We start from the raw sequence: 132,737 nt of genomic DNA, 5'->3' as shown, positions 1-132,737 counted from the left end.
ATGTGATCTTATATGGGCAACTGGGACATGAAGTGATGGAGCCACTAACACCAACACCCTGGTAGATGAACAACTTCATCAGTACATGTAGAAAAATCAATTAAAAAAAAACACAAGCTACATGAAAATAAGGATGGCATGTGAAACGTATGATGCCGTAAACGCAACATCTTTATTTCAACAAAGTTCTTTTCAGATACATTTGCAGAGTTGTGGTAAACAGCAACTGAATTCTGTTCTTATAGAGCAAGTCACCTTGCTGCAGGGTTGGAGTTGATCTGTGAGGACGTTCAGAACTTAAACACCCTAGAAACATTAACATTAGCACAAGCAGCTCCACATTCTCTAAGCATTGCTCATGTATTTCAAGAGAAGGTCTCCAGCCTCGTATGGTTATAAGTGAACTGGAAAAATAATGTGCTAATTATCAACACATCTTTCCTCTTCCTCACAGCAGAAAGGTCCAGAATCCTCTTCTTAAAATTCTCTCTTTCTCTCTCTCTGGATAGAAACCTTATAGAGTCGTAGAAATGCTCTTCCCACACTCCTTGTTAAATGCATTGTGTCTTTGTGGAGGGCAGGCTAAGCCAGGAACTGAACCAGTGAACTATCCCTCCAACCTACACTGGAGACTGTTATTGTTCTACCACAGATTCAATCTCTGCAATTCCCTACCATGTCCATCAACACTCATCCTGCAAAGATAGCCTAGAGCCTCAGCAAAATGCATATATTGTATGCAGATTTATACAGATTTCTTTCTTAGGAAAAAGTGACTATTTATGCTACAAGTCTTAGGGACAAGAGGAGCTCTCTTCATCAAACTTGTGACAGTCGTTATCAGCTTTTTGACACTTTCATGTGATGTGATGTGATGTGTGTTGTCATAGGCTTGAAAGTGTCTGGTTCACTGCTTGGGATAATGGTCTTTCTGTCACAGGCTTCTTAACCACATGACCAACTGGGCCTAGCTTTTCCACTGCAGCCACAGTGATTAGATGTGTCTCTTGTGTACTGTTAATTAAAATATAGCTTAGGTACATTGATCTTGATCTAAATACCCCTGGTAAGGCCTTTCAAGTCAAACAGATCCTAGACCAAACTGAGAGGAAAATCAAGTTCTTGGCTCTCTTCAACTGTGGCGTTGTTCATGTTGAGTTCCCTTGTATTTTCCCAGCTCAGCTGTCGGATTCAGAGGAGCAGCCTTCTCCTGAACCTCTTGTATTGTTATTGGACTATTGTTCATCTGACCTTCCACTGCATGTCTTGGACATGCAGAAGAAAGGGGCTGAGCTGTCACTTGCTGGATCCAGTGCCAGTGGATGTTGTTGTACAGACTTGGCAGCACAAACATTTGGTGAGGTTCTGCTGGAAACATGTTTCTTAGCCTCCTATCAGAGGGCGTGTCACCTCCTACCTCCAGAAGAGCTTCAACTAGATCCCAGGGCAGCCTGGAGACATTGGGTGGGAAAGGACTGTGCTTTGGTGGCAACCCTCAAACCTGGTGGTGGACACCAGTAATGGACGCCATCAAGATGAAGGAACAGTCCTATTGAGCCTGGTTGGTTTGTGAGACTCCTTGGGCAGCTGATGGGCATTGCCAGTGTGCTGTAGCATAGGCAGTTGCAGAAGCATACTTGGACCTGGGAAAAATTGGTGACCATGGTGACCATCAAAGAGGACTATCTTTCAGCCATAATGATATTCTTTTAACCTCTTCAGTGCGTCAGGAAGGTAGAGCGGTCCTTCACAAACACTTTACGGTGAAAATGGGAAGCTGCTAACCTTGACTAGCGATGTTATCAGATGGTGAAATACTTTAAGGATCTCCTGAATCCCACCAACACACATTCCGTCAAAGAAGCAGAGGCAAGGGCCCAACAGGTGGATTCATCCCTCACCCAAGCTGGAGAAACTGAGGTGCTTTATTAGCTCCTTGAAGATCAGATTTGTCCTGTGTAACTCAGGACTCTAGATGTTATGGAACTGTCCTGGTTAACACACAACTGCAACACTGTGTGCAGACTGGGGACAAGAGAGTGTGTCCCAGATAAAGGGGGATCACACCTCAGACTTTGCCAAAACATAACCTCATAGCATTGCCTCATTTGCTAACTTAGCAGTGGAATCGAGCTAACAATAGCGTGAGCCTAAATGCAATCCCTTCCACTGTGCCCAGCCGTTTGTGTATAGCCTTAATGTGACACTAAAACTGGAGCTACTTGCCGTCTCAGATTGATTGGAAAATCGCTGGACTGTTGCCAGGCTGTTGTTGGTCACGGGGGGGTTTACCAACACCGCTCCACATAAACATATGCGTCCATGTACATCTATAAATACAACATGACGGAAGCACAAGTGTTCTAACACACAGGCAGAGATTAAAAATACTGCATGGCCCAGGCACTGGGCTTTCAGCCTGGCATGTCTGTGCCCTACATCCACTCCCATTGATCCAGCCTATAAAAGCACACTCTCTGCGAGTGATGCCACAGGAGATTCACAGCGTGTTGATGCCAACAGACAAGCTGGCCTCTGTAGAGTTCTGCAAATGTGAGAGTCTAATAGACGTGGATAATTTAATGACAGGCTAGGAAGCCAGTGAGCATAATGCGTCATAAATAAAAAGCAGGAGATGCCACTGAACCATAGTGTGACAACAGCTGATACATGTTGTTTATTTGAAGAATCTAGCATTTCTCTACCAACTTAATTATATACGGTAATGATATTAGCTACAATAACATGGTTAGACACAAGGATATGAAGCAAATAAACGCACAAGGAGACTTTTACAACACGATAGATGAGAAGCAGCCAGTGATGTGTTTCTCATAGAGACAGACAGACGTTTGGAACTGTAAAGAGCTGAATGGCAGCAGTAATTCATGGATTATTGGACGGATAAGTAGACGCTCAGACTGTGTGTGCCGTCTGTTGAATATCCTGCGCTTAGTCCTGGCACTGTATTGATTGTAATGTTATTCCTGCACCGTTTTTGAATGTGGCCTGCCACCGCATGTCTTTACATAAGAATCCCTCCACCCCACTGCCATCAGCAATGCAGGATCGTTTGAGTATTATTGAGTCTTCTGACAGTCTTTGTGAAATTATGTTCATCAATTTTCCCAAGAGATGCCTTTGTAGTAAATATAGACTAAAATGTGTGGATTAACATTTAAATGAGTCAATTGACTCAATAATAACTTCACAGCATATCTCCCCTTCTGCTGGGGGCCATAAAAAGTGCCTCAATTAGACGGTTGGAGGATCATCTATCAGCTGTAAAGCTTTGACTCACCACACTTCCAAGGAGTTCAAAGCAATCATAAAACCCTGTTGTTTTAAATTGTTGCATAGTCAGACACGTAACATCAAATAGATGCCTACACCTGCTACAGATACATTATTGTGTTGTAGCTCGTCCTCCTCCCAGTCCTGACAGCGTGCCACTGAGTGAGCTGTCGCCCTGCTTCAGCATAGTTGTGGCTGAGGGGGAGATGATGTAGCAGGACGCTGTTTCAGATATGCCTTATCTTTACACGTCATCACTAAGACATGACTTCCTGCTGCAGAGCTTGCCAATGCTGCTCTCTCTCTCCATTTTATTGCCTTATTCTTTTTAATCTCTTTTCATCCTGATGTCTTTCTTTTCTTAGGGACCATTAACCTTCCTCTTCTCCCCTCCTTTGGAAGATAAATGCAAGTTATGACAGCAGACAGTCTGTGTACATATTTTTATGAGACAACTGCTGTTTTGCTTTGCAGTCTGGTGATCTTGCATCGTTTCAGGACACACATGGGCACAGCGGAAGAAAATAGTTTAGTTACCTAAACATTTGTAGAGCAATCGCGGTTTTTGTATTGAACAGAATTATTATATACCACATTAAACCAAAGAGGCAAACACCGGGAATCAAACTGCTCTGCCTCAGCACTATCCAAAAAGATTATTCATATAGAATTTATAGAATAGAATTTTAGGACAAGATTCAACAAGGAAACTTTGTACATCTGAATGCATGACGTTTTTCTATTTAAAGTCCTTTTTTAATGAGCCCTCTTATTTTCATAGTTTTATATTTTAACATTAGGAGGAAGACGTCTCCATATTCTCTTTAAGTTCAGGCATTACAGGCTGTTGTATCTTCACCACCCTGTTTGAAGAGCATCAGATTTTGTATAATAGAATACATTTGAAGCGATCCCTGTATGTTACTGCCCTACAGTCCTACAGGCAGCTGCTGTAGGGCAGTAAAGTGAGGTAGAACCAAATCTATGACCCCTGGTGGTCAAAACAAGACTTACATCAAGATTTCTTTAAGTCTGGGGCACAATACAAAGAATTTGACGTTTGTTTGAATTAAGACCACATCACAGTTGCTGGTGCTGCCGAGAATGGCTTTTTCTAGAGTAAGTAGGGTCTAGTGATGGTAGGGTATTATAACATCCAGGGCATTCAGTAATGTTCAAGTGATCTATTAGTCAGTCTATTAGACACTGCACATTCCACTGTTCCCAGGGGTCTGGGTTCTAGTAGGATGATGTTCAGAGTGTTCACTGACCGAACAGTTTCACAGCAGGAGCTGTAAATCAGCAGCCCTCTGTGAGTCAGCAGCTTTGCAGCTGCAGTACAACAGTATAACATGTATCCATGAAGTGGCTTGAGGTGACATTTGTGAATTGGCATTGCAGAAATAAATTGGATTTAACTGGAGCTGTGGTTGACTGTAGATAGTGAAATGTTATTTGAGAGCAGTTTGTTGGTCCTGCACAGAATAGAAGCAATCTCCAGGGTGGCCCCACAAAGAGGTGCTGAAAATCCCAAGGCTGACTGAAGCAGACAGAACCAAAACCCAAGCAAAAATAAGAACAGACATGGTCCTAAAATGTACATAGTAATATGTGAGACACACACACACGCAGCCATAGAGAGGCACAGAGCAGGGCTCGGACTCTTCCCAGAGTTTTATTATTTGCAGAAACACTACCAGTGTTACCAGTGAGTGAGGAGGATAAAGGTTTTCTTATGCAGCATATTTTCTAACTGAGTCAGTTGCAGCATTTGGAAGGAAGCCTAATGTGTAGAGGTGGTTTGAAACGATAAGTCTGCTGACACATGCAATATACAATCCACACTTCTACTCCTGCAAGGCAGGATTGCAATATAGTTCCAGACTTGCTAGTTCCTTTTGGATGTGTCTCTTTTGTTCCAAACACTTATGCTCTCTTCTCGACATTATAATCCAGTATGGTCATAGAACTGGGTCATAGCACCAGATTATTTGTTAGAATAAGAATAAGAAAACCTTTAATAGTCCCACAGTGGAGAAAACGCGTCACACAACAGCACGATACAAAGAAAATAAAATACAGCAGCAAGAATCATCACAGTACAACAATATACAGGTGGGTAGTTTGAGCATGGAGTAATGGGAAGGGTTGTTGCCTGTTGTTATAAGTATATAGATATTGCACTGAGTTTGCACGAATAAGAAAAATAGAAAGAAGCTTCAGCAGTGCCATCACCATTAAAGTCCAGGCCACAGCGCTTCCAGTATTAACATGATCATTGTCAGGAAGGTCAGGCAGAGTATGTAGAAATACTGCTCTTTTGGCTGAGCCTGGACATGATGTCCACAGTGGGACTGTCCTCTCATTAACGCTTTCAGAATTGGTTTGCTCGCTACAATAACCAATATATATTATTCATAATTCAATTTAGAATTAGTCACCATCTTGTGCTGGGAGGCTCATTTGAGGATACATTCTGAAACATGGGGCCGCTTGTGTGTTCTGATGGAGGATTGGTAGTCTGTCAGATGGTAAGAGGAAGTTCAGTTTGAGGAAGTTTTGTGTTATTCTTCAAATCTACGCACATACATCATTTAATTTGATGGATGAGTTTGTGGTTTTCTGTATTAAAAGTAAAAACTCAAAAATCTGTTACTGTTGAACAACTAAACAAAAGCTACAGAACACAAATAGCGAGTCATATGTACAGTACACTTCTCATGTCAGGAGTAAAAGCCCAGAGCCAACATCAATATTTTCATCTGCAGTGACCTCTCTGCTGACGCACAGCGCACCACCTGACCCACATGTAACACACAGCAGGCAGATCTGGCGGGTCCACTCTCACACAGTGCTTAAACTGATGCCTTTGTCAAACAGATCCATAAGTGGCCACTTATAACAGACCACAGCATAGATACTTTGAATTGACTTTGTATATACAGTGGTTATGGGCGGAATGCCCTACACCAGTATAACTGCCTGTAGAAAACAGCCTGGTGAAGACTATGCGCTTTTTGCTAGTCAGACGTAGATGTTTTGTTGCGTGCTTTGCCTTTGTTATAGTGACATGCTGCACATCTTGCCACATCACGTTTCAGTGTTTGCGATGAAGCAGCGAGTCAGACAGTGATTGCTCAAATCACTACAAAAGCAGCAAGAGAAATGGCTCATTATGTTGGACATCAAGAAGATGTGACTATTACCATAATCAGCATTAACATAATCAGTGGTTGTCAGAACAAGCACTTTTTACAAACTTGTAAATCCAATGAACAATAAGGTGCATGATAACAATTTAAATGTCAAATATAAATCTAACTGAGTGCGAGCGTGGAAATGAAAACACATTAACAGATGTCATTATGTTGATCCAGTCTCCTCCTTACCTTATTTTAAAAATCTGTTGTCATCTTTGGAAGGAAGATCATTATGTCCTTGCTGTCTATACACAGGGTAGAAATTCACCTGGCTAAAATTGAACTGGTCATCTACAGTATGTTGTCCTTCCATCAGAGAGATTCTGCACCAAACTTCTACTACTACTTTCTCTGCAACAGACTAAACCATGTCCACAAATGGATAAAACCCAGTCCCACAGACTCCTCATGGTTAGACACTGAACAAACTTTCTGTGGGAACATTAACGTTGCACATTTATCATTTATCAGCACCAAAATCAAACACCATACACTGAAAAAACTTAGGATTTACTAATATCAAGAAAATATCATGTACATGTACTTCTTAGTCAATCAAAAGTATATACTGTACCATTAAATAAATTCAGCTATATACTACTATTACTATTAGACATACTTACTTTTACAGTATCATGTTGTTTAATTCACTACAATGATGTAAATGTTGACAATTTCAATTTGATAAGTTAACAAATCCAATTTTCTTTGTACATAAGCATTAAACAAAAAACCTAAAATAGAAAATAATTAAACTCTTTATTTTAACATCAGTAATGTTCCCGCGCTGTTAACACCTTCTGACACAAATACAAAGTTGTCTTCAGTTCAATTGGTTGTGTTAAAAAATGAAAACTCACTTAAATGTAACCTGCGTTTGCTGCTTTGCCAAACAAAATTGCATAAGGAAGTTACAAAAAAAACAAACAGTGGAGTGGAGTCTACTACCAATACATAGAATATGCAAAAGTTAACAAAATATGGTAATGACACAGTGTAACCATAGTTTAAACACATTTTCAAGTTAGCACTTCGGTCTTAATTCTGTAACACACTTGAAAAATACTACACATGTGGTCTTACATTAGACACTTTGTTCAAAACCAAAATCATCGGTTATCATTGGGAAAACACTCAAAAACACAAAAAGCAGTGCTTATCTGGCAACTGCAGTCACTCACGCACACACCTGAAAACACCTGCACAAAAAACACAACACCAAACAGCCCAGCCCCTACTGTACGTGTGTGATAATATAGACATTGTAGGTACTCTGTGTTTTCAGTATCATAATTCAATATTTGCAGGCAGTTCTGGACTTTGATCCTGCTGAACTGCCACACGAGTTCATCTACGTGGATGAGGCAGGCTTCAATCTGGTCAAAACCAGAGGTTGAGGCCGTAACATAGTTGGTTGTAAATGCCCCTGGCCAGCGTGGGGGAAATGTCACCTTGTGTGCTGCAATTAGTGTCCAAGGAGTCCTGCATGACCACGCCACACTAGGTCCTTACAACACTGGACAGATGAATTTGAAACATGTTTTCACAAGAGACAATTTTACTTTTCCTGAAGAATTAGTGTCTTGATATGAAATCACTAGTGCCAATTCCTTTTATCAGCAGTTAAAGTCAATACTTAACACAAAAACTAAAAATACACTATACAGATGCAGCCGCCCCCAGCAATAGAAACATTTATTGAAATCTCACATATCATTTGTCATTTGAAATGACAAAAAATATAAATTAACAATTAATACAGTATAAAATTCTCATAGAACACATTATACAGGACAAAGGATGTTCCAAATGGTCCTTGAATATTTGCCCTCACGGTACAGAGAGCACAGCAGATAGATTCCTACATGCATTCTGGTCTTGTTCACCTGTGCAACAATTTTGGTAAGGACTATGCAAACACCTGTCTCCCTGGTTAAGCTGTCCAATCCTAGAAACCCCCTCTGTCAAGCCTACTTAGATCTCCTAAAAGACAAAGAGACAAACTCATGACACACCCTTCTTTCTGCCTGCTGTGTTGAAAAAAAGGAAGAAAAAGTAAATTCCCTTATTAGTCCCACAGTGGGGAAATTTGTTCTCTGCATTTTCTGAAAACTAAAAAGAATTTAAGCATTACTCAGTACATGAACATCTTGTTAGATTACACCACCTTAGACACGCTGCTTGTGATGCCCCGGGTAGTAGTACCCTTTTCCCTGGGTGTTGCTTGCCCCTTTTTTCTTGCTGTGGGGCGGGGGTAGGTTAGCAGGGCTAGTCCGGAACCTGGCTCTGCGGACCCTGGTACCTTGCTTCCCAACAACATTATTCCTCACCCATCCACTTAGGTCTGTGAGGGGCGTCTTACTGATGGAGAGACTGGGGGCTACTGGGAAGTGGTCTCACCCACTGTCCCTCTCAAAGTAATATGCCCCTCAGTTTTAACTGTATTGGTCATATACACTCATCCAGGACTTTAGAGGCTGCCTCCGTGGGGAACCAGTGGATAGGGCCTTTTCTTAGGTGGTTCTGTCTGCTGGGCTCATTGGTGAAATGGGGGTCTTCCAGGATTTCCTACACCTAACCAAATGGGGTCTTTCACTGGCGCCTGGAGGTGGGGGCCAGCTGTGGCCTCAGTCACCAGCCCTGGTAGAGAGGATCACCATCCAGTTAACACACTATAGACATCTAGGGCTGGGGAACACTGTCCAGGAGACATATTGTCAGCCGGCAGTCGTGCTCCTGGAAATCTCCCCCACTGTTAATGCACTCAAGTTCCACACACTCACATTCAAGCTGGGCTGTATGGCCCTGGGGTGCCTCTCCTGCTGTCACTTGCTTGTCCCTGGTTGGTGGAGGGTCACAGATCAGGGGGTGTGGGCAGTGGGACAGAGACCTACCCATGAATGAGAATAATTGATGGTGAATGGTGTCGGTGTGAGCATTTATGTGCATGGCTATCTGTGTTCTGTAAAGTGCATGGGTTCACGTATGACTAAGTAGATGTTTGTGGAAGTGTGTGTTGGTGTATTGGGTGGGTCTGTTCTCCGCTCAGGGTGTGTGGATCTGATGTCTGGGTGGTCTCTTCCTCTGTGAATCCATTGCCGGGTTGCTAGGGTAGGCCTCCCAACGCTGGGGGACTGGAGGTGGACCCCTCTCTTGGCATGGGGCATCTCTTGGTGGACTCCCTACAGACCGTGGGTCCTCGGGATCCACTCTCTCAGGCTGACCCTCCCACTGGGGGGAGTGTTTGCCTCTGGTTCTCCTGGGGTGGACGATGTTGACCCAATAGCGGTCCTTTCTGACCTCGGGTGTTGTCTCTGTAGCTGCTGCGGCTGTGCCTGGGGGGTTCTGTGTGGGTGCCTTGGATCACGACGCCTGCCCTCTTAAAATTGATGTGTGTGGGCTCCCTGGCTACTAGGTTTTTTCCCTCCACTCATTTGGCTTTTTGTATGATTGTATGCACACGCCTTAAATATTATTATTATTAAAAATAATGTTAACAGTTTACAACAGTACAGCAGTTATTTAGTTATGAATGTGTTTGCCTAAGGTGTATCTATTTTTATTTTTTTGTGCCTATTTATATTGTGTTGTTTTGCCTTATAATTTTTTTTTTGTTTTCAGCAGCTGGTTGCACTCTCTTTACCCCTTAAATGCCCTTCTGTCTTACTTATGTGTATTTACACATTATGTAACTACTAAGATGCACCAACAAAAATAAGCAATCAGCAATATGGGTTCTATGTGCCTATGTAGCACTTGGGAAACAATTATGAAAACAATCAATAGATTAAAGATTCGAAATCAGGTGTGGAAAGAGAAATAGCCATTAGTGGATGCAGGCTCTGAATCCTGAGACCTAAAGTATATCCAGTCCTGATTCATATACAATAATTTTTAACTATATTTAGATATATATGAATATTTTTCAGTTAACTCTATTTTTTTCCCTGACCTAACCATGTAACTTCTGTTACATGGTTAGGTCAGGGAAACTTAGTATGCAGTATGTGTTGTGATGAGTTTAAACAATGGGAAATGCTGAACACTGAATCTAAACAGACTGCATGTTAATGGACTGCATGTTAATGTTTTTATTATTTCAAGTTGTGGGCGACACTTACTTGGAATTTTACTAATCTCACACTAGCACTTGGCACCTGGTGGGTGGTCAGTGCATATTCTTTTTACTCTGCATTTGGAGTTGACCCCAATCTTCTTGTTGTGGCTACACTTTGCACACAATTGTTGCAATTGTTTTATTTTTTAGTTAAAACTCCTCTTGCTAAAGCAATAAATACTATGCAGCAGATAGTGGAGTATGACCAGAGAGGAGAAAGGAGGAGGTGCTACAAGAACACATGCAAGCATTTGTGGAATTAGTCAAAAGCAAAGTTCCTTGAGTAATGCTTGAGTTATATTACAGCAGCTTTGTAACAATTACTTGTCACAAATCAGTATTTCCAATGACCAGCCTACATATCTAAACCTGTAGTGATACAAAGGAGTCAAAGCTTAGGTTTAATAAATAAAAATGCTGTAACCAGGAAGTGCTGAGAATCTTTACTTATCAACTGAGTTAAAATTAATATTCATAATATAGATTATCACACATCAACTTATCCATTTATCAATTTCTGTCATGGAATATGATGAAATAATAAGTAGGAAACACACTTGGATTGAGTGTTTAACTCTGCTAGGTGCTATGGCCCTAACAAACCCACAAGAAGTTAAGGAATCTGCTTCTGATGCTACTTCCCTGAAGTCCCTCCCATCAGTATTTTCAGTCTTTAAACAGCAGCTCCAGGTCAGGGCTGTACGTCAGTGATCTTCCTTTTTCGGTAGTTGAGAACCAGACTGGAGGCAGTGAGTTGTGAGGCCTGTCCCTTCTCCCAGCTCTGAAAACCATGGAGTCCAGTTTGCCCTGACCTGAACAAGACTTTCTCCAGACAGTCTAGCCGCTCCACCACTGCAGATGTGTCTTCGTTGTAGGCATTCTGGGACGAGTCCATAGTCCGCCGGAATCGACCAATGAACGTCTAGACACAATATGTAGAGTGTGTGTATAATACATCTGTCAAGTATCAAGACAGGCATAATCTTGCGTCACTTGCCTGGAGGCAGAAATAGCAAAATGGAATTTATGATGTTTATCTTTTACTTCTCTTAGCAATAAACACATAGTGAAGATATCTATTCATTTACTAGATGTTAGAGTTAGGATGTTAGTCATTACTAGATGTTAGTGACCACATCAATGATACATTTTACCTCTTAGAGTTTTAAATACCTTGCACATAGTTTGTTTGTCTCTATTTCTGACAGATGAAATCCACCTGTCAGGTAACAGCCGCAGCCATCTGGTGTGCTTCATGATCTGACTGTGCCCTCTAGCTGTAGCATCTAGCAGCGACACCGCACTCTATGAAATTTCTTATACAAAAGGTATAGCTTGTTATGAATTAAAAATAGTTGCCATATTATTGAAACACAGGTATGACCTCCTGCTACCCAGTGAAACATGAAGTTTATTGGCCTTTAAATTACCCTTTACTCTTAACTTTAGCTTTGCAGAAAAGATCTAAGATTTTTCCCTTTTACCCAGTTAGTAGTTAGTAGTAGTAGGTTTAAAACTTGTGTTTATCATGAAACCTTAAAGGTCTTTAGAGGGTTAGAGGACAGGCAAATGTCTTGGTGCCCATCCTCTGCTTTTAGCAGACACTCTGGTCGGAGTCTGAGTAACACATACATTGTAATATTTAAAATTTAAATTTATGAATTTAACTTTTACACAGTGTGTGTGTTAAATATGGCTTGCTAGACAAGATTTAACCAAGTCTATAATTTGAAAATTCAAGTTACTTTTCCTTCAAGAACATGTTTAGCCAAAGAAGCTGACAGCAGGTCAAACTAAATTACAAGGACATATTGCAGGCTGATAAGTGATGTATTTGTTTTAAATAATGTACACGATTTAGGAATAGAGAGTGTATCTCACAATTTGGATTGTCTACACTGACTTTAGCAATTAAGGAATTCTATCTGGTACCAGGCACCAAGAATGTCAACAGATCAGACTGATCCAGGAAAAGCATTGACGCCTGAATGCTGAATTCCTTATTATCAGCATAATGCGTGTAACGAAGGTCTTCTCTCTGATTTATGTTTTATTAGTTCAGCATAATTTCATATGCTGCAGTGAACTGTTTAATCAAAACAGTGTCAACAGGTTTCATCTGCTAGTCGTTTGTGTTAGTGGTTTTGTCTGTTTTTACCTGCAACAGTGTCTGTGCAATATCCGGGTTCTCTGGGCTGTCGAAGTGCAGCATCTGGGATCCCAGACCATAGTAATAGGGCCCCATCTTATGCAGGTCCACCACCCTGGGGTCGGCGTTGAACACGGTCCTCCAGCCCTCTCTGTACACCTTGGGCAGCTCCACAGACAGGATCCTCCTCTTTCTCTCGTACAGACCCTTGGACAGCCACAGAGGCAGCTCCATCTTTGTACCCTAAGATTAAAAAAACACATGTCAGATATGGAGCAGCCTATTTTACCTCTTTCAACCAGATCAACTGAAAAAAACTCACTGATGTGTTTATAAGTACACATTTAAATGTCAGTCGTATTAATTTGTCATGCATTATGGTCGTAGACAAACAGATAAACGTCAGCGCAAGACAGCGCAAAGGTCTGTATCTGCGTTGTGACAGCTGACAACACGTCCACTGACCTCCGCTATGTCCTGCGAATCACTCGACTTCTCCAGAAAACCCAGTCGGGGAAAAGCGCATTCCGTGCGTACGGGGAGTCTTTCTTGAGACAACAAAATATCGTCGAGCGAAAAGAAATTCTCCTCCATCCCTACTCCAGGTTGTACTGGAAGATATGCCTGTGTATTCATTTGTTCTTAATACCTTAAATACAGGCAATAACGGTATGTATTGATTAAAAACAACGAACCAACTGCTGTTGTTACAGCTTCTAGTTTCTTTTTCCGGTGTTTTGGCGCCCTGGCGTACGGACCAATCACAGAGGTCCTTTGAGTGTAGGCCAGGCCAATCGATTCAAGATGTCTCAAACAAGAGGCGTCACAATCGATTTTCGCTTAACTGACTGGTGTTTTCTTCTGCTATACTTCATTGCAAACTATTAAAGCAAACTATTTAATTTTGCATTCTGAATTTTTTTTATTATTTCTTAAATGTTCAAATGTAAATATACATCAGTGTAAGAAAGTAATAGTGCTGTATTTTGTAGAATTAATAGTTCTGAATTAAATATCTCCATAACAATTAAAGTGCAATTATAATAATCGCCGTTAGGGGTCAGAATATTACTATTAGAAATGGCATCCCTCCTCCTCTGTCGTAATTCCATAAATGCTTTTCACTCATATAATAGTCCTACTACTAATAAAATTATTAAAAAGATTAAAAAAAACAACAACATAATAATGTTTTTTTAAACTTAGACTGGAATTGTAACCTTGATGAATTTGTGATAAATAAATAAAAAAAGAATGTTAATTTACATGCTACATGCACATATTTTGCTGAAGCCGTATCTCAGTTTGTCATTTATCAGTTAATAATTAAACGTGACAGCATGTCCATACTGTAATTTTGTTTTTGTTTTTTTTTCAGCTTCAAGGGCACTACAAATCTGGACACAAGGAAGATATGTTATCATTTTATTTTTTTATCATTTATATGTCAGTGTATTACTTATAGTAAACCATTTGCTTTATAAGCTACTGTATATGCCTCCCAACCGTGCAAAGCTTAATAATGTCCACTTTCTCTAACCCTGTGTTTCATAATCCTCATAAAGAACAAGGATGGTCTTAGTACTAAAAGGCTTGCAGCACTGTATTTGAAGTGGTATTCATAAGGCATCATAACCCTATTGTGATCACAAGTGTATTAATATGCCCCAGTATCATATGTGATAAATTATGAGAAAAACTCTTGGGACTGAATATTTCTGTAGAAAACAATTTCATGCCGGATTCAAATTCCAGTAAAACTGAATTAGACATAATCATATGATGACTGCTTCAAATGGCAGCAAGAATGAGTTGTTTATTAAAATATGAAAGGGAATTTCACAACTCTCGAATCAGTTGATCAGAGCTTTGTCACACAAACATTCAGTTCAACGATGGAGTGTAGTGGTCATGAGTTGCAAGTTGAGCTTAAAGTCTAATTCCTGAAAGTTAATTTGCTTTGGTGCATATACAACTTATGACTGGTCGTAAACATAGTGTTTACAAAGACTGCATTTATAAAAGACAAACCACACAAACCTGGAAGAGGTGGTGCATTTGTCCAATTTAAAAGAACATACCTTCTTGGTAATACAGAGCCTAACATGCTCTGTATTACTAAGGCAACCAAACTATGTATTAGGCTGAATATTTTTCTTTCGAACAAAGCATATATTTGAGCGCTGCAGTCCTTATTTGTGATCCTACAGTATTTTTACACTAAAGCTTTGCCTACTAAAACCAAAAAGGAGTTCAGCACAAACCCTAGGATCGGAGCGTCGTAGCTGTAACTCCAACACCAATTTACATCAGCAAAACAGCAACTGGGGTAGTAAAAGCTAGACCATCATTTCATGTTGTTGTGACTAGATCTGCTTTGTTTGTTGTCTAATAGGAGCTGATATACAATAGTAGCTAAATGTTTATAGAAAAAAATCCTCAGAGAGACACTGACATGAAAAGCAGCTCGTCTTGTGTCTGTGATGGATTTTTGGCTCCTGTTTCATGTTTGAGCTTGTCAGTGTTTATTCTTATATGCATCACATTTCCATCCGAAAATATCTTGTGGAGCACGATGTCAGAGTGGGAGTTGGTTAAAGGGGACTGTTTTCTTTCTGCCCTGTTACTTTACAGGTACAGTATACCCCATGTGTCTGTATGCTGACTTCAAAGTGACCTCAAAGTGTTAAACCTCATTGTGTTTGTATGCAGGCCACAAAAGAAGCTCCACATAGAGTCTGTCATCTAGCACAATTTATTCCACCATTTGTTTACAATAGCATTGTAATTGCAATTTGTTTTTATGTTGAGTTGAAGTAGTCTTCATCCATCACCTCTTTGCATTCTGAAGTGTGAGTAACTCCCCACATTATTGGAATATTAAACAAATATTGTTAAATATGAACAAATAATTAAATAAGCCCCATTTAGTGGATCCACAGTGGGACTACAAAGTCCTTTTTTAGGTCTGAGTGGCTCATATCTCCAGTCACAGTCCTGCAGACCTACTCTAGAAGAAACACAGCGTGGGGAACCGACAGTAGCATGAATCACGCACATGCGCAAACAGTCATATGCATGGACACACACACACACACACACACACACACACACACACACACACACACACACACACACACACACACACTCTTCAACTTGAGCCTCTTAAATAAAATTAAAAGTTATGATCGCATGAAAATCTGGCAGGTCTAAAAATAACGAACAGATAGAGAGGTTACATGTGTAATTTACAATATGCAATGTTGCTTCTCTGTAGCTGTAAACATCAGCAAAGTAAAGGGAGGACTGCAACACACACACACACACACACACACACACACACACACACACACACACACACACACACACACACACACACACACACACACACAGGATCAACTGTAAACATTTCAATACACAGACACGCACTGTTCCAGCCACATCCCTAGACTGACAGAAACACACACACACACTGGGCTTCTTCAAAAGCTATGTTCACTGTTCCAGGCTCTCCCTTCACTTACACACACATAGTCACACACACAAACACATAGTTTACACACACATATCAGGTGAAACCCGACACTGGAGCATCCCAAACGCACATTATACAGTAGGAGCGTAAACTATATTGCTGACCCTTTCCTCCCTCCTAAGCACAACCAAGTGTACTAAAACTAAGCCTCTCCACCCCCAAGTCCCCCGATAAGCCCACCCCTCATTCTGTACATACAACACAGGCTACTATGCAAGGTTTTTTTCCACCCTTTGTCCCTTTCTGTCTGCCCAAGTGTGCGCAAACCAGATCTAAGAAGCATTTTGGAGGCCTTTGACTTCATTTCTATGATTCAAATTGACAAGCATGTGGAACTGAGCCAGTATGAGAAAGAAGCACTCCAGGACACGTCTGCTATGAGAGGACATCACGGAGTCAGAGGCCGGTGATGAGATGAGAGGCTCACCGAGCATTGTACAAGTCTTTCTCCAGCCGCTATGACTCAACACTTCTCCATTTGTCTCATCCTGCCTTATCTTCACCCTTGTCCTCTTCTTCGTCCTTCAGTCCCCTTCCTCTCCCTTGTTAAGGCCTTGGGAGGGCTGGACACGAACAACAGACAGGCATGGATCCAGATACAAGATAGAAGGCCAACTCCTGGAAACCTGCGAGGATCTCACCAAGACAAGGACACAAGTGACCATGGCTGAGCTGGAGGGTGAGTCGAGGCCTGATGAAAGGACTCTGCTAGGCTGCACACATGGGAGGAGGGAAAAAGGAAGGACTGTGTAACCAGGCTCTTCAGCAGATGTATAATCAGTGGGCTTGGGACGTGCCTGTAAAATGTACAGTGGTTTCACTTTTTTGGTTCAGTTGATGAGGAATAATTTGTGTCTCGGTTAGGACGATGGATTCCGTCAGGATACATATTTGATGATCTCTTTGATTGTTTCATCAGATTTGGTTGAGTCTGTGTCCAGATGTAGGAAGTCCATGGATGGACTGTACGATGTCCTGGAGACAAATATCAGAAGGCGTAAAGCAGAGACAGAGAAGAAAACATGCTTTTTAGTCATCACCACATATTTAATTTATTATAGTATATACAGCATCTATTGCATTGTTGAAAAAACATTCACACATGTATAAATGTGGACTGATTTACACATTACATAGCTTTAAATGTTGATAAATATACAGTACCCACCTAGAGAAGATTTCATTATGGGCCTTATGGTCGGTCAGTCGGAGGGATGTTCTGGGCAGGACCGATTAATCTCAAACCACGAGTCTATACAGCTGCAAACACACAGGCACCGAAGATAACACACAATAATGGATTAAAGACTATTGCTGAGGTAAGACGTCATCAAGTTGGAAGGCATCCACATAGTCCCACACCAGCAGATCATATGCAAAGTACTGTCCAGCATAAATGAGAGATTAAAGAAGAACAGCAGCATCACAGAACACTCCCATGTTCAGTGTCTGAATGAACGGCTCACATGGGTATTTATTTTATTATTTTAATTTTCTTATGATTCTTATGTTTAAGTAGGACATGCATCACGTAATTAGAACAACATGTTTTTGTAAAGGAATGCAACTCAAACACAAGACAGGGAGCCTCTGCTCTGGGAGAGACTGAACATAGAGGGGCATTGTTCTTGCTGCACAAGCAGGTTTTAGGAGGCAGCAGAGCTGCTGGCATACATGATGCTTACTAGGATCATAGTCTGTGGCTGGTTTTTATATAAACCCACTCATTTGTGCATTAAAGAAACTCTCTAGTCTGCTTTTATTTTTTAAACTACAGATAATCATGTGCCGCCATTAATACAACAGCTATATATTCTCCTGGCACCTTTATGAGGCAGTGCTGTAACACAAAGAAGCTCTAAATGACAGTCAAGCGGTAGTGTGGGCCATTGGAGTACTGTAAGTTAATGTGCAACATTACAGAACATACAGTAAGAGGCGGCGGCGTGTGTGTAGGTGCGTGTCACCTTTTGTGGTAGATGCAGAGGCACGGCAGTCTGGCTATGGTGTCCCCCTGCTGCAGCTCCTCTAGACAGATCACACACTCACCGGCATCCCTCGCCAACACATCATCTGTGATGACACACACACACACACACACACACGCACATGCACACACACACGCACACACACACACACACGCACACAAACACATGCATCCGGGCACGCACGCACGCACATGCACACACACGCACACAGACACAAACACACACGTACACACACACACATGCATGCGGGCACGCACGCACGCACACGCACACACACACACACACACAAACACCACACATACACATGCATGCGGGCACGCACGCACACGCACGCACACACACACACACGCACACACACACACACACACACACACACACACACACACACACACACACACACACACGCACACGCACATACACACATGCATCCGGGCACGCACGCACGCACACACACGCGCACACACAAACACCACACACACACACACACACACACACACACACACACACACACACACACACACACACACACACACACATTAGTGAGTTCATCATATGAAAAGTTACCGCAGAATATTTTTACTTCCATCCACATATTTGAAGTAATGAATAAGGGATCGTTATTGTGTCGAAAGCGCTGCAAAACGTGAATATTAAATCGCCCGTAGCAGGTAGCAGACGTCACAAGTTATCTGCTTATTTGTTCAGTTTGAAAGGCTCATTTCCGTGCTTTCATCCCTTCACACAGGTTGATTGCCATCACCTGTACTCTGCCTCTTAGGCTTAGTATTTAAGCCCCATCCTGTCCTCATGCAGATCACTAGATCACGTGGTTTAGGAGTATTTTCCCTCCTGTTTCGGGTGAAGGTGATTGTTGGCGCTTGTTGGCTCTTTCTGCCTTGTATTCTCCTGCCTCCCAAACCCAGTGTCTGCTCCAGTGGATACCTCCTCAAGCTCACTCAAAACAGTCTGTGTTGGTCTTCCACTAATATGGAACCATTGGGTCATGAGGAGATGGTTCACATTTACACTAAGCTGTGTTATTGAACATTCCAAGATCATAACAGAAACCTGTGTCATCTACAAAACAAGTCAATAATGTAATGCTTCTTGGTCTGTATACGTATAATGACAAGAGGATTTAGAACCAGACTGCTTCTTAGAAAAGTAAAAATGATTTATGTTTTCAACTTTTGCCATTCAAGAGATTCAGGCATCACTAAACTATCTGTTTACAGTGCAATACTAGAGCACATGCATTTTATTTCATTGTAGTAATTAGTCTCTAAAAAATGTTAATAAGCGTTGAAAGATTTGACAGTTTTGCAGAGAACAGGCTGAGTTCATTAGGTAATATAGAGGACAGTCGCAGAACAATGCAATGCAAGCATTTTTTCATCTGTGAAATGAGCCAAAGGAAAAAAAATAGGTATGAAACCATTTGGGTAGAAAACAATACAGTAACTATAAGTCACACTGCATCCAGAGAACAACGATGATGCAAGACAGTTAACATTCAAGGACAGATGGACGGAACCAAAGAGGAGAGTGGTTTGGATTGTGACATGGAATAAGACACACATGTCAAGAACCTCAGAACCTCTGTTGCTCATTGTGGCACTTGTCTCCAGCTTTTACTTCCAGCTTGAACCGGACACATAGTTCTGATTGACCCTTCTCTTCATGTTTAGATTTCCTTGACAAGCACATCTGATAAGGAAACAATAAGATGCCAAAAAACGTTATCGTGTCTTTTTAACAGACACCCTTTTTCCATTTAATTGGAGCAAGTGTGTGGAATGACCCAGGCTTTCGTCCTCGTGATCATCTACATTAATACCTGAACTCATCACCCTCCTGCCTCCGCCCTCAAACAAACGCAGCCGGTTCAAAATGCAGTAGAAGGGCTTTTAACTGGATGAGACAGGGGTGCGTAACCCGTCATTGTGGATAACGTGTTTCTAGCAGATTTCACAGCTGACTCAGATTCCACTGTTCATTTATAAAGCTTTTCATGATCCTGTAGCTATAGTATAACCCAGCACGTGACCTGAAATCTGGTTTCCCAGAGCTGAAACTAGGTCATTGCAGTACCGAAGGTTGTAACATACTGTACTACACTAGAATCAGACTATATGTATGTATGGAATTGCTGAATATATATAATCTGTATACAGTATTGTAAAGAACGTAAACATAGAAAACATTTCATCCATGTACTTTGTTAAATTCTTTTCTGAATTTGATCTGAGTAAATAAAAGCTTCTCTCAACGAGTAACAACCTGACTCACTTGATACAGATTTTTCTAACACTATTGTTGGATTGTGCACATGCTTCTGTGCAGTTACCCCTCACAGACATCCAACCCCCTCCCGATTAAGCTGCTGACATATCTGACCACCAAGATCCATGTAATTTCATTTCAATTTTTTTTACGAAGTCTAGTGAAGCTAATCTCTATGTATTGATTATTTTTGCTCAATGGGCATATTTATGTAAAGAGCAAATTATGTGAAGAATTTATGGAACCTAAGGATCTGGATATAAACTACTTGAACCTTTTGCTTTGTTTCTGGGGGACTGGGCTTTTACTTCTAATCTGTACCACTTAATGGAAGAAGGTGAAAGATATTGTTTTATTGCTCTCCAGTTCTGTGAGCTCCTGATGTTTTGTTTATAGGTGTTTGGAGTTTTTGGTGTGTGTGTGTGTGTGTGTGTGTGTGTGTGTGTGTGTGTGTGTGTGTGTGTGTGTGTGTGTGTGTGTGTGTGTGTGTGTGTGTGTGTGTGTATAAATGTATGTATACAGTATATACTGTCTCAGTAAATCTATTCAGTTCATTACAGAGTCAAGTGAACACATACTGTATGTCAGGACCTAACCTCAAGACAATCCAGTGCTTTTGTATATCTACAAACAAAAAGAATGGTTGTCACTGACACAGAGCCAAGACGAGCTTAACAGAACACTTAGTGCTTATTATCAGCACTGTTGGTTGTGATATATGACTAAGCTAAGCTCAGACAGGTCGTACTTAACCTTCACCACCATTAGGAGCTGGTCTGAATCACAGCACTAAACTCTTTGTCCTCCAGTGACCTGCGCTGCCAGAGCCAAACTGGGCTTTTCATTACCTCTCTCTTCCCCTGCACTCCTGCTTCATGTGCCTCCACTCCGCCGCCCGGGCTCATGACCCCCCTCATGTGGCCCAATATCACTCTCTGTGTGAGGGGCTATATTTAGTGGGAGAAGAATTAATATAGCTCTACAAAGTCAAAGCCCAGAAAAGATACAGTGGTATGTCGCCCAACCTGTTACAGACAGTAACAGAACCGGTACAGTACAGAAACAGAGTCACATGTTTAGTTAGATTTAGATTAGATTGGAAACTGAACTACAGTTTGTAAGTTTGTACTTTGATTCTCAGTCCCTAGTAAACATACTGTTTGTACCTTAAAGCTACAGTATGTAACATTTTCCTCAATTTTCTATATGTGGCATCTGTGACCCAAAAGACTTGAACAACCTGGCAGCAATAAAGAGATAATTGACTTTTACCCAATCAGAACAGAGGTTGGAGCAGCCTGTCACTTTGTTGATCTGAGCCTTTTATGGTCCATTTCTCCAGGTCAACAGTCCGGCTGGCTCAAGGGTCTGAACAAGATTTACTACAGTACAGTAGATGAAGGATAGAGCAGTCATTATATAGGCATATTTAAGACTAGACACTTGTTGTTACACAAACATGAATATAAATAGTGACTAGTGGCATTTTTTTATATGGAACTTTATGGTTAAATAAAAGGGAAAGTATCAGTTGACTGGATGGCAAACAGCCTTTTCCATCTGTTGCTGTCCTTGTGCTGAGGCCAAGCTGGAGCCAATCTCTGGACGGGTCGCCAGTCCGTCACAGGGCCACACCCGACCCAGACAACCACTCACTGCACACAATTTAAACTCCCCAATCAGCCTGACTGCGTGTCTTTGGACTGTGGGAGGAAAACAGAGTGCTCAAAGAAAAGCCATTCATGTCAGTCATGAGGAGAACAGGCAAACGCCACACAGACAGGCAATTAAACCCAGGACCTTCTTGTTGTGAGTGCTTATTAATTAAAAACTAGCTAGATGGGATATAATACTAAAGCATTCCAATGTTCAGCAAACATAGATTACAAGATAAGAGATTTTAGTTATTTGGGGGAAATGACTATTACACTAAAGTCCCACAAAGTCAGTAGCATCCTTGTGCCAACCTTTACGGTCACAAAGGCCGAGCTAACAGATGTGCTTACGTGCAGCAGACATGGGCCCAGGTGAGTGACGATCGACACCCAAGCTTGTTGTGAAATGAGATAAGCCACGGTTCATCCGGTTTAGTGGGTCTCATCAACCCAAGAGAACAGAAAAGAGAGAGAGAGAGAGAGAGAGAGAGAGAGAGAGAGAGAGAGAGAGAGAGAGAGAGAGAGAGAGAGAGAGAAAGGATGTCACAATTACTGAGGGATTACTGGCTGAGGGACAGAGGAGCGAGTCATTTGGTGGAAATAAAGAGTGATGGGACAGACACAGCCGTATACAGAAAACCTCCTCCTGTTACCCTCGCTCCGCTCATCTGTTATCGGCCATCAGGGTGCTCCATCACTTTGGATTCCATCTTTCCTGAGACAGTTTCACTCTCGCCTCTCTGCCTCTGTTATCCAATCTTCTCTCCCCTCAGTTTGAATTTAGCTGCGCGACTTGAAACTTACATTCCCTTTTACTGCTCTGGCCTTGTTGACCGCTATTTTTAGAGCTATAAAATTGCTTCCCTCTTCTTCCTCCTCCTAACAACTTTACATGATATCTGCGCCATTATGTCATCATTATCATCAGCAGCACTCTCCGGCAGGATGACCTTCAGGCTCCAGATCAGACAAACCTGTGTCTAGCAGTCAGTCGGCATGTTGCTAGGGCCTGTTTGACATGTTTGTTGTATCCAAAACAACAGGAGCAGCAGCCAGGCCATAATTAAACTCTACAGACTGGAAGGTGGACAGTATTATTATGTCACTATGGAGACAGTGTGATAATAAGCATGAAGGCTTATTAAATAGACCTGTTACTGGCTTCAAATTGATTATACAGGTCCTATTAGTTGTGTGATCATGTTTAAAACGATGACATTTGCATATTAAATAATGTGAAATGGCCTGACAGACATAATTAAAAGAGCAATTAAAAGTGTGAGGTATCTGAATATCAAACATACAATATATACAGTATTCATATAACGTATGTTTTTTAATAAAGGCAGAATTTGTGGCATCAAACATGACTAAACCTTAAGTTATTATTATTAGTAGTAGTATTATAGTCAATAGTTAGCAAATCACAGGTGGCAGTAGCAGTAGCAAGGCAGTAAGGCAGCACAGAGACCCTGGGGATGAGCTGACGTGCTAACACACAAGCGATCAATAGACATGTGTACATGTCCGACATTCTGATGCATAAAGTTAAAGATCCACCAAACAAGAAGCTCTAATGCTGCATTATTTCCGTACAACCAGTCAGGTTGTGTTCATCGTCTCTATAGCTCCTTTCATGCACTGGAATCCTGAACATGTCAGGACTTTAAATGGTGAGTTGTGTAAATAGGAACCTCTGAGACTCCATGTCAGACTCAGACTGACTTTCTGCCGTCTGAGTTAGGTTGGCAGAAGGATTCCCTGCAGCGAGTGAGAGGCCATGACGTTCATGATCATAGAAAACAAACACGCATCCTGCTATTTTTCGTCCACGATGATGATGCTCAATCAAAAATGTAAAGGGGCTACAACCACAAAGCTCACGTTTCATTTCCTGAAACACTGACACACTTTCTCTAAAAGAGTCCAACGGGCAGACACTGGCTACAGAGAGCAGGCAGAGCAACAGAGGTCGTGTCAAGTGTGGGGTAACTGTTCAAAAAAGCTTTAACATGTGTGAGAATCTCCCTGATAAGTGCGAGATTGGAGGGATTTGTTAAAATCCAGGCCGTGTGAATGCAACTGATTATGTTTTGTGTTGGCACCTGTTAGTGGGTGGAAAGATTAAATGGCAAGTGAGCACATTTTCCTCAGAGTTGATGAATTAGAAACAAAAAAGAATGATCAAGCATAGGCATTTGAGTGAGTCTGACAAGGACCAATGCTGACCAAAGCAACAGCAATGAGCACAATGGACCAGAGAGCAATGAGAGCAATAGAAGGAGGCGGCCTGGTCCACACATGTGCATGTGGATGTGGAAGGTCTTCAATTTTACTTGTAGAGCGCCTACACATAAGTCAAACGAAACAGAACGTGGCTTCGACTGTGTGGTTTTGAAAACACCTTGTTATTTATTTATGCATCTTGTGCCACAGAGAGACTCGCTCCAGTGGGACTTGTCCGGGAAAAAAAGCCCCCAGAGAGGAAGCATCCAAAACAGATGGTGCAGCCACCTCAACTGGCTCCGCTCGACAGCGAGAGCAGCAGTTCTGCTCTGCTCTGCTCTGCTCTACTTTACTCTGCTCTGCTCTACTCTGCTCTGCTCTACTCTACTCTGCTCTACTCTACTCTACTCTGCTCTACTCTGCTCTACTCTACTCTATTCTACTCTACTCTACTCTAATCTGCTCTGCTCTACTCTGCTCTGCTATACTTTGCTCTGCTCTACTCTGCTCTGCTCTACTCTACTCTGCTCTGCTCTGCTCTACTCTACTCTGCTCTGCTCTGCTCTACTCTGCTCTGCTCTGCTCTGCTCTGCTCTACTCTGCTCTACTCTACTCTATTCTACTCTACTCTACTCTAATCTGCTCTGCTCTACTCTGCTCTGCTATACTTTGCTCTGCTCTACTCTGCTCTGCTCTACTCTGCTCTACTCTACTCTGCTCTACTCTACTCTACTCTAATCTGCTCTGCTCTACTCTGCTCTGCTATACTTTGCTCTGCTCTACTCTGCTCTGCTCTACTCTACTCTGCTCTGCTCTGCTCTACTCTGCTCTGCTCTGCTCTGCTCTGCTCTGCTCTGCTCTGCTCTGCTCTACTCTGTTCTGCTCTGCTCTGCTGTACTCTACTCTGCTCTGCTCTACTCGTAGTCTGAATCCTGTCCTTTGGGTCATGACCCACAGCTCATGAGCATAATTGCCGAGCTTTGTCTCTCAGTTTGACCCCCCTCATGCTCACGCTCTTGTTAACCTGCAGTGGGGGTTTTCAACCACCAGGGGCAGCGTACTATAGGTCACGCTCTACAGTAGGTTACTGTGTACGCATTAGAGTGCAGGGAGTTGGCTTGTAAACTTTTCACCATATTATACAAGATAAATAATTATTAGTTATAAAATTGTTATACTCTGTTTGACATATTTAGACAAACATTAATTAATGTTGACACAGCACCAGACTATAGGTCACTGAAATAAATGTCTTTCTATTGTTTTTCATGATTAAATTTGTTTTTTTGTTCTGTCAATGACAAACTATTTTTTTTATAAAACTCATGTGAACTGAATAAATAAAGCTTTTGGTTTAGAAGTGTGTGTTCAGTTTTTCATCATCACAATAATTGTGTGTGACAATAACACATTGTCAGCATATGTGTGATGAAACAGTAACAGACATGAATTATGTTTAGGCCTGATGTGACAGAGCCTGATGTTTGTATATCATTAGCACATCATTATTAGCATTATTGTAGGCTACTGTTGTTTAAGGTGGCACATCTTCATCTTGTGCTCCGGCTCAGAATGAAGAGAATGCAAGAGGTGATGAAATAAAATCTAATAATAAAATTGAGGAAAAAATAAATTGAATATATTTATCATATCTATAAACCAGAATAGCAGCATGAACTGGAGCACAATATTGGAAAGTATATTAATCTTTAAAGGCCTGTGCCGAAATCTGTTTACGTTTACAAGCACAGCCGACAACAAGACGAGTCTCCTGGCAAATAAAGAAAAGGTTTCATAGCGTGAACAGACAAAGGTGTTGCTTACCATTATAGGAGAGGCGAGGTTTGCTTAGACACATGATGAAGTGGACTTCCATTTCACTGGATGCCACAGACTTGGAACACACAGGACATTTGAAACCTGGGAAGAACAGCAAGGAAATGATAAGAGAAATACATGTACTGTACTTGTCAGTGTAAGGCTTGTTGTGATTCATAAAGTAGCCAACATCTTTAAAAGGAATGTCCCCGGGGCTAAAGGTCGTTTTTAGGTGTCTCTCCATGAAAGAATAATTGTGTTTCAGTTTAAAGTGATGATGCACATTTATCTTCTAAGGTGATCTAAAGTCTAGGGGCCTTGATGATGAATTACCTATCAGCAGACCACTTAAGTGTTACTGTTTGTCCTCAGGGCCTCTGAGTCCCATCAAATGACAGACTATGTGAAAGTTGCTGCCACGCGTTACAAAGTACAGAGCAGCCAGGAGGAAGTGGTTCATGTCATAGTTTGCCATGCAAAGGGTTGTTTAATTCATTATGCCAATTATGATTCAAACAACTGCTCCACCCTCACATCAAAATCAGTTTCAAATAATTAACTCAGTAACAGCTTCACATGAAAATGGGGGAAGGAGTCCAACTTTAAATAACATACATTTGTTTTCACAGACATCGTACTGAGACCTTCAGGTTCAATGTTCTTTAGCCTGCAAAGCATCAAAGTGGATCGTTAGCAACCTCATTCCACCTGTAGCGTAGCAGCAGCTAAACCTGTTTTCAATGTCTTCCATTAATGAATTAAAGGGCAATATAAACAAATGTACTTGACTCAGCACTGTACTAATCTTTTATCCCACTTCCATTACAAAAATAACTAGGCCCCAGATGAAGATGACAACAACCTGGAAAGTAACATTTGTTCAAATCACTTCTATGCTTCACTCATAACCGATGCTGCATGATGGGACATGTGGTCTGATCTCTTAGAACCAATGAAGTTCTCCTTACAGACAGTCCACACATAGAATTCTAAAGAACTGAAGATGTAATAAAATGTAAAAATAATCAATGTTACAATTACCGCAACTAATGCATACGATTCCTGCGTGTCTTTGTAAACGTGTCCAGTTAAATTAGATTTATTACACTATTATATAAATGTCATTAAACTATTTAACCTATGCTGCGTCGCAAAATGACCTTGTAACATTGTACCATACTTGACAGTGTTTAGCTGCAGTGTAATAAGACTTTTTACATCACAACGAAGCCAAAAACAGTTTCCAGAGGGACTGTAAAAAGCATAAAAACATTCCTCTGAGGAGGACAAGGTGACATACATTTGAATGAAAAACCTGCAGGATGTGTCGCATGCAGACTTCACAATCAGGGCTTTGTCTGACAAGTGTTGCACCTTCTCAAAATTTGAGGTGTAGTATTTTGAAATCACAGAGCCCTCCTCTGTGTTTCGAAGCCCCCCAACACACACACAGCAGATGACCCACATTTCCCTGGGCTGCTATTTCTGGATGGTCCATAGGGATGAACAGTGAGAGCAATGAAGGAAATGAGTGAAAAAGATGTGCTGAAGGAAGGTGAGAGAGTTCAGGCAATTGAGAAGAAGTGAAGGTTCATGATACATGGTCCGGCAGGACTCGAGCTGGTGTGTGTGTGTGTGTGTGTGTGTGTGTGTGTGTGTGTGTGTGTGTGTGTGTGTGTGTGTGTGTGTGTGTGTGTGTGTGTGTGTGTGTGTGTGTGTGTGTGTTGGAGGGGGATGGGGCAGAAAATAAATCACAGGACTGGATTAGAAATTAATCAATTATATATATATATTTTTTTTTGAAAGGTCTTTCCAGTTTCTAGCTTTACTCACGTACTGTACTAACCAACTTCACCTGTGTCTCATTTCCTCCTCAGGGTTTCACCTCATGTTTCGTCAGCCGTCTTTGCAGTGACAGCATCGACTGCTTTTACCTGCCAACATCCTGCTCTGCCTGGTCCCTCCGTGGTCCACACCATGATTTATTTTTGTCTGCTCAGAGATCTGCTGCCATTTTGTCAAGCTGCCACCTCAGTCCTCTCTATAGAATCTCATCAGGTCATGTAGGTTTTGTATATTTGTTTTTCCTGCCAAGTGATTTCATGTTTATGACAAAAAATGTTCTTCAGCCAAGTTCAGGTGTGGGTTCAGGTGTGGGTGTGTGTATTCATTTAATGTCACTCATGCCATATGAGGAAATGTTCCCAGAATGCTATGTGGTAAGACACCACCTTACCTTAAAGTTATTAATCAGTTCAGGGAGTGTTCTGTTTTAGGAAGAGAATAAATTATTGGAGATTAAACCACCACAACCTGCGACTAAGACACAATTGACAGACTCAAATGTTATAAAATGTGTCCTGGCCCCTTCAGTCTGACCACGTGTGGACGTTAAATTATTCTCCTGGATATATTTGACAGTATTTGCTGCTGATTCAACAGCATGGTCAGACAGATACGGGGCAGAGAAGGGAACCGTTTGGAGACATGGCCTGAACGTCTGAGAAAAGCTGAAGCGCATCACAACCACTGAGGGAGTAGAGAGTCAACGTTTGCATCTGCTGCCTTTGCTTTAATAAAATCTTCTGAGATTGAGTTATCTACTAACAGCGGCATTGTGACCTGCTTTTTCCTTCTTGAAGACGATTTAAATTGCTATTCAGAAGGCTCCTTCAGGTTTAAGGTCACTGCTGAACTATCTCACCTCTCCCATAGTCGTGTTCCTCCCTCTACCTTCGATCTCTAAGCTCGAAGTCTTCTTCCAACCTACTAACCCGTGTTCTGTTTGCCCACCCTGAGTCCAGTTCATCTAGATTTGATACAAAAAATTTGTCACTATGAAAACAAAGTCACCATTAGCCGATGGTATTTAGAAATCACAATCACTTAAGTCTACTTCAGAGATTTTTGGAATAATTGTATGGTGGTTAGGGTTTAATCTGTAAGTATCAAAAACACACTGTCAACAGATGAAGCATAAAAACTGGCTCCACATGGAATATTGTGTAAACTGCACGTGTGCAGAAAAGTAGTGTCATGAATCAAAGCTACAGAACTTTAGCTCAGAGTACTGACACTCACTTTGTGAAGCGCTTACACATACACTTTAAGGGCCGTTGTTGAGTCTAATACCACAAACAGAGGAGCGGTTTGCTCTTGTTTAGTTGTGTCTTATGTGTGAAGTGAGTAGAACATTTCCCAATCTAATTAGAAGCATGTGTGTCTGCTCAGTGAGTATGGACCTGCATTCATTCATTTTATATAGTCTCATAATTATGAACGGCATCAGTTCATCCTCCCTTTGCCTGTTGAATTTGTTGAAAGCAGAAGCAGTGGAGTAATTTACAGACAGTAAAAAGGTGAATAATCAGATTGCTCCCAAATATGCTATCAGAACCGTGACTAAAGTTTTCACTGAGGATGAGTCATTGTTAATTACAAGTGTGTCTTATTATAATATATTTATATTATATAATTACTGTGGCACTGATTGACCGTTTCTGTTGTTGGGATTATTAGCACATATTGACTATATACGGTAGTTATGAGAATAATGGGAAATTCAAATAAGACCCAGAAAAGCAGATAGAGAGCAGAAGTGGTGAACAGTAAATAGAATAGCAGAAGCAGTGCCAAGCAGGGTGAAGCTGATGTGAGGTCAGAATGAGGAGTCCAGAGCAGGAAGCAAAACACAGGGTCAGTTGGGGAGTAAAGGTGTGTGCAGACACAGACAGCAGAGGTAGGAGCTAAGATGGTGTGTGTGACTGTGACGGTACAGAGCAGCTGAGCAGGACGGACTGCGTGAATGCAGAGGTGTGGCCTGGTGACGAATAAAGAGGAACTGACTGACAGTCCTGGAGCACAGTGCTCCACCAGGCAGACGTTTTCTGTACATATGGAGCCTAGTCTTCACACTTTGATGCATGTTACATTTCTTCAGCTATAATCAGGCGAATCAGGTCCAACCTGATGAAAGCCGTCATTCTGTGACATGCTGTCGTCCCAGTGATGAGGCAGGAACCGGAAACCTAACATCTGACTGAACATTAGCCATGTAATCCACCTCTGATGCGTCACCACCCGCTGAATGGAAACTACTCGTCACCGTGGAAACGTCACAGAGGCTGCGAAAGCAGGACCACACATTTAGTTTGGTTTCTACTGTATGTAAACGTGCATCCTCACTGGACAAGAGGGAATCAATGCAACGCCTGCAGTCGCTGTGAACGACAGATTAAAATGAACTGAGGTTTGGGTTCTATTTATGTATTTAATATTTGAGTGGTTAATGGAGGACGTGACACACCAGAGCTGCTGCTGACAGACTGCTCAGTCAGACAACAGAACTTCCGAGACAGACATCAATCCTTCAAGACATACGTAGGACTTATTATAAAAATATCAAATTACTGGAATCTTGTATAATATTTGCATATTTCAAACCCATACAGTAGCAAAAAATTTGCTGTTTCACCTCAATCCGAGGAGACCTGGGTGTCAACTATACACTGCGCTATAACAACAGATCCAGATGTTTGTATGAATGTTGAGTCATTTAACTGGACGTTTTCTGTTTACTAGAAACCTTCTACCCTCTCCAGGAGGCTTCTTCAGAAGGGGGCTTCTGTTTAAGTCCAGTTGACATGACTCAGCCTGCAGACAATTTCCCCTGACTGAGAACCTTCACCAACAGAGATGACAGAACACCGACAGGTGACCGTGGACTTTTGATATAACTCTACCTTTGTACTTCCATCCATCCATTTTCTTAACCGCTTACTCCCTAGTGCGGGGTCACGGGGTGCTGGAGCCTATCCCAGCTGGCTACGGGCGGGAGGCAGGGTACACCCTGGAGGGTCGCCAGTCCATCGCAGGGCAACACATAGACAGACAACCATTCACTCACACACTCACACCTACGGGCAATGGAGAGAGTCCAATCAACCTAATGCACGTCTTTGGACTGTGGGAGGAAGCCGGAGAACCCGGAGAGAACCCACGCAAACACGGGGAGAACGTGCAAACTCCACACAGAAAGGCACCAGGGCCGCCTCCGGGAATCGAACCCAGAACCTTCTTGCTGTGAGGCGACAGCGCCCTAACCTAAGGCTTTTATTTAGTTTACCTCTTCATCCAGGCTTCATCAGTCATCAGAGGAACATACTGTATATATGTGCATACACGCACATTTTACAGTCATTGACAGTGATGTAAACCACCTACTGTGGCTACAGTGTGGCTACATGTACAGTAGTCTTCATGTTGTAGTAGTCTTCATCACACAAACAAGCGGGCCATTTAAAGGTTAATAACGCCTGAATGTCAATATTAAAAGGTTTTTCCATGTTTAGGTAGAATAAATTCACGATGACATCATTATCTGTTTGCCTTGGACATGTTCTTAAGGACGCCTGCTATTCATCCTGCCATCCATGACCTTTTTGATTTGTTGATACCACCTTGAATACTAGCCTTTCTTAGTTTGTGTGCTGATTCTTGCTTTTTAAGCAGATTTTGCTTCTCGGGTTTAAAGTTTGTTTTCTGTTACATAATTCTCACTTATTGAGCAAACTAAACTTTTAACTTTTACTAACTTTTACTTCTGTATGTCCAAGGCTTCAAGTTAGTAAATACAAACGGGAAAGAGTTGGAACAAAAAGGGTCACAGAGGTCACAAAAGCAAACCAGAATAAATAAGAACTCAGTGGAATATGATTTCCTCTGTCCTCTGGGCCACAGCTGCACTTACAGTAATGACTTACAGTAATGACAGTGTCTTATCCTACTGAGGGCAGCAGTGTCACTGTCCAGATAACAATAACAGAACAGATGCAGTTCCTAGATCCTAGATCCAACAGGACAAAACAAGAGATTGAAAAACTGTGAAGTTGAACTTAAATTGTTTTGAGTTTGCATATTCACTGAAATAAATTCAAAGTGTAAGGTCCACTCTGCACAGTGCAGTGTGTTAATACTGTGCTTAAGTTTCTGTACATGCTGGTTCATTTATGATAAAGTTGACATTTGACCTCTTCTATGTGTAACAACTGTTTTGTTTAAAGTTTGTGGTGAAAAAAGGACATTGTGGTGAAAGTTATGACATTTTACATAATCACCTCAGGAGTCAGGAGGTTTTCTGACATACTGTAAGCAGGGCCTCACTCTACTTAACAATGTAAAGGTCAGATAATTTTCTCAAGCAGTTAAAATACTTCAAATTCTTAGAATGTGTAAACTTTGGCTGCAGAATCCAGACTGTGATTAGATTGGGAGCTTTGACCAGTCAAAGTTAAAGCAACAAGTTTCATCATAACCAACAGCTTTTTAGTCCGGTGTCATTACTAGGTAAAACCGGGAGGTGATCTCAATACTTGATGTAAAATCAATTAGACTCTAGACTGATTCAAAGGTAATTTCATCAAAGCTGTTGAATTTGAATTGCGAGTTTCATGTTGTTCTTGATCTGTATGTTCAAATTCTGACATTTGTGACAGCTGTTATCTGAATCTGTGAAGTCAGGAGACAGACTCTAAAACCTTAGACCCTAGTTTGACTCCTTCAATACTAAAACTGGGCCAAAAACCTCTAGTTAAAGTTGTAACATAACATCACATATTTTGTCAGAAAAAAAACATCTTTAGTGAGAAGTTCACTATTGATGTAATGATCATTTCTGCTAGTTTAGGGGTGTGCCAGTTTTCCATATGTGTGGTTTGGTGTCATGGTTTCAACCTGTTAAATGCTCATTATGTTATTGGACTTTGCAACTATGTTCCCTCTGAATCTATTCAGAGTTGCACGTTATAGTAAGTGCAGCAAAATGTATACAGTTAGTGCCTGATTCTATTTCATGAGTTATATGGAACCTTAACCTCAAGCAAGCAATGGGTGACAGTGAGCTGTGGCGCCACAGCAGACAATGGGATTGAAACATGGTCCAGCTTGTCTCCAAATCTAGGATGGGATGGCTGCACTGTAGATCTACCGTCATCAAGCAGAGCCAGATCAAATCAAAACACTGCCCTCAACTGTAATGACTAACATTACACTATACAAGTCTCAAGTGCTTATCAATAGCACAGTAAAATCCTGGCTGTATTCAAACCTCATAAAATCTCTGCAGAGAAAAAGCGAATGACCAGATGAAGCCTTAGTTATTGTTTTCAATCCTGGCTGTTATCTGTGTTATTTAGATGCATCGATTGGTAAGTATTCAGAGCTGCAGAGGACAGACAGACGCTGGAATCGGGGGGAGCAGTAAAATCAGGATCACTACAGTCCGGCAGCAGAAATAGAGATGAATCATCAGGCCGTCCACTTTATAGTCCACAAGTGAGGAGGAGGAGGAGGAGGAGGAGGAGGAGGAGGAGGAGGAGGAGGAGGAAGCAGTGAGCGAGGCAAACAGAGGGGACAGTGAAGTGGAGAAGAGAACGGCGAGACGGAGGAGAAAAAACACAGAGCACAAGGGAGAAACTGAAATAAAGCATAAAAGAGGAGACCCCAAAGACTAAAGAGACCGAGTGGGGGGGGGGACTGAGGAGGAGACGAGTCAGGACAAAACAAAAACAAGTCATTGTGTCACTTCTATCTGAATCTTCTTCTCCAAGCTGTGAAAGCAGTTGCTGACAGGGTCAAAGGGCAAACCTCAGAGGGCCCCCTTCATAGTGGCTCTTAATGACTGGGGGTTTATGGACTATCATATCCATAACTCGGTAGTGTTGTCTGTGATCTCTGCTTAGGGGAAACAACGCTGTGTCTTCCATACAGCATGAAGGTCATTATCATCACAACAGCGATGTTGTGAATCTAGAAGGAGCAAGTCTTCTCTACTTCACTGTACTGTAGCTTCTCACTCCACAGCAAGTACTTGGCATCTTTTCTCATGACTACTGACACATATTAATGTTAGATTATCATGATGTTCCAACAAGCAGCAGCACATGATGTTGAAATAATGCGCCTGGTTCTGCTGGTGTCCTAAACTTTATCCTTTCTACCTACGTCGGCTGGAGGCTCATATTAGCGTCAGAGAGACATTTGAATACATTTTGCTCCATTATCTGTTGTCTTTAGTGCTGTTTTTTACTTTGTAGACTATTTGTCCTCTGTGCAGAGCAAAGCATTTCCTTTTGTCTCTCGTTGATTTTCATTTTACCAGTCATTGATTGATTCAGTGCAGAAAGGAAGGGTTACATTCAGAGATTTACATATAGAAACCCAGAAGCCATGTCAGCACTTCAGTGGGTCCTGGATTCAGTCAGTGACACTGAGCTCTCTGATGCTGCAGTGGGCTTCCTTGAGGTTCAGGCTCCTGGACAGTGGAAGAAGCCTTTGATTAAATATTGAGTGTTTGATCATTTAAGCATTTGAGTTTATAAATAATACATTATATGTATGTGTTTATTCATTATGTTCTTTGGGTACACATTGATGGTCATATTGGGAATGTGGATTTATTACACATACTTGGCCACTTGCACTTGCGCAAAATACTAAAGGCGCTGGAATTAAACATACATCTGCTCGATTCACCAACATCATATGAATAAAATTTTAAATTGATGTTGAACCTATGTGGCATAGGAGCAACATAAATGACGTGGAAGTGGTGCTGCAGGAACATTGCAGTCACTTTGATCAGACATAGGCTGTTAGGGTGAAGCCTCCTACTTCCTGAACAGTATTTGTTGTGTTAAAGCTTGCAAACAAAGCCAGCGTGCCACATCTGTCAGAGTTTCTGAGCTACAGTACGTACATTTGGTTGAATAGTTCTTTATTAACATTTTATTTCTTCATATTTAACTCATGGCAATGGAGGTTAGTGATTTGCTTCACTAAATCTTTGAATCATGTATTTTTGGAACTGGAACCTAGATTCGAACCTACTGAAGGACACTGAGGAGATGCAACAAAGAGGCACAGGGAGAGATGAAAGGCGGAACTGTGTAAATAGTTATAGAGAAAAGAACCATCCTTCACTTTTTAGCAATCATTTGTAGCAACATCTGGTTCTGGTGTAGAAGGCTAAGCTGCATCACTGATCACAGTCAGTCCTACTTTAAAGACTAAAAAAATTGTGTTGGAAAATAAAATATAAATTATGATAAAAAAAAATAAAAGTGCATTATTTTCCTATATATTCCTTAAATTCAGTTCACACACACACACACACACACACACACACACACACACACACACACACACACACACACACACACACACACACACACACACACACAATAGGAGTAGGAGAGACCGGATGACATCTGAGTTTAAGATGTTTAGAATGGGATGAATTCATTAAAAAGTAACGACATTTTTGTTCCCCTGTCTTGCTACAGGCCAATACAATATACCAAGCGTGAACCAAGAAGGAGACACAGCAGGGGGCTGATAAGACCCGTCTGACAACACACAGTTCAAACCATCTCAGCACAGGTGCTCTGTGGTAACTGTGCCTCTCTTAAGTCTCTACTATGGCTGAACCTGGAACACTAGTAGGTGCTACTTATTTCTTTTACTTTTGCTGCCAGGTTTCCACTCTGGCACACACAGGATGGTTTTGCTTGTGGCTCTGGGAATTGCAAGGTTTTTTTGTTAAAATAAAATCTAATCTTGGCTGGTGTTAGATTTAGAGAAATAACTCAAACAAGACAAACAAAACAAATAAAAGGTCTAAGCCAAGCAATGTCTACATATTCCTACTCCCACAAACTTTTAAATAACTTTTTTATTTTTATTTTTTTAAGCACGACAGTGAATAGCTCAATAAAAAGTTCTGTCTAGATACTGTATTGTCTATACATGTTTTACTGATTATATAATAAAGATGCTATTGATTCTATTTAAAATATATGTAATTGTATTTATTAAAATGTAATTTTTAATCACTTATATTACAGCTACAGTATTCCAGTATTCAAGTTACTGTAGTAACTTAACCAACATAAGTCATTTGCCACAAAGGTTCGAAGTTCAACGAAAAGCAAGACAATTCAATGAGTGAGTCTACTGCTGCAAAAGTTCTTTTTATTTGTATCAAACTGTATTTATGAAGGATATGAAATTACCATAAATAGATAAATCAATAAATAAGAACATAAATGTAGCAATAAGATTCAAAAAATCAATGGCAGTATACAGAACTAAATATTAACAAATACTCAAACACACTAGCACACAAAGACTTCTTAAGCACTTTAACCTGACACTCATGACCCCCAGACAACGGATCTGCTGTAGGTTTCCCACGGTAGAAGAAGTTTTTCCTCTCCACTGTTGCTAATGTTTGCTGAAGTGGGCATCGTTAGGTTGTAATGAGTTTAACTTTCTTGCCTTTTATTTTGAAAAGATGCATATTTACATCCTGTTCCATTTCCAGTCACCTTTACTCAACTTCATCACACTTGATGTTTTTTTCTTATATAAGTTCTCCTGTCGCCTCCATTCACTTGCCAGATTGTCTGCTCATCTTTCAGCGTTGGCTTGTTGCTTGAGGAGTCACGTCTGCTCCATGTCTTTGACTGCTATGGTCCCTGCTTTGTTTGCTGACCTTTCTGTTCTGCCATACTGTACTTTTAATTCTTTGATTATTGGACTGTCCTGGAGATTCTAAATATTGGCTTCAGCCTCAGGCCTTCTGGGCGTCTGCTCTGCTTCTCGGTACCTTGGCTGCAATTGGTTAATGCAAACCCATTTATTTTTTCTTCGTCATTCATTGATCGAGTTCACATTATTCTTATTGAAATCTTTTATTTATGCTGTCAGTGTTTTTTCTTGGGTCTTTGAATATACTCTGCAGTTTACCCTCTGATACTATTGATCTTCATTTGCTTTAAATATATTATCCAGGATTTTTCTGCACTTTAATTATGTAGATGCAGAAGTTGCATTTGAAGCACACAGGCATTGCAACATTTGCAGTTCTCATTCCTCTGATGAACACAAACACACACTTTACCTCAGAAAGCCTCTGTGTGCCGCAGTCAGACAGGAGGAAGCCTGAGCGTCAGCAGCCTACCACTGTCATGACCATAAACGGCAGCCCTGGAAACTGTTTGCTCAATTACATCACAACACAAGTCTCTCCAGCAAACTCTCCTTATTTTACTTGAAAGACCAGCAGTTTCCATGGGAGCAGGACAGAATGAGAAAAAGAGACCAAAGAGAGATGGAGAGACAGAGGAAGGATGGGTGAGGAGAGGGGAGAGAAAACTGAGAAAAATGTCTTGTTTTGTTTACCGCATTAGGAGGAAATATGGCCTCCATTTGAGGTGACGCCGGGGGAAGGACAGGTGGACTGTGTGTACTAGACAATGAGAAAAAGGGAAGGAAAGGGCCACGGCTCAAAGGAGGCACAGCGTGAGCTGTGAATCTGTACCAATGAGAATCATGAGAGGTTAAATTAGGACGTTTGTTACAGAGAGTCCCTCAATCAACCCGACAGAGAACACTGTTGGATATAAATTACACAGAACAATAGTCACTGTAGCTTCACATTTGCATGGCTGCTCTGTCCTGCCCAGCGAGGGTCCAATATTATGAAACAGCACTCCTTCTGCATCAATGTATGGATTTATGTATGTCATGTGCATTGGCTATTTGATGAAAGAAAATCTGTTGATGACAATCATCAGTAAATCATCAGTGACCTTAGCCTTACACCAAAAACAAACTAACTCATATCCACTCATATATTTGAATTGATGTTTACACCAGTTTTGAGGAGTTCCCCTTAGGTGTGAAAAAGAAAACGCGTTTACAGAATTGGAACAAACGAGAATAACCAGCAGTCTTATTGACCTTGTATTCTATCCATTCATCATTTCATTACTGAGTGTTTGTGAGAGTATCACTTTAGGGCAGTACTTTCTATGAAAATAAATTCTACTTTCTCACTCAACTGTTTCAAATTTAGGAAATTTGAAAATGTGGAATTTAATTTGGAGAATCTAAAGAAATGTACAACCAAACCCACATGATCACTCAGGGTAACAATCAATAGTCAATCGGTAAATACTGTAAAATGCTTTTTTTCATACAATAAAATTATTATACAAATTACTAAGAAAACATTAAATAATGAAGAAAAACATAAGTCAGGTTGGTCAATACAATGACCAATGATACCTGATTTTGAGTGAGGTTTGATGGGGAACTTTTCACTTTTCAAGTGTCACTGTAGGAAATCCATTTGCAGCAGCTGCATGAGCTGCTCATGCTCATACAGCTCAGTTGGAGATTCATGTTATCTCTGCTTTGCTGTGACAGCATTAGGTGTTGACTATGGCGACAGTCACATGCCCACTGACTGTCACGCTGACCATTGGACCCTCGCTGCTGGTAATCGGTGTTGTCATGCAGCCGCAGCAATGCCGCTGCCGCTGTTACTGTTATCTCAGCACAGCTTGTGAGTGTGTGCACGCGTACAGTGAGGTGGAATGAATTGCACAGGTGAATGTGCACATACATGCAGATACAAAACAGCCAGTGATGTCACCACAGCAGCATAAACAAAACATTTCTTCCATCCTCATTTCCACCCTGTACATATTGTAGGAGCATAGGAGGCACATTACAGGGAGGAAGGAGCGTGTGTGTGTGTGTGTGTGTGTGTGTGTGTGTGTGTGTGTGTGTGTGTGTGTCAGAGAGAGAAGCACAAGACACAGTAATAAATTGCAGCTCTGACCTATATTTTGAATCCTGCAACCAGACAGTTCAGCGGCACAGATGTTCCCCCAATCCCTCTGTTCCTGAAACCCTTGGCTGTGAAATCCAGCCACAACACCCGGCTCTACGGAGGGTGGTGTGTGTCCCACGTATGCTATGCATCACAGTTTATTTGTGTGTGTGTACTGTTGCAGCGTGTGTGGGAGGATTTGTGCCTGATGGAGCCCTGATTTCAGGCATCGTCTTTCTACGCGTAAACCTAGAGATGCCAGCATGCATTTGTCAGTATTCTGTGTCTAGTGGGATGAAAACGACTTCTGATTGCTCTGACCAGACTGATGGAGCACGATGGGGCATTGACTAGGATTTTCCTGTTGGTCAGAGTGTAAGTGTTGTATTGATTATACACTGACAATAGGAGCAGAGCTGAGGGGAGGCCTCTAGGTTTGGCCTGTGGTTCAGCTCCTCCAGCTCTATGCGTGTTTGGACTGTTCTCTTTAAAGACTTCGTATAATTGCCTCACTCATCTTCCACTGCTCAGTCCTCATAAGGGCTGCAGCATGGTGAAGCCCAGCCCAGCTGTCAGCCGGTGTCTTCGGACTGAGGGGGGAGTAGCCAGAGGAAACCCATGCAAACTCAACACACTGGAATCAGAGCAGGAGCGCTCCCCACTACACCACACGCTGCCCTCAGTCTAATCATCACCTTTAATGGCTTAGCTTTCAAATATGTTATTAATACTATTCATTCACATTATTTAATTAATTATCAAATTTCAATTAATTTGGCTAAATTACCTTTCTGATTGCTACCGTTGTAGAAGCACTGTAACTTCAACCATTTCTTAGTGCTTTCAGGGTTAGTGCTGGGTCTTTTTTTGGATAAAACCAACAGACTGTAGAATACAAACCTGCAGATAAGCTAATACATGGCCCTTCGCAGGGAGCTGCCATGATAGACTTTACTGAGGTTGGTGGTCTGCGTCTACTCTATCACTGCAACAGCTGTCTGTCTTTCTGTTACTTTACAGTGAAGCCGTGTCACCACGAGTCTGTTTCCGTTAATGACTCACTCATCCCGTTTGTCCCTGTTCGTCTCACTCCCAGCCTGTCACATCATTCCGTTGTAGACATAATAATTACAGGGACTGTGGATCGTAGCGTCAGGTTCCCAGGATCAAACCCTTTGTTATGATTGTTCATTCAAAGTACGTGATCTACTGAGAATCATCAAAGCAATTACGATGCAAAAAACGTGAGACCCAGGAGACGATCTGTTTGTGCTGGTAACATCTAAAATCAACCAACACATGCATGTGTGGTTTTACCGTACATTCCTGCAGAATGCCTTCATTGTATTGTATATAGAGTAACCTGAGTGAGCTACAGGGCACAGGGCACTGTATGACTAATAAGTAATACAGTAATTAAACAAATCTGAGTGAACAAAGCTACAGTGTGTATTAGATACACAGGGGAGAGCAGTCTCCATTCTACTCATGAACAGGTAGGTGGTGATGATGCTGCAGCTTCACTGTTGCCTCTCTGAAGAAGAAGGAGGCAGTGAATCAGGGGACGTTGGCTTCGTGGTAGAACTCACATCCACAGCTTAAATCACGTAAGGAAGCGAAACTAGAAAGGCAGTGGTTCCAACTAATGGTGTGTATCCTGCATAGCATGAAGGACAGTTTAGCACTTCATAGAAAAGCCCTTTACTGTATGTTGCTAGAACATATTATTTATCACTAATTGATTTCGGTGACTAGGAGTCATTGCATTGAGCCCAGAGTTGTTTTACTGTAAATCTGAGCAGCAGTGACTGAACTTTCTTTACAAACAAATTCTGAACCATTACAGAGAAACTCTAACAGCTTATCTTAGATCCAATCAACCAATCTATGTTAACATGCTACATATAGTACTGTACCTACTCCTGACTCTGAAGAACTAACCAACTATAGGCCCATGTCTGCCCTGGTGTGAGAGAACCACAGGTATGTGACCACCTGCGTAGGATTAACCTGTATGAAGAGTTGTAGACACTGAGTGTGGATCAGCAGCAGTGCATCACAGCCTGCTCCATTCACAGAGCAACACGCCTACATAACCAATGACCATCACAACATCACAGGCACCAGCTAATGTTTCTAATTGCTGTAAATGTAAAACAGGACAGAGGGTATGGGTTGCAGGTTGTCGGGAAGCAGGAGCGAATGACCCAAATGCACGGCTCGGAGACAGGACTTGAGGAAATGGGTTTTGATGGTGTTAGGTCCAAATCGACAGGCAGAAGCTAGTCAGTCAGGCTGAGGCCAAAAACAGGAAATTTCTACAGTACTCACCTGTACTGGTGAGTACTGGAAACTAAATAGGACCACTAATGACTGATGAGACACAGCTGATGAAGTCACATGACTGATAAAGCTGGAACAAAACATGGTGGAGCAGGAACCGGAAGTGCATACAAAATAAAACAGTAAATGGCAATGGTGCAAAGGTCTGGAGATGTGACGCAGGTCACACATTAATTGACAGGGTGTCGACTTTAATTAGAGACAAATAAAGTATAATGGGTTAGGACTATTATTGATCTTTGCTGGGTTCACAGAATTTGGACCTGTGCCAGCCTCAGATCGGCCCAGTGAATATACACCTGTTAGCTCAACTAGTGAAAAAATATAGTTTACATAGAACTGAATTATTTACAATTCCCAAATTCACATGTTTTAAAGTGCTGCCAAAAAAATACAATCATCTAAACTCCAAGACTGTACTAGATTTTTGCCAATGACTAAAACTGAACAAACACATGACTCCAAACTGGTTCTTATACTGAAGGTTACTGATCAGCTGAAGACACAGCACTGAACACCGCAGTAAGTAGTCATATGTACATATGCTCTGTCAGTAGAAGTGATGTGGGGAGATGAGAACAATGTCCCAGAAAACAGAATGAAGACTAAACCCCCATTCCTGGATCAAGCAGCAGCCATTTAATCCACCCCAGCAGGACGTGTCTGACCTCCACCTGCATCGGGCCGTAGATGGATGGGACCAAGGTCTAACACGACTGAGCTGTGTGTGTGTGTGTGTGTGTGTGTGAGTGTGTGTGTACATGTTCTTCCTTCAACGTGGGGACCGCATTAAGTTTTGGTTCATATTAGTTGGACGGCGCGGTGGTCGCCTCACAGCGAGAAGGGCCTGGGTTGTGGGTTGTGGGTTGTGGGTTGTGGGTGTGAATGGTTATCCGTCTGTGTGTGTTGCCCTGCGATGGACTGGTGACCTGTCCAGGGTCTACCCTGCCTCTCGCCCATAGATAGCTGGTATAGGCTCCAGCCTGCCTGCAAACCCGCATGGGAATAAGCGGTAGAAAATGGATGGATGGTTCGGATTAGAGCAAAGGTTAGATGTCTGCCTTTATTTGTGATGGCAATGGCGAGTCCCCACGTAGATTTGAAACACGACTGTGTGTGTGTGTGTATTACACACAAGGTCTATTACACCTCGTCTTAGTCTTGAATTTCAAATAGACCATCTTTTTTTCCCATGTGACAGATGTGATTTTGAGTTATTTTGTGTTCACCGGCCTCAATCTCTGTCTTCTCACACACACAGACATACGCCAACCTCCCAAGGGCAAACAGGGGAGTGGTACCTGCCAGATTACCATCGATTTTACAGCAGAGGGACCGAGGTGTTTTCAGTGAAGTGTGTCCTCTGGGAATCAGTCTGACAATGAAACATTTGCGTGTGTGTGTGTGTGTGTGTGTGTGTGTGTGTGTGTGTGTGTGTGTGTGTGTGTGTGTGTGTGTGTGTGTGTGTGTGTGTGTGTGTGTGTGTGTGTGTGTATGTGCTATGTTACTGTAACAACAGCCCCTCCCTGTATCAACAACATCACTCCATGGGGACACCGTTGTTACAGGACCCCCCCCACACACACACACACACACACACACACACACACAAACAGTGACCAGCTGTGTGCTGTGAATAATGATTGCACTGATTAAAAATAATAGAAAGAAACTAATATGACCTAAACTGAAGATTGACACAGGAACTCTCTTACACTGGAGCCGCTTCAAACCAAAATGTCCACACCACTGACCTCGCCTCACATAACAACCTTGTTAATATACCGTACGGTACAGTAGAATGAAGCTTTGAGCTTACAAACTGAGAAATTATTCCCTTCTTATTATAGAAGTAAAAGCAGAGTTACTGCGCACTGAATTAAGCACTGCAGGTGGAATTGTACCACTGGCTGTCGGTCTAACGCCTACTGTAATCAATGAGTGAATCTACAATCAATCACTAACCATGTTAGCATTAATCACTTATCACTGTATGCTTGTTGTGTTCAGGGACAGTACAGAAGGTAGGTCATCTGCAATTCAGAAAGCTCAATAATATTCAACCCACTATGGCAGGACACTGAAAACCAGACTTTCACGTAAATATTCACGTTTTTAGACAAAAAGTCTCAGAAGGTACTGGTGACCTGGTGACTGGTTTAGCCCTCACTCAGTGACAGCTGCCTCAGCACCAAGCTCTGATGCTTTGTTAATTCCAGTGATCACAGGGACAGAGTACAGCATGAAGTATGTGTGTAATATATTACTTTATATAATCATATATAATATGTTATATAAATCATATGACTAATATGTTATATATACATTAAATATATAATATTTTAAAATAAATTGATCGATTAAACATGGTTACTTACAGTAGCTGCACCCTACCTATCAAAAAGGAAATCTTTTACTATGAGCTTTTAAAATTGAAGCAGTTTTCCTTTTTTGTATGAACTCTTAACTTAGAAAGGTGTAACTGTATATGTTGTCTTGTGTTTTCAAGTTAAGACGTTGATTTCTCTCTTTTATTCCAGCTATAATCAGGCAGGAGCCGTGTTTGCCTGTGTCTGTCAGTCACAGATCATGGCAGGGCCTTCTTACTGGGAGGTAGCAGCCCTAAGCACTGCACCACCATGCCACCTTTAGCATATCCAGCCACTATAATGGCTTGTATTTAGAATATGATGTTAAAACTTTTCATTATACATGCATTATTTAATTCAATTATGAATTGTGTAGATTAGAGTAGATACCAATTTAAAGTCTCTGGTCATCTTTTTCTAAGATTTTATTTAAACTTTACTTTCAGGTCCAGTTTGAATCCAGAACAGAGCCGTCCAACCCAACAGACGCTCCAGAGAAGAAAGCTACTTTTATTTCAAAGTGACAGTTCAGAGTTTCATCTTTTAGCTATTTTAGCTACTGTATAACCAATATAACGAATGATTTGGCGTCTTAGTCACATTTTTGTGGTACATAAACATTTAGAATGTTTTAACATTTTATTAATTACCTACTGTACAATAAAAAGGCAAATGTCATGCAGTTTCCTCACACTGTGTTTTTTGAGTCACACTATTGTATATCAGTTTATCAGTGAAGCTTCCTGGTTAATAATTGGAATTAACATAAATTAATTTGTCTGTAACCAAATTCTTTATATTGTACATCATAAAGCTTGTGCATGTTTGCTAAAGTACATTCCTACTATGACATAAATAACGTGACACAGGTTGAGCCTCTGTCACCTTCCTGCACATATTGAGACAGAAGCAGCTCGTCTCACTCTGTCATTTCTGTGAAATGATCGATTCAGCCTGATCACAAGCGCCTCTCTGCTGACCGCACCCATGTGCTAATCACTGAGGTGAGGTGGTTATGAATACGCGCTCACGTGCTCTGACTGGTCCCTTAATGCCTCAGCTTCCCCTCCACGGTCGCCGGGTGACGAATGTACGGAAAAACAGCTGACATGTTGACGGCTAACTTACAATTCTCCTGCTGTGAGCTGGTCAGGGCTCTGGTAATGAGAGCCTGGGGACCAGCCTGCTCCGTGCGTGTGGGTGAGAGAGAAGGAACTGTGGGTAGTGTGTGTTTGAAGGGACCCAGCTGTGCCTATAATATTTGGCTTTGTCTGTGGAGCTACAGGACATTACAGTATGTGTCTACTGTCTATTGGGGCACAAGAGGTAGCATGAAAACCCCTTCCCTGCCTCAACGCCCCCCCCCCCTTCCTCCACTCTAATCGCTGAGCTAATTGACTCAGCCAGATTTGGCAACAGGCTTATTACTGTCATCTCAGACAACAAGCAATGACCTATGCAGGTGGTGCAGTGGTGACGGTGGAAACATGGGCACACCTGCAACGCTGTGGTCATCACACCCATTCTGACACACAGGCTCGCAGCTCAAACATGTGTCCCTCAACTGGTTACGTGACCCAGTAACAGCACCATCATGTGAGCTGTTTACCACATGGGAGTTATTTTAGTCAAGCCTCACTATCTTCCATTTCAGACATTATAGGAAGGTCAAGTGCATTTTAACCACATCAGCAAACAGAGGACAAGTGTCTGAGAGCAACTGTCATGCAGGTCGGCTGACCGCTTCTGTTTCTCAGGATCATAGCAGTGCAATGATGTGGTGCCGTCCCTGCACCAGCAGGTAAACAACGCGAGCCTGGCTGCAGGGATGGGGTGTCTGTGGACGCTTCCCTCCGATGAATAATCAGTGTGCGTGCTTACCGCTGTGTGCGCTGAACCAGCGGGGAGCGATGTGTAGGGGCAAGGTGTCAGCCAGCGACCCCCGGGACCCCAGATACAGCACCCCGTCCGCGTGGTGCCCTCCGCCCCCGCCGTCCTGGTAGCCGGTACCGTGGGAGGCGGCCGTCGTGCCCCCTGACCCGCCTCCGGACCGATCCGTGTCAGTCCCCCTCGGGGTGTAGAAGCCGAAAGGCACAGCGGGACTGTGCTCGATGCCCATCCCCGCCACGGAGCTCACCGAGCGGCTCCGCAGGCCCATGGTGCCGCTCGGCCGGTAGTGGCCGAAGTGGGCCGAGGGTGGCACCGCGCTGTCATCCGTGGAGACGCCGGGAAAAGCCCCCCGGGGCCGCCCCGCCGTGCTCTGCTTCCCCCCCATGCAAAGCGGGAGGACACGGACGGGTGCGGGTTCTGGGTGCAAACCGGAGGGGGCTCGGCTCGATCCGCAAAGGGTCGAGAGCGCCGGAGCAGGCTGTCGCCCCCTCCCCGTTCTCCTGTCGCTCGGCCTTCCTGCCCGCCCGCCTGTCTGTGCGCGTTGTTCTCCGCAGGCTCGTCAGCTGTGACTCTCCGCAGACGCAACAGCCCGTTTCCCCGCCGAGCGGAACATGAGCCGGCCCCGGCGTCTGGATGCAGCTCGGCCGCAGACGAAACGCCTCGACGCGACCGGGGGGCGGCTGAGAAGGAGAGCTCTCCGCGCGCTGTCCCAGCGAATTACGACGGCTGTGTCATCACAGGCACAAACGCAGCGGCGCCGCAATGTTCACTCCGCCGCTCGCGCCTCATCTGATCTCAGACATCGTGACAACTGTTGCTGTCTGTCTGAGCGCCAGCAGCGACGGTCTGCGTTCGACGAAAAGCAAGTGCGTCGCGCTGCGCTGCGCTGCGCGTCGCGTCGCTCCGCAGAGTCCGCCCCGGTGGTCTCCGCCCGGGCGTCGCCTCGCACTCGGAGCTCGGGGTCACGGTGCAGCCGCTCCCCTGCGCTCGGATCGTCGCTCCGCTCCTCTTGCCTCCGCCGCCGCCGCCGCCGCTGCTGCCCAGACAATGGAGACGTCCAGTGCGCAAGCTCCGATCGTAAACAGACAGGACTGGAGACAGTCCTACTATATGGACGCGCATACTGTAGCCCAGCTGTCACCATAATGTGAATTAAACCCACAACATGTTCTGAAATCCACACACGCGCTGAATGAAACAGGCCAAGAATATTGAATTATAGTGTTTATTTAAATCAGGCTCCTTGCATTAGTTAGATTGAGAATTGGATACATACCTCGTTTCTTCATTTTAGTCAGGAGAACATTATAAAGGACACACTGCCCCCTATTATACAGCTTCTGAGCCTATATTGTCTATTTTTTGCGTTAGTGTGTTTTCCTGTATAAACCTGCTCACTTACACGAAAAGCTTCCAAATCAAATGAAAGCATAGAGCCCCGACTCCCAGTCCTTTGTTTTTACCTGTTGTTTTTCCGTGAAGGAACTCTGGATATTCTGTAATGTAAGCAGGTCATTGGCCTGTTTCCGCACCTTTTCAGGATACAAGGGATGTACCTGGGTGCCTTTGTAGGTAAAAGAGAACATTTGTGATTAAAATCAGCAGCCATTAAGGCCTGAGCCTCAATATTACCTTATCTGCCATTCATGTAGTGTTTGGTGCATTCAGGGACAGTACAGAGTGTAGGTTACCATGGATGAAGATCATTTAATAGTCTGCACGTTCAATCTAAAAAAAAAAAACACTGCAAAATCGTTTAATTTTCAAGTTTTCTAGTGTCAGTGTTTGACAGTTTGAATGGTTACTCTATTTCACTGAGCCCAGTGAAATAGAGTAACCTCTGGATATGTTGAAAGCATATATTTATATATTTGTAAGCGAAATACATAAACCAAACGTTAAGCATTTAACATGCTTGTATTAGTGTTGTGACAATGACCTGACTCCTACTCCGTGGAGGAGACACTGTGATGACACTGCTATGGGACCATATGCTAAATGACTGGGATTACTGGCTCACGTTCAGTTTGAGATTACTTGGTCTAATCCGGCGCGTACGCACGTCTCTGAGCGTGCGTGCGTGTAATTAAGATGTTTTTTCCTCCATTTGGTCTGTCTTCACAGGAACATAGCCTGTCGTGTACATTCTTAGCAAGCCTAGAAGACAACATCTTAACAGTAGGTGTTAATCCTTCTTGTTATAATGACAGCAAGTTCTCAGGGAAGAGAAAACTCTACCCTAAATCAGGTTTTGAGGAAAACTATGAAAACGGAACCGGCCCAAATCCCCTCCCTTCAATGTAAATGAACTGAGTAATTCACAGTGTGGCTCTACAATCACATGCATATGCATGTAAAATATTAATAAAACTGTTAAGAAAAAAATGGAACATGGCTAAAGCTACAAACTGATTAACAAGTTTTGACACTGTGATAGTTTATTTTAATGGTCAGACAGAATTTACCAAAGTGTGAAAAAGTTACAAGACCAATAATTATTGACTTAGTGTATTAAGTGCTGCATTATAAAAAAGTGTCTCACTTTAAACACCGTCTGTCACCTATACACCTAAAGCTCCATATAGTTGTCTGTTTAAGTTCACTGGTTTTTGCAATTATCCTAAAATGTACAGTGACTGTAAATCAGTGATCAGAGCCCAATTGTGCATAAATGTGAAGTGAGCTTTTCCAAAAAGCTGGAAGAGCTGTGTATAATTTACATTCATGTTTATACAAACAGAGGCCCTTAACTAACCCAGGTTCTATATACTGTACTGTGCATGTACTGGATATTTCATTCTCATCACTAAAGCTCCAAGCAATAAACCTAAAGACTCAAACATGCTATGGAGATGCACCACTGCCACCCCAAGGTGGAGCTAAGTATTGCTTCATTGCTGAATCATTTTAATTAGACATTCAAAAAGAGAAATTTCATGTTCAGTTGAATGTCTTCAAAAAAAAAGCAACCTGGAAGCCTCAATGACCATCCCTCTCACAAAGACACTCAACATTTTTTTCAGAGTTTAGGAGGGTAACAGGAAACAGACATAGTTTAAAACCATTATTTGATGTCAAGATGCAGCCTAAGGGCTCAGTCACAGTATAGTGCAGTGACTGTGTAGCTACCTAGAGACACAGAGAAAGTCTGTTGCCACAATTAATTTGAATGTGAAAAATAAAAACAATTTCCTTGCTTTCATTTTTTAACAAATGCCTTGGTAAACGTGACAATCAGGTACACACGACCATTCCAGATGTAAGTTGCGTGTCTTCGCACTGATATTTTTAGTCACTGATCCCTTAGTGTCAGACATGTGTTACCAGAAAATTGTTTTATTAATGTGTGTCAAATACACACCAAAATACCAGTCTATATTTTTTGTCTAAAGTTTTCTAGGCAGCAAAATTTTATCTGGATTCATGAGGTTATTGGGGTCAATTGTGTCCTTCAGACCCTGCATGAGCTGAATAGTCATGGGTCCCACCTCTTCACACAGCAGGGCTCTCTTCCCTAAGCCCACGCCGTGTTCACCTGTGCAGGTACCGTCCATGGCCAGGGCTCGCCTACGGTGAGAACAAACCACATTACATTCTCTTTGTGCTCAGTGTGTGTGTGTGTGTGTGTGTGTGTGTGTGTGTGTGTGTATGTGTAGTACCTCTAGTGTTAAACGTTGTGATGATACTAATGTTACAAATGTTGGAAGTAAAACCAGACCATAAATCTGCAGCTAATCTAATAACGCCTACACCTATTTTGATATGTAATTTCATTATATTAAACTAAATTTAACTAAAATTAAGCACCATACTTCTGGATTCATACGTCTGTATATTAAAATCTGATCCTGATGTGCTACATCACAGCCAATAATGTCTTGAGGCACCATCATTCGAGTAGTTTGAAGTAATTTCCCAACTGCGGGACTATTAAAGGTTTTCTTATCTTTTCTTATCTTATCTTACCATATGAGTCCCTACATATTTATACAATGCTTCAACCTATTGAGAAACAGGTACAGGTGATGATTCTACTTAACACAGAGCTCATCTGCATGTCCAGGAATCTTTCCCAGCAATGACATATATCTCTTATCAGTAAATATAGCTTCTCCTGTGTAAACACTCTCTTCACATGGTAGAGGTACTTCATAATAGAGTTATTCCAGCTCTCTGTTTTTAAGTTCCTTTTGCTGCAGAATCATTTTGGGTCCTATCAGCCCATCAACATTTGCACAGTATGTGAGCACTAAATGTTATGTTGGTGGTTTCCAACAGGCCACAGCTTGAGATGAATTGTTTTTCTTGAACTCAGCTAGAGTACATGAGACATTCACAAAAATGTCACATTTGTGAGCTGAATAAATTCATGTCATGATAGTGAAAATCCCATTTGATCCCTCACCTTTGTAATTTTTTCACTAAATGCATAATTATATGTAAATATTTTGCAAATTATCTTCTCACATGTAGCTCCAATCTTGTCAATGTCAATTACAGAGATAAATGTAAATGTCTGTATAAAGCTTTATATTCCACCTCCAGGAAATACTGAATATCCAGATCATAAACCAGTCAAATCAAACTTTACCACTGTGCTTTAACCTTTTTAAAGCTGGTAGGGTCCAAACTTTCATATTTTTCTGCCCCTACTGATCCGAGTACTCTACCCAAAGCCCCTCTGAGAAAGGATGAGGTAAAAGGAAGAAGTAAGGCGAGAGTGACCTGGCCAGCCGCTCGCTGAACAGGTGGACGCTGTGCAGCTCCTCTGGGTCGTTGGGATCCACCACCATCAGACAATGGAAGTTCCCATCACCTACATGACCCGCTATGGGACCTGGAGGTGGACAGACAGACTTTCAATAGGCTGCAAAACATACTAAAAGACTTTATCATGTTTATCGGGATGTAACAAAGCCGTGGAGACAAACTATACATTTATGTCACTTGTTCTCAATCTCATGTAAAAAAATTTCTCTGAAGCGCTTGGAGAGAAAATCATGCAAGTTGGTGGATTTGGACTCAGGGATGAACTGCATCACCACTAGATTTTAGTGCTGAAGGTTGAAATCTCACCTAAATTACAAAATGTTATGACAGTTACAGACTGTATATAATGCAGCCACGGAAGGCATCAGGTTAGTGATTTTCAGTGTTCTGAAGTCAGTGTAAACGCGTCTGTTTTAACATTAACAGCATAAGAGACACTACAGCTCACCACAAATCACATCTGAATAAATGAATGATATTAACTAACTAAAAGCCTGTGTTTCAGTATATACAAGGCTCTTGGTCACCTGTAAGTTTGTTCTCAGTCAGGTCCTGCTTCGTCTCCACAATGATCTGAGGCAGTCGGGACAGAGGGACGCACACATCAGTGGAGTAGGCCTACACACAAACATGAAGACAGGAGAAGGTCACAGAACTGACCCAGAATAAAGTGCATCACTACTTAAAACACAATGCTCTGCTCCTTTCCCTTAGTTCAGTTGGATTTTTAACATGCTTTGTGTTCTTCTAAGAGGTGTTTTCCTTCCTTCATTTATATTTTTAACAGTAGCTACAGTAAAAAAAACAAAAAATTTTCAGTTTTACAATATGTTTCAATATGTTTGTATGGCTTCTGCTTTTTCTCTGTTTGTTACCTTACAGCCAGGTCTGAGAGCCTGAGCTGCGTACCAAGCATCATGACGAGCTTTCCACAGCCGGTTCCTTGTTTCTACATCTTGAGCCCACTGAAAATCCGCTCCGCCGTTACTCTGGGTGATGTCCGCTGTAGGAAAAACAAAACAGGAAGAGTTGAACCAGCTGATGGTTTACTGTTAATTCTGGAGCTTGTTCTGCCTCTAACTTTTAAATCACCTAGTTCGTAATTTAAGTTGATATTGTAACCAAGGGAACCAATTTAACCATTAGCTTCTTGCCAAGCAAGACCATGACTGTCTATCACTAAACGTATTAAAGTTTCTCCTCATTGGTAAAATAAAAGGTATTAGTGTCACTGAAACAGAGTCAATCCATCATTTGCCTGGGCACACTGAAACAATTCTGTTCAAGTTCGATCTCATCAGTTAGTTTCATCAAAATCAAAAATAGTGCTTGACAAATCTGTAACATGTCCTGATCACTTTTGACTCCTTGCACACAACCAGAATCAATGCATGGTATCACTGTCTTGCTGCTAAATGAAGTCACCCCCAGAAAGGGAGTAGGAAGCACTACTAGTAGTTCCAGCTGTCCTGGGATCCTGCTGAGTGCACTTGCTCCCTTCTTGGTGTGTTCAGTGACGACGTGGTGAAATTCATGTTACTTGTGGTACTGCGCAGATGTGCACTTAGAGGTTCCACTGCTGAATCCACTGGTAGCATCTTTCTTTTAAAGATTCTTTCTCTTCAATCGATTAAGGAATTTGTAAAGTTTTAGTGTTTTTGTTTGACTACTCTCAATTCAGCTAATTTACACTTGAAAATAACAGGTCAGACTTGGCTGATATTTTTTTTACATTTTATTGTAAAAACCTAATAATTTGGGATATTAGATATTGTAATTTACAATATATAAATATATATTTTTGGCTTGCACAGTGCTGGGAACGACTAGTGTTAGCAGTAGATGGGGGGTGAGCTCTGTACTCACATACCAGCCGAGCTGACTTGTTCCTCCACGCTTTGCTCTGAGCCATGGAACTCCAGAAACAGTGTTGGGGTCACAGGGTAGGACAAACCGCTGAACCTATTGCATGCGTCAATCATCACATCATCCAAAAACTCTGAATCATACACACACAAGAGAACACAAGAGATATATTATGCCCCAATCGGAGAGAAACAAAGAGGTTCCTAAGATGTGGTGTCTCAAGGGGTGTCTGTGAATTCCCATGCCGAAAAACTACATAGATCATACGTGTCTGTCGCTTTAAAAGCACGTCGTAGGGGAACATTTAATGAAGGTACAGTAATGTAACCACCAACTTGAAGTTTAATTCCAAAAAGGTGCCAATTATTCAAACAAAATGATATCATTCTATATCTTGATGATACTTATTAACAGCGTGTCCTCACCGATGCGAGCGATAGGTATTCCAGCCTGCAGGATCTGCACCGTGCTGTCCACAGCAGCTTGGACAGAGGGGAACGAGCAGACAGCCGACACCATAGCCTCGGGAATGCCATACAGACGCAGCGTGGTCTTTGTGATGACCCCCAAGGTTCCCTCCGAGCCCACGAACAGGTTTGTCAGGTTGTAGCCTGCCGAGGTTTTCCTAAAGATTGATGATGCATGAGGAAGGGACTCAAAGCGTAGAGCTTTTTCAGTGAATTAATGTGGCTACCTGGGGCGTCGACCTTTTCCAGCTGTGTGTATGATGGTCCCATCAGCCAGCACCACCTCGAGGTTCATCACATTCTCCCTCATAGTTCCGTAACGCACTGCGTTAGTGCCAGATGCACTAGTGGCAGCCATTCCACACAACGATGCATCAGCTCCAGGATCTGTAACAACACAGAATGGCATGGATAAAGCAAGGATGTTGTAGAAAACATGACCAGAGCAGCAGATATCAGCTGCCGTGCTGCATTCAGGGACTGTACAAAGGTCTCAAAGGCCCAAATCTGGCTTATTTGGTCCTCTGACACATTTATGACCTACAGCACACAGTAATCAATCAGGGGGCGATTAAGACATTTTGGACTGACTCCTGCAGATCCGTCTTGTTATCCACCATCATATCCTGCACAATACCAGCGACTCTGTACTATTGAATCATACCACTTTTTCATAACTGGGTAAAAAGCTGCTGTGACTACACTTTAACTGACCTACAGGAAACCACAGGCCAGTGTCTCGCAGGTATGAATTGAGGAGCTTCCGAGTCACACCGGGCTCCACCGTCACATCAAAGTCCTCCTGGTGAAGATCAAGGATCTGGTCCATGTTCCTCAGACTGAAGCACACTCCACCCTAAAACATCAAGAAGCGATGAAATTCAATAATTGCTCCCACACACATCATACATTTGTACTTAATTTGCTTTATTAAAATTTCTATAATAAAAAATGCTACATTTGCATAAACTATAGTTTTCATTGTTTCAATTTAATCCTTTAGTTCCAAGCTTACATTTACTGCACCTACGCCTCCTTCCAGCCCGGTCCCAGTGCCAAAGGAGATGATGGGAAGGCGGTGCTTGTGGCAAACCTTTGCAAGGGCGCTGACCTCCTCCACACAACGAGGAAACACCACCACATCTGGAGGGCGGCATCTGGACAGCAGACAGAGAGTGACTTTCTGCACACCATACACTGTATTTAGTGTAAAAACGATCCTGAGCGCATGTGAAACACACAGACCTGTGTACAGACTCATCTTTGCCATGTTGCTCTCTTATAGCTTCACCTAATGACATGCCATCCTCTCCACATATTGACCTGAATGTGGAGAGCACATTGTCCAGAACAGTGGCCTGTACAGACACACACAGTAAGAAGAGTGAAAAAAAGTCACTTATGCTTTTTGAAATGTTGGTCTGTGGCAAATGGGCTTTCTTTTGTTTGTCTGATCCTGCAGGAGCACAAGGAATTAATACTGGCCACCACTCGTCCTGTTTACCTTACGTTCTCCCTGCTTTCTCTGTCTGTTGCATACAGTCTATGCTTTTTATACATTTAATATCTTGCTTTGCACCAGCATTTTGCATTTCAATATTATATATTAACCTCACATCTGTTACTCTGGGTTGTATTTCAGTATCCCCACTGACAATACTAGTTGTTTCATACCACAGGTTAATGGAATGATAAACAAGCTGAAAAATTATGATTTTCAGATATAAATAAATAAATAAAGCATAGAAATTATAAAAGAAACAGTTAAAGTAGTTTTACAAGGTTAGCTCCAGGAAAAGTATGAACTATTTCAATAAATGCATATGATTTATTTAAAAATAACAAATAATGGAATGGTTAAGTACACACATGTTCTAACCATAGGAAATGGTACAGATTTTTGTTGCTGGTGAGAAAGACGACCTGTCTGACAAACAATAGTTAGAAGGATGTTAATACACAAATATTTTTCAAATAGCAAAATATAACTTTATTTTACTAACATCATCTGCTTGATAAACTATCAGTTATATATCTGTTGTAATTTTGGACTTAGACCAAAGGCTTATTGCTCAATACCAAGATAAGGGAATTAGTCAATAGATATGAGTTGATAGTTTTCTGGAGATTGCTGCTCATATTTTTTCACATTTAGTTTTATTTACTAAGTACATGTTGTACAGCAGCTTGGTTATTTGTGATTGTTTTAAGTACTTTATTTTAAAAAAATGGATTAGATATTATTATTGTGGTTTGATGAATATGTGCATTTACTGTAGCTGATGTTGTAAAGGTGGTTTTCCACGTCCAGAACGAGGCTCGTAAGTCCAGTATGACAGCAGCATGTCATTGTCTGGGAAAAGTCTGATGAACGATGTCAAAATCAGTATAGAAAATAAAATATGTGATAAATGAACGGATCAAATTGTAGATTCATTAGTAGATTGATTTATTGATTAGTTTAATTTCCTGAAGGACAAGAGTAACTTATTCAACGCTGATGGTTACAGCCAAAGCATTTATAGTTAAGGCTGCAAATGTTTAGTAGTTATGACAATTTGTCACTCACTTTAACCTGTATTTCTGCAGAGACAAAGCATTTTATTGGAGACAGCAACGTGGTATTACACCGTATTTGGCTAATCATTTACGGTAGTAGTAGTAGTAGCAACGAATTGCATGTACAGCATATGCATTTACATAACCTTCTGTATCCTGCACGTACGATATTCCAACTAGTGTCAAACTAATCCTAGCTGCTGCTTCAGGTACTGGAATTACGCTCGACCTTGTTGATTAACCGGTGTGGTCCATTTTGGCCGTAACTGCACAAGAAGGCGCGCAACGGAACTCTGCCTGTTCGGCGGTTCGACCTACTTTGTTGAACGACGTGCAGTTTGACCTCATTTACGGAGCGTATAAAATGCTATTCTTTATTAGCTAAACGTTACCACACCTGTCCTGGACCAAACTCTGCCGCAGCGTTTGGACTGCATCTCCTCTGAACAACCAAGCAACAAGAGGCGGCGAACGCGTGTTCCCAATAACTTACTCTCTCGTTGTTTTCTGAATGAACGTAGCGACAATGCAGCAGACGGCAGCGTCGTGACACCGCAGTTCGGCTCCGTGACAGTCCGAGCATCGTTATTTCCACGTGCCGATTACTGACTGCCAAAACCAAATGCTGCGATGTGTAGGACAAACAATACGGTATCCGGTCTTTCCTTCCAAAATAAAATACGACAAAAGGAAATGAACGCATATATTTTAGAAAAAAAACGATGCATGATTGATTTTGGCAATTTCACATTTCGTTTTTTTGGTATATTCCAGTGTTACTCTTCACCTTTAATTGTAAAGTAAATCAAGTTTTCGTTGATTCTATAATAGTCAGTTAAAGTTTTTCTTTCATGCAAATAATGTTTTTTTTATTATCTATATATTAAACATACAATCTTGTGCGTATTACACACGTTTGTAACATAAATCATCCCTCACTGACGTAATCCCTGTTTGGACTGAGAGGGTGGCGCTGCAGGTTAACCCACGAAGACCAGGTGGGTCGATACTAAGTTAGGTAACGAAAGTTAACCGCTCACAGCTCCTGTCAACATATGAGGCCACTCATATATGAAGCCGAAACGTAAGATCATTTTCTTTTAACTATTCACTTTAACACTGTTGTTGTTGTTTCAATGCATTAAGGAAAAGTACCTCTGTTAATGCAGGGTTATCTGCATTTGTTTACAATTTTCAACATCGTGTCTAAGTCCAAGTTAATCAAAAGACTAACATCGTATCTAACGTCAGATCATATCTATGTTTTCGCTGGTGGATCTGCTTGAACATGGACGTTTTTAACGTTTAAACGTTTAAAGCACATTTGCTATGTTAGTTCTAACAATCTATAAATGGTTAATTGTATTTTATTTTTACAGGACATGTACCCTGTGGATTTTCCATCTGTGGAAGACACAGACCTCACAATTGCAGCTGAACAATACATGTCATCGCTGGTGTCAGGACGTCCTAATAATGAGTGGTTTGAATTACCACAGACCCCAAAGGTAACATTACTTTCTATTAATGATGGGTGCGTTAGCTATGGAGCGGATTGTTGACAGAAATATCCACAAATTGACCTCTGACTTACCCTTTAATGTGACTGTTTATAACAAATGTGAGCAGGGTAGGGAATTTTTCAAACAGCTGTGAATATTCTCAACAATGGTTATCATTTATAGTATACAATAAAAACCTGGCTTTTGATGCAGGTTTACAGATCCCTTTCTTTTGTAATACAGTGCTAATGGTGATTTAGTGTCCGTCTGCTCAGGTGGCAATAACAGCAAACAATGTGAGGTACCTGCAGCTGTTTGACGATGGCCAACCTCAGTGTGCAGTGGTGGCACTTCACGCCCCCAATGATCCAGCAAAAGGTTTGCATGTGCATGCTTTTTTACAAAGCTGCAGTCATGCAGTGAGTAGGCCTAATATGTTTTCTCTGCTTTGCAGTGCTGGCTTTATACCTGCATGACAAGTGGTGGAGTGTGGATGAAGTATTACGAACTTCCAACAACAGCAGAAGTGGCCTGGTTTTGGTAAGTGTGCATTTAAATGAAGAGATCTTACAGTAGCTTGCTTTGATAGTATTTACATGTAGATAAGCACCTTTGGATCAGATCTGTGTTGGGGTTTGTTGTTGTTGAGACTACCTAAAATTGCATCTCCTCCTGAGGATAGGGGGCTACTGAAGCCTACAGTATCCCTGTTGTCCCTGTAGGGACAGGGGCTACACCCTGGACAGGTGAGGACTTCCCAGGGTAAACCGTGGAGGAAGCAACCTTTATAATCAGAGGGCGCCACTTAACATGACTGCTTGTCTCTGGCTATTTGAGGATGCATGAGTACAGAGAGAAACTCCAGGACTCAAATTCAAGTCCTGACAACTACTACAGCACCATGCTACTGTAGAGAAGATAGAAATACTTTAAAAGGTGCAAAGGTTTCATCAGCAGTAAACCATGTCAAGGCTCATGTGGGTAGAAGCAGAATGAGTTAAACGGAAACATTTAATTTGCCACTTTATACAGAAATGCATCAAAACTATTGGAAGAAGTTTTGTCATGCTCACTGCCAACTCAGGAAAGGACTTTAGAAGTGGAAGTTGAATAAGTGACAATCCATGTGTTTCCCCCAGGTCCAGGCGACTACGGAGAGGCTGATCGTGTTTCTGCTCAGTCAGGTTGTGGAGAGGTCTTCAAAGGAGAAGGGGCAGTTCTCCTTGCATCCACGCACAGAGAACATCAAGTTGTTGTGGAGAGACGGCCAGGCTGTCGGTTTCTACACCACCAAGCGCAAAGGTACAATATCAGGATTGTCCTGCTTAAAATCACGTGTTTCAATTCAGGATTTCTAAGCACGGGTCACAAACACAGTAAAATAACATCCCAATGAGTTACAGCTGTATGTGATGTTTGGATACGTGGTTATAATCTGAGGACAAGTTCCTGCCAGAGGAGAAAGTTGTGTAATCCACAACTGGAAGCTGCAAGTGTAAAAACGCTGTGGTCATGTTGAGATGATTTATTCCTTGTGGGTCCATGGAAAAACATTTTCTAATACAGATGCTGTATTTATACTGTGCTGTATAAGGATTTGTTATGTGGCCCTTTCTGATACAAACTGCGTTCTGTACTGTAGATGTGGTTAATCTGGAAGCAGGATCCTTCCACAGAGTTTTCTTTCTTCCTTTCTTTCTTTCTTTCTTTCTTGTCGTTTTTTGACGGGATATGTTTTTATTTATGGATGCTGCTTTGTCCTCTGGAGCAGAGGTCATATTTGATAGTTTGTGAAGTAAAGGGGCATTATTGAGGTTTAGGATAAAAAGCTGGTGTGAACCACTTTTGTTTGAGTGAGCACTGTGCATGATGGTGCTGGAGAAATCAAACTGGTTTGGCTTGATTACACACTAATGATTACTCAGAGCGCCAGTGGCTCGGCCTGAGCTGACCCTTTCACTGATTGTGTTTTAGGCAGCCTGTGTGACAGCTGGAGTGGTCACTGCTACCCACTGTCCATTCTGGACACAGTGCTGGTGAGGAGCAGTTGGAGGAGAAGAGGCCTCGGCCTTCAGATGCTGGAGGATTTTTGCTCCTCGTTCCCTACAGAAGAGTTCCTGGGACTCAGCTCTCCGTTATCACCCAGCATGGTGGCAGGTCTGCTGAGTTTACCATTTAAGTTTAGAGTTAATAGAGGTCATGGGCATCAGTGCAGAAAACATTTGAATGATGGTAATATAGACAAATAAATTCTAAAAGTCCAATTATTGTTTTAAAATAAATGTGATGTTTTTAATGAATTTAGATGATGTGCTCGGATTCCCTATGCCACACAATAATCGCTAAAGACAGTAGTAGTACTTTTTCTCTTTAGTAAAAATGAGAATGACTTCAGAATGTGTGTTCTTATGTGCTGTGGGTTCAGTGTGCAGAAGATTCCTCCAGCAGCACGAGGATCTTCAGCAGCGTCTGTATGAAGTGGAGGCTCCAGGGACCTGGACCCAAAGACGAAACATCTGGCTTAACATCCGGCTGGGCCATTACTGCACCGGTACAGTGTGTATTAGCCTTTATGTAGTTAGATGTTACAGCTACATCCTAAACGTTTGTTGTTTAATGCCCCTTCTATAAGTATTTCACTCATCCCCTCTATGGATGTGCTGTAACAACCATAGTCAGCTCTGATGTTTCATTTAACACAGTCAAAGCTGTCTGTTGGAGCCAATACTATTTGTTTAATTGCACTGTTTGGTTGTTGCTCTAATATTGTCTTACTTCCTGTCTGGTAGCATTGGGTGGAGCTCTAATGACAGGTGAAATAATAGAATAGAAAAACCTTTATTTGTCCCGCAATGGGCAAATTGCCATGTTGTGACAGCATGAAAAGACAAATAATACAGAAGATAATAAATACACAATTGTTGAGAGAAAGACAGAAACCTATAATCTTCTATAATTCTTCTAGGTTCTATAATCTCCATTATGTACAGGTGAATGAGCTAAAGTGACTGCAGTTGTTAAAGTGACTGGTGTAATTGCGTTTCATGTGTGGCGGTGTGGTGAGACTGCGCACCATGTTATAACTGATCATTATAAAGTGACGGCAGCGGGGAGAAAAGAATCTGCTCTCAGTGCAGACAGTGAGTCCTGCACTGGGTGAGACTCATGGTCTAGAGCGCAGCCAAGGGCTCCAAACCACCTCAGCTTCCCTAAGAGGGGGAGCTGGCTCTGGCCCTTCCTGTATAGTGCGTCTGTGTTGTTAGTCCAGTACAGCTTGTTACTTGTGCTACTTGTGACAGTCCACCCTTGGGATATTCATTACCTGGTTGACTGTTCACTTTGGGTGGGGGGTGTAGGCTGACACCTGTGGGAGGTTAACACAGTGCATTGCGGGAGCTCATGTGGATTTTCACTGCTAAAACACCGATTGATGCCTCATATAGACACTAATTGCCATTGTTAATTGTTACCACTGAGTTGTAACAATTATTGATGGCAATGGATATTGGCAAACACCATATGCCATAAGTCACCACCTTAAATTATATATAGTATACAGTATTATTAAAGAATAAATGGTGAGAAATAATCACCTGGCATTTGCTTATGGACAAATAAATACAATAAATGACAAAAATGTCCCCATTGTGGGATTAATAAAGTTGTATCCCATCCTATGTTATCGACTCTACAATTAATTAATTCAGTGCATTTTATCAGCTCTTTAATACTGATCACAATCAGTATTCAGTTTCAGTTGTAATTTTTGAATTTAAATTTGTCTGAAAGTGCAGAGGTAAGGAGGGGAGGGTTGTTGAAGTGAACATCTAAACATTCTGCATCATTTCATTCTTTCCGTTACACATACATAATTACATTCATATGGCTTTAATGATGTAACTGTAGATCTGACCTCATAATATGAATATTCCCCTGCTTACAGAACTTGTGTGAAGTCCTTACAATCTGAGCCAAAGAGGACTCCACCCCCACACACACACCCTGAGAATTTAACCCTGCAACCCACACCGGTGGTCCGGACTCTGGACGTCGTGCCTACGCACCAACATGCCACAACCAGCCACAGGCACAGTGGAGCCTCACAATAAAAATAAGAAGAATAAATGGCTTCAACTGTAAAACTGTTAACATGCAATAAATGGATGTTGTGTTCACTTATATTTAAGTATGTAATATTTTAAGTAATTTTTTTTTTGAAAATAGTATTTATTTTTTACTTTAGTTAAAGTGCATCTAGTGAGAGATTAGCAACATAATAACACTTGTTTTATGGATTTATTAATTTATATGAGACTGGCAAGTGGCTTAACATATATTTATAGTTGCAGCTATCATGATTGATTTGATTCAGTGGTCTTTAATTCTTCACAAAGGACTTTATATTCTTATATTCAGTCTCAGTTCGATCATAAAGGCCAGCAGCCAGTTAGCTCAGCGTAAACAGGAAATGAGACGAGGAAATCTCCATCCTGGCTCCGTCCAAAAGCAACGATCCTGTGCATAAATTATTCTAACACAAAACAATGTGTTCTTTTTTATGATTTGTTTTGTGTACAGATTAGGCAAACAAGATTTGGCCAGATGCTCAAATTAAACTGTATAAATCCTTCTCAACTCAGTCTTTGCAAGGAGAACATGTTGGCTTAGAGAAGGCATATTACTGTGAACACATTGGGTGTTTCTGTGGGTGAAATGAGGTGCCTCTTCCTGTTTATGGTTTATGGTTATAAATTTCAGCTCTGTGCAGAAGAGTTTCCAGTTTGAGGATCGGTATCGAGTTGTGCGTGAGGTAAAGGATCAGGAACTTGGCTTGCCAGTCTCTGGGAGTTTTGTGGCAGAATAAACAACTGACTCTACTGATGTCCCTAGAAATATATAGAAATATAGTAGAAATATATGGTCAAACGTACCCATACCCAGGATACACAGCTTTGTTTAGCATAATTGGAAAAAGTGTTTTAAGTATTTAAGATATATAAGATATTGAGTTGCTGTTGACGATGCTGTATATTAATAATGGCGGGTGCAGTGGAAACATTGTTTGCCATGCTCTTCTTTAGACTTCATGAATTCAGCATAAGTTAAATAATTTACACCAGTCACATCTGTTGATGATTTTAATTGACAAGTTGCCTGACCTCACTAGGACTGTGGGACACAGAACCTGAGGCCTGCAAGCATTTACAGCAGAGGACCACACACTAGCATGTACATTTGTCTCTTTTTCATTAGATTTAGGGCAATTACAGCTATAAAAAATGTATGCACAGATTGAGCCAATTATTTGAAAACTGAACCCACACAGCTTTATACTGCAGACGTTTATGCTACATCCCAGAGGTGGTTTGTACTTTACGTCACAGAGAAGCCAGAGATGCCAAAGACTCAGAAGTATGTACTCAGAATGCACACGTACAGTACGTAGGTTGATTCTGCTTTTGAACTTTTTCTAGTATTAAATTAGCCTCACTGACAAGACTGTGACCATACTTCACTAGTTTTTAAATCAGCATTTATGAATTTAATTTTCTTTCTTTCTTTCTTTCTTTCTTTCTTTCTTTCTTTCTTTCTTTCTTTCTTTCTTTCTTTCTTCTACCTCAATCTATCCACTTTAAAACAAAAGGTGGTGTTAACAATGTGCCACCAGTAACTTTTATCGTGTGCGCACTTTTCTCTTCCTGTTTACATCGTGTTTATTTGCCCAGCTCTCATTCAATTTAATTATATTAAAGTTTTATTCACTACGTGACTTGTTTGTCCCCGCATGAAAAACAGATTTTCTGCATCGCTCAGCTATCGGCCAAAGCTGTACGAAAAACCGAGCGCACCTTTCCCCACACAGCTGCCCATGTAGGAACAGGAAGTTCAGGAACAGGGAAATCTGAAAAGAAACATCTACTAGAAATGAGCCGAATTTACAACAACGAATCTTTACAGAATAAACCAGTACACAATGAGAAGTTTGGTGGTGTGTGGTCTCCCTCTACGTATGAAAGGTAGGAATATGGCGGAAGTCATAAAGTAGTGTAACTGTGGTAAAACAATGGTATTAGGAGTTTCAACGTGATGCCTTCACGGCCGTGCTTTGTGGAGGCGCTAAGTGCCAGTGGAAAACTTAGAAACGTGCACATGAACGTAGATACGTAAGCCGTCGTAAGCGTGAATAAGTCGTTGCTTATATTCTGCTTTCCGTTAAATGTCATGTCTGTTCTGCTTTGCTGACTCCTCCTAAAGTCGCTATAAAAACATTCTATGAACGAACTATACCTAAAATTCATTAGTGTCCTGTCTGTCCCTTTTGTTGTTTCACGTACTGTAACGTGTTGCGTTCGCGACACAGTGGTCAGGGCGTTCTCCTGGAAGGCAGCCTGCTGGACGTGTCTCGACACGTGATCAGTGATGTCCGTAATCAAAAGGTGAAGGCAACACGTCACAATACATTTAGTACAGCATAGACCGCAAAAATGCTGGTGAATTGGCTGGTAATGACCAGGCACAGCGGTGTGGACGGCTCCACCCGCTCATAGGGAAGATGACGTCACTGCATGCGTAGTTCTGGTCCCGCCTTCAGAGGGACCAGCTTCTTGATGAAAATGAGTTACAACTTTATTATGTCATAGCACTTTACAAGGTGCCTTGAGATAAAAAAAGTACCTTGCACAACTAAGCCCAACAGATACACGTAGAACATGTCCTCTATTGCAGCCACATACAGATATAGTCATAAGTAGTTTAGTCCAAGTCTTAACGCAGATGGACTAAACGCACTTTTAATGCAGGTTCGCTACTACGTGCTGTACATCAAACCAAGCCGCATCCATCAAAGGAAGTTCGATGCCACAGGGAAGGAAATAGAGCCAAACTTCAGCGACACCAAAAAGGTCAACACTGGCTTCCTCATGTCATCCTACAGTGAGTCGAAGCTTATGATGTCATGTTTAGTTTTGCTCTTCACATGTGTGAAACAAAATGTAGTTACTGTCCAGGAAATAGATGTCAGCTCTTCATCAGCTAACGACTGCATCTCCTCCACTTACAGAGGTGGAAGCTAAAGGGGAGTCAGACTGTCTGTCCCAGGAGCAGCTGTCAACTATGGTGAACAAAGCAGAGCTGGTGAAAATAACGGAAAGGCACCAGCCCAGTGGTTCCTGGGCCTTCTGGTACCCAGAGTCTGAAATGGACAAAACCGAGCTGGAAGCAGGACAGAGTGTGCGACTGAAAACGAGAGGAAACAGCCCTTTCATATGTAAGTATTTGGTTGCTACGTTAGAAGCAGCAGTGATGTAATGTACATTGTAACGGTGTTTCCAGTCTCTTTAGCCAAAGTGGATGGCGGCACGGTGACCAAATGTAACTTTGCTGGTGATGAAAAGGCCGAAGCATCGTGGACTGACAAGATTATGGCCAACAAAGCAAACACGGGCAGCGCTCAGAATCCTGGAGAAGGAGCCGGAGCGGAGGAGGATGAATGGGTGAGAACAACACGTAGATAAACAAACTTTCCTCACATGATACGAATATCAAGCAGAGGATCCTAACAGCGCTCCCACCTTGTTACCCCCCAGGAGGACTGACTGAGGGAAGCGCCTCCTGCTAGGTGACTCCATACCTGTCTCTGTACTCCTGCTTTGCATCTAAATACATTGGTATAGTAACGCCTGGCATCACATCTACAATATAGGACCAGACTTCTCCAAATCTGTATCATGTATGTGCTTCTTAGCTTTAATACAGACTACCAGTTTGACCTCATCCCTTTATATGAATTAATAAAATAAAAGTGGTTACATTAGATGACATGGTTTTGAGGCTACATGTACTAATGTTAAGATCCCATTCAGATGCATAAAGGCTGAGGCTTCTTCACTAGCAGATTACAACTTAGAGTTAGTTATGTACAGTATCTTCTAATTATACTTTAATGATATGTTACTGTGCAGCAAGTAAATTCTGTTTAGGCATTTACTGTACATCAGAGTATATAGCAAGTGTAAGAGAATCAGGGAGTTTATTTTTAATGCACCAAGCATCAGGTGAAGGCAAATGTTTTCATCTCAGACATAATGGATGTGATGCAGCCAAGAACTGCACAATGAAGGAAGCCATAAAGCAATGTTTAAGACCCATGATAATATGTATACTTTTAACTGTCTTTTATACTCAGACAGTACAGTGCAGTACATTAGACTGTGGGTGTGATCTGGTTTTTGGTTTGACAATGACCAAAAGCCCAAACACTATAATGAGCGTGATTTAAACCAGTGAGCGGAACGCAGATGGGGAGCGGCCAAATCCGTTCTCACGTTGGCTCAAAATAGTGCGTTCAGCGAAGGATGCTCTGTGAAGCAGCCTGTGGCGACTCATTCACCGTAGCTTCACGAGGTACGGCTCCTCAGCAAACGGACAGCAGGCCAGACACTGCTTTAAAGATTCCATTGAGGTCAAACAAAGAAGAGGTTCTGAATGTGAGGACTTTTTTTTATTGTGATGTTTTTTATTAAAAATAACAATTTCAAACAAGATAAAGAATAGTTTGGTTCATTGATTATAACACACTAAGACACTGGGTAGTTTTTTATATCGTAATGCAAACTGTATTTGCTACAAAACATATTTAGCTGTTGATTATTGACTTTTCACTGTAACAATAGAAGTTGATTGTAAAATTGTTTATAATATAAATCAGCTCAAACAACAACAGATGAAGTAGATGAAAAAACTCTACGTACACATACAAACAAGTAGACTTAAAGGTTGACTCGACATAAATAAGGCACAAAGGTTTGCACATGAACACTGTTTCTTTCAGGACGTGTACAGTACGATACAGAATTTTACGTCATCTCCTACATTTTCTTTTCTGGCTGAGTTCTCGTATGTAGATTCGATGGAGGATGAAAAGATTAGGTCGGCAGCTCGCTCAGCTGATTGGCTCCAAATCAAACGGGGCTTAAAGTTTGTATTTGTTATTTTCATTTTCAAACCATTCCAGTACGCTGTCCTTGTTCTCGCTGACCCACTGGAGGTTGACTCGGGTTTGCTCTATGGCCTGCTCCACCGCCCTGGCGGCATCCTGCATGTCATAGTCCTTAGAGAAGCGCTCCAGCTGTACGGAACAAAGACGAGGTCGTCGTGTTAGTCACAGCAGAGATAGTAGTGGGTGGTGGATATTCCCAGATGATGATGCTCACACACATAACTGAACTCTTGGTGACAGGCTAATACAGTGTCAGCGTATTCATTTAATATCTTGGTATCACTGTGTGACTAGACAGAGTTTACAGGTTTACTGTTGATATGGTTTAATCTCAATAAGTGATTACCTCCTGGAGCTCAAACTTTGTGGAGAACCGTCTGGTAACTTCCCCAATCACTGCAGCTCCATTCCTGACAACACAGAGACACACAGGAGGGGGACATGACTGGAAGCTGTTAAGTGCTGTACAATGCAAGGCAGTGGAGGAGTTTGATAATCTGCTAGACAAATAACCTGCTGATAACTTGATGTTCGCTCACAAAATGAAATCGTCTTCTGTTTATTTAACTGATGATATAGATCGTTTTCGTTTCCCGGCAACAGAATAAACTATGCTGTTTGCTCAGCTACCAGAGGACCTTTGCACTTCATGCGACTGTGTAAGATTGTTAGAAGTCGGCTTTTATAATTCTTAGGAAGACTTCCGTAATCAGCTGATCCGGGCCGATCCAGACAGTTGGGGGGTCGTCACGGACTCTCACTAATGTGCTACGGTGGCTTTCCAGTTCCTGGGCTCAGCTGTGAATACTTGTCATTTTGTTGTAAATCTTCTGGGAAAAAATAGCTACATTTAAACTTTTAACACTGACACAAACTACTGGCTTCCATCGACCTCAAACCAAAAATACCAGCAGCATCCGTGGCGCTTTAAGGCCTGTGGAAGTGTTGGTGCAGAAAGTTCCAGTCATCTGGATTTAGGATTAAAATATGGGTATTAGACAAACATTTTGCCTGATGGTTCTTTTTCTCTTTTCCAGGCTGTTACCATAATGCCAATCATGTTTATCTAATATTGTATATGACTCAGCCCAATTGACTCTTCTTATCTGTTTTTTCATCAGTCTTTCTGACCTTAGACCAGCTCTGCTGTTTACGTTGCCCAGTACAGCCGTGATTTCTTCCTATTCCCTAATATCTGATACTAGTATCTGCTACTGTATAACAAACTATTCACACCCAGGTCAGGTCTTGTGGGCGCCTTCACAGCTAAAGCCAATAATAGTCAGCTACAGGGTTAAGAAACAACCATTAGTTATATTAGATACAGTACTTGAGTGTGTTTGTGAAGACACTCAAGTACTCAACAAGACACAAGCTAAACTGGAGCTTACCCTTGAATGATGTAGTCCCAGTGAGCTCTGATAAAGTTCCAGGCCAACGCCTGCCCCGCCTCATTCCTCGCTATGTAGATTATGGTGGAGGCAACATCCATCAGACGGATCTTGTCAGGGCTCAAAGTGTACTCCAGGTATCTGGGCGATAAGGAAGCCGTGAACCCGCTCGTTTAGTGGCTTGGTTGGGATGCGCCTTATCGCGGGTGTGTTCTTTATTACACCGTTCTGTAAATCAGACAGCTCGCAGGCTTTACCTGCTGAGCAGCCAGATCTTCTTGGTGCAGGACAGAGCTTTACGGAGCTGCTCCTTCTCCGAAGTGTCGCTGGTGTTCTGGAACGTGTTCCAGGCGAACTCCCACTCGTCCTTCCCTCCGGCAGCCACAGCTTGACAGTAGATGGTGGACCGCAGGTTGGGGTGGATGCTGAATCACACAGGCTCACATTTTATTTCATCCTGGCTCACTTGTAATTTCTACCTAATACAAGATTTGAAGGGTTCACACCTGTATAGGGCATCTAAGGTCATCCATTATAAAAGATACATGTCAACGTTTTGTTTATGTCCTGAAGCAGCAACTACTAATAAACTACCATGAAAAATCTGAACTGTGAAGAATTGTGAATTTCTATACATACAGTAACAAATACACATTTACATGCGGCACACCTCCATACATGTACTGTACATACAGACATGTATGTGTATACGTAAAAACATTTTGTGAAAAAAGCCATGGTCTCTAATTCCAAGTTGCACTTGAAAGGTTGTATCTTAGTGAATTCCCAGATCAGGTAAAAGCATTTACTTATTGTTCTTGTCTTCATTATTCTGAATGACCAGGAACAGAATCCGTGGCCTTCATGATTAATGTGTTGGCATAAAACCCCTGTCAAGTGCAGCTTTATGGAGCATTACAGTTCAAAGTTCTACCAACAGCCACAAACACTTCACACAGAGACGAAAGAAGGACACCTACCTTCGCTAATTACTGCGGAGGAAAGCTACAGAACATGATGAAAGCTAGTTTAATCAGAGCAACCCTTCAGGAACCACTAACTGGAGCTTTGCGTTTTCATATATATACTGTATATACTCAACAGGTCCGTCCGTACATGTTTGTGCCATTGTTCCTCCAGAGGGCAAACATGTCCTTGGCCATGGTCACACATTCCTCGAGTCCGTTGAAACACGCCAGCTCCACGGCGTTGATCTGGTTGTACCTTTGGGTGAAGCACAGTGACACATGCAACGCGATAAGTCTTGTTGGAGATGGACAAATGTCATTAAGTGCACTTTGAGTAAAGATTATTTCATCCTACTCAAGCATTAGTCTTAATGTTTCTGTTCATTACATCTGGACTCGTGCTTTACATTATGGTAACTCTGCTCTGCACTTACTGCAGGGAATGGTCTTCCGGGACTCTTGAATGGTCTGTGTAATTCTTGAAGAAGCCGTACAGCCCTTCAACCTGTTTCAGGAGATACGCCTGCAGGAAGACAGTGTTTACACGGTTTACAGTGTTGTCTGATGAGGGACAACAAGCAATTTAGTGGATTACTCAAACTGTCTGTCTGTCCACCACAGGACAGTTTATTTTTTTACGTTTGACTATCACCACTTTGAAGCTAGATTTGAATGAATCATGCCTGCATGGGTCCGTAAACCTCGGAGCGGTCAAACATGAGGACGAAGTATTTGAGGTTCATAATGGCCGACTCCCACGGAAGGTACGCCGTCTCGTTGCGCAGGAAGCGCGTCGTGTTCAGAGCCAGAGTCACATCAACAAGTTTGGCTCTGAAGAAGAAATGATAGGTGATGAGGGGGAAGGAACATCTGATGCAGTACAGGTTGAAGTACATGGCTCATGTATTCTAGTGATGGTCGAAGCAGCCTGGTGTTTTGGTTCATAATAAGTCTGAGTCGATACCTGGCCAAGTTAAAGGCGTCATCTATGAGCTGCACTCTGTTCATCATTGGGATCTCCTGGAAAACAAGATGTGAGCAAAGTTCTATTCAGTTAGAAAAAACTGGTTCACTGGTTCAGATTCATTCACATCCTTCTATATGAGCTTGTGTCTGACCAGCTCTAGGTCTGAGTGGGTCAGGCCATTCAGGGGCCATTTGGGGCTTTGTCATGTTTGTCTGTTCACTCCTGGACCTGTGCTTTCAGCTACAGACATGACTTCTGCAGACAAGATGGCAACTTATATATGGAAGAGGTGGATAGAAAGCCTTCAACTGCTTCCGGGGAATGGCATCGACTGGTTCCCACCTGGAGGACCTACTGACTTACACAAAGGGAACACCAAAACAACAGACTGGCCTTCGTATAGCGTTCGACTTGAAATAGATAAATGTAGAGCGGACTGTCAGACTGATGGAGCTACCAGGACTGGTGCTGAAACGTTTGGACTCTAGAGGGAAGACTTCTAGATGCCGGAACTCAACTAAACAAAGCTGGCGACGCAAAGCTGACCTGCTGTTATAAACATCACAACTCAAAACTTCCTGCTTCAGTACAGGCCCTGTCTTACCTGTGGGTCTGTCTCCAGCTGAGTCAGGAGCTGTTCCCAGTTCTCTGGGTTGTAGTTGACTCTGTAGTATCCACTCCAGTTCATGTTTGCCAGGATCCACTTGTCCTTAGCAATGAATTCACTTTTCTTTTCTGTTCAAAAGATGTTTAATATTACTAGACTAGTATTGGTTCATCACAGGGTCAAAGTCAAATTTGATGAACATTGTAATTATAAAAGTTGAAAGCTTTTGATTGTTCACCTCGCTCATCGGTGAGCAGCCAGACAATTTTGGATTCGGATTTTGCCTCAGATGTCATCACTCGGACTGGGACATACCACCAAAGACTAGAAAAAAACGAAGATTTATAAATGATGATAGATTAGCATGTTACTTAGAAGTAGCTCACACTAAAACATTCCTCAGCTCAACATAACAACCATCACACACATTCAAAACATTGCTTCAACTGGACCAAAGGTGTCATTTAATGTTATTAGCCACATGGGCCAAGAAATACAAACAGTTACGCAGTGGCATTAACAGTAATGTATTACCCTGCAGCCAAAACACACACTGGAAAGTTACTCTTTAGAAGAATCTTTTTAAAAGGAAGATGAACGTTATAAGATGATGGCATCAGCAGAGATGGATTCATGCAACAACTTTGGTTACTGTAGATATAGTGAAGGTCCTGGATGCTGTTTTTATTTATTTCTTAAATACGTTTTATTTACACTCAATGTCAAATTTAAAGGTTCTATTGCATTAGCTACACTGGGCAAACACAAGTAACCACATGATCTATGGAGACCTTTGACCTCACTCTCTAACTGCTGTATTTTATGACTGCTGACCTGTGACGTTAGCAAACATGGGGAAAATCAAGTTAACACATTACATGTTGCTGCCCTTTAATATGTTCAATACGTGTTTACCTTTTGGGATTTTGGTTTGGTTTGGTTATTATTCATCTAAATTTTTAATTGTTTATTGCGACTGTAATTTGTAACATGAATCTAAATAAACAGAATCTAAATTTAGACTTAGAGGAAATCCACATTTAACCAAGTTTGTCTGGGTCACAAACCCATGGAAGCCTTAATTAAACTCTCCCCGAGTTGTGTTTTTTTTATATTTCTTTACTTTACTTTAACAAAATGTTAATTAAAAAATAATTAAAAAATTTGATTTAAGTTTAATTAGGTTGTTATTATGATAGCAATGTTGTCATCTGTTGTGCAAACGGAAGCTGGTGTAGAACAAGAAGTGGTAAAACGGAGGTTTGTCATTGATTTGATTGGTGAAGTACAGTAAAGTTTTTTTGGGACTCCAGCACAAACCTGGATTCAGCAGAATCGTTGAACAGGAAGTGTTTCTGGTAGATTTCCCCATCTGTCGTATTGATGGTGATGACAGGGTAGCCGCTTTGACTGGTCCACTTGTCCATCACCTTGGCAATACCTGGGTTACCGATATCAGCTAGAACCTGGAAATATGAAACAAACCTAATATTGATACAGTATATATATATATACATATACATATACATATATATATATATATATATATATATACACAGTATATATATATACGATATATGTAATCAATTACAATGATAGTAACATAAAAATATTGTAGACATGCTGTTTACCACAAACAAACACACAAACAGACTTGACCTTGTCTATATATTCCCAGAGATTGTTCTTCTCAGTGTTGTTATACCTAAAGTCCAAGAGGTACATCTGGAGAACAAAAGAGAAATGAATAAGTTATGAATAAAACGATTGAATTTCAAAATGTCAGCAGGGAAGCCCACAAAGCAATAACAGTTGCTGTGTTTTGGTAAAAACAACAGTGATGGACTGGATGTTGTCGACCTGCAGATGTTTGCTCCGTCAGGGATTCACTCTTTTCCTTGAGCAGAATCAGCCATTAGTCGCGTCCCACAGGGGACATTTGAAACCCTCACTGATTGCTGGTGAGACTGGACAAATGCATTGTACACTGTGAACCTTGTGTCGGCCTTTTCCCAATGCAACAGACATAAACCAGATGTTGGAATGTTTGACTTCAGAAAAACAAACGCTCCTGTGTTACAACGGATCTGGTTTAGATATAATATGGAAATCCTGTTAATTGATGTGCAAATAATGGCCACTGGGGGCCGAGACACTGGCCATGTGATGTAATGACTCTAGAAGCAAAGTTGCACGGGTGCGTGAGAAGCTACAGATCTGTGGGAATAAGAGTTTTATGACCAACCATTGCACACAACCATCTGTTACCTAATGCATTAGGAGAGTTTGAACAGACAATCTGAGCATGTTTGTATGGGTGGCACTGGCGGGCAAAGTGTCTTAACACATGCAACTAATCTGCCCAGGTGTGGAAGCTCCACAGCAGCATCCCTGCCCCGCCCCCTGCTGACTCCTTGGATCAGGCTGTAAGAGCATGCGGATGGCTGAAAACCCAAACCATGCTTACCACATTATGAAGGGGAAATAGTTTATAGTGGCTGGTCACATCTGTACAGTTTGTGGTGCAGGTAGATCGGCTCCAGCTCTTTGTGTTAGACTTTGCCATTCATGAAGGTTCTGTGGAATCCCGAGCTCCTATGATCATCCCGACTAACCGACAGCTGTCTGTGCAATGCATTTTCACAAATGACTGAGTTTGTTGTCCAATTTCCAACCGGTGTTCGGGTTAGATGTTTAATGTCATAAAGTATTCTAACTGAAGGGCTAACCTTTAGGTTGGCTCTGAACCTCTGTACAACATCTGGATGCTCCTTGACTGGGGAAATTTATGTGAAGGAAGACAGAGCTGAGCTCTCAGGACGTGACCCTCCGTGTCCTCCCCACATGCTCATGTCCAAACAATAAGAGCAGGTTTGGTGTCTGTAATATTTGTTCTTACAAAATAAAATCCTCATCATCTAAATAGTTTCCTCTCCGCGTGCTTTTGGAGACATTTCTTGAAATGTAACATTGCATAAGTTGTTGCTTACTTTGACTGCTCTGTTAAAATCCTTTTCACCCACAACATCTGCCAACATTCTCAGCACAGTCGCCCCCTGCAGAGTCAACAGCAAGGACATCATGTCAGCATTGACTGCAGTGCACAGTTATGAGGGAATTGTGTGTCTGTGGTGTAAACCTTGCTGTACGTGATAGAGTCAAACATCTCTGTGATCTGCACTGTGGTTTGGACATCTTCCTGTGGAGGACTGAGAGGATGCGACGAGGCCAGAGCATCCTCCTGAAATGCTATGTGGAGGTCGTTCACAATATACATGTCTTTCTGAGGAGAACAAACAGAGGGGACTGAATGAATGGCAGGACAGTTACAGCCATTTGAACACTGGGACCACAGGATAAAAGTTCAACTTACTATATTAAACGAAGGCTCCACTTTGTCCACTGCAAAGTAGGACATATACGTAGCAAAGCCTTCATTCAGCCAAAGATCATTCCACCATTTCATCGTCACCAGATTTCCAAACCACTGTCAACAACATGCACACAATTAATGCAAAACTGTTTAGCGGGTGAACTATTCTGTTCTGAAACTCTTTGTGAGCTTGGGCCATAAAATCTGACCCCGTATCATTTTGGCCTTTATGACAGCTGTGAAGAAACAAACAACCCCGCCCCCTAACCTGATGTGCCAGCTCGTGTGCAATAATGGTAGCGATCGCTTCCTTGTGCAGCAGTGAGGACACGCTATCCTCATAAAGCAGGCCGCCCTCCTGGTACGTGACCAGGCCCCAGTTTTCCATTGCTGCGGGATTCAGATCTGGCAGCGCAATTTGATCTAAAGGAAGGACAGATAAAAAGCTTGTCTTATTATGATCAATCTACTTGTCCATTGATTAAAAAGTCACACTGTGTTTTACTAAAAGCCTCCCTGTGTCCTGTAACTGCCAACAGGCCTTGAATAGCAGATGAGGACACACATATCCACAGTATCCATGTATATGAGCATAAAGTTGTACCAAGCTTTGATAGTGGGTATTTAATTTCGAGATGATCCTCAAAGAAACTCAGAATGTCTCCGGTGATATTGGCTGCATACTGAGCATATCCTGCATTAGCGGCCTCTGGGCGGGAGTATATCTGTTCAACAGAGATGTGGACAGAGGTGAAGCATGGTTAGACAATCCTACAACACAGATTCTGAATCTGCACAGATACTGCTCCCGCACCTTGATGTTCACTCTGTCATGTTTGGAGCTGGTCGGTTTGAACTCTGAGACGGCGAAGGCAAATAGGTACGTGGACATCCTCTGCGTGGGAAGGAAACGAGTGTATTTCCAGTCATCATCTATAATATTAGAGACTAAAAAGGAAGCAAAGAAGTCAGATTAAGATAAGGAAACCCGTTGTTGATCTACAGCGAATGTGCCCGGATGTCCAATCAAGCCATGACGTACAATGAGGTGCACATACAGTATGTGGAGCCTGTGCTGTATCGTTACCTGCTTCCTGGGTGTTTCCCAGAGCTACTGTGCCTCGTCTGTGAACGATGGTCACGTTAAACACCGCCTTCATGTCAGGCTCATCGAAACAAGGAAACACTTTCCTGGCATCTGTCGGTTGTAAATTGGTTGCGACCAGGAATCTACGGGATAAAGGAAGCGCCATAAAAACACGTAAACACTGCACGTAAAGACACGTGTTTCAGTTGAAATATGTGAAGAGTCCAGATTAGGTATCTGGTCATTCACATTAACATCAACCTGGTTTTGATCTGTTGTGCTGTTTATTTCTGTACAAACCTTTAGCTTGAGTTTAAGATATAATAACATCCATCCATTCTCAGATATGTTTTCATTTGACTTCCTCACAGCTCTGAGACAGGATATTGTCAGATTTGGGCCTCTTTGGCTCGTTCTCACTGAGGCAGCTCTTCACACGACAGCCTCACTTGGTTCCACTTTGTAATAGCTGCTTCATTGTTTGTTTTGGTAACGTGAGACATTTTGGTGCACTTATGCTGCTCACAGTGAAAAGCACAAAGGTCTGTCCAATTATCCTATTTGGTTTTGACAGTGTGAGACGAGGGGCCGGGGCCGGGGCTCATTTATTGCATTTCTTGTAAAAGAGTTTGTGAGTTATGTAAGTTTATGTTCATGAAAGTCACGCGTTGTTATGGTCGCAAGAAAGAGAAACTTGGGATTGGAGTTGTTTAGCTTGGGAAGTTGTGGACGAGGCTGGAGCTGATCCCAGCTGCAAACAGACACCTCACACATATACAGACAACCGCTCAGTTTGGAGTATCAATAAAACATACATGTCCTTGGATTGGGGAGAGAATGTGCAGATGCTCATAACATACAACAACAACCAACGTGTGTGAGTCCATTTCAGCCGTTAAACTGCTGATCCAAAAATCAATCTTGTGGGTGTGGAGGCTTTGGCAGCACATAGTTAGACTGGTGTGTCTTATGGTAAGTATCAGTGTTAGACGTGTCACCATGCAGTAATTTAGCACAGATCCCTTTGATATTTGGCCTCAGCCAATGGTGAGTCATGGAGGTTTGAACATTATGATCAGATCAGATCATTGTCCCCTAGAGTGTGTGTTTATTTCTTATTCTGTTACATTTAGACTTCTGTGGGTTGTTTTAGTGCAGCAGGTTTGTGCTGTGCTACTCGGAGCTGGTAGATCATCACATGGAGACATGTACAGAGTCTAGGACAGTAAAATACTCAAATCATTCCTGCTTTTCCTATGACTGATTATGAGTTAGTACAGGAAAAGCAAAGGCTGGACATTAACTCGCCATTGTCTTAACTCTGCAATTTTAAATGGGTTTCGTTTAAATTGCGCTTACCTGTCTGCGTTGGTATCATCTTCATCAGCAGGGACTCCTTCCACATATGAGCTCAGATACAAGGCTTCCAGGTTTTCTGATATTTCTCCCCTGAAAGCCAGTTGCAAAGTGTAAATACTTCCTTCCTCCAAATCCGAATCCAGCTGGATCTCCAGAAAGTCAGTTTCATCATCGTGGTTTTTCACTGAGGACACTTTTATACGCTCTTCTGTATTTTTGTTCATCACCACTTCATCAGAAACCAGCAGGTTCTTGCTGTGGAGGTAGATGCTTCTCGTCTTCTGGACGCAGCGGATTTCCACCGTGGACTCTCCACTGAACACCAGCGTCTGGTTTGGACTGGTCACGTTGACCTTCTCGATAATTCGGGAGTAGAATTCAGGCTTGATGGTGATGGTGTACTTCTCAGGTACCAGACTTCTCGGCAGTCGCATGACAGGCGGTGGCGCCAGGGTGGTCGACGGGAAGGTCGGGCGAGGCGTGGGGTTCATTGTAGAGATCTCACTTTTGTAGAAGACAACCATGGTGATGATGCCGGCGATGACGGAGATGGTCAAGATGACAAAAGTGGCTGCAACAGCCTTGGACAGGATAGAAACCTTGGGCATGGTGACAGTCTCCTTGGCCAAGTCCTAGACGTCCCGCTCGACAGGTTGAGGTGTGCCTGGTTTACTCCTCAGCTTGTATCTGCCTGTGGTCTGCAATGGCCGATCTGTTCACACGCAAGTAACCTCCCTCCCATAAACAGGGATTGGTCCCAGCTATGGGTCCGTGCTCTGATTAGGCATTAACTTCCAAAGGGCAAAGAGTTATGGGTGAAGAGGGCACGATTTTTATTGCCAATAATCCGTCAGACTGTGCTCATAAACATCTGGAGGTGGTTATTCTGGCCACACCACTGCTGAGGTAAACCAGTGAACACTGATACTTCGCAAAGCATTCATGTAACACATCACAAACTATCTGACAGAAGTACAGTACTGACTGATGCCTCACTGTAACACAGGAGCTGCTGGCCAGGAGAACCCCGCAGGAGATTGACAGTGAGCTCGCTCTGGATTGAAGATGAAGGTGATTAAAGTTCCAGATTGTAGCTTCCTCTTCCTCCAGTTACTTGTAATCACAGCCAGAAGCAGCCAGTGCAGGTGGAGGCTCTGGCGACCTTCAACGACGTGCATCAACACAGATCCTGACAAACTGACAAACTCCCCAAAACACGGGAAGCATGAGAAAGGAGGAGTGCAAAGGGGCTGGAAAAGAGGGAAGAAGGAAGAGGGAAGCACGTGGTGGAGAGAACATGGAGTGAGTTTGACTCAAACAGCCTCACAGCACGGAATCAGGAGCCACATACAAACACAGACACGCACACTCCTCACCTCATGAGAGGAACCACGGAGAGCAGAGTGGGAGAAGAGGGGCTTGGGCTGGGTGCGGCGGCGGTGACTGGGAACAGATGTTTCTGCTGGAGGGTCGAGGAGGTGGCTGATAAAGTAATCAAACACTGGGCAGAAACTAGAATCATAATCTAATTAGGATCAGGGAGGTCGGAACCAGGTACAGGGAACATTTCTGTTTCTGTCGTGACGTACAGCTTCTCCTTGAGATCCTGAAGTTTATTAGACCAATTTTAAAATCATTGTTTGGTGCGTTTCAATAAACATTCCAGTCAATTCCAGCCATTTGGTCATAAAGCCGAAGTCAAGCAACAACAATAGAAATATCTTATATAAATAAAAGCATCTTATAAAGATCATAAAACACAAATTCCACATCTGCTTTTTATACAACCCACCCGTGGTTCCGCTGCAACACTACCTGCCTCTGGGACTGAAATCTTTGAGAACAAGGACCTCTACTGTTTGAAAGAATAACAGCAGGAGTGTTGATTTATTTATTTGAATCTCATGGGAATGAAAAAGAACAACAAGAAACATAACATACAAATGAAAACTTTCCCCAAACCGCTGAGATCTGGTCACACATTTGCAACAGCAAACCTCCATAAAGGCAACAGAAATGTTTGATTTTTTTCCAGACATTAACTATGATTGAGTTCCTTCATGAAATGTTACACATTAACAACATTAACACTACTCAAAAGGGACTTTGCAAAAACATTGCACTTTGTGCAAACTGGTCAAGCAGTGAAATGAAACCTTCCCTATTTTGCATGTCCAAACACTGACAACAAAGTTCGAAATAGTCTATTGGTCCAGTGTCAGTAACAATCAGTCACTTCCTCTTTGCACGATTCCTTGCTGTGTTCTAGTGCCTGTTCCAGCAGTTGAATTTCCCCAGATCAACAAAGTCAGTCAGTCAGTCTGGACACATCATCATCAGCCAGAGACTTCATGATACTAAAATCTTTACTCAGACATTAAAAAATTATACATTCACACACAAATCATCTCTGTTATTTGTGCATTTGCAAGTTTAATTGTTTAATTTCTTCTTTTCCCTAAATTGTGGATCTGGGCCTCAAAAACCTACTGAGGAGCCAATCTTGTTTCCACCAAAAGTCTACCCTATCAAATCAGGGTAGTCAGGGAATGCTGGGGGTTTTAGGGGCTGTTGTGGAAATACAAATTAGAACTACACTTTGTACATTAGGAAGGTTTACCAGATTTCAGTTTTTTTGAAGTATCAGGAACTTTCCAGTGGAAAGTAGACTTGTACACACCTGGCTGAGTCAAAATGTTGGAAATGTTGTAACTCTCCCAGCTTAGATTTTGTTGGAAATGAATTCAGATGAGCACAGTGCAACCAGCACGAGGCATGGCAGCTTCCTGGAGAAACTGGACAAAGGAAATAAAGCAGATATGCATGTCAAATACACTTCAAGTCTCAGTTTTTATTTACAATTGAATTCATGTTCAGATTATTTAAAACCAGACTTTCTGGAATCTACCGACGACAAGCAACCTCAGTTGACTACCAAAGCCAGCTGTCTAGATGCCTAACACAATAACAGGACTGTTCTAGGATGGCCGACAGTTCACCATAGTTCTCGTCTCTCCATGATGGAAGGAGCCTCTCATTGTTAAGGGCCTGAAGGTTCGGTGTCCCCTCCCGGAGGACATGGTAAAGGCACGGCCACCGACTCTGAATCCTCAGCCTGGTCCTCCGGTCCAGGGTGATGCCACGAACGATCTTCTTTGCTCGAAGCTCGCGCAGAGTGGGCAGCTTCAGAAGGGAAAAGACTAAGCCTCGGCTTGGTGAAACGTCCAGGAACTCCAGAGACTGAGACTCCAAAGTGTACGAGATACCCAGGTTCCTGAGAGGCACTAGGATTTGTAATGTCAAAGACTTCAAGTTGGGCAGGGACTTGGTTAGGGTCTGCAACGTTGCCGGTGTCACTCCTTTAAAGACCCAGAAGTACTTGAGCTCAAGGACACGGAGCTGCTGGAACTTAGTGAGTAGTGACACGGACAAATCTGACCAGTCAAAATGTATCCGCATCTTAGAAATGCGTGGGCAACTGTGTGTGAGTTTGGTCAGCAGCTCCTGAAAACTGGTCACCTGTAAAAATAAACCACAAATGAACTTAGCAAAGTATGGTGCATGCAAATGCAACTTTTTAAATCATCATACACCATTATAAACAAATGATAGTGAATATATGTAAACCATGACAATGTAGACATAAGCAAATGTGCACTAGCAAGGAAAGTAGGTTTTATTACTATTTTTGTGACATTCTTTAATAAATTAACGCTGGAAAGATCTGCAGTTTCAATCATAATGTAAACTTATAGAACAAAATAAAATAGGTAAAGCATGTTACCTGATCCATTTTGGTAACACTGTCCTGGTGTGAACTCGAGCTGGAGTGGACCCTGAGGTCCAGAGGCTCAAGAAGAGTAAAGGTCCAATTGAGATCTAAGTGGCTGAGGTCTCTGCAGTGTACATGATCCAACAGGTGGCCCAGCAGCTCACCCCATTTGTTGCAGCGATCTCCCAGGTCGAAGCTGGCCTTCAGTGTCAGCAGGCTTGCCCGCCTTGAGATGAGGTGGTGGGTGTAATGGTGCACCCAGGATTTCCACCTCTCAAACTCACGATTGGAAACCAGCAGCCCCTCCTGACCCAGATGGAAGACGCCACGGCGAGAATAGTCAGCTATACGCCACAGCTTCCATGAACGGACGAGACAGCTCCAGCTGAGGCAAACCAAAGCGCAGCTACACTTGTCCACTTCATTCAGAAAGGACAAGACATGCAGCTGGCACTCCACTGGAAGAAAGTTAAAAGGAAAATAGTCCTCTGCAGCTTTCCGCCGGCTGCTCACAGGGACAAGGGGTCTTTTTTGAGGTGACATGATATCAGTTGAAGAAAATATCTTGATGCTCATTTGTGGAGGTCACAATCTTAACCAGGTGATTTGACTGTCTGTGTTTGCCATAAATACTGGACTGGTGAAGGTAGAAAAACAGACAGAAAAGTATTTACAACGTTAAATTATGTCAATTATTTTTACACTGTGAGTGAACAAGTACCTTTTAAAAAAGAACCCTACTGCATATGACTTCTATGACTACACAGTACATGTAATTTCACTTGGTGTATATAAGTGAATAGATAGATAGATAGATAGATAGATAGATAGATAGATAGATAGATAGATAGATAGATAGATAGATAGATAGATAGATAGATAGATGCAATAATATATTTATCTCACTTAGTGCCTTCCTGTTCATTTCTTCCATTAAAATTTAAAGAAATAAATAGCATAATTTTAGTCTCTTATTTCTATACACAGACAATATGGGTAGAAAGACAAATTGTACAACGGTAAGATGTCCGCTTTGCAACAAATATCCACTCGAAACAAACGTGGCAGCAATGTGATACGCCTGTGCTCATTTTAACTGGGTGTTACATTACAATTTATGGTTGCACGAGTCGGGCTTCTCTAACAGATCCGTTATTTAATCCCCTTTAAGATAGCCTTCAGATCCCAAAAACGTGCAAAGAGCACAAACGAAAAGTATTTTCATGAATCACACGGTAATGACACTGCAGGGAGGCAAATGTTGTGTCTTTACCTTTTTGTCGAAAAAGGCTGCGGCTCTCAGTTAAAACATAACCTGCTAGAAGCTAGCAGACAGGAGACACATTAGTTTAAAACGAAGGTTAACTGCTGAAGAATCGAGTACTTCATATAATTCACTTTATATATGAACAGGTATATATGTATAAAACACGTTTTTCATAAACAAACTCCACGAAAATAAACAACAGTATGCTGAAATAACTAGGCCAGCTAGTTAGCTGCCGAACAGCTGAGTTCTGTTGTTGTTTTTTCTGTTTCTAACGACGTCATCATTGTGCGCTGGGTTGCATCTTTTACATTCCGGCGTTGCACTGTCGGGGACGGGGGGGACTAGTGCTGTGAAAGAAAATAATGAAAATGCATTTAATTTTGTGCTAAAGCAAGAACTACATTTGTAAACATAACATCAAAGATACGACGCTGATAACGTTTTCCCCCAATAAATATTTACTAGATATGTTTCCTCTGCTACGACGGAACTAGCGCCCTCTCTTGGCGGCCTCTCGTAGAAAAATTGTAATCAGGAACGTGTAACTTGTCTATTATTTTCTACAGCTTTTGAAATGTATTTGCATTTTACTTAAGAAGTGCTTTACTTATTTGTTAACACATATTCAACATTTTAAGGTGACATACCATACACACGCAGACATGCACACCAAATTATAATACAAACTCACAACAGCAGCACAACATGGCTTCAGCTTTCATGTCTTACACAGAAATAAATCTCAGCCTAATAGTATATATGAAACAAAAACAACACAGCTTAGCAAAGCTTTAATGGCACACACAATCTCTCCAGAAACTGCAGTTTGATCCCCAGTAGATGGCACTCTGAATATACAAAAAAAAGAACAGACTTGGAAGACTTGTCCTCATATGTCATCCCCCAAAACTGCTGATACAGACTGATCTGTCACATGTCTACCCAAGAGCTTTGCTTAATGGGATCCAAAGTAACAATGCAGACCAAACATTAACAAGCAGTAGCCCACTAACAACTCTCTGTATAATAATAATTGGCTTTTGTGAACAGATGCAGAGGAACCCAGAATATGATTCGTGCAATAGTGTATTGCCATAATTTCAGTGTTGTCAGTTAACTAATATATTATTTCCCTTTATTTCTACAAACTACAAATAAGCAATGAAGATGGACTAAGACTGTGTTTTGTATTGTAAGGTATGCATTGAATATCCCATCTTTTGGACAGAATATATAAAAGTAATTCCCTTCCTGCAGTAGATTTTGTGGTAAATGTCTGTACTTGTGTACAGGCTCTTGTGTAGCCACAGACAAGTAGCTGGTGGAAATGATGATGACAAGAGGCACGTGCTAGACAAAGGAAATAGCAGAAAAGACAAAACTCTGGACTCGTTATGTACTGTAACACCCAATAAAATATATATAAGACATATGTTATGATGTTTCCTCAACCCCTGCAAGGAATGTGTGACTAAGATAGTGAGTGAGTAAGTGAGTGAGTGAGTTACTTTTTTTTAGACTATTTGTAAAAAACCTTGTGACTCGTGACTATGTGATTATTGGTCAGTGCACAGTTCACCTTTAAAATGTTAAACATGTAAACACAGTCTCCCACGGTGCTTGTGGAGCAATATTTTGACAAATGGTTCCAGTGTTTTGTAGCTGCAGCTGAACCCGCAGGATCACACACGAGCACAATGCAGTGCACGCACACATGCATGATGGGCTTTTGAGGCAGCCGTAGAGGGGGCAGCCGAAATGTGCTTTGAACACGTGCTCTGTGCAGTTCTGAAATATTCAACACAAACGTGTTTAAAGAGGCAGGAGATGCACACAGTCAGCCTGTCAGACCTTTTACACAATTTGTGACAAATGGTTATGTAAATAGAGTCATATTAGTTTTTTTTAACAATATCCAAAATCCCAGCAAAATATTTAAGGACTGCGGACTGATACCCATGCATATGAGTTAAATTTTAAACGATACATAGCTGTTATTATTCCTTAGTGTATACTGTAAATCAATCTGTAAAACATTTTTTACGTCAACCACTAAAATTACAACTAAACTAACAACTAAATATTTATATATACGTAAATAGGTAATGGTTTTGTGTCTCTTATCTTTTAGTATATTTAAGAAAAGAGAACTATATGAGAATTATGAAAAGAGTACGGTTTCTTTTCCTCTTGTCAAGGTTGGAATTAATTTTCGCGTGTGTCCCTGAAAGCACCATAGGGTATGTTTTGGTCCCGCAGGGCTTTGATGCAGCCAACCAATCAGAGAAGACTATGGGGGGCGCGTACACCCCGCCCACTATACGTGTTAAGCTGCGCGTTTCCTCAAGTTATTCATTCAATCGCTGGTGATCCACGGACTCAACAACGAACAATCAGAACGAGCCACACTACGCCCACGCGTGCATATTATTACTAGGAACTAACACCTAGCGCGCGCCCACCTCAGAACGTTTCGTTTCCACATTTTTAATCAAACCACCAAAATGAAGACCAAATTCATCAACGGGGTTTCTTCCTCCCCGTCCATGTCGCTGGGGCTGCTGGTGACGGAGAACGCCCTGCAGGTCCAGCCCGAAGCCCAGGACGACTGCAAGGAGCTGGCCCGCTCCGAGCAGCCCGACCCACACACCCGGCACCAGGCCTATATGTGGTGCAGAGAGTTTCTCCACGGGGCCTGGAAGACGCTGGCTGAGGACGACTTCCGTCTCACTATCATCAGGTACAGTGGGCTGCTTTGCCCCCGCGATGCGGCGTCAGGCTCAGTGACGCAGTTGTACGGCCCAGACCGCGCAATAAACCGTTAAAGGGCAAACACGCTATATACGCGGTCTTCCTACTGTGCTACGCTGGCGTCGACTGTATATTTCTGCCTGAATGAGACCAGCCTTTAAATTGAACTGTCCCTGCGTGTTTGCAGAGGTGGTCTGAGCAACAAGCTCTTCCTGTGCAGCCTCCCCGACAGCGTGCACGCGGCGGGAGACGAGCCCCGCAGCGTCCTGCTGCGCCTCTACGGGGCCATTCTACAGGTGGGAGCCACGTCTCAACACAGCACCGACACAACTAACACGTCGCGTAGGCCGAGTTACACATAAGGCAGACCGTGCACATGGATGTGGCGTTGTATCGGAGAGCCCTGCTCCCCTCAGCAGTGAGTGTCGTTATTAGCCTGTAGTTCAGCTGCAGTAAATGTAGATTTGTCCTGCTGTAAAACTCACACACCGGTTAAATGGGTCTTTAAGACAGCGATGACTTGTGTAACAGCTTTTCCCGATAAAGTCATTATCACAAAATAAACAGAACGTGACCCATGACAGCTCCACTGCCACGGGTGGTCGTTGTTCGCGCCCGTGTCTGCAGAACGTAAGCTATGTTAGCGTGTGCCTGTGTAGTTATACCTTTTTGTGTGTATGTTTGTGTGTTTGTGCATGTGTACAGGCGTGTTAGCCATTGTTGTACATGGTGATGTACCCCCATGGCTGTACATGCATGTGTTCTTTGCCGTAGGCTTTCCAAAGGAGCGTGCCTTGGGCACTCTTGTTCCCAGGTGAACCCACCCAAAAACACGGTACAGTATGAGATCTCCGAAATCTCAGCCTAATACAAAAACCTATAACATACTTTAATGTAGAAAAAACCTGGCAGCAAACGCCGGGGGGATACAGTAAGGCGGAAAACTGTTGAAACACCTCTCCTGTCTTCTTCTCTACAACGCTGCCTTCAGCTTTTCAATTGCCGTCAGCTCAGTTTTTAACCTGGTAAACAAAAAAACAGAAGCCAGACGATGGACCTGCACGACTGCATCTAGCTCAGCTTAAAAACGAAGGCGCAGCAGTAAAAGTGTGTAGCCAGAGTGAAGGTTGGTGTGATGGTGCTCAAGACAAACCAGCCTAAAAATACATTTCCTAACGTGCTTGCAATAAATAAGAGACAGAGGCCAATCTCCTAAAATGACGTGGCAGCGAGTACAGAGATAGCAGTCGAGTCACTACTGGACTCCAGCTTTTACGTAACTCTGTCTCATGTCACAATAGACTAATTTTGCTCAATTTACTTAAGCCCCAAATATGGAGGATCACTTTCATAATTCGTTTTTATGTGCACATTAATGTGGGTCTAATCAGACCCGCATTAAGTACTGACTAAAGTCTGTGTAATTGCTAGTGAGTGGAATCAGTTTCCTTTTATTGCCAGTGATGTCTGAGAGAGCAAAAGCACCGTGTCCTTCACCAAGGTAACTGCCATCGTCTCCGTCATGACAGAACTGCCTCTCAGGAATTAGTGGTGTCTAATCAAAAAGCTAATGTGATTAAAAGGAACTACGACGTCCAGTCAGAGTGCGCGGGTAGTAATGAATAAACAAACCCTAACTGCGCCGCAAAGACAGTTTCTCAGCAATGGAGACATGTGGATAACGCAAGAAGATTAGCATCACATAAAATGCATTATAAATGCATATTTCATCCACAGCTTTTATTGTATGTAAACAGCAGGTTAAAATAGCTGGTATCCTGTCCTCTTCTGAAACAACCACTTTTCTACAGCCTGGCTTCTGTCTGTTGTGTAAAGTAGGTAGTGAAGAGGTCATATTGATTAGAGTCCAAACGACTCGGTGTCTCTTTGAGCTCATACTGTACTGTTGCACCCCAGGCTTGCCTAGGTTTTCATGTGGCTCACCAACAGCTCCACACATATTCACGGATAGTTCTTTCCTTTTTCTTCTCTTGATAGATGTCTTGCAATAAGGGCGACTACCAACAGTCCAACAAAGAGAATCACTTCCAGGTATGTAACTCATGTTGTTCTGAACGCACTGTGTGGTTTTCAATCACTGCAGCATTCACCACGTCAGTGTGACTGACGAGCAGCTGCTTCAGGGAAAGTACAAAGAAGGCTGAACAACTGTAACCAAGCTACCAACTGAGTATTTGAACTTAAGTTCAGAATTGATTTAAACCTTGTCTGCCCCTGGTAACCTCTGAAAGAACTGAAAACTGTGCTGGATGTTAAAATGTTTTCAGTGGAGGCAGTTACATTAAACAGATCCTTTTAAACAAATTAAAGACCTGTTATTGTGGCTCATCTTGCTTAAATTGATGTTTGACCATTGGAACATCACTACTGTGTCTTTAGAGAGTCACCGCCTGTAGTCCTGGGCTCTGCCAAGACTCAAGTTTACTGACCTGGAAACTCCCCCACCCTGCACACAGCATGTCATGTGATCACAGTCCCCAATCCTCATGTTCTAGGGATGAATCATTGCACCTGATGATGTGTTTGAGCTGAGGTCATAAGTCAGTCATCTGCTGTTGTGCTTCAAAATGTGACTAATGCAGACCTGAGTCAGCATCAGTTTCAATAGATAACCCTGCCTGAATTCACATTTTTTAACAACCCGGGCTAATTATTAATACACAATAAACAATCATGTCACATGGTTCTAATGGCTAAATTCAACTAGCAGTATAAAATCTGATCTAATCTGATGTAAACGAGGAACAACGAACCTGAACCAGAACACATAACAGACTAAGCTCCAACTCACTGTTATCACAGAAATGAAACAGAAGCACTCAGGAATTTACGAAACCTTCTGGATCCTGTGCACATACAGGAAGTAGCAGCAGGGGGGTGCTTTATAGGAATGCTTTGCATTCCATCTGCTAACAGGCCTCATCCTTTATGCCTCTACAATTTAAGTTGAAGTTTCAGAAATGTAATAGATGAGAATTAGTAAAAGTATGTTATAATATTGCATATTAGTCATATTACATGGCTGTACGATATGCACATTACAATAAGTATAACTATATGTACTGTGTAGTGTAGTGTCGTGTCTAAGTAAACCGTTCCCTTACTGGCTTATTGACACACAAAGAAGATAAACCTTGAGGTTAAGGCGTTAGCTCTTGGTGGCTCCCACTGCACCTGCACCGGTCCAAGGCCAGCTGCTAAATATCTCAGAGCAAAATAATAGAACTGATAAGGGTTGTAAAACATTTTAAATTCTACCGTAAGCACATATCCAGAAAGTCAAACGTGATCTCAGAGCTTTCATGAGAATAACTGAGGTTTGGAACTATAAGTCTCAGAATATATTAAGAACCACTCCAAGATATTTGTAGATACAGTGTAAAGACAGGAAATAGGTGAAGCATAATAGATTTAAATAAGATGTTTGTTAATGTGTCATGTGACACATAAGCCCCTTCACTCCAGTTAATGCTTGGTGCAGGGATAATATGGCAAATAAACTGACTTTTAAAGTCAGACTTTGCATAAATTAAAATAAATATAGTCACATTCTATTGAAACGACATAATACAAAGGTAATGGCACAGAAAAAATAGCGCAACATCTGTGATTAACTAACTTAAAGACTTGTCTGGTAAGGCCAAATCAAACTAAGGCCCAAAATAGGTCAGAGGAAGTGAAAGAAAAATAAAGGACAGGGCAGTCAGACAATCATCCATCAGATTCACTGGTTACTCTGTTTGAGCATAGTTTGATCTCTGTTTAAGCCTTAGTCCCGGAGAAAAGCTTATTTGCATTAGATCACAAACTAAATTCCTGACTTAATATTTTGATCTAAATTATATCAACTGTCAACTTGAAATGAAGTAAATATAGATCAGAGCAAGCAATCAAAAGCTTTAGTATACAAAAGTTCTTATGCAGTCCAAAAACAATGTAGCTGTTGACTAACTGAAGGGCTTCAGAGGACTGACCGTCTTATAAGCTGACTGTCTGACTGCGGGGGGTTGAGGCTTTGCTGTCAGCTGGTCTGCTGTCAGGCAGTATGTGTGTCAAGATGATTATGGTAATATGGATAATTCACGTTGGAAGTTTAAATCCGGCATGTGATCAGCATTCTGCAGATAAGGCATTACATAACAGGGAGCATTCACAGAGCAAATGCCCTGGGAAGCAAACAGTGTGCTGGTGTTCACTTGAGCCAAAAAATGTCCACTGTGTATAGAACGTAATGCTGAGAAAAGATCAAAGATGACTTCATTCAATGTTGTGATTGTGTTGTACGGATGTAAAGGGAAAGTTTAAAGAAGGTTGTTGTTGATCAACTTTAACACATCATACTGTTTGCAGATGACAAAACCTAATTCACAGGTGGTAAAATGGCCGCATTTCTACTCCCTTTCAGGGAGCCAAAGTGCTTCAGAGTAGCTTCTCATTCACCCATTCACGTTCATACTGATGACAGCAGCTGCCATGCAAGGCACTAGCTTGAACACCAGAAACTAGGGGTTCAGTGTTTTGTCCAAGGAAACTTTGACCATTTGTTCATCATTTCATTACATAAGGTTAAAATAATGATTCTGAAGGGAGAATACTTACTGTACCCTAGAAAAACACCAGTGTATTTAAGCTTTTCTGTGGCTGCCTCACAATAAAATGGATAGGGAGGGACCACATAGTGAGCCGTGTGTTTCTCTTTAACATGGCTTCCTGCTGAACGCTCCCAAGAAGCACATTCCCAGGATGTTTGACTAAAGCGGCCGCAGCCACTGACTTGCAGCATCATGCCTGTGGGACACTTAGGCATTAATGCAACTGCTGCAGGCAATGATGCGAAACAGGAATACATGCTATATACCCTGGTTGAAAGCTTAAACCCTTGGGAAGGTTCAATTAATACAGAGATACAGTCATTGATAGGGTCAAAGGAAACTGAGCAAGATGACGATCCCTAACCTTTCTAAGCTCTGGTGAGACACGCCTTTACTCTGTCCATGACATCTGAACATTGATACGTCCAAGGAAGATAACAATACCAAGCCACAAACATGTCAAAGAGAAAAGAGTCTTACTATTATCATCTACTATTCAGAAAGTTTTACTTTTGTTGTTCTCTTCGTTGGTTTTGATAAAAATATATAAGAAACCAGAAGCAATAGCACACCTTACTTTTAAGAATCAGTCTTCTTCTTTTAGGGGCTCAGCTGCTCATAGCCTTATACAATGCAGCAAGGTTCTTCTTCTTCAAGTATATAATTTATAAGAGACCAAGTCACAGTTTAGTGCTTTAGGTTTCAGGCCATATTTGTTTGAGTGGATATAGGAGAAGGTTTCAGCTTTGAGCCCCTGTTGGGCACCATATAACCAGGCATTGGCGGTGGTGAGGTTTGCAGAACAACACAGCTGTCGTTTCTGTGATTCATCAACCTTAACAGTAACTGCTGCTCTGCCTGGCCAACACTTCCAAAGCTTTATTCTACCTCGGTTCTAGTCACTGCTCTGACAGGCAAACCCAGCTAACACCAACCAGAGCGTTTCAACCTTCATGCCCCGCCGCTTCCTTTTTTTAATTTCCTCTTAAGCTCCTTTCAGCCGTTTACTTAACGCTGCCAATTCTCACATTTTCACATGTTGGACTTCAAGGCTTTTGCCTTGAAGTGCTGTTGGCAGCTGGCCTACTGGGAAAAAAAGGGGAAGTGCAGGACTCTTCTGCAATGTTCAAATGTGTGGACCGAGACTTCTATGTGTTTTAGTACAAGTGTCAAAGGAAAAGATGGAAAAAAATGACTTCTGTTCACAATTTCTTTTATTTATTTATAAAGACATTAAATGTAGCATCAGTTATTGTTGGCGCATGTGTTTGGGTGATTGTGTTGGGTACTGTGAGGAGATGACACCGAGATAATTAGCCTCAAATGTGTAATTAAATAAAGCACTCTGTGTACTGGCCTACAGCCAAGTTTCAGTACAGTTCAGTACAGTTTGCCAGTATATCAAGGGCCACATACTGTATAGAGGCAAACAACCAGTCACCAGCACACTCACCCCTACAGGCAATATCTCCAGTGTCCAATTACATCGTTGGTGTTTCGGAGGAGCTGAAGTATATACTTTTACAGCAATAATGGGTAGTGTTGGCAGTGTGACATGCTGTGCTGTGTTTGCAGGGGGCAGAGGCCATGGTACTGGAAAGTGTGATGTTTGCCATCTTGGCCGAGAGGGAACTGGGCCCTAAGCTTTACGGCATCTTCCCTCAGGGCCGACTGGAGCAGTATGTGCCTGTGAGTCATCATGATTTAACCCAAATATGTTGAATATTTCTGGTTGAAAAAAGTCTGTATAATACCTAAAGCAGATCCAATAAATGTTTTTTCTAGTTTAGACAACAATTGTTGAATATTAATACTCTTTGGAACAGATATACATTAGCGGAATGACAGTTAGCTAATGAATGAAATAATTAGAATATTTTGTTTCCAGAGCCGTAAACTGGACACATGTGAGTTAAGCGAACCAAACATTTCAGCAGAAATTGCTGAAAAAATGGCCAAGTTTCACGGAATGAGGATGCCTTTCAACAAGGAGCCCAAGTGGCTGTTTGGAACCATGGAGAAGTGAGTCCTTTCAAATCTTGTCTTGACCTGTCCTGCTCTCATCTAATCAGATCGGTTTTAAAAGCCACCATTTTCATTCCACAGATAATGCGTTGCATGCTGATTACTCTGCTTATCAAAAAGTGTGATGTGGCAGTCAGCTTATCACGTTGCCCTTCCTTTGAATCTAGTTACACATTTATTCATTAAGTGTTTTTGTTGTGCAGTGTTTGTTATCACCTGTTGATACAGGTCATGTATACCAACAGTGACTCATTTAGTAAATGTCCACGTCAGAGTGAGTTTATGGCCCTTTGCTGTGATTGCAGAGAAATTATTATTATTGAATCAATATTTACAAATCATCATCATTTGAATTCATTAAACAGTGGTCATACTTATATCACTCTTATCAGTGTCTAATCTCTGACTTAAAAACATCAAAGAGCTGCAGCTGTAGTTCTCAGAAATGATCATGTGGGCTGTGGGACTGAAAATATTTGCACAATGCTGTTTGCTAAACAAACAAAACACACCTAGAATAACAAATGCGTAGTAGAAACAGATAAGGATGAATATTGCACAACAACAGTACAACTGTAATTTTTTTGCATTTGTATTAGTAGAAGGTGATGATCTAAAAAGAACATGGTTTGTATGGATGTCTTAAGAAAAGTACAGTGACTGTGTTTGTGTGTAACACTAACCAGGTACCTGAGTCAAGTCATGAGGTTGAATTTCACCAGAGAGTCTCATCTGCGATTCTTTAATGTCCTGCTCAGCTACAATCTGCCGCAAGAGATGAAAATGCTCAAGTACGTTCTTGTCTCATGCATAAAAGGCTTTTATACATGGTATTGTGCTAAATGATACCCATGATACAGTAGTGTCTGCCTTAGCAGCTAATTCTGCACTAGCAGAGGCAGTTAACGCATGAAGAGTAGTGACTGACCTTTCTCTTTGGACAGGCGTCTACTGGAGTCCACCCACTCTCCAGTAGTGTTCTGCCACAATGACTGTCAAGAAGGTAAAACTTGTTTGACATCTACTTGTAGCCGCATGTTTGCTTTGGTACATTTGTATGTTTTACAGATAAATGATTGCGTGCCTGTACTGCTTTCAGGCAACGTGCTTCTGCTGAACGGCCGCCAGACCTCCGGCAAACAGAAGCTCATGCTGATTGACTTTGAGTACAGCAGCTACAACTACAGGTAAAGTAGCAAGTACAGTACTAGAACACAGATTTATTGATAGTTAAAGTGAAAGTCGTGCGTTGTTAGATCCTATTGTTTAAACAGTTCACAAACATGTGATGTTTGAATCTGCCTCTGCACAATGGATGGGGTGGAGGGTGGAGGAGGAAGCAAATTGTGTAGCAAAGTGAGCAAACAAAAAGTAGTGAAGTAAGTCAGGAAGTACAGGGAAAAGAGAATTCCTTTGTGAGCACCACCAGCATTTACGTCTGAAAGCAGGAATTTACGGTGTCCACCTCCCTTTAAATTATTCACTGCAGCTGTTACATAACCTGAATTTGGCAGGCAGACAAGGAGTCAGGGTCGATGCAAAGAAGGAAACTTTCATATAACCAATGATGCTCGTGCTGTAAATTTTAAGCAAAATCGTGGCCAGATGAATGGGAACAGACAAGCACCCCTTTCGCACATGAGCTGGAACTGGCATTTTGATATGGAACCTCTGAAAATTGTAGACACATGCTCCCATCATGGTTCATATGGAGGCAGTCTTTTCCTTAACTTGCTGGTCATCAAACCAGCATCAGCTGTGTTACTCTAAATTAACCCAAAGGGCTTCAATGTACGGTAGTAAAACCCAAGCCACACTGTAGGGCAGCTATGAATAAAATAAATAGCGTATTTATTCATTTAAATGTAAAATCCTTGTCTTTGGTTAACTTTGCAGGGGATTTGATATTGGCAACCATTTCTGTGAATGGATGTATGATTACAACTGTGATGAGTTTCCTTACTTTAAAGTAAATGCGCAGTCCTACCCTTCGAAAGCCCAGCAGGTATGTACCACATTCTAACGTAATCATAATTCTGTGTTTTTTTTATTTTTTGACTGCCGGGTAATTTGTCATGTCTCCAATGCAGCTTCACTTTATTGAAAGCTACCTACGTGAATCTGATCAAGGCTTTGAAAACCTGAGCGAGGAGGACCAAATAAAACTGAAAGATCAGCTGTACACTGAGGTGAACAGGTGAGGTCAGATGCAGAATGTGTCAAAACGGCATTAGGTGTAGATACAAAACTAAGGCTCCATGTGTTTTTGAATATAGATTCTCTCTGGCTTCACATTTCTTCTGGGGCCTGTGGTCAGTCATCCAGGCTCGGCTTTCCACCATCCAGTTTGGATATCTGGTGAGACAGCGCTTTTTTTCTATTCTTTTCTTCTTTTCTATTACTTTAATGCATATTTTATTGGCTGGAATTTACAAAGGTGGCAAATGAATGAGTACAGCGCTCATCTTTCTTTTTTTTTTCTTTTTTTTGTTCTGTCCAACAGTTCAACAAGCAGCATGTATTAGGCTGAATATGAATATATAAATATGAATATAAATATGAATATAAATATAAAAACTGAATACTAACGTTTAGCATTAACTGTGTTGCAGGAGTACGCCCAGGCCAGGTTTGATGCATATTTCCATCAGAAGAAGATCTGGGCTGTCTAACAGGTTGAACCATTTGGCAGGAGGACGACCAGAATACATTCCCTGTCCGTAGGACTTGCTGTCTACAGCCAATGTCGCACTGAGCAAAGCCAAACTGTGACGAGCACATGAGTAAAAACAAAAACAAAAAAATACTCACTTGTAATAACCTGCATTACTGGTCGGGGCGAATGTCTGCTTCTAGCTTTTTTAGCCTTAACACTAACATGAGGGTCTAGAGCAGGAAAAAAGTGAATTCGAGTTCGAATCACAGCTACACCTAACATCTTGACATTGCATCAATGTGTATGTATTGATCATTCCCTCATGGAATATTCTTGGATATCCCAAGAGATGAAAGTCCCAAGATATCTGGCTGGGTAAAAAAACTGGCTTATTCCTGCTTACAGAAGAGCCCATTGGCTGACTATGTATATTTTATGTATAAAGGTGCCTGGAAATTGGCCCTATTTGTTACTATTAGGCTGGATGAACAGGTCAGGCTAAAGTCTACGGTATTACAGTACACTTTTTTATGTCATGTTGTCTTTACTTTATCAGGGTGATTAGTTAAGCTTCACCAAATTACATTTAACTCAGTTTTTTATTAACTCTCTTAATTAAGAAAAGTGTAGAACAGTGTGGTTTTATAGCATCTGTCTGACTCGTATGTGTCATCCTTGTCCTCCATCTGTAGTGCAGTAAATACTGCTGTACTTAATTCAGATACTGCACTTTGCATGCCAGTCTTATTCTATCCAAAGGTCTTATACTATGTCTGATAAATATTCTACTAGTGAAAGACTCAGAGTTTAAACTGTGATTCCTTCCTAGCTTTATTTCCTTCAGACATCCTGTGACCATCTCAGATTTCAGTTAACACATCAAGTCAAGATGGAGATTAGGTAGATTTATTATCTGCTGCTACAACAGACTTGACCTAGACCTCGATGTGTTGATTAGTTTGTTGCAAACACACATTTCTTGAACATTTTCACTGTGTTTGCTGTGTGAACATAGTCTGGTTTCTCTGATGTAAGAAAATTTGTTGGTGACAGTTTTCCACATAAAAACAACAACAATAATGAAACAATGCCGCTGTGCTAACGTCTAAAGTCAATATAGAGCTCACTCACTCACAAACTATTAGGTGTGCATTATTAAAATTAAAAGTGAGCATAAGTGTAATTTAAAGCTGAACCAGTTTTTTATATTATTATTTTTATATATTCCATTTTATCTAGCTTTTGACCACAGATTTTACTAGAGCTAACTGGGTTAGTAACACCACTGTAATTTGTTAATCATTGAACCCTTTACCTTCGAAATGACCCATTTTAATATAAGAACAATGTGAAAAGGATATATTAAATGAAATCTGCTTTTGATGGATGGTCAAAGCAAGCAGATCTTCTCTGAGGGGAATGGGTATGTCATGTTCTCCCAAAGTACAATGTGAAAGACTCAGCAGCTTGACTGGTTAGTCTATAAACTGGTGGTAAAAGAATCACCACCAAAGCTGATAAGCTCCATTCATGTGCAGTTGTCTGTTTACCCGTTAGCCTTTGGGACTTATCTTGGAATCCATCCCCATGATTACATATGTGACCTGTGTGATGTTTAATCTCATTCCTCTCTATTGAGAATGACTGTGAAATGTTCACAGCTGAAGGTTTTAAGCTGGATCATTAAACTAAACTATACAAGCCACCAAGACCTGGAACCATCCACAGATGTTTGAATGTCACTATGGCACTTTTGATTTAAGAACCCAAGAAAGGTCAAACTTTACGTAGTTTGAGATTTTGGGGTTCTTGAGCTGTGAAGTTGTTTGTTCTGTATCTAACCAATGTGTATTTAACATGCATGTGTGTTTTCTTGTATATTTCATTGCTTCTCATTATTTGGAGACACAAAGACACTGTTCTAGTTGTTCTACAGTAAAGGTGTTACTGGTACAGTCTCTAATCTTGTCTCTGTTCTCTGCCTGAACCTCATTCTTTGTTTTTATTCACAACTTGACTTTCATTGTTGGCACATATTAATTGCTCTGACATTTTGCTGTTTGACATTTTATTCTTTACGTTGTCCTTCCTCACACTTTTTTTTAAATGTATTTGCTATAGAGTAAACATAATCCATGATGTGCACTGTATTTACACAAATGTAGTCCAGGGGTGTCAAACTGGGGCCCTCGAGGAACGGTGTCCCTGCTGGTTTTCCAACTCTCCCTTCTGACTACTTTGTATAGATGTGTCAGTTAGTTCATCCATTGACTGAACACACATGATCAAGGTAATCACCAGGCTCTGGGGAAGGGAGAGTTGGAAAACAAGCAAGGGACTAGTTTGAGTTTGACACCCCTGAATGTTTAAGGTTAATGGTTATGAATTTGTATTCAGCAGAATAATAAACATCCTCACTTCATTATTCATTATTGTGATTCAAGGCATTGATTAGTCACTAACAGAAATATAAAGGTTGTACTCTAAAACAATAACCAATTTCAACCCTAATGTGCTGATGTATCATTCTGTTAATGGGATCATTTTTGTTTGGTAACAGCAGCAAGTAAACGCCAACCTTTGCTAACTATGCAGCTTTACTGAACACTGTACATATACTGTTATTAATATGGTTACAAATGTAAAATGTGTTATAATAAATAAAAAACGAATAATAAATAAAAAAGAAAGTTGCTGACCAGTAGTTTCATTTACTAGGCTGGTTAAATAGTAGCAGTGGAGGTAGGTTGCTCTTTGTTTGTTCATTTCCTGCTGACCTGCTCCGTCTCACCAGTAATCAGTTAGACACAATCTTGGACACCGTCCCACATCTCAGTCACCTGATCCCTAACAGATTGTAATACTGACCAGATTACTGTCTGACGCCCTGGTCAGTGTGTCATAAAGGCCCAACACTGCACTGTTCCAGACTATATATGAGGTTGTACACATACAGGCACATGAGCATGTTTTATTTTAACAGGGGCAAAGGAAGTAAACAACAAGTCCTGTTATGTTAAGAAAACAAGTGTGTTAGTATCAGTCCTCTACAGTGGCATATACCTGGCTCACTCCCCATGCATCTAATTGGTTTGAGTCACACATAAATTGAGATTGGCTGTGAAGTCAAGTGAACCAGATACTGCTCAGTTAATATCCAGGACAAACAACAACTGCCCTGAAGATAACGCACACAAAAAGGTTATTGAAAAGAGTGCATTAGTCATGAAGCATTACTAAACAATGCTGAGGTCCTGCACCTCCATTTATACAAACCTCCAATTATACAAATCCAACAGCAATACAGAATGTGTGGAAATGTGATAAAATATTAAGACAACTCCTCTAAAAGAACAAATGAAAACAAAATATTTAAAATGGGCGGCACGGTGGTGCGGTGGGTGCCTTTCTGTGTGGAGTTTGCACGTTCTCCCCGTGTTTGCTTGGGTTCTCTCCGGGTTCTCCGGCTTCCTCCCACAGTCCAAAGACGTGCATTAGGTTGATTGGCTTCTCTCCATTGCCCGTAGGTGTGAGTGTGTGAGTGAATGGTTGTGTGTCTATGTGTTGCCCTGCGATGGACTGGCGACCTGTCCAGGGTGTACCCTGCCTCTCGCCCATAGCTGGGATAGGCTCCAGCACCCCCGTGACCCCGCACTAGGGAAGTGATTAAGAAAATGGATGGATGGATGGAAAATATTTAAAATGTGCTCTTTTAAATATCTGCTCTCTCTGGTCTAAATCATAGTAAATGGCTTGATAAGTGACCATGAGAGTTATTTAGTCTCACTAAAACCTGCTGCAGCAGGATGAATATGTTCATCTGAATGAGGCAACATCAGCATCAACTCTCTCTTTCTAGAAGCACAGGTGGAGGAACAGAAGCATTCAAAACTCTGACCTGTTATTAACTCCTAGACCTAAACATAGTTCACCCAAACCAGTTGTGTTTTGTAGTGTCTACATTCTTTCATACACAGAAAACATTGTTTTGGAGCTCTGCAGGGTTTAGTGCTTGGTGCAATACTTTTTAGCCTTTACATGCTTCCTCTGGGTAAAATTATTAAGAAACACATGATACTCAGTTAGATTTATTTTTAAAACCATATCACCAACCATATAACAAACCAATGAGTCAAACTTGTTTAGATGTCTTAGAACGTTCTGATAAAACTGAGGTTATTATAATTGTGACTAAAAATCATAGAGACTTTATTGAATCCAATACTTACTCTGGATGATATATTGGTACCTTCAGGTTTTTTCTGTGTAATGTGACAGCCTACAGTATATAAGAAATCTCTATAACCACGTAATTCTAGGTGTAGTGGTAAACTTTGTATCTTTTCTCAAAGTCATGCTAAAACATGACGCCATCATTAGTTCCCTTTAGGCTGGACTACAGTAACTTACTCCTAGAGTTTGTCTCAACAACACTTAAAAGGCCTCCAACCTGCAGCCAAAGTCTTACTGGACTTAGGAAGAGACATCACATTTCTCATCATTAGATTTTCTCTTCTGTAAAATCTAGAATAGAATTCAAAATGTTTCTTCTTACTTACAAAGCACTTAATTATAAGTCGTCTCCTCACAGCCCCTTATGTTCCCAACAAATTTGTTGTTTTTTTTATCTATTTTTCTGTAAGATTTAGTAAGTGACAGGGAGACAGGACGTAATTACAAAGCAGTTTATTTTCAGCCTATTTAACTGAGTTTGTTTCCTCACCACAGGTAAAAAAATATTTTCAATTCCATTCCAGTGAGGTGTGGTTCCGTTATGGTTCATTTCATACAGAACAATTTTGCATATGGTCATTGTAATAAATTCCTCACATACTGGTTTTGTCAACACCGGTATCATGGGACATGAACGACCAGCCAAACCTGCTGGGGTGTAGATGAAGAGTGCCCTGCCAGAAAGGCCTCTCCTTCAAAGCTGACTCTCAAAGTTCTTCTACTTTGTCCTATTGACTTTCATGATTTGTACTTTTCCTACAGTCCTTCAACTTTCACAGTTGCACTCCACACCCTGTGTTCTACTGAGAAAACATATCCGGTTTGATGTTAAGACCTAACCTGCCCATGCTTTTCTAAACTGTACCTTCGTGCACATTCTAGCACCAAGAGCAATAGAATGAGTAAAATAAGACAAAAAACATGTCATTACTGATTATGAATTCTTCTTCTTTATTTCTGTATTTTAAATTGTTTTGGTTGTTGGTTGTGTTTAGTTCTCAATGTGTATCTCTCTTTTCCACTCTATATTTCTTCTTCCTTTGATGTTAAATCCATGAGCCATGTTCACTAGAACCAGTGATGGTGAAGGAAGTTAGATACAGTGTTGAGATGATAAAAGCTGTACATGATGTGTTTGCCAAAACACCACAAAATTATTAAAAATAAAAAAATCAGAAATCAATCATGTACAATGTTAAAACTTTTATGTGGCTAAAGTGTATATAAAATAGACAGGTACACATAGCTTATATATATATGCATATTGATACATATACATACACTGAAGTTTAACCTCTGCACAGGAGAAACTGAAAATAAGTTGTTTTGATGTTACTGTTGAATGTGGACAGTATTTGTTGATTCTCAATAAAATGCTAGACTTGTGTCTTGTCAGCGGTGATGTTGACAACGGCACAGTCATAACAGATTTATGTGGAATGCTCATTGGGATAATGGACTGACGTGAGGGGGGTGTGGAATGCTGCGGTCAGAGCCGTAGTGAGTCAGGCTTGGCAGCCAGATATGCTACTATCCATAAACTGACAACATCACGTTACCCAAAGAGTCACTGTCGCCAAAAACAAACTCATTCATGTGTTTGTTGTTTGAGCTGATGCTCCACAAATGTTATGCAGATTAAGCAAATTTGAAATAAACAAATCTGAAGCACCGTGACATAATATATAAAAAGTAATTACATTAATTTTGAATTGGTTGGATTTACTCATTTTAGGCTAATCTGACTTACTGCCAAGACCTGTACTCTCTCTTCTTGACCTGAACATTGTGGTATCAGTTAAAAATTATACTAAGTTGAAACAAAAAGGCATAACCAGTTTAATTAGTTTTGGAAGTGTCCAAAACATGTTTAGACAATTCATTGTAGTTGGCTGAACTTATGTTGTTTGTTTTCAAAGAAATGTTTTAGTCATTTTACCCACATAGACAAAACCACAGAATTAAAAAATTGTAGTAAGAACATGGCAACAGCATGTGTTTTCACCAGCTCTAGATCTGATGAGGAAGAGGAACTCATTTAAAAACAAGAACAAAAGTAAACAGGCCTTTGTCAGTTTGTGAAGAGTCGTCTGCTCCTGCTACTTATCCGGTTTCAGGACATGACTCATTTGTTACAATTAAAACTCAGCAGAATTCAGTGTTTTTTACAGAAGTACTGCAGATGTGTGGCATGATTTTTTTTTTTTTTTACCTCAACTGTCCTTTAAGCTTCCAAAAAACTAGATTACTGTACCACAAAGACTTGATAGAAGCTAAAACAGCCTAAAGACTAAAAATCTTAATATATTTTACTTTCCTATACATATAATATGCTGAATTTGCTGTGAACCCACGAATTCTACAACTTCAAACATTTCCAGTCTCTAAAACCATGTTTCAGGGTGAAGAACACTTTGGTTTTCACTTGCGTAACGGCTGTAGAATAAAAGCTGACATTGTAAAACTGCGTGAGGAAGGTTGGAGTTGCTGCAGTAATCAGTGTGAGTAGTATAAAGGGAGCCAGCCAAATACACTGGGCTAATGAAACGAACAACCTTACACTGGAATAAACGTTTTTGTAAATGTGCTCACATTCTGGTAAATAAGTGTGTTTGTACTTCAAATGACCTCATGCTAAACAAAGTTAAGTACTTTTTTTCTAGATTTGAATAACAAGAGGTGTACAGAGAACACAAGTACATAACGAGCAGGACTGTAACACCTTACGGCATATTTGTGGTTGTTCGACCTGAAAGAGATGCAGCTACAGAAAGACAACGCAAAACAAATGAAGATTGAATGAATTTTATGTGAAAACAGGATAGATGGGGCTGATTATGGTCTGTAGCAGTAAAAGATGAGGGTGCCTGACCAAGATTGATTTGCAATGAAGACTCAGCAGTTCATTTCTTATATATATATTGTACAACCTCAGTTTAAAGTTTACATGTCTTTCCTTACTGCCAACAGGTGAGCAAAGGAAGAGGACTGGTATAGTTTTCTGTTCAAAACACTCACATGTAGCAGTGGTGGCTTTTGAACGCTACCCATTGGGAAAACACACAATTACAAACTGCAGATCCACTGACTTAATAACCTACTTAAAAATGTATGAGTTCCAGAGTTCAACTACAGCTGCTAATAATTAATAGACTAAACACAGATCTTCTTGGGGCAGTGGTTATGATCATGAAGATGATAAAGATGAAGTGGACACAATTTGGCCTCAAACACACCAAGGTTCACAGACTGAGAGAACAAACGTGGTTTTTGAAAACCGAGCTAAACTTCCAGTCTCTTCAAAACACTTCCCTTGTGTAATGAACACTTCCCTTGTGTAATGATCGTAAAATGCAAAGTTTTTGTGTTTGGAGCTGAAAGAAAGGCAGAATGTGTGTTTCTGACTGTAGGGGCGTGTTTAGTCAGTAGCATTCCATGATTCAAACAGACAGCCAGACAAAGCTTTCACAGGTTGATTCAGAAGTTACAGTCTGACATCCAGATATATGTTCCAAAAATAACTACAGACATTCACATTTAAATGTCTTCGTAGATCTAACACAGGTTTTCACAGGGGTTTGAACTAGTCACTGTCAGTCGCTGACATTTAACTGGCCAGTAACCTCAATAGCTGTGCAGCACTGCCCCCTGATGGCTGTTTGACACTACTGTCTTTTTTAGGGTTTCTCTATATATGCATTAGCATTTTGGGTACAATATCACTGTGGGCTTGTTTTCTGCACAAGATACTACAGTACATAAAGCAAGTCACCAGTCCTACTGCAGCTCCAGCACAATTACTGTAATGTCTTTTTGAGGAACTCCACCAGGAGGTGATGAGGGAAACCAAAATCCATTTGAATTATCACAAAGCCCTGCAGTGTTGGGAGAAAGAAGCAGAATCACCATGACTATAAAAATATAAAACGAAGTGGGAGGAGTGAGGTGGAAGAATTCATGGGAAACTCACATCCTGAGGCAAGACTTCAGGGTTAAAGATGTCAAACAAGTAGGTTCCCTGCTTGTCCAACACCTTTGTCAGCTCAACTTCAAGAACTGCCAAATAAATACAAAAAGAAAATTCACATTATTTTACAGATGCCAAAGACAAAATATTTCTTTACTGGTTGTAAGGGTGACAAAATTGACATACAAACGCACAAAATAGTGTACACTCTCTCCACTCTAGAGAGCTGAATGCAAGAGTCACAGTCATTGCCTAATACAGTAGCTCACTGGTAGTCGACCTACTCAGTATGTGTGTGTGTGTGTGTGTGTGTGTGTGTGTGTGTGTGTGTGTGTGTGTGTGTGTGTGTGTGTGTGTGTGTGTGTGTGTGTGTGTGTGTGTGTGTGTGTGTGTGTGTCTTACCAGACAGGCCCTTAGGAATGCCAATCTCCTTTATGGCTTCCATTATGAACTCTAGCTGCTCATCACTCAACTAGGAAAAATGGGAGAGGTCAACAGTGGTCAAACCTAAAAACATATATCTTATTTTAAAGTTAATTAATGGATATCCTCTTATTGTTTCTATGGATAATTGGTGCCCTTTGTGTGTATATACGTATAAACACAGAAGCATCGTACCAACACGTTTTGTGAGGGCAGCTCAGCGTGCAACACAACAACCCTACAAGAGGGACATTAACATTAGTGAACGCATGTTGCGACTTGATATTGGATTGTGTCTGTGTGTAGCAGCTTCCTACTTACTGTGACCTGTTGCCGTGCAGAAACAGTTTCTTTTCGGCGTAGGAGGCAGTGACATCCACGACCACATTCTGAGCAGACAAACCAAACCTTACTGTATTTCGTACTATACTGTATTATACTGCAAGCAGTAGTGTCATGAGAGACGTTGTGTGTCTGAAGCAGGCCAGGGTATCATAATGATGGAAACTACATCAAAGGCTGGAATGACGTTGTCAATGAACAAAAATATGGGTGCATCAGCCTAAAAATGTCACCTCTGCTTGACCAGTGACGTTTACTGAATTTCAACCACCGTGTCCTTGTGAGGGTCACAGGTGGCTGACACCGGGGGGAGGGGGGGGGGGTCACCCTGCTAGTCCATCACAGGGCCACATACACACAAACAACCAAAGACACAAGACAATACCGTTTTAAAGAAGAGTGTGCCACCATCTCCACAGTCAAGCTCTCCGCTGGCCTCCGCCCGCACTCTGGTACCCAGCGTGGAGGTGTTTAAGGAGGGCACACGTGAACTCCACACTCTCAGTGTGGGGGAGGTTGACTCCAATAGACACTAAAGCCATTAACACAACGTTTTCACTTAACAAAGTGTATTTATCTGTTGAGGGATGTGCAGGTTTAGTGAGGTTGTCTTTGTTACCTTTCTGATAAACACGGGCATATCACTGGAAAGGTTCTTCTTGAAAAGGTCCTAAAATCACACAATGACACATGTTTACACATCTGTATGCTTTAGCATATGTAAGGACAGCCTCAGGTCATGAAGGTGTTGCACTTACAGTAAGCTCTGGTCCGGATATATTGATTGCAAGCATTCCGTCTTGGTGGGCAGCAGTGAGCATAGGGTTAAAAACCTGGTCTGGGGTTAGAGCACAAAGTAGTGTTGAAAGTCAGGAATTCCTGTCAAAATGCACAGCTGGAATAAAAAAACCAAGACACTCAACTAACCAGTAACTAACAGCAGGCTTTTGTCTAATAGACTGTAAAAATTAATATATTTAATAATTAAATTAATAAAAATTAATATGTTACAAAATCCACAACACAAAATGTCACTGTCTTTAAATACAACATCTAATTCAAAAAGTTTTTAAAATTTAAATTATCTAGGGATCTAAATTATTTACAATTCTTTTCTATTTATTTTATTTATTTATAATAGTTACCTCTAAACAGGTAACAGGTCATTTCAACACTAATAATATAACATAAAAAATAATGAAAGAAATACTGCAAAACTGTAAACTGTGCTTTAGCACATGTTGCAACAAACTTTTGCAAAATCTACAAAATCTTGTTTTAGTAGAGCTTGAATACCATGATTTTTTTCAAAGGTTTTACTTTGGTTTTACATATATGTACAGTAGCAAAACTTTTCTTTCTTTGCACAGGTATTTATTCTTTGTTCTTTATATTTTCAGCCTGTTGGTGATGCATCTAGTAAAAGAAACTTTTATAAGAAGGCAAGAAGGACCAATAAGGCAAAAACTAAATGGACTTGTTGTTATTCTTTGTCATATTCTTTAACATCATCTTGCTCTATCTATAGGTTCACACTTCCAAACCAGTTACTGACCTGACACCCAGAAGTAGAGCATCCTGTTCTCTGTCAGATGACTGGGATGGAAACTTGAATCACTAATGAAAGAAACAGTGTTGTTGTAGCTCATCAGGCCCTGCAAGATTAAATAAAAGGAAAAAATTAAATTATACAGATGGAATATGAGGGGTGATACAATGGAGCTCAATCACACATACGGATACAGGGTTAAAAGTTCTAAACTAAGTAGAAGGTTCAGTAAAAAATAGGACAGCTTTCTATAAGGCATTAGGAGAAATTGTGGCTTGTTGGCTCCTAATTATTAAAGATTTAGATGTATTTATTATCATAATGTTTTGTCGACCTAAAATCAATACAGTAGTCAAATAAAATAGTAGGCCAAATAAAAGGTAGCAAACAGGATTTGCAAACATCAAAGTAGGTTGCTTATAAAAACAGAACAAAGACGTGGATCAACACAACCGCCTTGTTTTGAACCACCTTCACACAGAATATGTGTATAATAAAACGTTTGCCTTCTGCCACTAGTAGAATTTTGTCCAAAGCAAAATAGTAAGAGTTAAATGTATATATTAAAAGCTCAGGCTTTTATCAAATGCAACACCAACATTTCAACATTTTTAATCTTTGAACCAGTAATTTATGAGTAAGTGAGGAATGATGGAAATCATTAACAAATGGTTCTCAGCGAAACAGCACTGAATTTGCTTTGCTCCCAAATAACTTTAGTTTAGTTAGGGTTTAGTTTATTTTCATTACTTTTATTAAAGGTTGTTAGAATATTGAATTTAAGTATTAAAATCTGAAGACTGTCACCTTATGGTATGATTCTATGTAATTGGCAGTGATGACAGGAACAGTGGTTATACCAATATCCACACTGATGCCTCCAATTCTGAGATATTCCTCTGCAAACAAATAAAAGACACTGTGCATAAAATGTCAGCTATGGCGCACACACACGCACACGCACACGCACGCACACGCACACGCACACACACACACACACACACACACACACACACACACACACACACACACACACACACACACACACACACACACACATACTTGCTGTGTCTTGTATGAAATCTGCCAGTATATTTGCCACCTTGTTGATCTCCTTACAAATCTGGATTTGAGAAAATGGACTCATTAACACATTGTCAGGTCACAGTGATGGTGTCTCAAAGCCAAACTCTGCCTCCATCGCCCTCACCTGTCCTTTGACGACCAGCTTAACGGTGAAAGTGATGAAGTCAGTGAAGAGCTTCTTCAGCCAGTTTGGTCTAAGCAGCAAACACACACAAGCAGCTCACATATGCTGAATATAGCACGAAATGCAGATGCTTCCCTGCTTCTTGTTTTCTGCTGCTGACACTCACTCAGACGGCTTCAGTGACTTACTCTCTGTCCCCCTGCAAATGTAGATGCAGCTTGTGAAAGTTCAGGTAACAGTCAGATGTGTCTGCCGCTACCTTACTTGCACCACAGTCTGACAAAGGAGGCACACAGATAAGAGCGGTACTGTAACAGTGGGTATTTTAAGATGGTATTAAAACATATTTTGGTATTTCTGACTCCAAACCAATCCCTGTTCCAGACTTTTCCCCGTATTAGGAATGAAATCGCAGGTGCTAGGGGGATAGTCGTGTTCAAGCCTGGTTTCTTTCGATGGTTAACACACGCACTGTACAAAAAGCACTTACAAAGTTTTGGGTTGATTCCAAGATCAATTTGAGACTCAATCTCAAAGTCAATCGAATGTGCAAGGTTGACACTAGATGAGGAAAAAAAAACGTTACAGTGGAATAAGCAAAGTTAAACCTTGTTCATTTAAAATAATGTGCTTTTCTCTACTCTATGACTGCAGCCTATTGATGAGACTTACATCCAGCTGCCATATCCGTACTGGATGGTCCCCTTGAAGACTGCAGATACATTGTGTATTTTCAAGGCGATGCCTTCACCTGGATGCAGCTCAAACACGCTCTGTCCAATCGACAGATTATGAATCTCCAAACTGGGTGGGCCAAATGAAGAGACATTACAATAGTCTGTATACTGTAGCACGTGTGTGTGTGTGTGTGTGTGTGTGTGTGTGTCCACTCACTTGTCTAGGCCATATATGACTTTGCCTATAAAGAGTATAGACTTTTCTCCCTTAACACTTGGGTATCTGGTATGTTGGAATGCTGCCTCTATCACTTTTGTGGTTTTCTCATTCACTTCAAAACACAGAGCACAGTTTGGCATTAAGGTCACAAATATTACATAAATAAAACAGTTCGACAGTTCAGCATTAACATTGTGTTGGTGACACAAACAATCCTACAATCTTGGCTTCCACTTGCTATTAATACTGCATCAGTAAAGTACAGCTGTATGATCAACAGAAGCCTTTGTACAGTAGCTCACAGTTTATGGTTTAAAGGTAACACAAGTGGATTCAACGCCTGATGTTTTAGCCTGCAGACATCACCAAATGATTTTTTTAATTTGCTGCAGCAACCAGATAAGATGAATTTGGTTAGTGCCCTGATAGAACCTGATAAGATTGTGGAGTTTCAGCCTTTTTTAAAATCATTGTTTTGAGCTTGTTTGAAAATAATTCAGTTTTTTTTGGACTGTAAATTTAAATGTGTTAATGGTGTTTTTGAAATGTTAATGTTTGTTTAGTCAGTAAAGGCTACAACCATCCCCGCACCCCACTCTAGACCCACTGTAGACCCAGCTAGCTCCTTGTTAAAAGCATTCCATGTGACCTTTACATTCTGGCTCTGTTATTCAACAAAAGACAAGTGGTTCCAGAATGAAGAAAAGAACAAACAGCTACATAGCAAAACCAGGTCAAAAACCTCCACTCACGCACAACTGCAGCGGGGTAGGTGAGCCGGCACACGATGCCTGTGAATCTGTAGGCTGAAGGAGGCTCGGGCAGGCAGCCATGAGACAGCCCGAGCACAGAGAGGAGCACCAGCAACAGTCCAGGAGACGCATCACGAAACATGGTACAAGATTCAACTCCCCAAGACCGGTTGCAGCTCACTGATGCTGAAAAGATGTTTTGTCAGTTCTCTCCTACCCACTGTCTAATATCAATTTACGGATCAACACACTTTTCGTCTTGGTATCATTCAAACTCAGATTCCAAAGATCTGAAGTATGGCAGCTCTGCTCTGCTTCAAAAAACCGAACAGCTTTCTATGACTTCTCACTGAGAGGACACAGCAGCTGATTAAGGGGAGGACTAGAAGAAACTATGTTCTTTATCCAATGAGAGATGGAGAAATAGTCTGATCCAGGCTTCATGAAAGAACAAACACTGACTGTGATTTGTCCCTTTAAGTAAACTGGTCAAAGTGCAGCCTTTGCTGATGTGCTCCACAAACTCGAAACCCTGCAACTATGGATCTCAATAGATCAACAATTACAAGATAAAAGTAGCCACAGCTTGGAACGGATGCTGAGGTGCAGGCACTCCACTTACCAGCACTCGTCAGGTTTATAGAAGATTAAAACTCAACAAGTTCTAATGTGTTTACACTTTTCCTGCATTCATTGTTCAGGCTGAACATTTTCTGAACAAAGGATCGCCTCAAAAGTCTCATCTTAGGGTGAAATTGAATATAGAAGTTGATTGAACCTTTAATTATTTTCTAGAAGTGATTCTTAGGAAATAATGAGTCTATTTGTTCTTGTGGCACTTTCACTGTGAGCTTGTTGGTTCTGGTAATTTGATATACATTTATTAAAGGTTTTAGGTTTTCACAGAATACTCAAGACCTAAGCGATAGGTACAAATGACTAGTGATTTGCACTGAACAGATGTCGCCTACACTTGATCACTGGTGAATTTAGCCCCCTAATTTAACAGTCAAACTATGTTCCTACCATTACCTACGAGCTTTGGGTCATGACCAAAAAGACAAAATTGCGGATACCTGTGGCCCGAAATGAGTTTCCTCCGCAGTGTGGCTGGGCACACCCTTAGAGATAGGGTGAGGAGTTCTGCCTTGGTCCCACCGGAAGAGCAGGAGGACGTGTCCAGGGAGAGGGAAGTCTGGAGCTCTCTGGCCACACTGCTGCCCCCAGGATGATGGATGGACTGATGGATATTGCAGATCACCATCTGAACCTCTAAGATCTCACACGGGTCAGATGATTCAATAATATTTTTAAAACACTGCGTATTTAATTAACAAATCTATAAAGTGATAATTTGATCAATCAAGGAATGTGACAGCAGGTTAAAATACAAAATATATTTGCAGGCCAGTGTCAGTGAGTGACAACATGACAATAACAAGTAATACTGTGAACCGCAGTGGACCAAACTTTATCGTACACAAAATAAAACCAAAACAATATGAACAGTCAAGAGTGATTTATTGCGTCCATCATTTAAGCTTGTCCTTCAAATTCACTTCCTTCCACAGCATCCATTCGCTCTAAACTACATAAACAATCACACAAAAGACATTTTTACAAAATCCTGGTCTGGATATAAGTCAAGAGGAATCACTGTGGTTAGATATGACAAAAACCCAGTAAGTTCTTATACTGGATCTGTAAAACATCAATTGGAATGACATGAAAATGCCAAAATGAAGACTCAAATAATGTAATAGAATTAGGAGCACTTGAGCAAAGTGACCCGCACATACATTTACTCAATGGACCCATCAAAACAATGGAGCATGCAACGATTTAGTATTAAATATAACACAACCTGTGACAAGAAAATAAAAGCGCAAAAAAAAAAAAAAAAAAACCTATTTAGTTTTAGAAACTTGAACTCAACTTTAAATTTTTAAGAAAAAGAAAGCCCCAACTCTAGGCCTCAAATTTACATTTTTTATATATATATATATAGCTATATAAAGCTCGCATAACATACATATAAAGTGCTTTGTGTACATTTATCTACAAATGTGTGTGAATTTTCAGTTCTTTTCAATTCCAAAAACCTAATTCTCTACATTTATCGAATGAAAGACAATTTAAAATGCAAGAACTTTAGAGATGCAGATCTTAACTAATCATCCTTTATGTGGATCATATAACACAAGATAACTAGACAGATGAAAAACAGATATGACTGATTATCCTTTCTAGGCTTGATGCTAAATTCTAAACATGTCCCTTAATTTATCCATTAAAAATGTATTCCTACGCATCAGTATGAAATGATATATGTATAAGTATTCATGCATTGCTGTTTGTAATGGTATGTTTTCATATCAAATCCTGTATTTGATATGTAAAGATTTTGAAAAAAATGCATTGGCTTGTGACAAAAAAAAACAATATCTGTCTTTGGTGTGGCATAACATAAAACAGGAAGCTGATACTGTTGGATTCTAGTTCATTTTGTTGGTACTTTTTGAGTGCCATGACAGCCATGTTTTGTAAATGGTCAATTGGCCATGCCCTGAGGAAGCTCCGGTATGAGGGAGGAGAGAAAGCTTTTTAAAAAAACCCAGGCTGTAAACATGATGGAAACTCTGTGAGGAGGAACCAAAACTGCTGTCATTGGTCCCGGAACATCAGATCCATTTGCTGCAACAGCAGGTTCATCCTCTTGACCATCAGTATCTGCCTGAAAGGACGGACAAGATGTTCATAAAACCGTGAAGCTTTAGCAACAGATGCACTTGTAGTCTAACAGTGCTGTGAAGACATTTCCATGACTCTCACAAACTAGGACTATGACTATGACAATGAAACTGTGAACTATGTCTATAACATCGATGTTGATGAAGAATTTATTTCTTACTGGATTCGGGTTCCTGTCTGCATTTTGCTGGTCATGTTGGTCCTGGGGGGGCAGCAGATGATTAGGTCCCTGAACCTGCATTTGCCTTCTGAAAGGAAACCACCCGGCACTATGTCTGTCAAGGAAAAAAAAAACAGCAAAAAAAGGCTCTTGTTTATTGTAGCAGAACCTCCATCTGATGTTATACCCAACAAATAATTCAATAAAGCAATCATTTTGTCAGATAATTAATTCAATTTTTTTGGACAATTTCTACATGCATACAAAAGCTGTGACGGTATCACATGCTATTCTCTTATTCTAGAAAATAAGCTAGTAATGTATTATAATGATCAAAATACATATTACATTGTTATTTTTTTATTTCAATGCCAGCACTAAAAAACAAAATTCACATTATTATGACAAAACATGTTGTAACAAAACTTAACCAGGAGTTAAGCAGCTTTCACTTGTTTGTTCTAATCTAAGGTTCTGGTTTGGCAGGTTTTACAGATGTGTATCCTGAATGCTATGTAAGCGCAGAAGGCCTTTGTACAGTCTTGAAATGCAAATCATTGTCATTTCTAGTGATGTTCTTAACAAATAAACTAAAACTATTACCAAAACGTAGTGTATATGGTAAATTATTTTCAAGTCCCTAGTCGCCAACACACTTCCTTAGGTTATGTACATGTATAGCTAAAACTAGTTACTGTGGAACGCTCCGTTTCTAGTAACTCAAGCAAAGAGGAAACAACCTATGGTATACTCACAGGTACATGATGAGAAGGGTGCTCATCACCAGCAGAAAGCGACTCAGGTTGGAGTAATGATACACAATCATGAGCAGAACACCAAATCTAGCAGTAGAGTACAGCCAGTCGAGCCAGTCGCGTTCCACGTCCTCCTCATCCGCCATAATGGGCCCACCCTGAGCGTTCATCCTCATGTTCTGATTGGCTTCCCCTGGGTTCATGAAAACACCATCCTGTGCTGGGTTCTGATTCACAGGCAGGTTGTCAATGGGGTTCTGATTGGCTAACGGGCCTGGAACAGGCATTTGATGTGCAGGAACAGGATGATACTGGCCACTGGTTGAAGTTGATGCAGAGAGGATGGTGCCTGCTGCTGCCAAAGCTGCATGGCTAGAAGGAGTCAGAAATTAATTAATAATAATTAATACTTGATTAAATTACATAACATGCAACAGAAGACTAGAAACATAAATTTACTATTGCATGTAGTACTGTCTGGCGTAGACATGCTGTAGCCACAGTAGCTGTTGAGGGCTGTACAGGGAGAACCTGGGAAAGGCTGGCTGAGTCACCTGTGGTGCTCCTGGCCTAGAGTGAAAAAGATGAGAGACATGTCTTCCTATAACTGTAACATTCATTCAAATGTCAACTGAAAACCAAGCAAGCGTACATACCAACAATATAAATATATATTGACTGAGGGCGATGGCATCTGTAAGTATCTGGTAGCGATTTGCTTTCACTCCCCCTTTGTACTTGGTAATGTGGTTTGTTAAATGACTACCACAGCAGCATTAACAAAATGAACTTGCACTTGTTTGATGAACTATTATATCAGCGTTGTAAATTGCCAGGTGTTCACATTGGTTGAGTCAGTGTTGCTATTATAATAGTGTATAAGGTTTATAAAGTAAATTTTAATTTACGTTAATAAAAAAATCGGCCTCATGCTTTTCTCAATAAATATGATCATGCTTCTGAAACATATTTCTGATTATGCCCAGCTACCTAAATAATGAATATATGTTTCTTTTGTGGCTTACACTACACCAGCAGGCCAAACAGGAGTCCCTGGTGGAGGTGCTAGGATCTGCGCAGGAGCTGCAGGAGTAGACGAAGAGGAAGACTGCCTTCTTTGCCTAAGCTCAGGTGTGCTGGGAGTCTGGACAACGTCTGCCGTGGATGGGTGAGACTGTTCTGTCTCTTTGGTCTGCAATGTAAGAACAGCTGGGCAGTTACAATAGGCAGGGGGTCTCCAAACTCGGTCCTTAAGGGCCGCTGTCCTGCTGCTTTTCCAACTCTCCTTGCCCCAGCTAATACTTGTGTTCAGTCAATCAGCAGCTAACTGACACACCTGACCAAGGTAATGAGCAGGGAGAGTTGGAAAACGAGATGCTTGTGAAACTGAACTGAGTATCTTTAGCTATGTGTAGAGCAGAGTGATGACTGCTCAAGTGAAACCGTTCCACTTCATAGTGTGACGACAAGAGCACCTGTTGTCGTTGAGTGCACAAACATGTTTTAAGTTCTCATTGAAATTTGCCTAAATCTAACACAAAGTGTTTAAAAAAGCAAATAGATGCCAATTAAAACAAAAAAAAGAAACTGAAAACTGACAAGACTAACAAGCAAATCTTTCAAGCGCACACTGAAACCAGCTGGGGAACTGAGGCTCCATGCACCCAGTGACAGACCTTATTTACATGAGTAAACAGCACCCTTTCTCACCTTATTTTCAGCTCCAGCTGAGCTACAAAATGGATTTCGAGATGGGCACACCAGGTGGAGTGTGGGAAGGGAGTCAGTCTAAGAAAGGTGACAGAAATACCTAATTAGAGGAGCTACATAAATACATGAACACACCATTAAATAAACACTACGAGACTAAACTGACAGCCATGTTTCTAGATATGTATCGCAATCCGGACTACAAATTAACAAATTATGCTCTGAAGGGAAACAGCATAACTGCAGCGGTTTGGTTCTGGACAAAACAAACAGCATCGCTAGTGTGGCTGATCCTCCACGTTACGGGTAGAGTCCAGTCCTGGTCCTTCAGGGTCACTGTCCTGCGTGTTTTCCAACCGTTTCTGCAGTTATTGGTGACCAGAAATAGGTACGGCAGAAATAATCGGATGAACAAGTAGGACTGTGGCCCTCAGAAAGAAAGACTGAACACTCCAGCTGTTTGTAGCAGGTTTTAATTAGTCAACTGATAAAAAACATTGACTTAAGTGATTTCATGAACAGGGCTATTTATTGTAACACAAAGAGAGGGAAAAGCAGAAAACATTTATAGTGTTTCCGTGAATTCTAAGAAAACCTGTTCATAGACAGCCAGTTACACTCGTGACAACCATACTGTGACGTATACCTGTCTGAAGATATCGCTAATGTGCAGGTGGTCAGGCAGGAGTTTGCCTCCATAGATTAGTCTCTGCTCGCTTACAGTCTAAGGAAGAGAAACAAAATTATGTTAACGAAACAACACAGACATTTCTACGGTGCCAACAGTTGTGCTGCTTGTCCTGTCGTGTGTAAAATAAATGCTGGGAAGATGAAACATGTAGATTAATGAGTTGTTTAAACTCTACTGTAGCAAAATGAAAATGAAAACTGATGAAACTGGTCTCTTGGTCAAGACTCACACACAACACTCCTCAAGTCTATTCTTCGTACTTTTTTCATTTTTTGTATGTATATCGATCTGCGTCCGACACGCGAGCTAACCTGCTAGTTCCGTAAACGTTAGCTAACCTGCTAACTTCTCAGTTACTTTATAACTCACCGGTTTGGTGGGGTAGACAGCTGACAAACGCGTTTTTAGATCCATTACAGTCCAACTCGGATGAACACCTTCGACGGTTTGGTCCTCTTGCGCCTGGTTAGGCGTTTTTATGAGGAGAGTAATGGTATCACCCACATCCATCGGTCTTTCTTACTTTTAGTCTTGTTCTTCGAATGACACTATGCGACCCTTCACGAAATTCAAAAGAAATCGTAAAGCTAATGTTTCTCGATGGGCCTCGGAAAAAAGAGACGCAAACCGTCTTGTGCAAACAACAACTTGTAGAACTTTGACGTTTCTAGATGTGCCTTCCAGCTGCTTGACATTCAGGACTTTAGCGAGGAGGACGACTGTTTCCAAACACACTGTGGCCACATCTGATTGGCTACGTTCTCCCGTGCTAAGACGTGGAAGCAGGAGGCCTAAGGAGGACTCAGAGCATGCGCAGTTACATAATTATTGAATACAAAGATCGTTTATATTCCGTTGGCGCTCACTCTGGCGCTTTTGCCAGCATCCCAAATCATATAGTGGTACAGTGAGTACAGATTTTTTTTTTTTATAAAATTGTGCTTCAGGCGTTCCCCCTAACAGAATCAGAGTGGGATCTTTGAAGAGCAAAACATTGTTGCGTCAGCCACGATACATCAGCCTTAATTTGACTTCCAGCAGCTATTGAACACATTGACCCAAAACAAAGAATACCTGAGTGTGATAACGAACGCTGACACAGAGAAAATGCTAAACTATACAATACAGTCAAGGTCTGTTACACTAAAATAGCTGTGGTGCTGATTAGAATTCAGCAAATGTAGGAGGCAGGTGCTGCTTTTCTCAGCCATTTGCACAAGAAGAAAACAAAGAGCATCAAGTGCTGTTTACACTTTTTATTCAGTATTTTTTGAAAATATAAATTATCACTTAACAGTTTTATAGTACACTTAAAAATAAACAATACAATTGCCTATGAGTAACATGAATAAATATGCTGTATACAGCCTACAGCTTAATAATTAAGGGTGGAGCTGGTTGGTAAATATACAGTAAGCATCACACACTTAAGTTTTTACTGTACTACAAATATTTTGAAACAACAACTATAGAAAAAAATTGTTTTCATATGTTTCATACATTAAATAAAGGAAAATATTTTTAAAAGCTTTATTTTTTTCCAGAATACTTATTTGATTGACTTTTTTCAGATTTTAAACAAAGGAAAACAAAATAGCATCAACATTTCTAATGCACTGGTTAAAGGATTAGGTGATTAGGTATATGATATAGATATATATGTCAGGGTAATAGCTCACTACATTCTATTTTAATAGAGTTATGAAAACATTTCACTGGCAATAGAAGGTGAGAACATTTTCCTGATTTCCTCTGACCATTAGGACTGGAGGTCTCAGATCACGTGACAAGAAGTCCAGCCATGCCAGGTAGAGTATGTTCGGACATGCGCCTCTTCTCCCAACAGGCATGGTGCTGCGACAGCAAAGGGTTAGTTTAAACATAAACAGTGAATTGAAAAGGAGAATAGAGATATGAGGGAGAGGGAGGTGTAGGTGTAGGTGTCAGGAACGGAGACCTAGCCATCCCAGAATGACTCATGCTTAGTAATCAAAGCAGCAATTATTAAAGCCCAGAGACTGTACTTACATAACGATCAGAGCAGCTTCTCTGGAATAGTCCTGCAGAACTTCGTTAAGACGGATCTGACGAAGTGACTATATTCCAAAGAGAAGTTACACTTTTAACCATGGAAGAAGAAATTTTCTTTTCTTTGAACATTTACCTGCTACTATACTTTTCTAAATCCTGAAGCCAACCTTAGTCTTTACAGTGTATATTGTTCCTAGGCCTCCAGATGCACATAAATATAATACATTTCAAAAGACAAGATGTGCAAAACCTGACTGACAGATGATGTAATTGAACAGCGGCACTTATGTAGCTACAAAGCAGTGAGCTGCACCCTCGTGCTCTGCAGACCAATGTGTGTGACTCCGTTTGCATATGAGTGAGCCAGACCTTGGCCATGTTCTTGTCTAAATCCTGCTCAGTGATCATCCAGGGTTCCTCCTGTCTTGCTGTCCCAGAATCAGAATCCTGCTTGGGGTTTGCCTCCAGCCTGAAGCGGCCCACCATACTCTCAAACTGGTGAACACTAATATAAGATAGATATAAGATATAAGTTTGATTAAAAAGACATTCACAAGATTTTTAGAGGTTTGTAATCTAACATCTACTGTAAGTCCAGATTCTTTGTTGTCACAATCAAACTTTGAAGCCTTACTTTGTGGGCTGGGGGTTTTGGTAAATGTCAGGAAGCACCTCAACGTTATGAAAACCAAGACGGAACTTCTTTATCAGTGCCAGTACCCTGAAAAGAAGCTTTGTTTATTCTAGGCTTATTTGAGGCACTTATATCCACTAAAATTAATAGTATCATACACATTTTTTTCAAAAGTGTAGATATATGTAAATACTTCTTCTAATCTTACTCTTCTTTCTGCTGCTCTTTCTTGTCCGACTCTCCTCCAACAAACACACGGACCTTACATTTGCTCCAGCGCTTCCGACGGGTCAGAAGGTAGGGCAGTAGCAGGGTCAGACCTGCACACACACACACACACACACACACACACACACACACACACACACACACACACACACACACACACACACACACACACACACACACACACACACACACACACACACACACACACACAGTGATGAGGAAGCCCGTGACACAAATGACCATTGACAGGAAGAGGAGGTATAAGGCAGTCGGGAGGTAATCTAACCTCCATCATCACACAGCCAATAAACATCAATGGTCTTCTTTCCTTGCTTTGTCTGAAACACTGTGTTTGGTTGAGGCTCTGGATCGATGGAAATAGAAGCTGTGTAGTGGTAAAACACCATATTATACAACTTGTACAGGTATGTCAAATCAAATATGAATATACATATATGGACATGTTTGATATGTTTATGTTTGCATATACATACATGATATACTTGTTTGAATGTTGGAAGAGGTGCTGCCAATGTTCTCTGTTCCTGCATCAAATGCTGGATTGACTGAAAAAGAAACAAGATGATGACCAAAATGTAAACTTTTTTTCCTATAATGACATCTAAGTCAGATGTAGTACGGACAGTTTTCTGATAATGTGAATTGATTTTAATCACTCACCGTGTGGCTGATATGGACGTATGGCTTCCAGTCCCTCCTTCATTCTCAGCACACACACCCCATACTGCAGGTCAAAAGCATCACTACAACATAGAAGATACATTCTTAGATCTTCTTATTGTGTTGTTGTTTTCTTGTAAAGCAGACTGTTATACTTTAAGTTGCTTTGATTTCCACTGTACTCACTGCAATATTTCAATGTAGTTGTGTGCAGCCTGGGGTGTGCTGCTGCGCCAGTCCCTCTTGAAACCCATCATGAGAACATTAGGCTTGATTCTACCCAAACCTGACCCCTGGTGGACAGACCGCAGTATGACAGGGAGTCAGAACTGTTTCAAATGATTCACTCATTCATTCATTGATGAGAAATCTGTGTTTGTGTGTTTACTGTCCAGTTAAGAGATGCCAAGCAAGTCTTTAAGGCTGGATTATACTGTATAAACAACTGTGATGACTAATATTGTGATTGATTGAATTATTGAATATGTTACTATATGTTCTTCATTTTGAATACACAAGAAAAAGTAAATATTACAGTAACAACTGTACTTGAGTCTTAACAATTAAATCAACTTAGTATAGTTTCATATTCCTTGTCAGGTCACCTGTAGCAGCATATTGACTCCTGATCGCAGGTCTGAGGCCACAACTCCTCTGTAGAATGACTTGATCTTTCGTTTGTTTAACCAGGCAACATGACCGCTACTGGTTGCCCTCTGCACTGTTGTTAAGGAGGAACCATCCTGAAAACATAGGCTCCTATAGTCAGACAACTACTTTACTTTAAACCTCAATCTCTATTATCCCTATTATTGATTCAAAGGTAGACAACACCAGGCTGCTATCAATAAAAGCAGAATCAAAATGCAATGGTGGTCTTACACATAAAACATTAATAAATCAGAACAATATAGCTGAGGTTTACTCACAGTGACTACATTGGCGCACAACATGAGACTTAGGCCTTTGGTGAAGCAGCTGATGAGATCCACCAGAGCTGGGCGACTGCTGGGAGAACCTGTTAACACCAGGCACTGTGGTCTGAAAGAAAAGAACAATATTGTGCAATTTATCAACTTGTCTGAGGACTTAAAGTGACTCACTAATTTGTTTCTCCTCATATCATCGTCTTGGGAGTAGTTTTAGTGTAGATTAAAGTTTGTTAAATTTGTAGCTGAGTGTTATAATGTTGCTACCGCAGGTATGAATATCATATGGTCTGAAATACTGTAACCAACCCAGAGATTTAAAAGTCTAACAAATTACATGGAAAAACAGAATAAATGTTGGTCCTCAAACAAACAGACCTGTAGTTCTTTACGTGGTCCTCCACAGTGTTGAGGCCAACACACTGATTCAGTGCAATGTTGTAGGAACTGGCCTGCACAGACGAACCCCAGTTGACCTCTACACACATAGCAGGGAAACAGATTTAAAAGGGCAGAAGAATGAGTAGACAACTGACGGTGCTGGTTTTGACTGTGTGGGAGTGTGGGAGGAGATTACCAGGCCTTTTGTAAAGTGTGTATCCCAGAAGGAAGAAGACAACACCGAAGGCAATGAGGGCCGCCCACCACGTCAGCAGGAACATGATGACCACACAGCACACGGCACCCAGCAATGACAACCACTTACTGTAGAACCTGAAGGATGGACGCCAGCCTGTACACACACACTCGTGTCTTACATTGTACTACAAACTAGTGTGCTTTAACTGTCCATCCATGCATTATTTAGTTTTCTACCTGGTGAATTGGTGATGGATGCATGGAAGCAGCTGAAGTTGATAAGAGAGTAAGAGCACAAGAAGAAGTTGGAAATGATGGGGGCGATAGTGTTGAGCTCAGCTGATTGAAAAACACAAGGCAAAAATTTAAGGATTAATATTTACATCCTACTGAAACCCACAAAGGACTGATAGGAAAGGTGTGTACGTTAAAATAGGGTTAAAATAGAAAAATGAAAAACACTCTGATCATAACTGTTACCTATATTTTGTTATATAAATAATAATAATAATAATAATAATAATAATAATAATAATAATAATAATAATAATAATAATAATTATTATTATTATTATTATTACTACTAATAATAATAATAATAATAATAATAATAATAATAATAATAATAATAATAATTATTATTATTATTATTATTATTATTATTATTATCAAGCCAATTAGCTTGAGTGTACATTTAATATGCTACTGTAGCTAAAGTCCCTTTCATATTTGCATTGGTCTAAAAGTAATACATTGCATATTCCTTATTGCATTAACTTCAGATGCCATGAAGACCCACCAAGTTCTCTAGCTCACACATTTCCAGACCCCACTGTTATTCTAGAGTTATAAAAGATACCACCATGTGGATTTAGACAACAAATAAAATTGCTCTTAGCGATCTGTCGTTTAAAGATTCTCTCTCTCTTACCAATGAGAATAAAGCAGGCAGCGATAACATAAGTCAGCAGGTAGCCTCTGATTGGTTCGTTGTTTTTGCCATAATCTTTGCCAAAGAATCCAATGAGAGGGTAGAGTTTGTCTTTGCACAGGCACTATACGGACAGGAAATAATAACTTAGACTGTCACTGTGCAGACAATAAGACTAGAAGCACAGTGTGAGTGTGCGTACCTGGAAGACCTTTGGAGCAGACACCAAACAGGCCAATGCAGAGGACAGAGTTGCTCCAAATATCCCAGCAGTGATGAGAGGGGCAAAGGCAGAAACCATGCTCATCGACTACACACAAACATGTGATGCTCATTAAAATGATTGTCGCCTAGGCAACCTACAGTTTATGCAAATTGTTGCTGTGTCACAGACACCTTGTAATCAGACTGCCGACTGGGGCAGCACTCTCAAGTGGCAACAAAAGAAAACTGTGGCTAAAGCACCAGCATTTGATAATAATGTGATTTAGGGAAAATCATAAAGCTGAAAAAGTTAAGAGTCAGAAACAGGAAGTGTTTGACTTTTGTGACATTTGACTCATTTTGGTGTTGTTAGCATTAGGGGTTTATTAACCTGATAGTAGTTGAGGAGGCCGTAGGAGCACGTGCCATTCTTGATGCACTCGCTGAAGTCCCAGTTATACTGACAAGCTGTTCCAATGCAATTCTCCACGGGTGTGCCAGGAGAGAGGGTGTCATTGATATTACCTGACGCGTCGCGTACCACACAGGACCCTGGAAAGACCACAAACATGTGTAATGGACTAGTGTGTTGAAGGCCAATACACTCTAAATGTCTGTAACAGCCTGTCGTATAAAGACAGATATGGAAATATATACAGTATACAGTAGTACAGTATGTTCAGTTTATCAAAAACAATGTTTTAGATGTCAGTTATTGGGTAAAAGCCTAAATTCAGGCTCGCTGAGTTGCTTGGTTATATGTTACCTATGGTGGCAGAGATGATGAGGTACGACATGGTTGTCCAAAATATAGCCATAAGTGTTCCTCTGGGAATGGCCACGGTTGGATTCTTGGAAAGAGAAGAATAATGAGGACCAAGTCTTAAAGCAGTGTTTTGCTACAAAATGATAGATAGTACCTTCAGATCTCCTGAGATGTTAGCTCCTGCCAAGATGCCTGTGGCCGAGGGAAAGAAAATAGAGAACATGCCGAAGAAGCTGCCTTCTTTCCCCCGCCAGCCGGGCACAAAATTGCTGGCAAATATGGATGCTATGAAAGATGAAATATTCACTTTACCCCAGAGCTCATGAGACTCAGAAACCTTTTGACAAAGCTGTTTGTCGGCCATTTCATGAGTCTGTAATACTGCATGTACTCTATTTACCTTTGTAGCTGAAGAAACCCTTGGACTGCTTCTCTGGCGTTGAAGGGATAATTGTTCCAACAATGTAACTAGCAAACGACACCATGATCACCAGGAAGAAGAGAATCTGAGCCTGTAAAAGACAGAACATACAGTGTGTACTAATGAGCTGTGGACCACATTAGTGACCCAGACAGAACATCTGGAGTTTTCACACCTGATTTAGATGTTTATGGTCCACGTGCACTTTGCCATTCTCACCAAATAAGGGTTGTCATATTTTCTCATTATCTGGTTCAGCCACAGAACTGTCTACACTGTTCTGACTCCAGGATTCATGTCACTTAGGGGTGTGTGCTAGTCATACTGTAGTATGAATGCGTCAGACAGCAAATGCCTGGGTTAGTCTCCGTGTGACGCATGTGGGTGATCCTAATGATCTGATTATGCAAACAAAATCAGCAGAATCACTAGTGCTTCAGAGTATATTGGATTCAATTTGTGGTTTGTGTTGTGTTTGACAGAGGTGGGTCACTTACGCCAAAGCAGTTTGAAGTAAAAAAAAACTACAACATTACTTAGATTTCATTGAGTATGTTCGATTGAGCTTACCTTGGATTCCCATGCCATGCCAGCCATGGAGATGCCCAGTAGACAGGTGACAGTTATGACACCAATGATGCGAATGTCATTTGTGCGGTCAACCATGACAGCATTGTTCTCCTGAAGAAGAAATCCAAGTGTTAAAATAGAATAAAACTTGAGCAAAGTCTGAGCCACACAGAGGGTTCTGCTCACACGCATGAGGTCTACTACAGTCTCAGCAAAGCCCACGGTGTGCATGGCCACAGCTACAGCATTGGCAAAGGCAAAGATTAGACCGATTGATCCACCCAGTTCTGGACCCAAGCTACGGCTGATTAAGAAGTAGGTTCCACCTAAAACAACACATGGAGGAAGCATATACACTATATGTGCACCAATTTCATATCATTCTAATAATTTTGAAGGTATTGTTTGCCATTCATTTTCTCAGTGACAGACACGGACCTCCTTTGACTTTGCCATTGGTAGCGATGGCTGAAGTGGAGAGACCTGTGATTCCAGTAATACAAGAGGACAGCAGGATGATGACCCAGGTCATACCTGACAAAGAGACAAAATGAAAATAAAAGCAGCACAGTGAGCCACAGACAGACGTGCATGTAATAAACATTATTTTTAATCTTTCTGCTGAACGCACCTATACCGGCTTGACCTGTAATCCAAGGCAGTCTCAGGTACAGGATCACCCCCCAGATATTTAACATGCAGCGTATCTATAAACCAGACATTTAGAGTTTTTGTTGAGCACAGAACTCCAGTTTTATCTTGTCACAATACTTTGTGTTCAGTGCTAATGTTGAATATTAAAAAAAAATTAAATGAAAACCACAGAACGATTATGTTATATGTTACTCTGTCGCAAGTAATGAACTGTGATGCAGACACATAACATGGTGCGATGGCTAAAATCTACTGAGTAACACACTAAACTAGTAATAGTCCAGTAACATTTATGGCATGGTTGATGTCTATAGATACAATATGTGACCCTGGGCTTTAGGAAACCTTTTAAAAATGCACAACTACTGTGTTACACCTAAATAGCTGGAACTATAAACTAGAGATGGCTTATAATGAATCAACCATTACCTTTGTATGACCTTGTCTTAAAGTCTACATAAGCCACCTCATAAACCATAGGGATGAAGCAAATTCCTTTAGATTCCTTATCACCTGAATGAAATGCATTGTTTTGCTTTTTTATGTTTTATGACATAGTTTAATGTTTTCCTGATATATATACAGTATATATATATATATATAATTTTTGCATGAAGTATTTAATGTATAGTAGTAGTAGTAGTGGCCTATAAATTGCCAGCCTCTGTCACGATTTAATGCTAGTAGATATTTCTTTATGAAGTACCTTTAGGTTGTCAGACATTGATGCGACATTGATGTGACATTACCATCACTCCCTGCACCCAGCCGAAGCGAGTTGGCTCAGGCGGTGGCTCCTTTTGCTCATCTGTGTCTTCCTCAGAACTGTCTCCTCCTCCCGCTTGTCCATCTGTCGTCTCCTCATACATGGGAGGTTTAGAGTCATCCTGGGTAAATTACAGAAATATTATTTATACACCTTAAATTATTAAATTTTTCTCATCCATCCATCCATCCATCCATCCATCCATCCATCCATCCATCCATCCATCCATCCATCCATCCATCTATTTTCAACCACTTTATCCAGAGCAGGGTGGTGGGGGCAGCAGTCTAAGAAAAGTCCAGACTTCCTTCTCGCTTTTCCGGTGGGACCCCAAGGCGTTCCCAGGCCTCCTCTCGATGTGGAGGAGCAGCGACTCTACTCCGAGCTTCTCTCGGGTGAAAGAGCTCCTCACCCTATCGGTAAGGGTGCACCCAGCTACCCAAACAGAAGAAGCTTATTTCAGCCGCTTGTATCCATGATCTTGTCCTTGACCCAAAGCTCATGACCATAGGCGAGGGTAGGAGCATAGATTGACCAGTAAATTGAGAGCTTCACCTTTACCACAACGGATCTGTACACCGACCACATTACTGAAGCCGCTGCACTGATCCGTCTGTCAATCTCACGCTCCTTCCTTCCAAGTTTGACCATGGCCTCAAACTTGAATGGAATGTTAATTTGTCTCAATATTTCGTGATTACTTTTACAAACTATAATAATTAAAATGAGTTATAAGGAGTAAGTCAAAAAATGTCTCATATAATAACATCATCATCATAAACTTAAAAGCTGTTAAGGCTGACTAATACAAAACACTGTGATAACAAACATGTTCCATACCTGAAATTTTAATTTATTTCAAAACAGAGATGAACAGCATCCTCACCTCTGGGTTGGCGTGCAGTTGTAACAGAGATGGCCTGAAGCGTCTACGTCTGCCCCAGACCTCTGTGTTGGCATAGAAGTCATAGTGCGGCGGTGCATCCAGAGTCTCATAGCCAGTTAGTGCATCAGATCCATGGGATGTTACACTGTTCCCATCATCATAACACTGATAGTAACGAGACTCATCAAAGCTTCCAGGCGTTGTCTTCCCATTGACTGACACGGGAACTCTGGGTCTATATGCAGCCAGATGGACACTATCACTGACTACAGGCAACTCCATTTAAATGTGAACTGGGAACTGAACTGGATTTTAGGAAATCTGTAACTACGGTGGTGGTAAATAAAATTAGCTGTATTGTACGCTTTTCGTAAAATTCTCTTTTCCTTCAACAGTGGATTTAATGCCCTACTCAGTCAGCCAGTCAGTCTATGAAGATGATGGAGCTGTAGGGTGAGTGTAGCAGGCTTTATTGCAAGGGTTGGTTTTATATTTGACCTTAACCAAGCAGGAAGAACCCGAGGCCATGCAAAACAGCTCCTTCAGTGAACACTCAAACAAGACTCATTACAGGAACTATTAAGTCTTACTTACAATGTGTGCAAATACCATGACTGTGCCAGATCAACAAATGCAGTTAACTGCTTTTTAAATGTTTCCCTGAAGCCTTCATAGGAGTTTGTTCCTATGAAAGCTAGTAAATGCAGATTTATTATAAATGTGACATCATTGCAAATTATCTGATGGTTTTATCAGGTCTGGCCATTTGAATCAATTTGAATAAACCACAATCACAGTTTTTAATGAATTAAATGACAAAAGATAATTCCATTTAATTAATGACCATGATGGTGCAATAAAATGTTTTTGACTTTTTATTATTATAGGAGATCTTTTTCAGCTATAGTTCTAATACCTGAAATCATTTTTAGTAGTCTCAATGTATGTATAGCACCCTAACCAAGAGACGAACTTGAGCCATGTCTGAGTTTATGCTGTGTCAAAAAGATTTTTTAAGTCCAGTCTTAAAAGTAGTGTGTCTGCCTACTGAACCTGAAGATGTCAAGCTGGCTCCACAGGAAAGGAGCTTGCTAGATACGTAGACTATACTTCCCATTCTAACAGTGGCATCTCTAAAAAACACGGGCAGACCAGTGCTCTGAGAACAAAACTTAAGTGTAATAACTTTATACACCAGCAAGTGTATGTAAAGAGAAGAGTTTTTAAATTTTATTTATGATAGATGGTATAAGCTAATAAAACAGACATGTTATCTCTGTCAGTATTTTGAATTAACTAAGCACTTTTCAAACTTTTCAGCACCACCTTGAGATCATCTACGACAAAAATCTGATTAGACGATGAATATTTTAGATGCAAACAAAACCATGAAACTCTAACCAGTGCTGTACTATGATGTATCTAAATCCTGACTGGGAAATACAAATCCTGACTGGAACTCTAGGAGCCTTCATCTGCAGCCTGTCAGTGCGTAGATTAATTTGATGTAATGTGGACTTGCTATAATTTTGCCTATTAAAGTAAAACCTAGCTAAGGTAGTAGGAGGAGTGACGTGTTGATGGTTTTAATGCGTTAATTATAACTATTAATTAAGGTTAAGGTAATTATCATAACAAACAAATCAAAGTGGTTTACGTAAGACAGATGTCTTGACAGCAAATCAAATGCTTTGGAACATGGTACAGCCATTTGAAGGACGGGTCTGAAGTATGTTGGTGGGAAGACTCAGAGACTGAGGATCTAAAATGAAATAAGACTAATTAGTAAATCTCAAATAAAGATTAATTTGACTCATCCACCTTGCTTGCTCTTAGGAACATGATAGTCAATATTACTTGGCAAAGTTGAGGCATTCAGGCTAACATAGACATCAGGCTGGAGTCAAGGTAAACTGTTAGTCATTTACTAAGTACTTAGATGAGAAAAAATTGACACCTGTATTTAATTGTTATTATTAATTTATTCAGTTCAGTCATGCTTTGTAGCAATTTGAGTGACTTAATTTTATTATGAAAAGTGGCTGTGGACCAGACATTACATTTGGTTGCTTGTTGCTACTTTATTCCCTGTTACCTACATTAGACTGACTTGAAATCAGGGCTACAATTGGGGCTATAACGAACTTTAAAAGAATTATTAGAAAAAAAAACATGAAAAATACAATATAAAAGTAGTAATAAACAACTAATCTCCAGTGTTTGTCATACTACATAAAAACACCTTCAGAACCACAGAAGACATTTTATGGGTGCTGGTCAAACTGACCTTTGCATGTCATGTTCGAGGAGTGCCTCTTAAAAATTTGTTTATTGTGTTCTCAAACTTTGATCACTTTGAACATTTGCACGTGTCATTGATTTCAATGAATGAACAGGACTTTCACAGAAAGGTGGAGGCTCATTACTTTGAACTGCTTCTTCAGTTTCAAGATGTGGTTAAATGATTAAACTTGTCTGTAACCTTAGTAGCTATATTATCTGAGCCCTTGAGTGCGAGAAATCAACAACTGAACCTAAACTTTCTCTGTGATTCTTGTGTGAAAGTGAAACGTTACTATTACTGTTACATTTGTCCAGCTGATACGTAACAATGGTTCACACTTTACGTTTATTAATTAAATTAATTGATTGTACAAAACTTTGGTCCACAAGGTAATTTACATCAATATTGAACTAAACATAAACCAAAGTGAATTTAATGGCTTGTACTGAGGTAAATGTGTATACATACACAAATTCTCATGATCAGAGAACTCACAAACATGCTTTATGACGTCGTACAGCTCAAGGTCAATATAAGAAATGACCAGCTCACATAAAAAAAAATGTCTTAAAAATGAGAGTTTATAAACAGATGGCAGTAAAATGATAAAGATCATTGGATGCTTTGAGCTGTTTTAATATTTATTTGCTATAGAAATCAACAGGTTATGAAGCCATGACCATGAAAAATGTAGCACAGGTAATTTTAACAATATGGAAGCTTTAGCAGGAAAACAACACAAGACTACAGACAGCTCTCCATAATTGGGTTTACGTACTATAGCATTGCCATGTGCAATTATATCCAGGAGTCTTATCATGGTGTGGTAGTCAGACAGATGCAACCTCCAGGAAGTGGAATTATCCAACCAAGAACTATTGTACAGATTAAACACCAGCTGTTAATGATTGAGTAGTAGGTGTGACGTAGGTGGGGCTTTTAACCTTGAACAGGACCAGGCTTACCCTCCTCCCCCCCAGTTTGTTATTTAAAGAGCTGCCTTCTAGGTTTAGCTTAATATTTAGCAAATGGACATGAGTCAATAGTCTCAAAGTCATCTCACAATGTAAAGTAAGTGTCCTGCCAAGAGTAGAGCAGCTATTGCTGAAACCAGTCAGACCACATGACTTGAGCTTTAACAATTATAATGCGATGATTGACAGCAATATTGGGACTGGATATGAATCTCAACATCAACCACACATTTTCAATTGTGTGTTTTATACACACCTGCGTTTTATGTGTTCTCTGGCAGGAAAAACTGGGCCCAAACTTAGAAACCTCCTGCTTCCCAGGTAACACCATACCCACTGAGCCATAATTTAATTATTATTTTTTTTTTATCTCAAGGCACTTTACAGGGTAAGGGTTAAGACCTTACACAACTAAACCCAACAAGTGCCACATACAGTAAGTCTTTAATTGTACTAAATACAATTTAACAGCATCAGTGGAGAGGAAAAACTCCCTCTCTAACGAGGAAGAAACCTCCAGCAGAACCAGGCTGAATGTGGGCATCTGCCTTGACCGGTTGGGGTGAGGGGATAGAGAGAGAGAAATACACAGCAACAACAACAAGCAACAACAGAGCACAGGCAGGATGGTTGGACCAGGGACTAGAGACAGGCAGGATGGTTCAATCCACTGCTGTCCATCACAGACACAGCTCTGAGTCCAATGATACCTGTAGGTGAGGACAGAGTGGGAGAAAGAGGGGGGCGGGAGCACAACTACTGGAAAGAAGACAAGACAAGGTTAGTTAAACATGGAATAATTATAGAAGGTAATTGGATAGAAGAGTTAGAGGAAAACTGGGGAGCTCAGTGTATAAATTAAGTCTTTTGCAGGTTAACTAAGAGATGGTTGCTGTGACTAACAATCATTGCCAGTGACCTGAACCATCTCTAACTATAAGTTTTATTAGAAAGGAGGTTTTAAGCCTGATCTTAAAGGTGTCGAGTTTATCAGTTTCTCGAACCTGAACAGGGGGATGGTTCCATAGGAGAGGATCTTGGTAGCTAAAAGTTCTGCCTCCTGTTTTACAGACTCTAGGAACCACAAGTAGCCCAGCGCTCTGAGAACGAAGTGTTCTGCTGGGAGCATAAGGAACTATGAGGTCTTTAAGATAAGAAGGAGCTTTATCATTAAGTACAGTACTTTGTAGGTGAGTAAGAGAATTTTAAATTCTATCCTACAGTTTACAGGCAGCCAGTGCAGAGAAGCTAATGTAGGAGAAATGTCATCTCTCTTTCTAAGTCCCATCAGAACTTTTAAATTAGGGGGCTTTTTAAAGAGCTGTTAGAAAGTAAGAAGTTACTGTAGTCCAGCCTAGAGGTAACAAATGCATGGATCAGTTTCTCTGCATCACTCAGAGAGGATGCTTCTGATTTTAGCTGAGATGAAAGTAGGCAGTTTTGGGGATTTGTTTAATATACGATGTACAGTAAAAGAGAGATCCTGGTCAAAGATGACACCAAGGTTCTTTACAGTACAGTAGAATCTGAAGCTAATTTTATTTCATCCAAAGTAACTATCTGACTTAACAGTGTCTCTCTGTGATTTTTAGGGCCAATAATAAGAACCCCGGATTTACTGTATCTTAATTTAGTTGAAGGTTTTGGGAAATCCAGTATTTGATGTCTTTTAAACAACATCTGCATAACAATGAAAATTAATAGAATGCTTCCTTATAATCTCACCTAGAGGAGACATGTATACTGGAGGCTGAACAGTACTGGACCAAGCACAGAACCCAGCGGTACTCCATAGCTAATCCTTGTGCATGTGGAGGATTTGTCATTAACAAACTCGAATCTGTTCAACAAATAGGATTTAAACCATCATCCCAGTGCTGTTCCTCTATTTCCAATGCTATGTTCTAGTCTCTGTAATAGATTGTTGTGATCAATTGTATCAAATGCAGCACTAAGATCTAACAGGACAAGGACAGAGACCAGACTATTTTCTGAAGCTAAGAGAAGAACAACACCTTTAATGCCCAGGAGCAAATACAATACAGTACAGAGTCAAGGGAGGCACAAGATGCTTCCCGAGGCTCACAGGGAGCAACAACGTCCTCTAAGACGAGGATGGTCCAGGGGACTGAAGAATCGAGGTGGCCAGCAAGGATGGAGGCAGCGCTGCTGTTGCGGCCGGAGGTGATAAAGATTAGGCCACCAGTCCTCTTGCAGAACAGAGAGCACCCAGCAGAAGTTGCTTGGGCCTCCAGAGGCAGAGCAAATGGAGCGGAGCTGCAGGACGGCAGCAATATGCTGGCTAGGGACTTGAAAGTGATGCTGAAGAGCAGGACTAGAGAGCTGAACAGAGATGAGGCAGAGCTTTGCCCAGGAACCCACGAGGGAGCCTCTGCGGTTGCAGGGAACTGCTACCCCAGGAGTCGAGGCAGTCTCCTCCGGACCAACAGCAACTAGGGCTGGAATGATCGCTTCTGGACCAACCGGAACAAGGGCTACAGGGGTCTGCTTTACCGGGTCACCAGTAACAAAAACAGGAATGCCTGCTCCTGGACCAACAGGAGGTAGAACTAGGGGCAGGAGCTTAGCTAGACAGGGCAGGAGCTTGACGTGGCTGAGCTGGGGCTGAAGCTTGTGTTTGATGAAAGAACTGGACTGTAGTTAGGACCAGAAAGTTGTACAGAGACATGAGCAGGACTTGAAGGCCGTACAGGAGCATGAGCATGACAGCTTGGCAGGGCTCAGGCTGGTATGGGGTGCTGAATTGGTGCGTGGATCAGATGCATAACTGGAACGTGCTGAACTGGAACTAGGACTGGGCTTGAAGACTGGGCTGGAGCCTGAACTAGAGCTTGACATGACAGGACTGGAGCTTGACATGATAAAGCCGCAGAAGTGGGAGCTGTAGCGGATTCAAATTAATAGTTTGATATTAATGCAGAAATATTAACAGTCTTCGCAATCCATTTCAGTCTAGTCAATGCCAGATGTCAGTTTAATGAGTTACTAGTTATGCTAACTTTACTTCCGGTCTCAATTACATCAGCTGTTGGTAATCTGTAATCACGTTAGATATTTAACAATCCAGTTCTTTGCCAGATTGTCGTAAATTCATTTCCGCTTTCCAGCAATTTCAGTTCGTGTTCTTGTTACCAGTTCTGTTTATTCCTGACCTTGCCTCTAGCCTAGTCCTTCTTGTACTTTAGCCGAGCCTGTTTGTTACCGACCTTGCCTGAACCTCAAACCATCAAAAATAGCGGGTCAATTAAGAATGATTGGTTATGGTTTCAGTTTTGCTGTAATTTCTTGATGACTTCTAAAGTCACAAAATTGCTGCTCATTCGTATGTCTAAGTTTACAGAGTTTAAGAACAAGTTAAGAAAAGTAATGCGGTGCAAAAAGAAAGGTGAAACAAGTTTGAAGAAAGAGGGAACTCCAAAAAGAAGTAGAAGTAGTCGTAGTAGGAGAAGCAGAAGCAGGAAAAAGGCATAAGCAAAGTAATAGTTTTTCTACTATGTGGTTTTAATACCCCAGGGGGCAGTGGTCACTTCAGGGAGGAGAAATGAGTTCAACCAATGGTGAAAAGTTCCACCTCTTCAGATCAGGTAACAAAATATTTGATTTGGATTGATTCAAAATTTGGGATAAATAAGCTTTTCTCTTTTCATCAAGCTCAAAGTACCATTACACCATTAGAATAGCCATATAGATTATTAAAGGTGCCTGCACATGCAAAATTTACTTTTTGGACATTATGGTACGTTTATTTGACTCCTTGGTTCATGTTAAGACACTTCTGGTGTGTAAGAAGTACGCCCCCTACTTAGTTCACATTTTTGAGAGTTTATCCAATCCGGTTCAAGATTTTGAATCGTTTCAAATTTGGCAGACTATGTACATCTGCATTCTCTTGACCACTCACAGAACCAGCTTCGGCCCGCCCAGACAAACCTGGACACTGCAACATTACATTTCAGTCACTCAACTCAGTCACAGACAAAAGAAGAAGTCACTCACTGTGCACGCTAGCATAGTAGGTGGCGGTAATGCACCTTTCAATTGGTTGCCACCCGCCATTTAAAAGACAAAAGAAGAAGAAGTCACTCACTGTGACACGAACTGACATGAGGCCATTAGGGTTCAGAAAGTGCTCCGTTGTTGGTTGTTCCAACCAGCATTGCAGCCATTTAATTTTACCACTTTATGGATTAATTTGATTGTAAATGGACCAGTGCCGGCACCGCTGCCTAAATGCTTCTTTGTGTGTGGACACCATTTCACCTCCGTCTGCTTTGAAAACGAGGGTATATTTATTACTGGGCTTGAGGTTGAAGAAGCACTCCGTTCCTACAAGATGTGATCCACTTGCTGCTTCCCCAAACATAAGTACATGCTTGATACTTATTTGATGTATGTATTACAGAGGTTTCTTTGGTTATAATCTAGCTTCCCTGTTGTGTAAGGAATGCTAATTGCTAGAACAGTTGAATCTAACAGCTACAGCGACAGAGAGAGACAGTGTTCCAAGATGCTGACACGCAATTTGGATGATTCCAAGCCTTTCCATCATTCATCCGGTTCGAATCGTGTGATATACTGTATGGTACTGAGGTCATTCACTCAGCTCACATTTTAGCTGCTAGCGTCATGTTAGCAGCTAAAACGATGGTAGCACAGAGTTAGCAGCCACATAACATTCAGTACAACTTGGGTTTGGCTGCAATAGTAAGTTGTGAGAGTCAGCTGTGTTTCTAATTACTACCGAGCCTGGTGTGTGTATGTCATAGCCCAAGTAGACCTGTGAATTTGGGTTATGACAAGTTCTATCAAAGTCTAACATGTATGTGGTTGCTGTCTTCTCGTGGCGCATCCCAGCTACCGAAAGGCGAGGAGGTTGCTTCTCAAACTGACGCCACTGCAGGCTGTGGACACACGGCTACCTTTTAGAAGAGTTGTTGCTCACCTCAGGAGCTAAGGTATGTACATTTAACAGCAGTATGACAATTTGCTGGCCAATATGCAGTTTTATTTAACGTTTGAGTAGTTGTAGTATTCATAATCTGATCTATATTATTGTCTATATATTTACTCTGTATGCAATTGGTCAACTTATTTTGATACTTTAGTCTGTTGATGGCGATTTGTAATTCTCGTGTTATGGTGCAGATTTTGTGGAAAATGTGATGGAGACCATCTTCAATAAAGTCCTGCTGGACCCAGGTTGTTCTATGGAGGACCGTATTAACATCCCTGTTCGAGCCCTCCGAGCAGAATTTGAGCAACCTGACAGTAAGTATGTCATTAATGTCATGCCAATATTTAACAAACCATCACTATAAAAGCTAAGTTGTAAACGTGTTTGCTGCAAACACCATTACAACTGATCTAACTACCTCTATATATATTGTTTACATTTGTGAAGGTTGTGAGATACATAGGAAATACTGGACATTTCATTAATCTACTATTCTATTTTCTATACCTTCTAGAGTGGTGTCAAGGAAAACAGCTGCATCCTCCATTTGTACAGCAGCTGCACTGCTTCCGATGTCTTCCAAAACGTGATAAAGACAAAAAAAGATCCTCACATCTCCTCAGCCAACTGCCCATGACTGTACCTGTTCCACTCCAGAAACTATGCTTTCAACATATGTATGAATCCTATCCATTCATTTTGTGGTCTGCACATTGAGCTGTGAAGGTATCTTATCCAGCATTATAATGCTGGTGCATTGGTTGACAATAAAGTTGGCTTTGACTATTGCTCTATTGCTATTTAACTGAACTATTTTTTTATGAGGGAAAACAGACAAATGTTTAATAATATTTCACCTTTTTTGAGGTATTGACACGAAAAAAATTATTTAGGTATTTCACTGGTGGTCTAAGTCCAACATAGGTGCCTTGTCCCTCAGGAAACAGTGCCCTGATCCTAGCACTGTCGACTCATAGCAAGAAGGTTCTGGGTTCAATTCTGGGTCCTGGTGCCATGTGCACCAATGGACCCCCCTATGTTCGAACATCGTGTTTGTTATGGCCAAACTGTGCCTAGCACAGAAGTCCAATAAAATAACACCATTCGGGTTCAGATCAGGGAGGCCGGAACTCCCAATCACGCCTCTCCAGGTATCACTGTCATTACCTACGTGGGCATTGAAATCTCCCAGAAGAACGATGGGGTCCCCAGTTGGAGCGCTTTCCAACACTCCCTCCAGAGACCCCAAGAAGGCCGGGTACTCCACACTACCATTTGGCCAGTAAGCACAAATGACAGTGAGTGACCTATCCCCCACCCGAAGGCACAGGGAAGCGACCCTCTCGTCCACCAGGGAAAACTCCAACACATGGCAACTAAGCTGGGGAGCTATGAGCAAGCCCACACCAGCCTGCCGCCTCTTACCGCAGGCAACTCCAGAGTAGAAGAGGGTCCAGCCCTTCTCAGGGAGTTGGGTTCCAGAGCCCAGGCTGTGTGTGGAGATGAGCCCGGCTATTTCTAGCTGGTACCGCTCGACCTCCTGCACAAACTCAAGCTCCTTTCCCCCCAGTGACGTGACATTCCATGTCCAAATAGCCAGATTGGTTATCCAGGGATTGGGTCGCCTAGGCTCCCGCCTTCGACTCCCTACGGTTCCTCCTGCGGATGGTGGGTCCACTTAAGGACGGCCCCACGTTGCTCTTTCGGGCCCCGTGGGACTTCCACGGGGCCCGGCCACCAGGCGCTCGCATACGAGCCCCAACCCCGGGCCTGGCTCCAGGGTGGGGCCCCGGCTGCGCCATACCGGGCGACGTCTCTGGCCTTGGTCGTCTGCCTTTCATAGGGGGTTTGTGAACCGCTCTTAGTCTGGCCCATCCCCCAGGACCTGTTTGCCTTGGGAGACCCTACCAGGGGCATTTAGCCCCCGACAACATAGCTCCCGGGGTAATTCGGGCACACAAACTCCTCCACCACGATAAGACGGCGGTTCAAGGAGGAGGATGGAAATTTTAATTTAATTAATTAATAAAAGTAATAAACACATGCAATATTTTGACGGCAACAGTTGCTGTTACACCATGCCTCTGTAGGCATTCACCGTTCACACATTGGTACTTAATTACAGACAAATAAGGCAAAATATAAGCTACAGCTGAAGATCCCATTATAGAAAAAATATTTTGACATAGCAGCAGCACGAGAAAGAAAAAAACATTTAAAAATGAGTTTATATTAGT

The 132,737-nt window shown here is 41.3% G+C and overlaps 11 protein-coding genes across 19 annotated transcripts; 3 read left to right on the top strand and 8 right to left on the bottom strand.

Annotated features, from left to right (window-relative positions):
- Positions 1–10,886: 10,886 nt before the first annotated feature.
- gins3 (GINS complex subunit 3) lies at positions 10,887–13,525 on the bottom strand. Its single transcript, XM_029154846.3, has 3 exons — positions 13,226–13,525; positions 12,770–13,003; positions 10,887–11,533 (listed from the first exon to the last, which is right to left on the bottom strand). The coding sequence occupies exons 1-3, from the start codon at positions 13,394–13,396 to the stop codon at positions 11,303–11,305; spliced, it is 636 nt and encodes a 211-aa protein (XP_029010679.1). The 5' UTR covers positions 13,397–13,525; the 3' UTR covers positions 10,887–11,302.
- A 1,974-nt stretch (positions 13,526–15,499) lies between these two features.
- znrf1 (zinc and ring finger 1) lies at positions 15,500–46,621 on the bottom strand. Of its 2 annotated transcripts, none has more exons than XM_029153361.3 (5): positions 45,538–46,621; positions 26,272–26,367; positions 18,263–18,368; positions 17,460–17,555; positions 15,500–17,270 (listed from the first exon to the last, which is right to left on the bottom strand). In XM_029153361.3, exons 1-4 carry the CDS (start codon positions 45,929–45,931, stop codon positions 17,498–17,500), a joined length of 654 nt encoding a protein of 217 aa, XP_029009194.1. In that variant the 5' UTR covers positions 45,932–46,621; the 3' UTR covers positions 15,500–17,270; positions 17,460–17,497. The 2 variants fall into 2 exon arrangements, with proteins under 2 accessions (XP_029009194.1, XP_029009193.1); XM_029153360.3 differs by having other exon boundaries at positions 17,464–17,555; positions 45,538–46,618.
- A 132-nt stretch (positions 46,622–46,753) lies between these two features.
- Positions 46,754–55,860, bottom strand: ldhd (lactate dehydrogenase D). Its single transcript, XM_029153359.3, has 11 exons — positions 55,702–55,860; positions 53,895–54,007; positions 53,665–53,806; positions 53,364–53,505; positions 52,877–53,036; positions 52,608–52,807; positions 52,187–52,315; positions 51,192–51,319; positions 50,844–50,934; positions 50,272–50,383; positions 46,754–49,113 (listed from the first exon to the last, which is right to left on the bottom strand). The coding sequence occupies exons 1-11, from the start codon at positions 55,789–55,791 to the stop codon at positions 48,933–48,935; spliced, it is 1,488 nt and encodes a 495-aa protein (XP_029009192.1). The 5' UTR covers positions 55,792–55,860; the 3' UTR covers positions 46,754–48,932.
- A 232-nt stretch (positions 55,861–56,092) lies between these two features.
- fam169b (family with sequence similarity 169 member B) lies at positions 56,093–60,889 on the top strand. Of its 4 annotated transcripts, none has more exons than XM_029153852.3 (8): positions 56,093–56,206; positions 56,588–56,716; positions 56,971–57,088; positions 57,165–57,250; positions 57,850–58,012; positions 58,685–58,867; positions 59,136–59,261; positions 60,654–60,889. In XM_029153852.3, exons 2-8 carry the CDS (start codon positions 56,591–56,593, stop codon positions 60,662–60,664), a joined length of 813 nt encoding a protein of 270 aa, XP_029009685.1. In that variant the 5' UTR covers positions 56,093–56,206; positions 56,588–56,590; the 3' UTR covers positions 60,665–60,889. The 4 variants fall into 4 exon arrangements, with proteins under 4 accessions (XP_029009685.1, XP_040926992.1, XP_029009687.1 ...); XM_041071058.2 differs by having other exon boundaries at positions 56,094–56,206; positions 56,986–57,088; XM_029153854.2 differs by having other exon boundaries at positions 56,135–56,292; positions 56,986–57,088.
- Positions 60,890–62,065: 1,176 nt separating this feature from the next.
- On the top strand, positions 62,066–64,525 carry arpin (actin related protein 2/3 complex inhibitor). Of its 2 annotated transcripts, XM_029153855.3 has the most exons (6): positions 62,066–62,727; positions 63,072–63,147; positions 63,511–63,643; positions 63,771–63,977; positions 64,043–64,203; positions 64,297–64,525. In XM_029153855.3, exons 1-6 carry the CDS (start codon positions 62,636–62,638, stop codon positions 64,303–64,305), a joined length of 678 nt encoding a protein of 225 aa, XP_029009688.1. In that variant the 5' UTR covers positions 62,066–62,635; the 3' UTR covers positions 64,306–64,525. The 2 variants fall into 2 exon arrangements, with proteins under 2 accessions (XP_029009688.1, XP_055365383.1); XM_055509408.1 differs by lacking the exon at positions 63,072–63,147 and having other exon boundaries at positions 62,573–62,727.
- A 288-nt stretch (positions 64,526–64,813) lies between these two features.
- On the bottom strand, positions 64,814–76,931 carry LOC114857400 (aminopeptidase N-like). Its single transcript, XM_029153848.3, has 21 exons — positions 76,837–76,931; positions 75,461–76,710; positions 74,102–74,244; positions 73,829–73,962; positions 73,619–73,739; positions 73,283–73,437; positions 73,015–73,128; positions 72,781–72,924; positions 72,632–72,697; positions 71,301–71,366; positions 70,962–71,107; positions 69,880–69,965; positions 69,639–69,769; positions 69,032–69,087; positions 68,751–68,898; positions 68,502–68,590; positions 68,216–68,323; positions 67,357–67,524; positions 67,100–67,240; positions 66,055–66,118; positions 64,814–65,837 (listed from the first exon to the last, which is right to left on the bottom strand). The coding sequence occupies exons 2-21, from the start codon at positions 76,066–76,068 to the stop codon at positions 65,682–65,684; spliced, it is 2,844 nt and encodes a 947-aa protein (XP_029009681.1). The 5' UTR covers positions 76,069–76,710; positions 76,837–76,931; the 3' UTR covers positions 64,814–65,681.
- A 406-nt stretch (positions 76,932–77,337) lies between these two features.
- si:dkey-12e7.1 (uncharacterized protein LOC557553 homolog) lies at positions 77,338–80,965 on the bottom strand. 2 transcript variants are annotated; one of them, XM_029153849.3, is made up of 4 exons: positions 80,506–80,965; positions 79,245–79,869; positions 78,460–78,979; positions 77,338–78,255 (listed from the first exon to the last, which is right to left on the bottom strand). In XM_029153849.3, the coding sequence occupies exons 2-4, from the start codon at positions 79,806–79,808 to the stop codon at positions 78,104–78,106; spliced, it is 1,236 nt and encodes a 411-aa protein (XP_029009682.1). In that variant the 5' UTR covers positions 79,809–79,869; positions 80,506–80,965; the 3' UTR covers positions 77,338–78,103. The 2 variants fall into 2 exon arrangements, with proteins under 2 accessions (XP_029009682.1, XP_029009683.1); XM_029153850.3 differs by having other exon boundaries at positions 77,338–78,979; positions 80,506–80,961.
- A 1,875-nt stretch (positions 80,966–82,840) lies between these two features.
- On the top strand, positions 82,841–95,245 carry chka (choline kinase alpha). 2 transcript variants are annotated; one of them, XM_029153559.3, is made up of 12 exons: positions 82,841–83,242; positions 83,441–83,549; positions 85,252–85,305; positions 89,442–89,555; positions 89,755–89,888; positions 90,578–90,682; positions 90,836–90,894; positions 90,991–91,078; positions 91,788–91,896; positions 91,982–92,088; positions 92,168–92,249; positions 92,504–95,245. In XM_029153559.3, the coding sequence occupies exons 1-12, from the start codon at positions 83,007–83,009 to the stop codon at positions 92,561–92,563; spliced, it is 1,257 nt and encodes a 418-aa protein (XP_029009392.1). In that variant the 5' UTR covers positions 82,841–83,006; the 3' UTR covers positions 92,564–95,245. The 2 variants fall into 2 exon arrangements, with proteins under 2 accessions (XP_029009392.1, XP_029009393.1); XM_029153560.2 differs by lacking the exon at positions 82,841–83,242 and adding an exon at positions 84,028–84,088 and having other exon boundaries at positions 83,496–83,671.
- Positions 95,246–97,242: 1,997 nt separating this feature from the next.
- Positions 97,243–106,330, bottom strand: cetp (cholesteryl ester transfer protein, plasma). Its single transcript, XM_029154701.3, has 17 exons — positions 105,921–106,330; positions 105,166–105,280; positions 104,944–105,075; positions 104,762–104,832; positions 104,460–104,547; positions 104,272–104,341; positions 104,124–104,184; positions 103,869–103,960; positions 103,068–103,167; positions 102,271–102,350; positions 102,132–102,182; positions 101,898–102,044; positions 101,492–101,559; positions 101,366–101,408; positions 101,150–101,219; positions 100,751–100,836; positions 97,243–100,655 (listed from the first exon to the last, which is right to left on the bottom strand). The coding sequence occupies exons 1-17, from the start codon at positions 106,060–106,062 to the stop codon at positions 100,578–100,580; spliced, it is 1,494 nt and encodes a 497-aa protein (XP_029010534.1). The 5' UTR covers positions 106,063–106,330; the 3' UTR covers positions 97,243–100,577.
- A 1,094-nt stretch (positions 106,331–107,424) lies between these two features.
- Positions 107,425–112,758, bottom strand: herpud1 (homocysteine-inducible, endoplasmic reticulum stress-inducible, ubiquitin-like domain member 1). Its single transcript, XM_029154383.3, has 8 exons — positions 112,357–112,758; positions 111,943–112,020; positions 111,297–111,374; positions 110,612–110,778; positions 110,046–110,156; positions 109,587–109,958; positions 108,832–108,946; positions 107,425–108,654 (listed from the first exon to the last, which is right to left on the bottom strand). The coding sequence occupies exons 1-8, from the start codon at positions 112,495–112,497 to the stop codon at positions 108,472–108,474; spliced, it is 1,245 nt and encodes a 414-aa protein (XP_029010216.1). The 5' UTR covers positions 112,498–112,758; the 3' UTR covers positions 107,425–108,471.
- Positions 112,759–113,228: 470 nt separating this feature from the next.
- slc12a3 (solute carrier family 12 member 3) lies at positions 113,229–122,763 on the bottom strand. Of its 2 annotated transcripts, XM_029154381.3 has the most exons (26): positions 122,268–122,763; positions 121,365–121,502; positions 120,593–120,668; positions 120,400–120,495; positions 120,148–120,287; positions 119,962–120,072; positions 119,371–119,482; positions 119,125–119,255; positions 118,971–119,055; positions 118,596–118,756; positions 118,203–118,310; positions 118,001–118,124; positions 117,307–117,408; positions 117,068–117,223; positions 116,869–116,968; positions 116,491–116,602; positions 116,167–116,304; positions 115,748–115,854; positions 115,562–115,644; positions 115,375–115,446; positions 115,167–115,265; positions 114,861–114,972; positions 114,653–114,739; positions 114,388–114,523; positions 114,016–114,083; positions 113,229–113,841 (listed from the first exon to the last, which is right to left on the bottom strand). In XM_029154381.3, exons 1-26 carry the CDS (start codon positions 122,547–122,549, stop codon positions 113,700–113,702), a joined length of 3,078 nt encoding a protein of 1,025 aa, XP_029010214.1. In that variant the 5' UTR covers positions 122,550–122,763; the 3' UTR covers positions 113,229–113,699. The 2 variants fall into 2 exon arrangements, with proteins under 2 accessions (XP_029010214.1, XP_055365379.1); XM_055509404.1 differs by lacking the exon at positions 122,268–122,763 and having other exon boundaries at positions 121,322–121,455.
- Positions 122,764–132,737: the final 9,974 nt, after the last annotated feature.

This window comes from Betta splendens, chromosome 6, assembly GCF_900634795.4.
Source record: "Betta splendens chromosome 6, fBetSpl5.4, whole genome shotgun sequence".
Classification (NCBI taxonomy): Eukaryota; Metazoa; Chordata; class Actinopteri; order Anabantiformes; family Osphronemidae; genus Betta; species Betta splendens.
This window is presented reverse-complemented; position numbering and strand designations above follow the sequence as displayed.

Excerpts from the sequence above, each read along its gene's own strand:
- cetp (XM_029154701.3), bottom strand. The coding sequence starts at position 106,062 with ATGTTTCGTGATGCGTCTCCTGGACTGTTGCTGGTGCTCCTCTCTGTG. Across the intron at positions 104,833-104,943 it reads TACGGATATGGCAGCTGGAT|TGTCAACCTTGCACATTCGA; the intron begins GTAAGTCTCATC and ends TTCCTCATCTAG. Across the intron at positions 104,548-104,761 it reads TGGAATCAACCCAAAACTTT|ACTGTGGTGCAAGTAAGGTA; the intron begins GTAAGTGCTTTT and ends CTCCTTTGTCAG.
- fam169b (XM_029153852.3), top strand. The coding sequence starts at position 56,591 with ATGTACCCTGTGGATTTTCCATCTGTGGAAGACACAGACCTCACAATT. Across the intron at positions 57,251-57,849 it reads GCAGAAGTGGCCTGGTTTTG|GTCCAGGCGACTACGGAGAG; the intron begins GTAAGTGTGCAT and ends TGTTTCCCCCAG. Across the intron at positions 58,868-59,135 it reads ATCACCCAGCATGGTGGCAG|TGTGCAGAAGATTCCTCCAG; the intron begins GTCTGCTGAGTT and ends CTGTGGGTTCAG.
- herpud1 (XM_029154383.3), bottom strand. The coding sequence starts at position 112,497 with ATGGATGTGGGTGATACCATTACTCTCCTCATAAAAACGCCTAACCAG. Across the intron at positions 111,375-111,942 it reads TTAGCGATATCTTCAGACAG|ACTGACTCCCTTCCCACACT; the intron begins GTATACGTCACA and ends CACCTTTCTTAG. Across the intron at positions 108,655-108,831 it reads CAGACAGGAACCCGAATCCA|GCAGATACTGATGGTCAAGA; the intron begins GTAAGAAATAAA and ends CCGTCCTTTCAG.
- arpin (XM_029153855.3), top strand. The coding sequence starts at position 62,636 with ATGAGCCGAATTTACAACAACGAATCTTTACAGAATAAACCAGTACAC. Across the intron at positions 62,728-63,071 it reads TCTCCCTCTACGTATGAAAG|TGGTCAGGGCGTTCTCCTGG; the intron begins GTAGGAATATGG and ends TTCGCGACACAG. Across the intron at positions 63,148-63,510 it reads GTGATGTCCGTAATCAAAAG|GTTCGCTACTACGTGCTGTA; the intron begins GTGAAGGCAACA and ends CTTTTAATGCAG.
- si:dkey-12e7.1 (XM_029153849.3), bottom strand. The coding sequence starts at position 79,808 with ATGAGCATCAAGATATTTTCTTCAACTGATATCATGTCACCTCAAAAA. Across the intron at positions 78,980-79,244 it reads GTGTTACCAAAATGGATCAG|GTGACCAGTTTTCAGGAGCT; the intron begins GTAACATGCTTT and ends TTATTTTTACAG. Across the intron at positions 78,256-78,459 it reads ATGGAGAGACGAGAACTATG|TTTCTCCAGGAAGCTGCCAT; the intron begins GTGAACTGTCGG and ends TCCTTTGTCCAG.
- gins3 (XM_029154846.3), bottom strand. The coding sequence starts at position 13,396 with ATGAATACACAGGCATATCTTCCAGTACAACCTGGAGTAGGGATGGAG. Across the intron at positions 13,004-13,225 it reads ATTCGCAGGACATAGCGGAG|GGTACAAAGATGGAGCTGCC; the intron begins GTCAGTGGACGT and ends TTTTAATCTTAG. Across the intron at positions 11,534-12,769 it reads TTGCACAGACACTGTTGCAG|ACGTTCATTGGTCGATTCCG; the intron begins GTAAAAACAGAC and ends TATTGTGTCTAG.
- LOC114857400 (XM_029153848.3), bottom strand. The coding sequence starts at position 76,068 with ATGCCCAAGGTTTCTATCCTGTCCAAGGCTGTTGCAGCCACTTTTGTC. Across the intron at positions 74,245-75,460 it reads GATGATACCAACGCAGACAG|ATTCCTGGTCGCAACCAATT; the intron begins GTAAGCGCAATT and ends TTTATCCCGTAG. Across the intron at positions 69,088-69,638 it reads AGCTGGAGACAGACCCACAG|GAGATCCCAATGATGAACAG; the intron begins GTAAGACAGGGC and ends CTTGTTTTCCAG.
- ldhd (XM_029153359.3), bottom strand. The coding sequence starts at position 55,791 with ATGCTCGGACTGTCACGGAGCCGAACTGCGGTGTCACGACGCTGCCGT. Across the intron at positions 53,807-53,894 it reads AAAGATGAGTCTGTACACAG|ATGCCGCCCTCCAGATGTGG; the intron begins GTCTGTGTGTTT and ends TCTGCTGTCCAG. Across the intron at positions 52,808-52,876 it reads GGAAAAGGTCGACGCCCCAG|GAAAACCTCGGCAGGCTACA; the intron begins GTAGCCACATTA and ends ATCAATCTTTAG.
- znrf1 (XM_029153361.3), bottom strand. The coding sequence starts at position 45,931 with ATGGGGGGGAAGCAGAGCACGGCGGGGCGGCCCCGGGGGGCTTTTCCC. Across the intron at positions 26,368-45,537 it reads CTGGTTCAGCGCACACAGCG|GTTTCAAATGTCCTGTGTGT; the intron begins GTAAGCACGCAC and ends TGTTCTTCCCAG. Across the intron at positions 18,369-26,271 it reads ACCTCGCCTCTCCTATAATG|ATGATGTGTTGGCGAGGGAT; the intron begins GTAAGCAACACC and ends GTGTCATCACAG.
- chka (XM_029153559.3), top strand. The coding sequence starts at position 83,007 with ATGAAGACCAAATTCATCAACGGGGTTTCTTCCTCCCCGTCCATGTCG. Across the intron at positions 90,683-90,835 it reads CAAGAGATGAAAATGCTCAA|GCGTCTACTGGAGTCCACCC; the intron begins GTACGTTCTTGT and ends CTCTTTGGACAG. Across the intron at positions 92,089-92,167 it reads CTGTACACTGAGGTGAACAG|ATTCTCTCTGGCTTCACATT; the intron begins GTGAGGTCAGAT and ends TTTTGAATATAG.
- slc12a3 (XM_029154381.3), bottom strand. The coding sequence starts at position 122,549 with ATGGAGTTGCCTGTAGTCAGTGATAGTGTCCATCTGGCTGCATATAGA. Across the intron at positions 115,447-115,561 it reads ACGTCCATATCAGCCACACG|TCAATCCAGCATTTGATGCA; the intron begins GTGAGTGATTAA and ends TTTCTTTTTCAG. Across the intron at positions 115,266-115,374 it reads CATTCAAACAAGTATATCAT|CTTCTATTTCCATCGATCCA; the intron begins GTATGTATATGC and ends ACCACTACACAG.